The following is a 107,377-nucleotide window of genomic DNA, read 5'->3' on the forward strand; positions in this document are numbered from 1 at the left end:
GTGACACCGCTTTATGAATAAAATGATACGGTATATTTTGAACCCTATGACAAAACAAATCCTGAAAACATTTTTGCCTTTTCAGCCAGCTCACAAAGGATTGTTAGATTTAACTTTGCTTTGTTTTTTTTTAACAATATACTGTATCTAATCAACACACTTCATGGTGAACATGCTGTTATTTGGAAACTCTTTTGAAATTTGGAAAAGTTACCAGTTGACCAGTTAGTAACCACTCAATTGCAAATAATAATAAAAAAGAGAAGAAGAGGAAGAAGAAGAAGAAGAAGAAGAGGAAGAAGAAGAAGAAGAAGAAGAAGAAGAAGAAGAAGAAGAAGAAGAAGAAGAAGAAGAAGAAGAAGAAGAAGAAGAAGAAGAAGAAGAAGAAGAAGAAGAAGAAGAAGAAGAAGAAGAAGAAGAAGAAGAAGAAGAAGAAGAAGAAGAAGAAGAAGAAGAAGAAGAAGAAGAAGAAGAAGAAGAAGAAGAAGAAGAAGAAGAAGAAGAAGAAGAAGAAGAAGAAGAATCTCCCGAGCTGAGACCGTTAGCTTCTTTTCTAAATAAGGTGCTGGTGGAGGCGGCCATGTTGCTTCTTTGTTTTTGTTATGTGGCCTAGGAAATAACATTTTCAACTGGCAATTATCTCAGTTTCCAGCTGCATGAATGCAACCTAAGTTAAACAAAAAACATTTTAAAATATATATGAGAATTGTCAATTTAACCAATTTAGTGTTTAATCAGATTACTTAAGGCTACTATGGAATACAAGTTAATGATGTGAACATAAATGTGAACATAAATCAACTGGAAATGCACAATATTATACACAATATATTTTAACTGTAACCTTATTTTCTTCCCTAAAGTCAACCAAATTATATCAAGATTTAAATATTTCACATTTTCATACCTACATATATCCATTGTGGGTTGAATCAGGAAATTTAACTCACAAATGTGAAAACTCAAATGTCAAAAAGGCTTTTTTCATAACCAAACGGGGGACGTTTTTCCACCAAAAGTGAGTGTTGTAAAACTGTATAATGCTTTTTCACTGGTCTCTCAAATATTCATTGAGAGATCATCATCCATTTCATTTAATATTTACTTATATGAGAGAATTGGTCAAATTAACTGAGGGGTTGAACTATGAGAGTTAGATAAATGTGATATTGTTGCGTGTGTTCTGGGGCAGCTGGCCGTATGCATCTGTAAATATGCAGGTTTTAATAATGGATAAGACAGATCTGTACAGTATGTACAGTTCGTTGATCTGCTCCCCTCCTGCGATGAACACTTGTAGGTACAAGCTCCCGCTGCGCATGCGCAGAGCGCTCCGTCTGCTCCATGACGCTCACGCAGACATCATCATCTTCTTCATCATCCTCTTCAGCAGCAGGTTGAAGTGAGGGTCCTCGTCCACCAGGAGGAGGAATCTGCTGTTTTATTTATCTCTGCTCGCTGCACCTCTCCTCTTTTTCAAATATATATATATAATTATCATTTATTGCCTCGCTGCCGCCGCTGCTGCTGCTGCTGCGGTGTCACACATCCAGCACGGAGGGAGGAGAAGCCATAAGATGAAGAAACGCTATGTGGACGCGAACAGGCTCCGGAAAATGAAAAAGCTGAAAATCACCGAGAAGCTGTCTGAGAGGTAGATGGAGCCCGGAGCCGCGTCGCCCCTGGCGGCGGCCGCCGCGGCCGCTTTTGTTGTGGTCGCGCGTCTTTGTGTGGATTTCAGCCGTCGTCATGTCTGTCTGCTCACCTGTCTGCCTTTTCCCATCCCCACATCCCTCCACATCTCCGTTTATCCTCGCATCCTTTCCATGCGGCGCATCAGAGTGCAGGTTTAATTAAAAAAAAAAAAACCTTACTGCGGCTGGAAGAAGGAGGCGGGGAGCGCAAGGCAGAGGATGTTGAGCCGAGTTACTTCAGCCTACATTGTTTACAGAGACACACATTTATTCGCAGTTGGGCAAGTTGATGTCGGTCTCTCGTCTCCTAAAGCCGCTTTTTTTTCCTTCTTCAATACCTCCTGGAACCCTTTTCAAACTGTTCACTCTTATTTGCGTGCAAATAAAGCGGCTCATTTTGCACAAAAGACTGGAATGTGGCGAGGAAAAACTGTCATAGATAAAAAAATAAATAAACCAATTGTTAGGATGTTTTTCAAACAAGATATAATCATTATTTTAAAAAGGTGTAAAGTGAAAGGATTTCCTCAATTTGCAGATTGTAACATCTATTAAATTATTGCTCTTTGTGTGCCACCTCCTGCCCTTTCGTGAGTAACAATGTGCACGTTTGACTGATACGGGAAATATTTGACGAAGAAATAAGCTCTATTTGAATTAGCACCACTCCTATTTAAACTTTTATGACGCATTTAAGATGCTATTTTGATTCCTCCGCCCCTCTCCTCACCGTGAAATATGACATAATGCTTTTTTGTGTGATGACTTCATTACAAATATGGCAAGTTTCCTTTAAACTGCTATGCAAAACGATAAAAAGAAAACTCTTCCAGTACTATCAAAAGGCAAATATGAACATACATGCATAATTTAAGATCACTGTCTGCCCATTCCATACCTCAAATTAAGATATTTTTTATTTTAATTAATTTGTATTTTGTTTATTTATAGCTTGCATGTCGGGTTATAATAATTGAAATTGAAATGCCTTCAGTTTGCTTTTTTATCAGTAAAATGTAAAAAGGAAGGCAGGTTTGAACTTGCAGACGGATGCTGCTGTGCTCCCTCTCTCCTCCAGATGAAATATTGCCATGGTTACCAAACAAAGAAGGGGTGATGTGATAGCAGCCTATGGATGAGCAGAACAAAGGAGGAAACCACATCTCTTGTTTGGCTTGTGGTCGCCTCGTAAAATGAACGAGGGAGACAGTCATTGTTCTTGTAGTGCCTCCACATGAAAAGATGGACTCCATTATTTTATGTTTTAAGACACAGCTGCACAATTATGGCTTTGGCTGATTTGGTGATTTCATGCATTGCATTTTGGGGGGGGTGTTAGTATCTGATGGTTTGACTTAGTGCATCTGAAATGCCTTTATTCACTAGGAGGAGAGCAGATTCTCTTCCACGTGGTAGAATACACCCACTTCCTTGTGTTTGTCATAACAAAGAGGGTGGGTTTTGTTTTGCAGTGCTTACACCTTCCTCAAGTTTATGGTGATGTGGACGCTGGTGCTGCTGGCAGACTTCATCCTTGAATTCAGACTGGAGTACTTGTGGCCATGCTGGCTCTTCTTCGGGAGCGTGTACACCACTTTCCACTGCCACGGGCTGGTGAGTACTCCTGCCATGTCATTTCCTGTTCCGCGCAGTAGTGGCCATCATTATAATGATAATCTAGTCTGAGCTAAGCTGAGGAGACAGATGACATTTGCCACACAGAGAATATTGTTTCCCTCGTGCTTTAAATTAATATCAATGCCATTTACTGAAATGTGTTTTCTTTTGTTTTCAGGTTATTTGTGTTGTTTTTGTTTGTGCTGCCTTCACTCTGGACATTTTTTGTCTCATTTTTGTTCCTTTGCACTGGCTGTTCTTTGTGGCAAGCACCTATGTACTATTCAACTACATTTGGCACACAGGTGAGTAAATAGATTATTCTTTTCAGGCATTATTCATGATTAAAATGCACCCCTGCTGGTAATAGATTTGCTAGCCTTTCTAGGAATTTCATTTGAATAAGTTTGATATTATTCTGAATTCCTCCTCAGAAAAGGGCATCTGTATATCGACGGTGTCCCTGTGGATCCTGCTCGTGTACACCGAGGCTTCGCTACGACTCAAAGACCTTAAAACCTCTCACGCCAACCTGTCTCATCTTTTCGCTGCACACTGGTGTGTAGAATTGATGCACTTTTTGCTGTTTCTATACTTTAAAATAAGCTCATAACTAACATCAGATTCCATTGTTTTATGTAACATACCAAGTTGTGTAAATATATCGTTTGCAGGATATAAGCTTTATACTCTTAACAGCCTCTTCCGCCTCTGTATTTGCTCTCAGTATTGGATACCCTGTAGTTTATCTGGGGTTTGATGCCACCTGCTACTTCACCAACATCTTCAAGCTGCGCATACAGAAAGCCGTGCAGAGTGAGAACGACTTCCACATGCACCTCCTCCAGCACTCGCTCCCACCAGGCCTGCAAGTTTACCCCAAGACGGCCACAGATGGCAGCAGCAGTAAGTCTCTGCACCTACGCCATCCATTCCTATGCATTTCCACGTTTAGTTTATAGATGTTATTCTGGTTATTTGCTGACTTTTGATATATTTGGCTTTTAGTTCTTAGTGTTTGATTGTAATTGCCTGATTTTTACTTAAGGCAAACTAATTGGTGCAGAACTGAGGTTGTTAGAGAGCAACATATGTGGGACATTACAAATAGTTGGCATGCTTCTTAACCTTCAGGGATACATTTGTTGAGCTCTCGTAAACCAGATAAAGCTGTTCTTTCTGGTGTGTGATATCGGGGTGACGGTGTTTCTCTTAGGCATCATTTAAACCACTCCAGAGTTCTTTAATTAAAAAAAAAAGTAATTGAAATTTCTACATATATGCTCTATCTACTTGGTTCTTTATATGTGTTTGAGTTATTCTTGATTTTCTCTACTTGTGTATGTTGCAACTGTAAGTCAGAGGACTGGTAGGATGTGGGTTAATGGACTCATGATTCCTGATTCAGTATGAAAATTGAAATCAATAAATAGAGTGATTCAGAAAGTGACTTGTAGCATCCAATTTATCACAACAATGTCAGTCAGAATAAAGTTCCAATTATACTTCCAAAACTTCCAATGAAGCTGTTGTTTTTCATTCTCTATATAAGAATAGATAAAATATTACAACACATATATACAACACTGTAAAAGAGCTGAAGTTATGAGTCATTTTAAATTGTATGTGCTGTAAGAGTAACATTAAAACAGTGTTTATGCCTACATGTCATTCTTTGTATACATATCTTGAAAACAATGTTTAGGTCTTAGAAGCTGCCCCTGTGTTTACAGCTTTGATTCTCAATCCGTGCATTGCACTTAAATTTATTGTGCTCTTAAGTGGCAGATTTAAAAACGTGGCGTTGAACTCAAAGCAGCAGAGGCCACAATACCACAATGCTTCGACTTTAATCCGTGACATGAGCCAAGCTGAAGAAGAACAGATTCTTACATTTTCTACTCCCCATGACTTGGGAGTTATTTCTTTCAAAGGCTTTCTGCAGGGCTACACAAGACATTACACTAATGTTTTCACAGGCTTGAAAACACTTCTAGCGATGAGTAATCTGACCTTAATGTGTAAAATCAGTTGGAGTGCACACTTAACACCAGACAGGGTCAGCGGCAGAAAGGAGTCAAGACAAATAGATCTTGTTCACGTTCCGTTATGAATCTTTTTTCTTTCTATTATTATTGTTGTGTGAAGTTCTGAAAACATAAATGCAAAAAAATATATAGTTTCAATACTTTCAAAAACTGCATGGTTTTTTTTGTTTGTTTGTTTGTTTTTTATCAACCACGTCATCGATATTAATGTCTTTGTTTCTGTGCAGGCTCCAAATGGAAGACCAAGCCTGAGTCCAGTCAGTATCAGTGTCAGAACGGCACGATGGTGGCTCACGATGAGGCGCACACTGTGGACTGCCTCCAGATCCGCAGTGAGGACAGAGTGGCAGAGAAGGGGCCTCAGGAGGTGAGGTCAGCAGAATCCAACCGACGGCCGCCATCGTCATCTAAACCTGCCGTGGCCGAGTCCAAAGATCCCCCTCAGAGTGGGGCAGGAGGACCAGAGGCACCTGCAGCCCCAGAAAATCTACCTCAAGACGAGCACGGAGGCAAAACCGCGCGGTCAGCTAAGAGCTCGTCGCCAAAAGGCCGAAGAGGCAGCACAAACACTCCCTCACCCCCCGCGGGAAGGACTGAGAAGAAGCAGAGATCCAGCTCGAAAACAATCAGCCCCAACAGGGACGCAGCGGACAAGAGCACCACAGCAGCTCAGAACTACCACGCTGACCAGATAAGCAAGTAAGTTACAAACATCGCCTGAGTCACATTCAAGCGCCCAAAGGTGTGCAAAGCTCACAAGTCCTGCCCGATCCGACAGGCTCGAGCAGGAGTTGAGAAAGCTGAAGGGCGAGCTGCAGACCAGCCGGCAGAGCGAGCAGGAGCTCCGAAGCCACATCTGCAATCTGACCAATAGTGAGAGGAGCCTGAGACCAGAGGTTTCACTGCTTCGACAGTCCAACATGCTGCTGCAGAGCAAGTGAGTAGTCCTCCACAGCCACCGGGCAGAGCTCGTCGCCTGCTGCTTCTGTGAGAGGTTTCACACATCACATCAATCTATAAATAACATGGAGGGATGATTATACCCTAGATAGAAACGCATTGGGCATGCAATGTGGTCAGACTCTTACTGAACACATTTTTAAATATTGATAGTTTTTCATTATGTAATGCCTTTTTTCCTTCCTTGTGAAGCACTTGAGTGGCTTTTTTTATTCATGAATGGTACTCTGTAAATAGTTATCTATATTGGTTTCTTTAGACCAAGTGAGCTGTAAACACAAAAGATGTATTTTGTACAGAAATCCTCTCAAAGAATTATTTGTTGAGTGAGAAAATCTTCGAGAATGAGTGAAAAAGCAAAGTTATCTAGCTGAAATTGCTTTCTCAGGATGGTCCCAAGAGTTATAATTTCAAGACAACAACAAGAATTCAGATTTAAGAAGCTGTAACCAAAAAAGCTAAATCAAATTGCTGATTGTTCAATCCATCGATTAGTGACTAGTCCAGGTAACATTCTGATTATTCAAGTAAAACTGGATAGAGACTAGGGTACTTAATCTTTAAACCTCAGCTTATTTTTCAATCTGCACTGATGTTGATTTACAAAGTTATGTTTCATTTCCTATTGGAATCATATAATAGAAGGATTTTACTGCAGTTTTTTTTTTTTTTTATCAGCAAATCCCAATTAGCACACTAAGCACTTTAAGTAATAAAGAGTTTTCTTGGTTACTTAGCTCCTTCAGACACTCTCTGCACATCAAAGCCACATCCAGAGGCCAGAGGCTTTAAATCGTGTTCCAGACGAACACGTTACGGAGTTTTGATCAGCACCACCAGCTCTGATAAGATACGCTCCACTGTCTGCAGGAAGGTGCTCTTTAATGACTTTGCAGCTATGAGGATGAAGTGAAGCACATTTAAACATTTAATGTCTGCGTTTGATGCTGGCAGATCTATTTGCGCCTCGCTACTGCTCATCTTCTAAATTCGGTTCAATGATGTCGCCTCTTCAGGATCCTGTGCCTGACTAAGAACAAGCAGAGGGACAAGCAGACCAGCGCCATGCTGGAGAAGAAGACCAGAGCAGAGGCAGAGGCCAGACTGGCTGCAGAGAAGCAGTTGGCAGAGCTTCAGGCTCAGAAACTGGAGGAGGCGGCGAGCACAGCAAGAAGTCTGACAAACAGGTAAGTCACACCTGCCCGACCTCCGCGTCACCTGTTAGCGAAGTGATTCAGCGCCGGAAACCGGCATTTGCATCTCGCTAAGCATTATTAAATTCTGCTGGTGTCGAGCTAATGTTTTAAGAAACGCGATCGCTTGTCCTAGATTTCTTTTTGTTTTGACGGTTAGAGGAGGAGATCCACATCACTCTCAATTCTGTTTGCATAGTATGAAGTTCGTGACATCAGGCATTAGTTAATCACAGCGAGCTTCGCTCCGCCACAAAGTAACAATACTTGGGGGAAGATTAGGAGACACACCAATACAACCTCATCCTTAAAGCATCTTTTTGGATTTTGTGCTTACAATTGAAAAAAAAAAAAAAAGAAGATATCGCTTGGTTCAAATGTGAGCTGTGTAAGTGCTGAGTGGTGGACAGTTTTTAGCACAAGTATCTGTAGTTCGGAGTCAGTCATTCATGTGTGTGTTTTCACCATCTCTTTAACGACACAGATCTGAGAGTGATATTGATCTCATCATCCAATTCTCTGCAAGAAAGCAGGCAGGCAACACATGAGACTGTTGGTTTGCCGCTCGCCTTCCATTATCACTAACTGTTGCTTATCTTCTAACAATTGTTTAAGAACAAAGAGACAATGTCATGTTTCTTTTTGTGTAAATTGGTCTGCATTCCGGAGGAAACCTCCTCTTTATGCTTACAACTGTCGTTTTCTCCATTTTCCACACCAGGCAGGAACACTGTGAAACCCAAATGTTAAGGAAAAGAGTTAAAGATCTAGAAACAGAGTACAAACAACTGCAGCTGGAGTGTCAAGTGAAAGAGAGTCGTGTGGTAGATCTAGAGAGTGATGTTGAGGTATCTTTTTAATCTATTTGGGAATGACTTTGTGAGTTTAATGTCTGTGAGTCTTGAGTGGTGCAAGTTCTTGGTCGTCCTCAGTTTTGTCTTGATAGTTTTTGCCGTTTTTTCAATTTTGTTTTTTGTTTTTTGTCTGTTCAAGTACCTTTGTTGTAAAAAAAAAAACCAAAACAAACGAATGGTTTTTACGACAGACTTTTACCATGTTTGTGATGTTTTCCTTTGGCCTGAAGTCCACATAGTGCACTCTGCCATCACATCAGTATGCAGTATTATTGTTTGGTTGTGTGTGTGTTGTTGTACTGTGTGGTATTTGGTTTCATTTTAGTGACACACTCTCCATGAAGCATGCCGCTACCGACGTCAGGTCTTTCATCAAAACATTGCATTACTTTTTAAAGGTCTTTTGGGTCCTGAGCCCCTTTCACAAATTGTGAGAGATGGTAAAAAATGTATGTTAACACAGAAAGAATCATCTTTCAGAATAATATCTCCCTTTTTATGTGAAGCTTTGATGTGTTCTGAGTGGCTGACCCATTCATCATCGGTGTATGCTCTCTCTCTCTCTCTCTCTTTCTCTCTCTGGTGCTCTGGTTCCCTAAGTGAATCCCCAAAAAGTAAAACCCATGATGGTGAATAAAACTCAAGCACCAACTTAAATCTTTCAAGAGATACTTGGGAAACCAAAGCACTGACCCCCCCCCCCCCCCCCGAGGTGGTCACAGCAGGGGGTCGCACTTGATGTTTTTGTGCTTGGCCTAACTGCTGATGTGTTTCTGGGATTCAGGCTTTGGGGAAGTACCGCTGCCTGGAGAAAGAGACAGACATGCTGCTGTCCACTCTGTCGGCCATGCAGGAGAAGGCTCAACATCTGGAGTACAATCTGAGCGCCGAGACTCGAATCAAACTGGACCTGTTCTCTGCACTGGGAGACGCCCGCAGGCAGCTGGAAATCGCCCAAGGTTTGTGCAATATTCACAAAATCCTTTGGTTCTGTCTCCATGAACAACATTACAAGTTTTGCTCGAGTGAACGAAGAACTAAGTGTTCCGTTTGTTTCATGTGCCAGTTATTCAGGGGAAAAAAAAGAAAAAAAAATGGCAGCAGATTAATCATTCAAATTCTTTGAGTAGAACCCAAGGAACATGAGGAGGTTTTAGGGGAAACTTTGCATCCAACAGCACCACCGTGTGGCCAACAAGCAAACGCTTCACTTGTGTGGAAACACAGACGTCTGTTTGGAATGGATCACAAAACTTGTTGTGTTTGGCTCAGAGGGGGACTCAGGGTCATCTTTACTCCAACCCCCCCTCCAAAAAAAAAACTTAAGGCTAAATGTCTAAAATAACAAAGTCCTTCAGATAACAACTGGGAGGCAGCACACAAGAACAGCTACAGCGACACCAGAGAACTACCCACACTGATGCGCCAACAACCAAAATACCCAGAAGACACCCAATATATACCCTACGCTGTCACCAGGTGCAGCCATTCACACACTCAGGTACAGGTGAAAGACATCAAGGCAGGGAACAGCAATCAGACACAAGGAAAAGGAAGTCAAAAATGTTGACGCGAGTAAGACGGTTAATCTTGTGCATTGCTTTGGTTTACTTGCATTTGAATTACAACCATAAATATGCGAAAAAATAATTTATATCATCATCGCAATCAATAATCTTGTTTTGGGGAATCCCAGGTCACAACTACTAATAATTGTGATGATATACAAACTGAAGAGTGTACTCTCTATACATTGGCTTTTCTTTGTGGTATTTGCATGTTCTCCCTATTGATGCATAGGTTTTCATCCACTGTCCAAAAAAGTATATATTTCAACCTGATTGGTAACTTAATTTTTTTTTTAAATGTTTTTCCCTTAAAGTAGAGAATATAAGTTTCCAGCAAATGTACACGTTAACTACAGACACTCAAAACTTTCCTTAAGTATATTATCAAAGTTGTGTTACTTTCTTTTTTTTTCTTTTTTATTTTGGATTCCCTCTTTTCATTGCTTTGCAGTGGATGTTTTTAGAGCAGCGATTTTACAAATTGAATCCAAAGTCTTAACATGTATTTGGAGGACAAAGTGTCACATTTGTGTTTTCACATCCTGTTATCATTTTTCATCCACCTGGTTGAAGAATCTTTACTGCGGCGACAGACTTATATAACTCATTAACCATTACGCGATTGCAGCCAAATGAAGATGACGCATCCAAAAAATGTTGGCTCCCACGAGATAGTTAGTGCTGTGTCTGTGTTTTCAAGCAGGAAAAAACATTTCAAAGTATTTTCAGTTTGAAAATAACAAACTCATGAATGTATGTTCATGCCAGTATTTTTTTTGAATTGCTTCATCTCTGCTTTTAGGATCAGCATGTGTTGTATGAGTGTGTTTAGAATGCACTATAGCTGTAGGGATATGGGTGCGAAATATAGGAATTGTTCATAATTGTGTGTGTTTATGCACATACTGCATATAGATATGTTTTTAAAACAAAAATGTTGTGATTTTGTATCTGGAATGAATTCTAAAAGACATTACCATTAGGTTTATAGAGAAGGCAGACAGTAAAGGCACAAAGAAGCTTAAAATCTTTTTTACTATGGACCAGATAGGAGGGTTCGCTCAACACTGCTGCTGCTTGTTTGTTAGTATCTTGGGAATGCTGGCAAACCAGAAACTGGAACTTTCCCTGCCAGTTCCCAGTTCCCAGTTCCCAGTTCCCAGTTCCCAGTTCCCAGTTCCCAGTTCCCAGTTCCCAGTTCCCAGTTCCCAGTTCCCAGTTCCCCGCTGCTTGAATGCAGGTTCATAAGAATAAAGCTGAATTTTTAAATATATTTGAAAAAACAAAAACAGTATAACTCCAGATCACACCACCTTTTGTACACATTGAGTAGGTTATCTGTCCATCACAGGGTGAAGACAGTGAGACCATCACAGGACCTGAGTAAAGCCACTGGTCAATGTCAAACACATGTTTTTGGAACGAGGGAAAGGAAACTAGACGAGCTTGAGAAAATTCATGCGTATCTGTGAAGAACACGCAAACCCTGGAACAGGACTCATTGTGAAGCCTGCGTATAGTGGTTTGACCTGTCGTCTGTGTGCCCCGCAGATAAAGTCATGAAGCAGGACCGGGAAATAAGTGAGATGAAGCAGAAGATCGCGGAGGTGATGGCCGTCAGCCCCGGCGTGTCCTACATGGCTCCTCGGCCTCAGGTGCCTCAGTATCTCACCAAGTTACTCAACTCCGAGCGCTACATGCTGAATCCAAGAGCGCTGATGTACCAGTGTTTGAAGAAATGAAAGGGAGGCGTCCAGCTCCGACACGTCCTCTGGCCTCCTCGTCAGACCGCGGGGAGGTTGATTACAGAGCTAAACAACTTTGTGAAGTTGTCGTACTTCCAGCCATGAATGGAACCAGAGGGAGCCTCCACCAGTCGAAATGCCTTTTTGCTGCACTGACGGTGCTAGCTCTATATTATTCTGTGTGTTTCCTGTTTCCTCCCACATGAAGGGTCAAAGAGCTTCTCTCCAAAATGAGGTATCTCCGATATGCAGCGCTGCCGAAGACGCCATTTTTATGTAAATGCAAGCCTATCGTCACGAAACACCGAATCAGGAGTCAAAGCACAACATCATGGCTGAATCAAACCCTGCGTATTTATTCAACTCAAAAAGCTGCTGCTGGATGGGAACATTTCTACTCTGAAAATCAGTCAAATGCAGGAAGCGTGAGTCCCCAAAACCTTCACTTTAGTAAAATGCTGTGTAAAGAAATGTTTGGGCCGGAAACTTGACTAACTTCTAATAGAAATACAGATGCAATAAATGCAGCCGTATAACATTTGATGACACGACAACCCTCTTTAAATTGAGGTGTTAAAGTTTACGTTTGTTGAGAAATTGACAGAATATAATCTTGTTTTTTAAACACTTTCAGGATTATCTTAAGCAGTGTTGTATTTATTTATTTTTTTTAAGTTTTTATACTTTATATCCAAATAATTTCTAGTGTTGTTCATCACGAATTGATGAAATGAATTTTTTCCAACAGACACATTGCTCTGTCGTGGCTTTTGAGCATCTATGCTTCTTTTTAACCCAAAATACAAATTGTCAAACAGTTCAGGTTCATGAATTAGTGAATTTGAAAAGCTGTTTTACTGACTTTGAAAAAAATTTTTGGGGGGGAATTCACTCTTTTTGAATAAAACTTAAAATGTACTCTTACAACTACTGAATCCTATCTAATTTATTGGCGCGACTCGTTTATAATCTCGCTCTGCTGCACAGTTACTTCTCCCCTCGGCACAAAGAGTAAGGTAAAATGCATATGTGGGATGAGCAGCAGAGCTGAGTATGAGGGTTGTCCCCATGAAAAAAAATCGCCAAATCGTCTTCTCAAATGCCAAATTGTTTTTCTTTGCGATTGGCTGTTCTTTATTGTTTTGTTTTCATTTTTAGCTTCTGGTATCATTTGAAAGAAAATTGACAGCCTTTACAATCTTATAGGATTTATAAACAAAGAGATTATCTACCAATTAAACATTTCCTTACATTTTGTGAATAGTGACTCTAAACTCCTTCTATAAAGAAGGCAGAAATGTTCTGGAAACGATATAAAAACAAAAAAATAGAAATTTACAAAAATATTTAAAATAAATTAAATAAATAAATAAATGTAAGCATTATATTGAAATTTGTGAAATATCTCAGTTTGGGCATAAAGAGATGGAAAAATAATGACAAAGATGTTGTGTCCATGGAGTTTTATGGAAATTTAGATATGACTTTATTTGAACAATTACATTTGGTCCAAACAATGTTTGACATAAATTTTTCTCAAAGTGTAAATGTAATTATTTAACATGAACATTGAGGCAAGTATGCAGCATGATGTCTGTTGTGCCTGTAAATAGAGACTATTTGAATTGTGCTCAAATTTGAAACTGAAGGTGTGGGTGCATTTAATTAACACTTTTTAATATCTAAAATACAGTGTTTTTCTAAAAATGAAACCTTTCAGATTTGGAATATTTCTATTTAACAGGAATTGTCTTTGTATTGAGCCTCCTGGCTGCAGTCTGGGGGACATTTAAGAACGAATAAGTGACGTTTTACTGTCTGAGTAAGCTGATAAAAGTTGAGGAGATGCAGTTGCTGGAGTTCACTGCGAGATGTCACTCAGCTGACAGCTATGTTTCATGTTTGGTAGCTTTTCTGTCCAGGAGCTGCACGGCGCCAAACATCCGGAAAAGAGTCCATGTGAGGGAGAGAACTTACTTTGTTCAACCGTCCGCAGTTTGACTCTGTCCACGTGTTAACGGTGGAGCTGTGAATAAGAAATGGCGTTGACCAAACATGACTCGCAAATTTAATTACTGTGCCTATATACATTACTTTCAATCTGGGAAGTAAAACACAAATTTAATGTGAAAGAGTAATGTGTTTGAATTGAAGTGCTATGTACTGTTTTTGTAGTTTTTTTTTTTTTTGGTTCTTTTTCTTTTTTTTTTGTACTCACACTGTACAGAATTGAAAATACCCACGCAGCTGAAAAACACTCATGAACTGGATGTCGCCATTTTGGTAGCTTTTTATTTAGAGCGTGTTTCTAGGGTGTTTTATATCAAGAATATTTTTTAGTCTCGCTGTACTTCTATGAAACTGCTGTAATTTTGTACGGCAATGTGTTTGTCAGCATGAAATGTGTTTTATTCAACTGTTATTTGAGCACACATTGTGACTTTATGTACATGAATATACTTGTACAAGGGCTACAGTTTCTTAACATTTTGAACCAATAATTGTTAATTCAAGCGGTGACGCTCTGAGGCTGGAGCTCACACTCCTGTCACACCAGGATGGAGTTTTGTATAAATAATTTAAACTGTTGAATTTTGTCCCTTTTTCTTCGGTGTCCATGTGTGTTAATTATTCACGTTCACAATTTCTTTTGTGATATTAGAGCATGGGTGTCAAACTCATTTTAGGTTGGGGAGCCATGGATCAGAGCCATAAAACTGTTGCATAATGACATGAATAATGAGTTCTCCATATTTCCTCTCCGAAAGAAAAGCAAACTCTTCAGTCACTTCTGGATCTCAGTGCTTTGTGTTGCAATGTGGCCCCAGTGAACATTTAAAGAACAATTATTTTATTCCAAAATTGCAGTTTATGTAATCCAGACTGGTTTTTGACTGTGGGCTGTACATTTGACACCCTGTATTAAAGAGAAAACCACAGCAAAATCAATTTAAGCCACACAATCCATCATGTCATCTATTCTGTATCTTCTATCCCACTTTATCTGATCGGTAAAGTAGGTAAAACTGACATGTGACTTTGCTGTGATGGTGAGTGACTGTAGCATCTGTATTTTCTGAAAGCTTTCACAGTTTAATCTTTGTTCATGGAAACTTTAGAGAGCTTCAACAATTGTCACGATTACTATTTATTCACTGTCAGGACTAAAGACACTCTGGATGCTTGAGGGACTGACAGCAGCATCAGACAGGCTTGAGAGGGTTAACTTCCTAATTTCCTGCTGGTGTGCCCATACTGTGGTTCTCTGTCTGGTCGCTACAGAAGGTAATCCACCCCATAATAAAACTTTAAACAAAAAAAATGACATACTGTACCTTCAAGTCTTATCAGGAAGTAACTTGCGACTATAATGAATTATGAATGAGTGTTGACATTTCTAACCTCATCACAACACACATCTTTTAAGTTGTTTCCATCCAATTTGCATTTCCATCTTCAATGAGTATTCATTTTTTCCCCCCAGATTGCAATATTTTGTTATGACCCACCTGTCTGCTCACATTTCCTCACCTAGGGTAAATTCAGTAGTCAAATTCCAAATTCTAAACTTTTAATTTCAATTCTTGAATAAACAGCATAAATCCATGGAAATAAGACGGTCTTAAATGAATATTTCCTGAATCCAAAAAATCTTCAGAACAATATCTGCAATTTCAACTGTAAATATTTTATCCTGTTGCAAAAACTATTTGCTCAAATTTCTTGTTGAATTTTGTTGAAAAAGCCACAGTAACTGGCTTTATGTAAAAATTGATAATGGAGTTGATCATCGCCATGCACAGCAGGGATGATTAGTCAATGAACAAGAGAGCACAGCGGACACACGAAGGGTTGATAGTGTAGTTTTTGTTTTTATTTCAGGAAGTGAAAAAGAAAAAAAAAAAAAAAGAGGATAAATGCATTGCAGAAACCGAGAACAGTGTCCAGCATACAGTGTACAAGATGGTTACAAGCATGTCAGGCAGTCCCACACTTGTATCACGCAGTATCAGAAGGTGGTCACAGCATAGAGACCAGACTCCATCACTGGCTAAACTTCCCAACGACGCCTTTCCTAAATCAAATCCCATTGTTGTGCACAAGCCAGAGGCCAAAAGACATTTCCAACAGGGTACAGAAGTGTGATGTGCAAACTAGCAGAAAACTCCAAACAGTTACCAGGTAAAATAAGTGGTCAGAGCCAAAGAATGAATATATAGGAGACAAGAGGTTTGGAACAGAAATAAATCAACCATGGTGGAAATGTTGCTGACCGAATCTGATTTAATTTTGCTTTAAATTAAAAAAAGAAAAGAAAAAGACATGAAACGACTTCATACATCTGCATTTGGTTTAACAGTAAATTGAGTTTAAAATGCCAGAGGCAACTTTTTGTTAGTCTAAACCCAATTTGTAAGTACTGCAGCTGTTTAATTGATTGGCAGTCAGACAACGCCACATTGCATGGAAAAATAAGAGCAAAACGAGCAGGTCAAAACATACATTCAAGCAACCACCGACTGGCTTTAGTGCTGGAAGTGAAGTACATTACACACCAAGGAAAAGACACACAAATAGATTTATTTTCTTCCCTTAGTTGATTTGTTGCTCGTCAGATCGTGTTGCAGCTGCATGTTTCCTGACTATGATGTACATTTACATTATTGTGAAGTAAAATTGACACGGCGTCTCCTACGTTAACAGCTTGATGCACGTCTGAATCTTTAGAATCCGACCCAAGGTAAGTGGATGGCTTCACTCGCTGCTCAAGAGAAACTTATAAGGACCAGACAACCAGACTTTACCTTACGACACCATGATACACACACTTCAGTATGCCAGGACAAAGAGGTTCCCCCCTAGACAAACAACTATGCAACAGATTGAAGTAAAAATGTTTTTAAAATACAATTTTAACACTGACTCAAGGAAAATACTGCTGTTATCCATTTCATTTTGCTCATCTCTGGACAGATGAAAGAAATAAGCACAAAGAGTGACAACATTGGTGATTTCCATCAAGTTGTAACTAGGATTTCCTCTTTGAAAAGAGAAGCAGATGGCTGTATGAGGTGGGAGGGGAAAAAAAAAAATAAGGAAATAGAAAGCGCCAGCCACTTAGTGGCAGCTTTTCCCACCAGTAGTTTACAAGGACAGACTGCTGCAGGATCTGCAATCAGACCAAGGCTTCCTCCTCTGTCCTCGCAATCGTTTCCTGCAACTCGGCGATGGGGCGAACGCCCATCCTGTCGCAGAGGGCGAGGAGGGCTGAGAGAAGGCCTGGCGGCTCCTCCGCTACGAGGAGACCGTCACTGGATTGAGGGAGCCGTTTCGGCTGTAAAACTTCGAGAAGGCTTCTTCAAGGACCGACGCCAGTCGTGGCTGATCGCCCTGAAACGGTAAAAATGCGAGCGGGTTAAAGATATAGAGCAGGACGGAAACAGCCCCAGTGGTCAGTGAGGTCTGACCGATGAAGTCCACTCACCTCGCTGATGAATCCCAGCTGAACGAGCTCCACAGCCAACTCCTGCACGTTCTCGTCTGAACATAGACACCAAAAGCACAAATGGTGACCAGACGTTGGGATTCCCGTTCATCCGATATCAAACAAGTATGTCCAAAACACAGTGCGGTGAAAAAGGTTATGGGCTGGTGCCCGACCAGCAGGAAGGCATCCGATTGGCTCAAAATTGAATTCAACTTCAAATGAACTTTTTTTTTTTTTTTAATAACTGCCGTCAACGTAAAAAGCAACAAAAAGTTGTGGAAATGATGTTTAGGCCTCCACAAAGTCCTGGTCTTTACATAACCAAGTTTTTCATAAAGCAGTACTTGAAGCGTCATAAAGTGATTTTACATAACAGACATGCATGTAAAGCACCGACAGCGGGAAGCAAATCAGAATCAGGGTTACACCACCTCCTTTCAGCAGATTGTAATTTCAGTCAGGTATGCTCAATCTCATCAGAAAGACGTGTTTACATGATGAGGTTTTAATTGGACTTAATCGTTCAATCTGATTACTTACAGTTAATCTAATCCCAAACACAGTTATAAAAACCCAAGTAACAGCAGGGTGCAATGTTGATGTAATGTGAATATACTCACTTGGTAACAAATCACAGCTCAAATGTCTGTTGAGTTTATCCTCAAGTTTTAGCAGCAAGGTCAACTGAAAGAAGACAACATATATTCATTTCAAGTCAACAGATTAAAGACTTGACTTCATCAAAAAGGCAGAACAGACTTACGTGATGCTTCGTGCCTTCGTCTACAGGCTCGATATTGCATTGCATCTGAAGGACCTGGGATAGAAAGAAAGCATGTTGTGATTTACAGAAACTAATAAAAGTGCCTCTGGAACAACAAAATACCACTTGCAATCTTGGGAATCACAAAGAAAGCCTGAATATATTTGAATATTTGGAATCAGTTTGAGTATTGGCGTGATTGTTTTTTGAACTATAGGATGGAAGGAAAAAAACCTGTCTTTAAAAATAAAAAAGTGAAATTAAAATGATTTAACGAGCAAATAGGTGCCGTTAGTTATGATATGACATTTTGAAACAAAGCACAGTGTATTTAAATATAATCAAACTCTTGGTCTTCAGCTCTTACCTTCCTGGTCTCCAGCTCCGCAGGTTCAGGAGTCGGGGTTTTCACTGAGGGAGGTACTATCGGTGACTTTACAGCCTCCTGTTGAGGCTGCTGGGGACAGGGTATCCCAAATGCAGTCAAAGGGTAAATCCCGTTCCTGAAGAATCAAAAGTTTATAGTTTGGTTTTTTTGGAAAAAATACGAAGAATGTTTCGTTTTAGGGAAAGGTTCAAACGCTTCAGTTTTAGTTCAATCAATCAGTTTTTTTCTGGAAGCTGAATGAAACCCTGGTACACACCTCACATCTTCTAGGAACTTGTCCAGCTCGAGGGCAGGAAACTGAGACAGCCTGACAAAGAAAGATGAAAAACAACAAAACTGTCATTCACCATTTATTCAGCCATGTTCTTCGCTGAGCTGTTTTAAGCCATTTAACATGAGTATAAGTACCAATCGCTCCATCATGATGAGGTCGAGGTCAGTCATAAGCTTAAAGGTTTTTTTACAGTAACAATCACACTCACTTCATCTGAACTCCCTCCTTCGCCTCTACGATCACCAAGTTGGGGTCCATGTTCTTTGTCATTTCCTCTAAAGCATTTTCTGGGATCATGTCTGCAGACAGACAGAAGACTGTTTAGAAAGGAGCCTTCAACCACAAAACAGTTTATTCTATGGCAAAGAGTAAACATTTTTTTAATGTCGACTGTGGTCATTAAAAAGCTAAGAAACATTAAATGTTTTCAAAGGTTATACTTAATATACTGCGCTTATATTTTGAAGACTAGGCTAAAATAACCAAGAATGAACCAAAAAGGTTTGAGTTGTTTCAGTTAATGTGGAACAAATCTAAAATACATGGACGTCTCATTTCAATATTTGTACATTTCCAGCAATAAGTGCATCGTTCACATAAATATCCAGATTTTGACTCACGTTGGTGGCTGACGATGCAGTGCGCAGCCAGCAGCTTCAGTAAGGGCACCTCGAACAAGGCCTGGTGAAACAGCAGCTCTCTGGCTGTGGGTCGTTTACTGGGATCCATCTCCAGACACTTCTGGATAAACTCCTGCGAAGTGACGAGCGTGAAAACAACTTGTGTTTATTTGACTACCGAACGGCCTCTCAGGATTGATTTAGGTGCCTGTGCTTTGCTCACCCGTTGCAGTGGGTCCTCTAAGGACTGAATGGCACTGTTTATGGCTTCTTGAGACACATAAGATGAATCTCCATTACTCTGGATTTCCAACACAGCCATCTACGGAAGACACAAACAGGTTACTTTCTAAAGACAAGAATATCCCTGCAATCCTGCCAGTAATTGTTTACATGAATAAATTGTATATTTTCACTTCCTTTTCTAGCAGCAGATAAGACGACTTTCTTTTTAGTGACAGCTGAAACCACTGAATAAACAGCAGCGCTGTCCAAAGCTGGGATAAGTGACGCTTTGGTTCAGACTGAAGTGGTATACAAACCATCAAGTGTGTTAGAAAACGAGCCCATAGAATAACTGGAGCTCCAGAAAACAATCGCGTCTCACTCTCTTCTAATAGACACCAACTTAGAAAAGCGACCAGTCACCGTGTTTATCAGGATGTGATCGTCACATGAGAGAAGAAATATGTCATCCGCTCACCTCTAAGGCGCACATTCCAAAGGAATAGATATCCACGGCTGTGGTAACATTGGCAACAGCTGAAAGCAAACAAGAGCTGATCAATATCACACAAACACGCCGCTCAGAGGGTCTCAGAGAAACGATGCACCGGCAGGATCTTACCTCCGTATTCTGGAGCAAAAAAGTGAAGGCTCTTCTGCTCCTCCCGACAGGTTTTCACATGGTTATTGATCGTGTCTGGAGCAACTGAAAACAGCGGGGAGAATATCCAATAATGAAGCCAGTGTGGGAGAATCTGTGCGATAAACACTTGAAAAGAACCCCCCCCCCCCTTCCTCAAATCTTGCACTTTTAAATGTTTGAGGCCCACCTGAGCCAATCTTGATGAGGCCGTTGTGCTGGATGAAGATGGTGTCACATGTTAGGTTTCCATGAATGATGGGAGGTTCACAGGAGTGCAGGTAGCTGGAGACAACACATAAACAGACCAAGGATCAGAACCTTTGCCTTCATTTAGGTTTAGACTCACGGCAACAACTCGCACCACATTTCATTCGGTAACACTGAGAGCCCATAGAAACTGACCTGAGAGCAGAAAGGATCTGTGTGCACCAGCGTTTCCAGGCCTGCGGAACAGGTGCAGTTATGACATGTAGGTGCTGTTTACAGAGTGACTTATTTGTGTGAGTAAAAGCAGAGCTGCCCAAACCTTTTCATTCATGGTCTTGTGGTTTTTCTTTGTCTTTTTCAAAAACTGTTTGAGGCTTCCTGAGGACATGTATTCAGTGATGAAAATCACCTTCGAACAAAAGAAAAGCAAAGGATCAGTAACATCAAATAAGCACAAAGGCTTTTTGTGGATCTGTTTAAAAGGCGTTTTGGATGTTTTCGTACCCTCGCTCTGTTCTCTTTGACATCCGCCCAGTACTTGTGGAATTTCACGATGTTCAAATGCTCGAGCTGGATCAAATTGTCAAAGACTGCTTTAACTTTTTCCTGTGGAGGAAAAAAAGACAAAGAGAACAATTTCATTGTTTATGCACAGTTCTACACATCTGCAACAGAGGTCATGATGTCAAATTAAACCTACAACTTTCATGATTTTTGAAAACAAGCTGAAAAACAAGACCCAAGTTCAAAGTTCAATTTGCCCCTTAAGGATCAGCTTGTAGGTTCGGTGAAAGAAAGAAAGCTCCGAGTGCAAACAAAGATAATGCAAACCAAACCAGAACATAAATACATTCAACAGCTCCTTCACACAGATTTTTTTAAAAAAGCTTGTAGATTATCTTTATGTCAACAAAATATCAAATACTTATGCTCATTGGGAGCACTTTGAGGCTACATATGGACAGGATGAGAGGGGGAGGTGGCCTCCACCACCACCAAATGAGCCACAAGCTGCCCATTCGCAGTGCCACTTTGGCAAATGTTTCAGCTCTTTCCTGGACACAGATAGTTTTATATAGTCTACAATCTCCATTGTATTTAGACTATTCCTCACACTGATTGCTTGCTTTGCTCCTGCTCCTATCTTAGCGCATCAGCCCTTCTTACCTGCCAAAACATTTTAAATGCTGCATTTTGAAAGCTTTAAACACCTTGTCCTATTTCCACTTAGACACAAATGTTTTTGCTAGACTGTATAAATGTCCAACTGCACTTAAATCAACAATTCAGAGGCTGAGATGCATGTTGCTCATGCAGACTGCAAACACACTGAAATGTGGAGCTCTTTCAGGTTTTAAACAGAGAAAAGAAATCTAACTATTAAAGTTTTGTGTAATAAAACTGAGTTTGCGTATTTGTGCTATAACCAGCTTTGGCTTTAATTGGTATGGAATGGAATGGAATCATAAAATTCAAGTAATTGTTTGGAACGAACCTGAAGCTACATCACACAGAATTGCAATCAACTAATCAAGTGCATTTGAAAATGTAATCAACAGATACTCTGATACTATATTGGAAGTTGGAAAAAAGTAACAGTGAAGCTAAATCAAAATATCTTAAAGGCCAAAAGATATACAAAATTCAAAACATAAAATAGGACTTGTTCTGTTCTTTTGGTCAGGATACAAATACTTTCTGTAGCTACTCAAGTATGTACTTTGCTCTCATACTGGCATCAACAGGTTTGACCACTAGACTAAGAAGCTTAGAGCCAGAGGAGAATGAAAAGCACCACATTGAGGTCAAACACAAACACAAACACACAAAACATAGGCTGTTGGAATTTCTTTTTCATTTGCCATAATGATCATGATAAATGCATTTAGGGTGACAGAACTGAAGTTGCTGCTGCAGCTCTGCACTCACCTCTTGTAGTTTGAAATTTTTTCTTTCTGAGAACATGACTTCATTCCACACCACCTCGACTCCTTCCTCTGTGTCCATGGCTAAGTAAGCGTTATCGATCCCAGGGACGTTGCGCTGATTTACCTTTAAGCAGAAGGAAAGAAAGAAACATACAGCATCAGACAATATTGAAACCTTTCCTCACAAGCAGATCCACAAAGCAACATGGAGATTTCCCAAATCACATCACAGAGAAACAGATTGATCCCATGTACATCAGACAGAAGTTTAGAAGAGCGATACAAGACATAGCAGTGAAGAAAGGAGCTGACATGTCATCAGACCATCATCTGCTAGTGATAAACAGCTAAACTGAGATTGAAGAAACATTCCTCTACAGCCACTTCCCAAACCCAACACCGAAAAAAAATGTTTAATTCCATTTTTAGTGAATATTTCTGCTTTTTCTAAGTTTTTTAACAGACATCTCATAGTTTTAGTAGTGAATATTACTAAGAACAGAGACAAGAGCCTCGAAATCAGTGATGCAGCTGTGAAAGTTATTGAGCTTATTGCTCATAAAGCAAAATGACTGTCAGAGCCATGTGCACCGTCAGTGTAGAAACATGCATACAGAAAGCCTTCATTACTGTGAGCCCTGAGGCCAACATCAGACTGAAGAGAAACACTGTGGAGGGTGGGATTTCAGGTCCTCCAGCAGATTTGCTAAATGATAAACTACATTCTACTCGGTTTTAGCACAAGAGCACATCATAAAAATGGGCATATAATGTGGACATTTTTGTTTTAAAATATCAACTTTTCCACGTTTAGTGACAAGGTATTTAATGAGCAATTTTGATGATCTCTATTCACCAATGCAAAGTTGGGATTGTTTTAGGGTAGCACAGTAGGCGTAGTCATTAGCAGAGGGTTGTCAGTTGGAATCCTGGCAGTGCAGAGTTTGCATGTTCTCCCCATGCATATGTGGGTTTCCTTCGTTTACTCCAGTCTGATAACACAGTCCAAAAACATGCATTAGCCGGATTGATTCCAGTCCTCTGCAGCCATGAGGTGGTATAAAAGATTGATGGGTTGTTTAAAAGGTTATTAGGCCTAATTGTAGCTGCCAAGCATTACAATTAGTCTGAAAGCCCAGAAATCAGTGGAGTTTTCTCAGAAGGGACGAGTGTGAATGGTGTAGACACGTGAAGATGAACATTACTGCACAGTCATCTCTCTCACCTCTTCTCTGCGTTTCTGCCAGCGTCCACACGGGCTCTCCTCCAAGATCTCCGACTCATCCTCACTCTCGTCTTCCTCATCCTCGGTGGCGGCGGTGGCAGGAGGCTGGGTCACCATGGACACCGGGGGAGACACGGAGGAAACTTGACCGGCGGGCGCAGCGGCGGCTGCGGACTCCGGCTTCGCCTCCTGCACGGAGTCCGAGGCCTGCTTGCTCTCTCCCTCAGACATCTCCTCAAGCTGTCAGGCCCAGCAGCCCGCTGCACGACACACACAGACAACCAGCTCACACAATGTAAACACCACACTTCAGAGAAACGATTTATCAGCTACGAGCGATGGCCGCATCACTTCAGATCACACTTAAACAGCAGTGCGCGAGCTCCTGCTGCACAAGACGTTAGCTCCAGCAGGAAAGGCCACAGCAAGTCAGGACTCACAGATTTGATGTAAAATAGCAGACGTGGATGAACCTACGTGTTAAAGACGGGAGACGTGACGATGCCAGCTCCAGTTTAACAGACTCCCCGGTGTGGCAGGCCGATCCCAGCGGGCTCTTGAGGCCTCGCCCGGTGTGTGTTTCTCGGCGGAGGTGCAGCTAGCCCCGAGCCGCTGCTGCTAGCTCCTTGGTCGCACTGCGATACACGGGACTCAGACGAGAGGAGACGTCCAGCAGAAACACAACCGGCAGCGAGTGCGGCGGCGCTTACAGCCGTGGCTTTATACAAGAGATAGCCGCGTCTCGATGTTTTGACTCGTCGGCAGCCTCACTGCTCGCTGGAGACGGTTGTAGCAGCCCACCGCCCCTCGGCTGCTCCTCAAGACTCCAGCCCGGCTAATGAACAAGCTACCGCTAACAGCCGCAGTCCTATACGCTCTTACTGATTAATAACATCGCAGCAGTTCACATAAACTCCACAAGAAGAGACAACGACGTGCTAACGGTGTCTGTCACTGTATAGCTCCGTTCACGGCGACACTGTGACTTAAAGCCCAGGTTTAACATTTAGCCAGATATGATGGCGACAACTTACAGATGCACACTGCACTACGGGCTGCAGCACGTCAGGACCGAGCGCGGGTTGCCAGATATGAGCTCCCACATCCCCCTTCTGCAAAGTCAAATGTAAACGAGACCCTGCGTGGAGGTGGGATTCCACGAAAACACAAATTTTTAATGTTCCAGAGTGTTTGGGTATTTCCACTCTATTGGAATGTTTATTGACTTCCAATTGTCTAATTTCCCACAGTTTGTTAACTTCTGGGATAGTTAATCCACCTTGCCAGTTCTGGCTGAGATCCCTCTTCTGCATTCAGAAATGTCTTCAATCGTTTAAACAGATTATTATTATTATTATTATTATTATTATTATTATTATTATTATTATTATTATTATTATTATTATTATTATTAATTTATTTTTTTTGCTGATATTTTTCTCTGTGTCGCCATCATAGTACCACAAAGTTGTTTAAATTTTTTCAGCTGCACTACACGTGATGCAAGCATAATCAACCTTCCAAATATGCTCGAATGGATATATTTCATGAAATATTATTATCAGAGTGCAATTTGTGAAGAAACCAGAGGTGTGGATGTTTCCCAGCATGCCCTCTATTATTTGTAATTACTTAAAGGGGACATATCATGCTAAATCCACTTTTTTAGCCTTTAAATGCATTTTGTTGTATATTTAGAGTGTTTAGAAGTACAGAAAAGTTCAAAGTAGTCTCTTCAGGTGCTCCGTTGATATCTTTATATTCTGTTTTGGTCATATTTTGCGATCGGTTTCGATTTTTCTATTCTCTATTACGTTTTTTGAACAATGACGTCACAGTATTCTCAGCGGAACTGCCAAATTAGGACATCGACATTTCGAGCAATCCGCCATTTTTGTTTCTCGCTGCGATTTTGTAGTCCAACTGAAGTTACGAGAGGATAAGTCGAAATGTTCGGTTGTTGGATGTAGTAACCCACAAGCTTCGTTACACCGTCTCCCAGCATCAGAACCTTTTCCAAGTGCCTGGTTGAGTTTTATTTTTCACAGAAATGTACCCACATCTGTGGGTAAGGTCATTTTTGTGTGCGCGAAGCACTTTAAGGACGACTGCTTCAGCAACCTCCGCCAGTATAAAGAAGGATTTGCCGAAAGACTTGGTCTGATTGAGCGGTCAGTTCCTTCTATCTATGGAGACGACGAACAGAGCACTTCGGTAAGCTGTATATAACGCTAAAAAGTGTGATGATAAGACGTCCCTGTTATTGTTTTGTTAGCATTAGCAGTTGCACCGTCTTCATATGTTAGCGCTGTGTGCTCGTTTTAGATTAGAATGTAACTTCTGTGTTAAATAGTCGTTGTAATACAGGCAGTATTGTAGTAGTGGGCATGGATGGAGAAGTTAGTGTAAATATAGTAACACACCATTGCGTTACATCCATATGAAGACGTTGTTCTGTAGGTGCATCATGGTCATTTTCATCTGGCTCCGCCGGGTCCGACTCTGGCTCCAACATGTATGGCTGGATGGACAAATCTTCCCTTGTTGACATTTTGTAAATAATGTGTGAATATAAAGTTTCTGCGCCGCTAGATAATTGTATCTGTTCTATCAAACTACAAAGATGGCCGAACAGGGTGACGTTGAACCGAGTATCACCTCTGCAACCTGGAGAGGAGGCGGGGTATGAAGTGTGTCATTTGCATTTGAAGAGACCGCCCCAAAACGAGTTGCTCTCAGAAGCGCATCAGAAAAGGGGTAGAAAAGGGGCCTGTGGAGCTCTAATAATGAGGAATTCAGACCCAAGCATTGCAGTTTCGCGTTGTATAGACCACAACTGTATGATTTATATGTAAAAAGGAAGGATTTAAAAGCATGATATGTCTCCTTTAAGAAATCAAGATTAAAAGGGGTACGGTGTAGTTAAAGATTAACATTATTCTTAATACAACACAAACCATAGAACTCAAAGTTATGTGATATGGGTTCCTGATCACAGTTCAACAAATTCATTAGATTTTCGGTTGACACTGCGCCATGGTAACAGATCACTTTCAAAAACCATTAATTCTTCAATCTTTATTTCTCCCTTAGCAAAAAAACAAAACTGTAGCAACAAACTGTAGTAGGTATAATTGCTATTCTCAAACTGGAATTCAATGTTTCTGTGTTGTTTTAAATGTATGTAAGTATTTATTTCTGCTTGCTCTTATGTATTTTACTAGTGAGCCTCTTGGCTGGGCTTCCCTTGAAAAATAGATTCTATCTCAAACAACTTTCTGGTAAATAACTGTAAAATAATCTCTAGGATAAAATCATAGGTCTAAAGTTTGCAGGGTTTTATACAAACATGTCACTTTTCACAGTAAAATGTCTGTTGCACGCTTCAAGCATGTCGCACGCTTGTATTGTTTTGTATTAATTAGATTTGCATTTATTTGCAAGTCCATAAAAACCCCTTCAGGGAATTTGGAGTCACCAGTTAACGCCACAAGCATTTAGAGAAGGAAGCCAGAGTTAACCCTTTTGATATTTGAGGAGACAAGTCACCAGTGCATCACAGGGCAAACACAGAGAGTCAGACAATCACCTCTACGGATAATTTAGAGTCACCTATTAACCTCAAATTCAAATTTATGAACTGTGGTAAGAAATACAAAGCACAACCAGGAAGTATTTGCAAAATCCTCACAGATAAAGCAACAAACGTGAATTCAAACTTTTGATATTTTTGCTGCATTGACTGCTGTCTATCACGTTCTTCTTGAAAAGACGATTTAAATATCAATGTGATTTTTACCTGATTAAATAAGGGATGAATTATTAAAAGATTGACGTTGAAGTTTGAGTACCTTTGGGGAAAAGTGCATCCACAGAGAGAACATGCAAACTTCACACAAAAAGGCTTTGAGCCTGGAATTAAGCTGGGTTTATTCTTACTATGGGCAAAATGATGACAATTAAGCACATTGTAAAACTGTATACTGTCCAGGTTTCCAGTCACAGTGTGATTGGAAAAATGCTGAGACACAGTGAGGGTCTCTCTTTGAGAAGTCTCCTCCCCTCCTTTAAATAGACCTATATTTAGGTACAGAGAGCTCCAGGGACACAACACTGAGTGGTGGTGTGACAGCTTGGTAGGAGTAGCTGTTCCTGAGCTGTGACAGTGTCTTTCGGTAAATAAGGGAACTAAAAGTGATCATCCGAGTCAGGGAGGACACAGGAAGTTTCTCTGCACTATTTTGCAACTTCACATACTGATTTTGCAAAGAAAGCAGGACTCAACAGTTTTTTTTTTGTTTGTTTTATTCTCACTCTTCAAACAGAAACACCAACGGTCGGTGTGTACACTGACACGATGGGGGACGAGAAACCTCGAGTGCCTCTCGTGGAAGAAATAAAGGAGAAAGTACTTTATGAAACTGAAGCATCTTCTGGGCCAGATGCCAAAAGTGACTATCCACCTGCTGGGACAAACTCCATCTACTCTGCAATTCTGAGCAGAAACGAGGCTGTTAAAGATGACAGGCGCCTCAAGACTTTCCTGGAGCTGCGAGATAAATATGTGAAGAAGAAGGTTGTGTTTGAGGACCCTCTGTTTCCTGCAGATGACTCCTCACTCTTCTACAGTAGGAAGCCTTCAATGAAGTTTGAGTGGAAGCGTCCTTCGGTGAGTGCCAGACCCTTGTCATCGTTTCTTTTTGGTCAGACAGCACTTAATACAAAGTAGGCTCTACCATGTTTATAAAATCCCCCTGTATCTCATCACTTCCTCTGCAGCATATGGGTTTTGGGGGTTAGGGGGTGCATAGCTCGGGGTTATCACCTTCTACAATCACAGACAGCTGACACGAACACAGCAGGACTCACACTGAAAGGCCTGAAACATTACGGCAACTCAGCAACAGTCACACACTTTCATATGAACAGTATGTGACACACACTTTCCAAAATTTCTGACAGGTTTCCAGTGCTTTGCCTCTGACAGCACATGGGTATGATTTGTAAGAGAACATTTTGCAGATGGCACTTAGCTATGTTTGGTATGAAGAAGAGACACATGTCCTTGACTTGTAAAATCTGTCCACACATTGACACAGATATAAGGCGATAAAGTTTTAAAAAGGTGAGATCTGACATGAACAAAATGCTATTATCAAGGAAATGCATAAAAGTATTATTGCCTTATTGTTAACATTATTAAACAAAAAGGGAAAAATGTGTTGTCATGGTAAACTATCGTGGCGAATTTAGACACTGAAAACACAAATTAGACACCAGGATCCTTCTGAACAACAAACTTATGTAGAAGATGTGAAAACACACATTCAAAAATGCTCCCATCAAAAAGACAAAAATGATGCACATATAAAGAAAAATAAACAACAATCAGTGATTGCAGATACCAGACAAATATAGGGAAGCAAAACGTGTGATGATAGAGCAGATACAAGAGCAATGTGTTGTTCTGGGAACATATTATTTTAGTACAATGACAATATGCCACGTTTCCTTATCTGTCTGGCTTAGTTTGTGGAGCTGATGTATTCAGAAGATTTTCAGAAGGTTTGCTAAATATTGATTGGATTTTTTTTATATCTATGCAGCTTCGAAGGTTTCTTTGAGGTTAAGACAAAAATTAAAATGCCTGCTTATTTTTCCCCCTATATTTTGACAAAACCTTACCTTACTGATTGACTCCCTACAGTTTATTTTATTCAGTTACTGTAACACAAGGTAGCTGAGGACAAACTTGTCTAAATATTCAAAGTAGAGGAATTCCACTACTTTCCCCTCATCACAAGTAGGAGTTGCAGAGTTTAGAAATCTGGAACACTCATGGGCATGGCCATTACAGCTACGTACAATGATTTCAATGATCTTGTTAATGTTTATTCGCGGTAACATTGCTTTCAAATTGGATGTTGTTCACATATTTCCCTAATTATTTTTAAAGCATGCGAGAAAAAAAAGACACATGATAAACTATGCATATAAATGATGTCCTTTTCAAATGTCGTGTCATAGAAATCGTACGCTTTATTGCTGCACATTATAAATGTAGTGTGATACATTCAGCTGAGATTAGTGATACATGAATCCGTTGCAGGGGTCAGCCGCAGAGCGGGCTCTAAATTAGGAACATGAACCTGTGTTTTTACATATTTAGTCATGGACCGTCATGTAATGGGAGGAACAGCAGCTGGGACTCCCCTCTTCTCTTCTACTGTTACTCGAATCTCTTCACGAACCTGTTAAAGGGTGAAAAATGGCAACGTGAACAATCATGTATTTGGTGTCTCCACACTGTTGTTTTGAAAGGTGGTTCTTACATTGGGAGCATGAGAACTTCTGAAGACAAAGACACATCTACTTACAGTCCCCGCAGCTGTAATCTCATTGAAACCCAAGCTCTCATTTACAAGTCAAAATATCTGAAATTAATAGCATTTTGTTTACATTTTGGAGCACCGTCTGTTTGAAAAGGTTATGCTTTAAAGTTTTAATTTGAAAGTTTAGAGTTGTAGTTATAGTATTGATTGTATTTTGGAGTTAAATTTGTTCTAAGAAAATTTGAAAGACATATTACACGCAGTTTGTGTGTAATACCCAATTTTAAAACCCAATATTATGTTGAGTCACTCAGTTTTATCAGTTTAAATGGTAATTGTGTGTCCTTTTGAGGAAGGGGAGTTGAGTAAATTAAATAGTGCTCATACAATACACCTAAATAAGTGTTCAGGCTAATGACACTGACTTTCAGGACATGCTGAGGTGAATGGAAAATACAGTTTCCTTGTTCTGGGATGCATTTGAATCAGTTAATACGTAAGTTACTTAATACTGAGATGAAAATTATTTTGTAACATGCCCGGAAATGTTTTTTCTTCTAGGAAATTTGTGAAAACCCCCAGTTCATCGTAGACGGAGCCAACCGGACTGATATATGCCAAGGAGAATTGGGTAATATTTGAATTGCAGCTGCATTGACGTTGAAATGCCTTTTACAGCACACGAAGAGCTCATTTGATTTTTACTGGTGCTTTACTTAAGGGAAGGGAAAATTGCGTGGATGTAAAATAAAATATAGAGGAAACAGGTGCATTTGTAGTATTCTTTTAACCTCGAGAAACAGATGATAAAGTAAAATAATAGCATTGTCTCAATACAAAGCATGATAGTGTCAGTGACTGATTCATACAGAAATGTTGTTAAATGTGAGACTTTATGAAGACGTACACTTGGTAGTACTTTAATACTTCATGAATCTGCTGCTGACAGGTGACTGCTGGCTGCTGGCAGCCATCGCCTGTCTGACCCTGAACGAGAAGCTGCTGTACAGGGTGATTCCCCCGGACCAGAGCTTCACAGAAAACTACGCAGGAATCTTTCACTTCCAGGTTTTACACGGGCATTTCTTCTATTGCGCAATAATCTGAATCACCAGTGCATTTAAAATCTACATTCATTGTAGCGGCAATAGAAATAATGAAAGCAAAACTAGGCCAAACTAGGCTCACACACTGCTGTGAGATCACATTCCGTCAGCCAGCGTTGTGACGTTGGTCACTGAGGAACGGACAACACGTCCAAGCTGATCCCACTAGAGTTCAGTGAGCAGAAGGACTGCTGTCATTCTGTTCCATCCCTTCTCCACGCGCATGTTCTGGAGGTAGTCTCTGGTTTACTCTGTCGGGGTGATGGTCTTCTCATTTTGGACTCAGACCGTGGTGGAAAGAGTTTGCCATTGGTAGCCGAGTATCAAATTTACCACCAAACTCACATACTCAGCTGTGCAGCTCATCCCACATGTGCATGTCTCTAATAAATATAGTATAATAATGAGTTCAATGTGAAATAGCCAGACTTTCCAATAAGCATTGCTTCAACAAATTAGTAATCTAGCAAACAAAAATTCCCCTGACTTTTTATACTGTATTTTAATTTTCTAACTTGACCCTGTAATTCATAGCTTGTATGTGTTCCTAGTTTTGTTTTGAACAACTCAACTGTGATTTGTTAATGGAGTTTATTAAAGACGAGATGAGGAAGCAACCAGGTATCTGAATAAATATTGAAATCTATTTCCCTTGCATGTTTTTTGATATGTTCCTGTTCTTAATTTGTTCTGTCTTTCTCACTCAGTTCTGGCGTTATGGTGAATGGATTGATGTGATAGTGGACGACCGCATTCCCACATGCAACAACAAGCTCGTGTTTACCAAATCATTCAGAGCAAATGAGTTCTGGAGTGCTCTTCTGGAAAAAGCCTATGCAAAGTAAGTTTAGCCAATCACTGGAGACGTGTCTCAACAGCACCAGCAGCTGTATTCTCAAACATAATGCTACACTATTGACTGTATAGGTAATGCTTTTTTTATTATAAGGATTTCTCATTAAAACACCTCTCCTCTGGCTTCACCACAAAGTTATCCCTGAGTGAAGGTGTAGGCTTCTGAAAATGATATATTATAAATTTTTTGCTTTCAATAAAGGAAAAAAAAAAAGAATGAATGAGTCAAATATGATTTCGGACTCAATCCTGAACCCGATGTATACATTTGTTTTTGTTTGTGTGCTTACACTGAACAGCCACCCAAGTCAAATCCGTTTGAAAAATCTAAACCTCAGAGGAGGGAGGGACTCATGACTTCTCTCTCTCTCAGGTTGCATGGGTCCTATGAGGCTCTGAAAGGGGGAAACACACTGGAAGCGATGGAGGATTTCACCGGGGGAGTTACCGAGTTCTTCGAGCTTGCCGAGGCGCCCAAAGAGCTCTACACCATCATGAGGAAGGCTCTGGAGAGAGGCTCACTGATGGGCTGCTCCATAGACGTGAGTGGTGGTGCTTTTGATATCAGAGCCTTACAGCCACATAACCTGCTGAAACAACAAAATCCATCATATTAAAAGCACGATTCAGGTATAATGAAGTGAGGGAAGATGAATTTAAAGACACTAATGATATTTATCACATTTTCCAAGCTTTTTATAACCCACCTACTCAGCTGTGCTGTTCATCCCACAAAAGCATGTTTCATGCAACTATAGCACCATATAAAGTAAAAAAAAACAGGTGTTTGTATAAAGTTTAAAATATTAAGGGGTAGTATGGTTACAGCAAAGAAAAAATCTGCCAAACAGGGGTTTTCTTACTTTCTCACTTCCTATGTTTTAGAAACAATTACATGGCGTTTTGACAAATAAAAACCACAATCAAACAAACCACACCACAACTCAACTTGCAAAAGCTGAAGAATAGCATAATTTTCTAAAATTATATAAAATAAAAAATAAAAAAACTCGATAAGGTACTTAACTACAAAATGACCAAAATATTAAATAAATATGGAATAAAACTAAATTAGACGATTCAAGTCAAATAGGGCCATCTTTATAAATAAAAAAAATTCACAGATTCTATTCAGTGATTAATTTGCACATCTTGAACATCATGTAAATGAAAACATTTTCAATTTGCTCTGACGTGTTTTTCATCTGCCAGATCTTTTCAGCCAGTGAGCTGGAGTCTCGGACCGAGCTGGGTCTGGTCAGGGGTCATGCTTACTCCATCATCGGCCTGGAGGAGGTACGGTCAAATATGGAGCCTCAGGACAGATTTCGGTTGTGAGATTAAGAACGTTAAAGCAATTCTGATGTATTATTTTGCTGCTCTTTCTTCCAGTGTGACGAGGTTTCAAAGAACAGCAAAATTCGTCTGATTCGTTTGCACAATCCCTGGGGTTGGGTGCTCTGGAAAGGACCCTGGAGTGCAAAGTAAGATGTGAGATATGCAGAAAACCCTTATCAGTAAAACACACAACATACAACTGATCACTCAATTAATTATGCATATGGTATGCGGAGGGGTTGTTGCTTTTTTTAATTGCCGTTCTTGGATATTCTGCTTGATATTTCTGTAGTTCGAAGGAGTGGTCGAGCATTTCCATCGCAGACAAGGAGAACCTGAAAAAACAAACTGTAGAGACGAGCGAGTTCTGGTGAGTCAAACGTTTCACTTTCACCTAAACAACTCTTCAAGACTCAATAACAGAACGAATTTAGTTCTGTGTATTCCTGATCAGCTGACAGTTCAATTGCTTTTAGTTTAACCCACTTTGTACTATCAAGACTGGTGAGCCTATTTGTCATCAACATTACCCAAAGATATCCGAGTTTTAAATTTAATTATTTAATGACAGCCTTAGAAGGCCTCAAACGTTGATATCAATTTAAAAAGTTTATTTAGTCCCCGTCCCCCTAAAGAAACTCTCCGGAGCGACTTGGATAACAGATCAAATGTCAATCATGTGGCAAATTGCGATGCTGCTGCCAAATCAACAAAGCTGACAGTTGGGAACAGGTTGTTTTATTAAGCTCCTTATTCGGTTTGGTCAAAAGTAAGTTATTTTTTAATTTCATTGCTTAATTTGGTAGTGGGACACACCTCTGTCATACCAAAATGTCCCCCCTTTTTCCCCTCAAAATATACATTTTTTTGTTATATTTTCCCCTCCAGGATGTCCTTTGACGATTTCAAGAAACATTTCACAAAGCTGGAGATGTGCAACCTGACCCCCGACACACTGCAGGGTGATGAAAGACAGAGCTGGACGGTGTCGGTCCACGAGGGGCGTTGGGTTAGAGGCAGCTCGGCTGGCGGATGCAGAAACTTCCCTGGTAGGACACCATGAGAGCATTCCAAAAGGAGCTGACACATGAACATATTATTTATAAGAACACAAAACACCCCAAGTTTACAGACATGATACAGACTACCACGACTCATTACTGCCACCTAATATACACGAGTGACACCACTTAAATTCTACATATTGCACCATTTAAGTCTAGTGCCCCCCCCCCCCCCCCCCCCCCCCCCATTGTTTATTGGAACTCGCTGTATTTTGCAGACACATTTTGGACGAACCCTCAGTATCGGCTGCAGCTGTGCGAAGAGGACGATGACCCGGAGGACGGCCGAGTGGCCTGCACCGTCGTCGTCGCTCTGATGCAAAAAGGTCGACGGATGCAGCGTCATCAAGGGGCCAAATTTTTCACCATCGGGTTTTCCATCTACGAGGTAGGGATCAAGCATGAAACGCCTCCGCTGTCCTGAAGCGAGAGCACATCATGAGCTGATTTGACATTTAAATGATTCTGTCTCTGCAGGTGCCAAAGGAGGTATGCACATTTTGAAGAGGCAGAGCTTTCTCTATTTTGACTTCCACCTCCAGTAAGTTGTGTTTGTAATGAATAGACTTTTAAACGTGCCACTTTGCCTGCACTCCCATCCGTAGATGCGTGGTCAGGATCAACACCTGCAGAAAGATTTCTTCCTCTACACGGCCTCCAAGGCCAAATGCAAAACCTACATCAACCTGCGGGAGGTAACGGAGCGCTTCCGTCTGCCGCCGGGAGAATACGTCATCATCCCCACAACTTTTGAAGCCCATAAAGAGGGCGAGTTCATCCTGAGGGTCTTTTCAGAGAAGCAGAACACTTCTGAGTAAGGATGGGTGATGCTGTGGTCGTGCATTTGGTGGTGCAGCTGACGCTATTCTGGGGGAGTGTTGTGTAGTTTTGAGAAAGTTTCATATTGTAATTGGAAATGATCGTTCTGTTGATGGGTTTCTGCTCATCTTCACAGGGAAACAGAAAACACCATTGGATCTGACCAAATACAGGTTTGGAACAAGATAACAGGGCATTTAACATCTTCTTTTTTTTTTCAGTAAATGCAGATAGTGCAGTTGTGAAACAGCAACAGAAGCTCATTGTGTATAAGTTGCCTAAAATTAGATAAAATCCTAAAAAACTCCAATCACCATTTTCATGGTGCTTGAACCAAATTTACTATCAGTCATTCAGCTCCATATTTCTTCCATGGTGCTTTTCATTAATCGGTGAACTAACAAACATCTCATTCCTTCCCTCTTTCCCTCGCACTCATCTTATTGGACAATCAGCAGGACAAGAAAAAGAAAGGGAAGGTAACTGTTGTGTAACCTGACGCTCCTCATTGATCAGCTGTCAGCAGCTGCATTTTGAACCATTAATAAATATGGATATTATCAGTATTACAAGTAGCAGAATAACATTGGGTTAACTGTTTCTCCTCTGCTCTGTTTGTCCTTCGTAACCCGTCTCTCCCGTTACCAACCACTGCAATGACCCCCATGCCAGCCTATTGTATTCGTGTCAGACAGAGCTCGAGCCAACAAAGAGATCGAGCATGATGGCATTCGGGGGGAAAAGAAGAAGAAACCAAAGGTGATACAGACGTGTGCATGTGTGCGTCTTGACCTGTGGACTTTTGAGCTCGTCATAACTTCTGACAGTTCCAACCCCGAGGAGTCGAATATCATCACTGGGAATAAAACAATTGAGTCTTAAGCCAAGTGATCTCAAGTGTCTCAGCTGCACCTGTTTTCCCATGAGGCCTCAGCGACGGCCTGTTTTTCAGTGTACAGCTCTCCTCTGATGCCATGACGCAACACGCTTTAAAAGTGTGGGAGGACATGTGCAGACTCACACCAAGTGCTTATTGAATTTTCAGTTTTAGAATGAATTTTTCTGAGGGATTTCCACATTAAAACACACCGATGTTACCAGCAGAACTCTTCTGCAACAGTTTTTGTACTTGGACACGAATTCCGACTTGACTTTCCATCTCTTTGCAATTCTACTTTTTTAGTGGTTCACTTTGTGCTCAGTTGTCACTTTAACGACATTTTTAAAACCTGTGTAATTTAAAAGCAGTCTGCTGTAATGATGTAGATAAATACAGGCAATAAGGAGGATAAGTCATTTTAAGCAGCTGAACGATATAAATGACCTTAAACTATCGTTTAACTTTAGAAGAGGCCCACTGTAACGTCTCCATGATGGTATTAAAGAAACCTCTTTATCCAGGATATCGTTGTGACGGTTACTGATGTTTTCTTCCTTTTAGACTGATTGTCTTTCAAAGAAGGTTTGATTATTTGTGTCTTTGTCTCTTAATGAAGACAAAAAAAAAATAAGGTCTTATTTGTCTTTTAGAGAAAACCGTTGGAGCCTGAAGGAGAGTCTGAAGAAGAAAAACAGTTCAGGATTATTTACCAGCAGATCGCAGGCGAGGTGAGGTCGCAGAGAGACAGGGAGGTCACTGGTGTTTCATGGATTTGAATGTAGAGACAATTATTTCTAACTTTTTTCCTTCAGGACATGCAGGTTTGTGCCAACGAACTCAAGACAATCATGAGGAACGTACTTTCCAAACGTGAGTGAACTGAAAAGATTGTGTGTTATTATCATTAGAATGATTATTATCAGTATCATTATCATTACTATTTTGTATTTATGTTCTCTAAGATTTCTTCTGTCCTTTTTTTTTTTTTTTTGCAGACAATGAAATAAAGTCCGATGGTTTCAGTCTGGAGACATGTCGGAGTATGATCGCCTTAATGGACGTATCCTTAAAGCCAGAGGAGCGTGAATGTGGATGGGGCTATGCAGTGGTGCAGTGATTAGAAGTCTCAGCTCACAGTCGAGATATCCTCGGTTCAATTCTGTTTTTGTGTGTAATGTGCATGCTCTCAGTGCGCATGCCTCGGTTTTTCTCCTCCAGTCAAAGGACATGACACGTATGACTTGACCTGCAGTTTACACTGTTTGATGGACCGACAACCTGTCCATGCATCCAACCCTCCTGTGACTCGAAGTTGGAGAAAGCTGGTGTAAAAGATGAATGAATTATGTGTGTTGGAGTAAAGATGCAGACATTTGTCTACAATTTCTCAGTGCTTCTAAGTAGGTCCTTTTCCCCCCTCATATACTCTTTTATTGAACCTTAAATCCTTATTTTATTGCTATACTATAAATTACTTCACAAAAGCTGCCAAATGTACAACCTTCACTTTTCCGTTACTTTCAGGCAGCAATATTCAGGACACTGGAGCTTCCTCCAGCTGACAATAGGCGACAGGGCCAACTCAGCGAAATACAGTTACACACAAAACATTGTGACTATGACTTTGAAATGAAATCCCCCTCTTTAGGAGAAATATAACGACACTAGCACATAACTGCATTTTTAACAACAAAGATAGAGGGCTGAGGCACCGAGCAGACTTCATGTATAATGAAAGAGTGCTGCTTGTTCACAGAAATTAGAATGGAAAAATAAGCTGTACACATGCTTTTATTTTTTGTTTGTTTGTTCCTTGAGTATCTCCTTTCTCAGACTGATGGGACAGGGAAGTTGAACCTGCAGGAGTTTAAGCACTTGTGGAAAAAGATCAAAGAGTGGCAGGTAGGAACGTTTCATCCTCAGTAAACCAATGATTGTTTTAAATTTGTCAAATCTCACAATCCTTCCAAACCGACACGACTGGCTCACAGGATACACGATTAAATAAGTGTGCTAAACATATAGGCACCTCTCATTTCGAAGACTTATCAATATGAATAACCAATTTTAGGCTTTTAGCAAAATCCAGTGAGAACTTAATCATTTTGATGACAAATTGTGAAATATGTGATTCCCGTCAGTGTTTTAACATATAAATGATTAATAACTTTAATGTCACTGCCTTTTAAAAAGTCACCAAACTATAACATTTAAAGGTCTTATATCCTTTAAAGTATTTCATTGAGCATCTTGTAACAAACTTTGAATTTATTGGGGTTTTTTTCTGTTTGCAGATCATCTTCAAACGTTATGATGTAGATAAATCCTGCACCATCAGCAGCTTTGAGATGAGGAACGCCGTTAATGATGCAGGTGGGCAGCATGACTGAAACACTTAAAGACACATTGCTCGGCCGTACGGCGGAGCAGTGGCTGATGCTCTCACCTCACAGCGAGAACATCGGGATCCAAAAACCCGCTGCGGCCTTTCTATGAGGAGTTTGCATGTTCTCCCCATGTGGGCCTGTGTTTCCTCCAGATAAACTACCACCTGTGTCTTATATCACATTTACCCGTTTTTTCAAACCAATATTTATGAATTATGAAGCTTTTTTGTCGGTGAGCTTTGGTAAATCACCTTTTCCTTCAATTAATGGCCATAATTGATACATGTAATTGAAATTATTAGTTAAAAAAATATCTCTTGGATATTTCCACAATACACAAAAGTGGTGGAAATTGCATTATGTATTTTTTTCAAACATACACCCAATCAATCCAATCATGTCACGGGTATTGAGGGTAAAAATAACTTGCATTGTTCTATAGTAGTAGTCATAAGTGTTGACTACTTAATTTTTGCTTAATGCTTCTCATTTCAAATGATTCAAGCTAGAAATAGAGACATGAGAGGAATTCTGGTTGAAGTATTTGAACAGGTGATTAATGCCATAAAAGGTCGTTTGTTTTAAACACTATTTTTTCAACTGCTCTATGAAGGGTTAACTGATGTCAGAAATAGCCGCTCAAACCCTGTTGCTTGATGTGGGGAAAAGTGCAAAAACTGCGATATGAAATTCCAGCCTTCATTCTTCCACCCCAGGGTTCCACCTCAACAAACAGTTATACGACATCATAGCCATGCGCTACGCAGACGAGCGCCTCAACATTGACTTTGACAGTTACATCTGCTGTTTTGTGAGGCTGGAGGGCATGTTCAGTGAGTACAAACCACCTCAACACATCAATAAAGAACATAATATATAGAAGTTTCCTGTGTAAACAACATTTTACTAACATAATCTTTGTTATTTCACAAATGGATCAAGTCTGCATAGTGTAAGTGCTGTGACACGACCGAGGATTAATCCGACGCCTCTCTTTCAGGAGCTTTCAATGCCTTTGATAAAGACGGAGATGGAATAATCAAGTTAAATGTCCTGGAGGTAAAAACAGATTTTTTAAAAAAATTTATTTTCAATCATTCAGTCATTCAGTAAAACAAACGAGACACCACTTTTTAGACACAATAAATGACAATCATTTTACAGCTCGTTGGCAAAATTATTTATAGGGTTCATTGCATATGGAAGTGGGATAATGCAGTTTCCTGTCACATGCTAGAATTCTGCCAGTTATTTGTCTTTGCTCCCATTCCGGTGTCACTTTTCATAACATTGTCAAACATTTTCATAAAGTCACACCGACTGTGGCTCAGTCTTATGAGGACTGTGATGCATTGACAAAGCACTCTAGTAGTGGAATACCATTCACATACAAGCACACTCAGAAGCAACTGCTAAAAATAAGTACCAAAGGCCCAACAAAGTATTAAACCTTGTCACTTCAAACTGCATTGAAGATGTAATGCAAGTCAATTAATTGCTGTTCCACTAAACTTCCCTCAGAGAGCCCACAGTGACAATGCATCTTGTGTAATTATTGGTTTGTGGATCAAATCTAACATGAAATCCTTCTGTTCTTTTCTCAGTGGCTGCAGCTGACCATGTATTCTTAAAGTCACCGTCTGGCCAGCGAGACTCACTAACTTGGTCAGAACGTGATGGCACGAAGTCACTTATTTATTTTTGCACAGCTGTGGTGAAGAAACAAAGATCACCTTATCACTGTCAGTGGTGCCATTTCTCCACTTTCATGCAGGTTTATATTTGGATTTGGTGTTATCACTTGGGCTACAAGAGCAGTTATTAAAGTGTAAGGTGTGCCTCCCTCCAGGGGGTTCAGAGCATTTTAGAGGGAAAAATAAGCCAGAAAAGAAATTTGCATAGAATGCATACTTTGTTTGGAAACTGCCTATGATGTGAACCGTTATTTGCTGAAATTAAGAAAATCTGGCTAAAGAAAGTTAAGTTGGAGTGTCTGCAATAGTAATGGCCTGGTAACTTATGCACGTGAGGTTAGTCGGTGATCCTAAATTGTTACTAGATGTGAATGTGAGTAGTTGCCGTCTGTGTTTTTGCCCAGTGATGGACAGGCGACCTGTCCATAGTAAGCCGGGATCGGCTTCACCTCCTCCCTTAAGGAGATTACTATTCCCTAATACAATTTTTTATTTTTTTTACGGTGCCAAAAGAGAAAAATTAAAACAAAACATTTGGAAAATGACAGTTATTCATGTAAAAAGGGACTCAGGCTAAGATCCCTGTTTTGTCACTTTTTGTTGAAATACATGTTTTTAAAATAAAACGGAGGTGACCTTTTTTTGTTTTTTTTAATTGTTCTACACAGCCATATAACAGAAAATACAATACTGCACTTCATAATCATACAGAAATTAAGGCAACACTAATACAGCAACATAATTCTGGATTTAAAACGTGAAGATATATAATGGGGGAAAGAGGGCAAACCTATAAATCATAATAGAAGTGTTAAATTGTGATGCCACAGTTTTTAACTATCAACTGTTAGATCTTAAAGTAGGATTACTTTCAAAACTCTTAAGGGGGCTTTTGTGATGAAGTGAGACAGTCTGATTTAAGAAGTTATAACAGAACTATCCAAAAGCATTTGTGCCATGAAACAAAACATCCTTTCAATTAAAAAAGAAAAAGGAGCCGTTTTAATGATCAGCAGCAACTTGCCTTTCTTGTCAGACAGGCTGCACAGTTTACACAAGACCAGGGATGTGATCCCGGGATACAACAACAGATTTTGGTTGTTAATACAGACGAGAAACTTAAGACTCTAAAGAGGTGAGCTCATGTCTTTTGTCAAAACGAACCTAATCCTCTCTTACTCCTTCAGGGCTGCACGCTGCTGTCATCCTCGACGTGTTTCTGCATGTGTTCAGGCAGCTTCTGCCAGAGGAAAAAAAAACAGTTTTTCTCAAAGGAATGTTCCAAATGAATCACATTTACTCCATTAAGTTAATCTTATTTTGATTATGAAATTGGCAAAAAAAAAAAGAAAAAGAAAAAAGGTGCAAATTCAACTTTCAATATCTGGCAGTTGTTCAATATTACTTGGCTGTTTTGAATGTACTGAAAAAACTTGTGTTACGCGTGTGAAACATGGGTGGATTGCATCTGATTTTACTGTTGTACCGAGGAAGTCTTGCCGAGCAACATAATGACAACTGTCAGAACAGAAACCATTATTTCTCTACTCTGTGGTAGTTTTGGGGAATTTAAGATATCATAAATCATAGCTGTGCAACTTTGATGATCATGAGAGCAATAAAACTTTCATTCTCAGAACCAGAGGGCCAAATTGTAACTAAGTGCATCTCCCACATTGATATCTGAAAATGTAGGAAACTAATTGAAGGGAACCGACAAACTAGGTTTATTTCATTTTAATAATATGCAGCATTTGATGTTTTTTCATTTCAAATAAACCCAGTGATGCAGTAAGTTGGAGTCTTTTCGTGATACCAGGTTAAAATGTGTTTGTTACCAAGGAAACAAATGATTTATTAATTAATACATTTATTTCTTTTTAATCATCCTGTTATAAACGGTCCAGGAGTTCACAATTTGAGCAGTTTGCTCCGAATCCTGTCAGTTGTGACTGGGTTAGAATAAAAAGGGGTAATAATATGAGGACAGTGTATGATGAGAGGATGATTTTCATCCTGGTTTACCTCTTTTATCAGCTCCTGTGTTGCAAAGTAAGTGGTGCAGCCCCTCCAGCGGCATTTGATCATCTGCAGGTTTGGATTGGTGTGATCTCCAGTCAGATGCTGTCTAAGATGTTCGGGGATGCCGAAGATCAGGGAGCAACTCTGCCACTGGACAAGGAGCAGGAATAATTCAATCAAACGTGTTCAAGAAGGAGATGCTGTGGACTGTGTGGAAGGATCAGCTCTTACCCAGCAGCGATAGTTGTTCAACAAGTTCAGCTTCGCAGCTTGAACGCTGCCGTCATAGCAGCCCGTGTAGATCTGTGCGGAACAAATGGTCGACACTCAATGAGTCGGTATAAACGACTCTCCCCAAAGCCATCACTGGAAAGGGAAGTTTAAGTTCCAAACTCTTTTGGTTCAAACAGTTTAAAACTCACCACACTCTTATGCACAGCCATGCACATCACCATGTCGCTGTGGCCTCCGTAAACCTGCAGGCGGTCGTGAGACTGAAAACAAGCGAACAGAGTCGAATTAAGAAGACTTGAAACGACACATGGAGAGCAAGAGAATTACTATTTTAAGTAAAAATTAAAATTGGATTCATGTACTCTGCACTGGTTGCTTTATGTTTGGTTTTATTAGACTTGAGGCCCGACACTGAACTTGTGGAGATGAATTCTTCCTCAAGCATGAATGAAATAAAGTGAGTTCTACGTACCTGCAGCTCATAGACTCGAACCAGTTTATCCAAACAGGCCGTTACCATCACTTTCCCCAAGATGACAATGGATGTGACAGCATGACCGTGACCCTTGTAGATACGAACCAGCTCACCAGTCTAATTGAAAGAAACACACTGATCAGAAAAATCTTATAAAATACACGCTTGTATCCTTTTCGTGTCCTTTGGGAAGTTTGTTATAACAAGCTGTGGTTACAGCAACTGTAAGTAGAAAGTAGTCTGATCAAATGAAAACCACAATAGTGTTTTTGTTTACACAAGAATGAATTTTGATTAACCATCTGTGATCAGCAATTAATAATAATGATTGTATTATCAATAATAATGATAATTGTTATTGTGGTTGTTACTGTTTTACTGTGTTATTACAGTTATATTTATAGTTAAAATGTGGTGTTTTTGGTTTTATATGTTCTTTTCACAGATGTGTTTTATTTGGTTTCACAATGAGCTTCACGGTTTGTCCTTGTGTGATTGTGCGTGTGTGTATGTTTGTGTGACTTTGCATGTAATATCGTAAATTAAATTTGTAATGAAAAAGAAGGAAACCCCAGAAAGAATAGCTCCTGCAATAAGTCAGGAGCTAATGGGGCTCTCAATAAAATGAACAAAAACACATGATACTACAATAATTACACAACTTGTATCTGCTGTAATTTTTGGTTTGAAGCTTAAAGAGCACCCATAACCCAAATGCACACACACTCGACATGAATTCACATTTCAAAGGCACCAAAATAAGCTGCTGTCATAAAGTGCCACAGTCTTTAGGCATATTTTCATTGGTCAGCTGTACTTGTTCATGCTGGCAATCTGAAGCACTTACGTGAATATTGTGCGCATGAACAGACGTGTCACTGGAGCCGCTGAAGATCAGGTCGTTCACCACCTGAAACCAACCACACCGTGTCAAAATCGCCTCAATTCTGTGGCGACACGCGGCCTTATTTCATCTCAATTGAGCTACACCCAAAGACCTCCACACACATACCTATAAATAACAGGCATAAATTTTAACATTACTTTACGTACAAACTGCATTTCATTCAGCGAGTCAAAGATAACAGCTGTAACCGCCCATCATCTGGTTTCCAATATTAAGAGAATCTGTGCATTCCTCACCTTCATGCAGAGCACGGTCTTGGTGTGACCCTCCAGAGAGCGCAGCAGCAGGCCGCTCTTAGCGTCGCGCACGCTGATGGTGCTGTCGTAGGATCCGACCAGCAGCAGCCGGCGGGCGCCCTCCTGAGCCGTACCCATGCAGCTCACGCCTCGTGGGCCGTGGCACTCAAACACGTCCAGCTCCTTCAGAGTCTAACAAGCCCGACATGGATGCGATGGGAGAAAAATAAAATAATTTAAAAAAAGGAGGAAAGATGATTATGTTCTGCTCATGGTCTGGGTCCCACAAACTAAAGGTCAGAGCTTAACTGAGGGACACTTGGGGGCAACCGCCTTTTCTTATATGTCAAAGTGTGATAAATCAAACACTTCTGGTCCCGAGAGTACCACAGATTTAATAAATAACCAATACCACTCACCTTTAAGTCATAGCTGAACACTGAACCACTGGCGAGGCCAACGTACAGAATATTCCAAGCGATGTGCAAACACAACACTCTGTCCGGCAGGGAGATCTGTTCCAGGCACTTTTTAGACTGACGGTACAACAAACAGAAGTAAGGAAAAAAAGTGGTTTGGGAAAACAAGAAAAGGCTGTGAAACTGCTGGATGACACTGAAACCTGGCTAATAAGACAAATCAATAAATATTGACCAATAAAAATACAAAAAGATGCTTTTAAAACTAAAAAATAAATATAAATACTTTTTGGGAAATTGTTTTATCAACTTTGTGCACATTGAGTCTTGAGTAGATGTTTTGTACCCTTATGCTGAAGGCGCGAACAGTCTGGTCGCTGGCTCCGGTGTAGAGGCGCGTCGGCATGTTTGCGAGGGATGACACCAGCAGACAGTTGATTTTATTTGTGTGTCCAACAAACACAGATTTGCACTCCCGGGTCTGCATGGAAGAGATACGCAGTTAATCTGTTATGATGAGCTGAAGGCAAAGCGGCAGCTATAGATAAATAGCAAACAACACTATCATCACTCATAAGTCAAATGCAGATTAAATTATACATAAAGTCAATATTATTAAAAGACATCCCTTCTCCATATAATAAAATTATTATTATTTTTTTTTTGTAGCGAGCTGTCTATGTATGAAGGGACATCTTCAACTTGACTGCAATCAGCTTTGCATCATTATTAAGTGCATCATCAAAAAAATTCTATTTCTTGTGTAAATATGTAAATGGCATCATACTGAGGATGTCACACGAGCTTTTATGAGCTCTCAGAAACTGCTCACATCTCAGTGGCACGCTACCACTTGATAGCGTTTCTATGGTTTTTTTTCCCCCCACATGGAACTGGGAACTGTTTTTCTTCCCAGCTATGAATACACCGAGTACACTGGAAGAAGATCCCAAGCATATAAATACAGTCCATGAAGTACCACGAGACAGTAGGCCCGTGCAGTGTTGTCGCCTGAGCACGTGTAGAGCAGGCCGTCGTGGATTTGCAGGCTGTTGACGGGGCCGGTGTGATTCAGAAATTGTCCCACTGATGGCTGCTCTCCCTCAGCAGACTCTGAAACAGACTGGATTTTTACCAACACAACTCAGAGACCTCTGTGTTTACATATAGCCCAGTAAAACTGCTCACCTCCAGGAGCATTGCCATCGTTTGCTGTAACAGGTTTAAGTTCTATTTTCCTATAGGGTCAAGAGAAAAAAAAAGGGCTCAAGTTTATCGCTTGTTGGTCTGAATGTGGATATAGAAACAAGGACTAAAACAGGACTGGATCTCCAGCTTCCACCTCACCTGTCAACATCGCATTTCAGAGCCGTCTGTGTGCCCTCAGAGCTCATCACCGCACAAACAGATTCCTGAGGCTCGTCCGTTTCAGCAGGAACGTTTGAATTTGCCTCAGCCAACTCCTCATGGTCCGATTCTTCAATAGCTATAATCTCCGTTTTGGAGTGGATCATCTCCACCGAGTTATCGCTCTCGTTCCCTTTATCATCAATGTTTTCTTCTTCAAGTGGCATCTCTGCGATTGCTTGTTGTGTACTGACATTTTCCTCTATTTCCTCTTCGGAGTCCCGTTGCGCCAGCAGAATATCCTCTGCTAAAAGGTCCTCTTCACAGGCCTCTTCCTCCTTGCTGAGCTCCTGCCCTTCCTGTCCAGCAGAAGATTCAGTCTGAGGGGGTGTGTTTGCCGATGACGAGCACTCTGCAGTGTGCTGCTGAGCAGCGCCGGTGAGTGTTACCGAGGGGGGAGGATCTGGATCAGCATTGTGACTGGGAGGTCTAGTTGTGGGAAGATTGCACATTTCTTTCTTTATGGATAAAGCCGCGGCCGCCGGTTGAAGTTGGGCAAATGGCGACGCTGGTGTTGTGGCAGATGTGGGCTGGCTGGAGGAACTGGGGACGGAGTCAGACGAAGGGAGGGAAGGCGGGCGCATGGCACCTGACGAGGTGGCGGCCGTCTCCGGGGTATGAGACAAACCAGAGAGCTCTTCTGGAAGAAAATAGAATAAAATGTGTTCATATTTATCACCTACTAATAAAAACGTTTACCATCGGTGTGAAGCGTCGGTACCTTGCATGTCCTGCAGGATCTCGATGCGCTTGGCCCTCAGACTGTTGACCTCCACAGCACACTGAAACAAGAGCAACACTTATGAATCTACAACCTGACATGCAGGGGAAAAAGTTAATATTACAACTAATGGCCTTAATATTGCCGTTACTCTTGAAACACTTAAATTCACGACTGGTGCAGCCATTAGTGCTTGAATGGTATCATTTCAATCTACTGTGTATTTATTGCTCATTGCATGTAATCGCCCATCGTCTCTCCCGCTTCAACCACATGGGTTTACAGCGAAAATCAGACATGAGCAGACAACCATAACCTCCACAACTTTCTCCAGCTTTCCTGAGGAGACCCAAAACTGCTCCCAAACAATACAATTTCCTCAGCTCAAGGTCTTTTTTTCCATATTCAAGATTCTGTCATTTTGAATTCACAGAGCTTGAATGCGCAGCACAACAATGTCTCACAGCTCACTCCGTTATCTGTGATGTGCATGCTATGTAGGTTGATATTACAATAACAACTGATTTGTAGTGTATTGTGCAGCTGAAAGTGAATCACCTGCTGTTTCATCAGCATAATCCGCTGGACCTCTGCATACGCTGCCTGCAGGGTGTTGCGGGCCTGGATCAGCGAGCTGTCCAAATCCTGCAGTGTGTAGCTCAACTCCTCCTCCCGCAGAGATACCGACAGCAGCTGGTCCATCCGATCCTGGCCCGGAAGCAAGTTGGGACTGACTGGAGGGCATTCGGAAATTAATTGAAATTACTGAGAAATGTAGTCCAAAGTCACAGAATTATTTGAACAGTGTCAAAAAGCAGAACAATCTTAAGACGCAATATTCAAATTAAATAAAGAGTTTGCAAGAGTCATGAGAGTATTTACTTTTTAAAACGTTGTCTTATTCACATATTTGAGCAGCACACTCTCAAATATCTGCTAAACTAGAAACAGTCTATTCCATTAGGTTTGCAGGTGTTGCAATGGCCAACTGTTTCAATCTTATGTGATATTTTATTGTTTTTATTGTGCTTTTTACATTCTTTGCATTTAAAAAAAAGAAGAAAAAAAAAACACCTTCAAGGGACAAATAACAATGAAGTTGAACTTTTCATTGAGTTTAAGTGATACAGTAGAAAAACCTCCAAATACTGACAAAACAAGAAAGGTCACGCGAATAAAGATTTGAAATTAACAGCATATCAAGTTAACTTAAGGATTGAGTTTTGTTTATTTTGGTTTGAATCTTTTGGTATAGGTTGTTTTACATTTGGCCTAATTCCTGCAGTTTAACAAGAAATCAGTGCAAGTATTCAAGTGTGAGGTGGGTAATTCATGTATAAAAAATGACCTCTCTTTGCCTTTTTCTTCTTTTTTCTTTTACATTTGTTCTCAGAAACTCCATCATCCTGCAATCAAACACAAACGTTAAGGTCCAACAATGCAAAACAACTATATTTGTGAAGCACATATCAGCTGAAAAGGCAGTTCGAAGTGATTTATATGACTGAAGAATGAACAGTTGAATAATGATGAACTACTTTTTTCCGTTACTACTCACTGTCCCAAAGAAGCGTTTCCTCTTTTGATGACTGTTGTCTCCAAACTCCTCGTCCACAAAGCTGGATTCCCTTTTCACGATGGCTCCGGCTTCTGTTGGACTGCTGCAACTCTGCTGTGATGAAGCAGGCTGCTCGACATGTTCCACTGTCTGATAGTCGGACTCCTCCTCTGTGGGATCGTCGGTACCTGTAGTGCCTGGGAGTCGAGACAGCAAACTCAAGCGTGGACTGCCTGGAAGCGTCTCCCAGTGGAAACCTTCAGACAGGGGGAGGTCTGAGTCCTCAGACTGTGTTAAGCTGCATTGGTCAGCTGGATGCTTCATCATCTCAAGTCCAAACCTGTAAATGTACCAAGAAAAAGATCAACATCACAGCTGCTGAATGCAGGAGAAAACAAAAGAGCTTGTGTGATGTTGATGTTCTCACCTGTGCAAGCCTTTCACCTGCTTCTTCCTCAGATCGTTACGCATCTGAGTCCAATTCAGCTTATCCTTAGCTCCTGATAGGCTGAGCAACTTGTTCAGAGTGGGTCTAAGTCTGGGATCTGTGTTCGGGTAGCCTTTTCCTGGCTTGTGAGCAATTCGAACTTTACCAGAGTTGTACAGCATGTGCTCAGACTGACTCTGTTCTGGTGTCCCTTTGAAGGACATCTGCTGGAGCTGGGCAGACGGTGAAGATGTGGTTGGAGTTGAGGTGACGTGGTCCTCAGAGGACATGTACACAGGCTGCTTCATCGCAGGTCCCGTCCTCTCTGTGATGTCATCAATGCTCCGTTTACGGGCTTCTCGCTCTGCTCTACACGGCTCCCTGATACCCAGCACTCTTCTGATGTGCTTCAGCATGGAACTGATGTCAACATCCTGAAGAGGCGCTCCGTTGGCAGATTTGTTTGATAAAGCAGGTCGAGCTGAAGCGTCTGAACTCTCCTGCGATGGCTGAGGCGACGGGGTGCTCCTACCAAAGATGATGGCTCCACTCTGAGGGAGTTGGTCATTGGTGAAGTCTTTGTCTTGTGTGGTGTTGTACTGATAGCTGACGGAAGGTTCGGATATGGGCTCTGGCCTGTTTGTAGCGCCCCCTTGGGACGTCTGCACTCTGTCTGTTTGCTTACTCTCAATATTTGTGTTGTTGCACTGCTTGTTGACAGCGAACTTCTCATTATACCTCAGTTGAGGAGGAGGAGGAGGAGGAGGGAGAGTACACAAGCCCTGATAATAAGCCTGATGCCAGATTTCACTGGGCCAATCAGAAAGTGTCTCACTTTGAACTTGTGAAAATGATCCTGGGGGGTAGAAAGGTCTCTGCACACTCGACCCTCTGTTCTCCTTGTTTTGGGCAACAGCAGTGTTGATTCCTGCTCGCTGTGTTTCCTGCATCGGTCTCAACATTCCTGCTTGTGCCATTTTGGATTTCCTTAGCTCCGAGACTGTGGGTGGAGTTATGGACGCCGTTGTCTGTTGATCTCCTGCCTGCTGTTGAGCAGCCACCTGCTTCTGCTTCTTCTTCTTCTTTTTCGTGGCTTTTTTTCTACAATGAAAACGCGCCATCAGTCAAACCTCGATGTCCAACAAGGACCCATTAAACACTGAGCCAAGTTACATCCAGACACAATATCTGATCATTGTTACATGATAATTTGACTCATCAGATCACGCCATACAGCTAGACCATTAGTCAAGTGATCATGCTTTATCACAGAGTTCTGATTCTGAAAAAATGGAATAACATACACAAATCTGTCACTAATTATCTGATGATTTCATGCATTTTAAAAATAATTTAAAAATAGAGTTGTAAGTCTTACATCACTACACATGTCTGTATACATGTCCACATGTAAACGCATACAATCCGATTCTTCAGTCATTCAGTGAAACACCGTTATAAGATTTGTATGGTCTTGTGAAGAGGCTCAGTGAGGGAAAATAAGCTGATATGTTTTTATTTTTGACAAAATGAGAGATGAATAACAAAAATTCTTACTCAATATTCTTGAGTTGCTTGTTTCTCTCCAGGACCTTGTTGATAGTCTCTGTGCTCAGAGTTCTTTGCAAAGGAACAGCCTTTACATTTTTAGACTTCAAGCTCTGCAAATTGGCATTGTGCTGAGTAGTCAAGATGTGCTGGCCATACGCATTCAGATCCATAGCGGAAACCTTACATGCATGACATTCATGAAATGCACCGCTGTTCATGAAAGGAAACAAAAAGCATCGTGTTAAAAATCACAAACCCCAAAGTAAAAAGAAAAGATTCAACGAAAAACCGAGCAGCTTTGAACCTTTTAGTTTGAAAAACAAGAGTTGATCATGAATTTTAGATTACTTATTAAGTTGTTAAACATAAAAAAAACACAAAAGCAGCAATCACTATTAACAGCTTATGCAGTAATCTTTTAGAAATATGTTGTCAGCATTTGATTTGCAAGTGAAATTTAATGTCAACACAGAATGTAAAGTCAAGATTATTGATTATTATCGCAAATTCATCATTACAATGTTAAATAGGATTGCATTACACAAGTCGCACTGTGCATTCATGTTCTGCATGTCAACAGATCTGGCCAATGAGATGGATCCCCACTCCCCTGGACTGTGTTGACAATAGACTGTAGTTCACTTCAGCAACTAACCACTGGTCAGAAGTACAAATGTCAAAGAAAAATGTCTCAAAACAATAAAGTCAACAAACTGGTTGGCTTCTGCAACACTGATCATCGACACTGTAGGCTTGCATGTGTTATTACAAAAAACTAGTGATCTAGTGGTACTACTGGGCCTACTACTGTTTTTTTTTGCACAACAAGCCTGAAATCACAGTAAAACATCTGCAAAAAGGATTGACAATCCTGGTCCTGCATGTTTTAGATTTCTCCTTGCTTCAGCATATCTGAATCGAATGATGAAGTAATCGATTCATCCAGAAAATGACTGTGAAACTCTGGTTATTGTATAACTATGGCCATTGCTCTCACATCAGTACCGATTTAAGGAAGCCGTTTAGGTTTTTTTTGTTTTGTTTTTTAACTGAAGCAGGCTCATAGCGGCACAATCATTTTCATGTTTGGGCTATATATCTACTTAAGTCATTGTATTTCTACTGTGCTTTTATTATGACACTCAGTTTATCATAAAGCACATACTGATTTCAGTGAAAAAAATGTACTTACAACCAAAAGCTGTTGAATCTCGTTATGCATGTCAAATGTTACTTACTTGCCCACCGCAGTATCCAGCTCGTGGTGATGCAGCAAACTGTGCATATGATCCTGAGCATCCTGCAGTGAGGGGACGCGTCAACATTGTCAACAGAAGTCCAGTATATTTCAAACAGCTACGATCATCGTAAAGACATTAAGCGCTACTCACATGCTTCCAGTACATCTTGCGACACAAAATACAGTAGACTTCCTTCGCCTTGTTGGGGTCTCTAGGTTGTTTCTTCTTCACAGGAGCTCGAGCCCCCGTCTTTGGCATTTTGACGCTTTCCATCACTGAAGACATAACTGATGACATGGAGAAAGAACTGGTGAAGCTGACGCTTAAAAATCATTCAACATCGGCACTAGGGGAGGGCTGAAAAACAATTCATGTCCAAAAAGAATTCTAAAATCATCTAATTCAAACTTACTAAATCAGCACAACGTGGTACTGGAAGGAAGAACCAGCGCGGCTAACTGCGTGCTCCAACAGCGTTTATGTTTGGCTGATCAGCTGCACACTGACAGCATCATTACCCACCGGGTAATCCTAACGGGAAGTAAATACATTCTGCACTAATTGAACCATACAAAAGATTAGATTTACCGTGTGCACAGGTTGGAATTACTTCACAAATTTCTCATGGCAACAAGACTTAAACACCACTAGGACACCGCCATATTTGCTCCACGTCATGACGTCGGGGTCACGTCCACCAATCGACTTCTTGTTCTTGTTCTTCGTTTAGTTTAATGGCGGTCGGCACCAGCTTTCACGAAGCATTACCGCCACCTTCTGTGCCGGGGTGTACAACAGCTAATCGCTGACAATGCAGAAATAGTAGATCTCCAAACATGCAGGATGAGTCAGCTTTGTCGATATTGTAACGGCACGCGATGTACACGAACAATTGCAGATCTAATACGCTTTTAGCGTGTCATTCACTGCGGAAGAGGAATTTTGCTACAAACTATTTAGCTGTGAGCTGCTGAGAACCTGTTACTCGTTTCACGATTTATTTTAGCATTCAAATAATTCTGGGTCAAAATGTGTAACGGTTGTGTCCAAAAAGAGCATCCAGACCGGGTGAGTGGAGACAACAGATACGTTTTATGGACGATGCTAATGCTATTAGCCACCTCAGGGTGGTGGCTCACATGAGACTGCTGGTTTACTACCATCAGTGTTGTTCTACATTAAAGCTTAGGAGTGGAACGATCAGTGGCACGTAAGGGCGTGTCGTATTACAACTGTCTCCTCATTTCATTCCCAGGGTACCACTTGCCTGGAGGACGGCTCTTACCTGATGAATTACAGCGGCTGTGCCGCGTGCCACCAGAGAGACTTTGTCCTGATCAGAAACAAAATCCCCGAAGAAGACGACGGAGTGGAGATCATTACATATGACCGTCAGTGTCTCTGCTAGTTTATTACAGCTTTACGCCAATATCATAATACATCACCGCTATCATATCCCCACTTTGCATACTCATCCATACTCTTAATGCCCAATAACAGATCCCAGATGTTAACATGGTTATGTTTGTAAAGTTTCTCTAGAAGACATATGAGTCCTGTTGGATTGTACATTCGCTCACACTATATTTGTTTTTCCAGATGTTTGTAAGCACTGTGACCATGTCATCGCCAGACACGAATATACGTTCACAGTTAATGATTATTACCAGGTAGGTACTATTTACTCTACTGAGAATAGCCTGTATTTGGTGATATTGTTGCTTTTGCCTAAAATGATCTCTTCGTGTTTTCTCCAGGAGTACACCATGCTCTGCATGCTGTGTGGAAATGCAGATGATGTGACCTATGCATTACCAAACGACCCCCGACTGGCTGCATTTTAGACACTGAATTGGCATGGACATGCTTCTTCTGGAACCACAGTTACCCTGAGGTATCCTACCAATTGGATTAATAAAGTTTTATCTATATATCTATATGTTCACCCATCCTCCCTTGTAATGATACAAAAGCAACAGGAGCCAAATGTGAAAAATATCTATTATCGTGCATAGAAATACAAATCGACATGATTGACACCTCCTGTAAGGGACAATTTAGTAACGGGTCTCTCAATAGTGCTCTTCTTCGTCTGAAGCTTCCAAGTCCTTGTGAGGGAATATTACAGCGTTCTACAAAACGCTGACGTGGCATTTAAAACAATGTTATTCCTCTCAGGATCATTCTCTCACTTTTGTCAAGCTTTCTAAAGTGCTCTGCCACTTTCTCCCCAAAATCTTTAAGAATCAGTTTCTCCTTCAGCTTCCTCTGCTTTTCCAGTATTTTCTGTAGCCCCTGTTCACTCTCATCCTCCTCGTTGCCAGCTGGGTCAGGTGTAAAGTCATCATCTTTACTTATCTCTATTTCTGCCATCCTGATGTGATCAGGCATTTGAAGGGCATCATGAGTTAATTCTCCTCCACCGGCACTTCTTCATCCTCCGACTGTTTGTGGCCTCGAACCCGAGAAGTTGAGAGTTTCTCCTTCGTCTTCATTTGCTTCACACTCCTTTTTGTCTTTTTGAAGCCCACCATTTCCTGGGATGTTCAATACTCCCAAGGCAGTGGAGAGAGTAGGCATTTCCAAGGGCTGAGCCTGATTGCAGAGCATTTCTTTCATAGCCGGCAGCTCCCGCGCCCCGTCGGCAAATCCATCACCTCTGTCGGAAATAAATACATTCTTGACAATGCATTGTAAATAAACTTTTTTTTTTTTAAACCAACTCAAAGTGTCTGGTCTTCTCAATTCAAGATAAGATCAAGAAAAGGCAGGCTGCATTGACCTATAACAATAGAAAGTGATCAGCATGGCTGGGACCAAAATGTTATCCAGTATATTGTAACCTTAATGAAGAAGTATCAAGTCTTATTTTATGCCTTAAATCATAAACACATGCACATAAAATAAATGTAAAAATGCAAGTCATTGTTGGTTCATATGATGTATTTTGTTCGGAAGCAGTTCAATAAAAATACAGATGCTTTAGCTCATTGTACAAACAAAATAAAATAAAAACAGAATTTGCAATGACACTCATGCACTTTTACAATACTGAAGTATGAGTGCGCCTAACATGTACATTCTAAATATGCTGATGCTTTTTGCATGACAAATATTATCTAGCAACGTAAAAGCACACTACTACAACGTGATATGCAGAAATGGGTCATCGTTGCATCCTATCATTAATCTAGCGGTTTTACAGAGGCGAGGTCAACGATGGGCGGCGCGCCCCGGTCCTGTACATGAACGCTGATGCTGGTCTGCTGCTTGTCGGGTTATTTACTACTTTAGAGTTCTTGGTGTGAATACATGGGTTTCTATTAGTGCATACCATTCTTCATCATGGTACAGATCTACAGTTGTCGTACTTTTTACATCCCTCGAGTATTAAACAAGATCTTTTTGGTCTCATAGTAGGCCTACATGGAGTGTTAGGAGAAGAGGGAAATGGGAGGTGAAAGTTGGCAATCTCAAGGTTTTTCTCAACTGCAGTGTATCAAGCCACAATGTCACGTCTTCGGAGACACACCTGACAAATGAATAAATAAATAAATAAATACAATTTATCATACATTTTCTTTACATACAGTACATTCCCTTGAGTAAATACCACATTTACACATGCTATCAGGGACTGGAGTGACGCAGCCTCTCGCTACAGTTGCACAATCCGGTTTATTGGAATTGTGTGGAAAATCACCAAGTCACTTTGCCGGAGCCTCTCCCCTCGTAGTTTCGGACCCGTGCCTCTGAGGCTGTGGCCCCACTGAACCCATCTCATGGGCGAGCGTGGCGGGGAGACGCAAAGCTGGACGGAGAGCGGCTGCGACCCTGCACAGCCGCGCCGTCACGGAGCTCCTGGCGGGACGGGGAGGAGCTGAGAGAGCGCTGCAGGGCCGAGGAGGTGCTGCGAGGGCGAGGGGGAGGGCTGAAGAGCATCCCACTACGGTCCTGCATTAGCTGGGTCAGACTGGCCAAAAAGTCTGCGTCACTGGTGCTGCTGGCACGCACCCTTAAACGCCGCCGTCTGGAGGGGGGAAAAAAACCACAACAGACCTTCTTTAAACACGTAACAACTTTTGATTGATTCACATTTTGCTTTCCAGCAGCTTTCATTACCAAACACATCCATTCTTAATATAACCAGACTAATACTTTAAACACTCAACGAAATGAAGAATACTCTCTTTTGTTTTTATTGCAATACTTTGTGATGTGATCTAAATATTTGACAGAAGATGTTCGCTGATTCTGCTGCCAATGGAAATGGATGTAGCAGAGCTGGAGAACTACCCAAACCTGAAGGGGATGTATGACACACACAGATCACCACTGGGAACTGAAAATGTCAGATAAATGTGCATCACACCCACTCGACTTGTGTTTTTGAAGAAACCAAACGGCACTCCTACATTGTTTCACGAGTTCTTTGAAGAGGAAACCAGAAGAACCATGTATGGGTCACGGTTTTCACTTCTTCTTTTTTTTAAAGCAAACAAATATTGAATTTATTTTGGAACATTTGCAGTCTTCACTTTATATCTTTCTAAAAAATACAATCTGCTCAATAGAAAACATTCCCGCTGTGCAGCACACACACACACACCTGTTTTCCACACATGGACGGAGTGGTTTCCCTGGAGGCGGTCGAGGCAGGAACCTGCTGGTCAGCTGTTCCGGCACGAATGTGGCACTGACGGGACGCGGGATCTTACTTTTACCGCCCGACGAGGACGACAGGGACAGAGGGTCTTCTCCTCCACAGTCGGATCTGGAGCCTCGCTCGGAGGACAGCCTGTCCCTCGGCAGAGCGCAGGGCAGGTTGTCGCAGGACAGAGAGGGAGAGGGCGAGTGGGTGGGCGAGCCGGGGACTGGACTACTCCAGCGGTGACGTCTCTCCATGTTCAGGTCCCTGCTGGGAGAGTCCAGGGGGTTGCTGGGGTCTCGAATGGGGATCCGACTCAGTCTGGGGGACGAGGGAGAGTCTCTCCGTCTGAGCAAAGCAGGAGGTGGGGAGGAGGAGACGGTGACCGTGCTCTCCACGGCGCCTCCTCCTGGCTCGGCCTGAGGCTGCTGATTGGGCTCTGAGGAACGATCAGGCAGACCAGAATCGCTCTCCGGGTCGATGTCGGTGGTCAGGTGAGCTAGAGGGGCTTTGGCCTGACTTGGCACTGGCGCTCCGTCCAACTTCTCCTCATCCTTTACGATTCCCTCTTCAACGTCCTCAGATTTTCCAGATGGAGCCTCAAGGGGTATGGCATCGCTCTTCTCCTGTACAGGAGACTGCGGGGCACAGCTGGAGGACTGAGAAGAGATGGAATGTAAAAAAAACCAACAACAATCTTTTGGATGTTAAGTGAAAGGCATCATTAAAAGTGAAAGTAGGAATTTTGTTTAATGTTGGTTTATCAGAAATCATATCCTCCAATATTCTATGCATGAAACCTAAGACAAACAGAAGAAACAAACTGCTCTTTTTAACATGAAGTGCCAATTTGAAATCATCTTGTCAATGAGTGTGCCGTAATCACCGGCAGGATGAAGTAAAATGACACCAAATTAGAAATTAAAAAAAAAAATACCTGAAATGATCTGATAGAACTTTTCTCAGTGCACCTGGGAATGTTCCTTCCTGACTAAAAAGACAACAAACCAGACAAGTATAAATACACCTCATTGACTGCCAGTTGAGTCGTTCCTATTGAGGAGGGAGGTCAAACCATCACAATTTACTGGATTCACAACAAAAGTTTGCCTGCTTTGGTTTTTGTTGTGCCAAAGTCCACAAGCACAAATGAGATACACATATACAAATACCAAGGAGGCGTGTGTCTGGATCCCAGTTGTGCTCCTGGATCTCGAAAAGGATTTGCCACGATGACGACGGCTCTTAAACATAAATATTCACGTGGCAGCAGAAATTCTGCAAGTAATCGACCTCAAGTTGAGCGTTTAACCAAGTTCATCACCACAATCCTGATAATCGGGCCGAGAACTTCCTGTAGTGTAAAATGGGACCGCAACGGTTCAGAAGATGCTGCAGCCCGCCTTGCACCTCGCTGCAGTTCTGGCCTCGATTCACTGGCTGCCTGTGTGTTTCTGAATTGATTTTAAAATGCTGTTGTTTGTTTTTTAAGGCCTTTATGGGCTTGTTCCATCTTATCTGTCTGACCTGCTGTAACTTCAAGACCTTTCAAGGTCTCATGACGTCTGCTGACCAGCAGCTTTCAGTCGGGCTCAGACGCAGGGCTGATGGATCTCCTGCTGGCCTTTACACAGCCAGTCTGGCAATCGCATCTTAAGACTCACGACTACTCATCGATGCAACCAAGGGTCAGAGTTGTTTAGTTTAATCTTAACTGTTGTGTCATGCTCATTTGTATCTTTTAAACTATACAGCTTTAACGTCAGTGAACAGCTGTTGTTTCTAAATGTGCTCAAGAAATAAGTTTGATTTGTTGCAATATGGATCCTGACAATGTTGGAGTTGTGATTCCTCTGAATTTGCAAGACAAGCTGAACTCTTGTTCCTCCTACCTGCTCCAGCTGAGGTCTCCCCATGATGACTGAGGGCATTTGTCCCAACATCCCTGGCAGCCTCCTGTGGCCCAGTAGCCACGTGCCGGGCATGGCCATTTGCGACAGGACGGGGCTGGAGGGCACTGCAGTGGACAGGCCATCCTGCGGCTCAGATGACTGGTTCTCACTTTCAGCTGTGACGTGGCCGCCGCCCTTGTCGTTGCGAGCGGCGTCCGGCGGAGGCTTGTTTCCTCCAGAGCCGCTGCCTTGCTCCAGCTCCAGCATCACCCACTCCTGGGAGTCGCCCTCCTGAGGCACGGGACTGAAGTTGACGGCGACGTAGCCGCTGCTCGCCGCGCCCTCCTCTGGGTCAGGGGTCGCTGTGCCGGAGTGCTCCTCGTTGCAGGGAGGCGTTTTATCAGGTCCCTTTTCAGGAATGGACTTCTCTCCGACTTGAGAAAGGACGCGATGTTTGCCTAAGCTTGAAAAAACAAAACAAAAGGAGATATGAAAAACATTTAGATATGTTTGTTGTATTTTAACGTTATTGTTGATTGTAATTCAAATGGAGCACTAACTATGTCTCAAGGAAGCGTTCAATGGTGGGCTTGGGTTCCGGTGCGAGCCTCTTTTCAAAGGCCAAGCTCTGGCTGTGCCTCATCCTCCGGAGCAGCGGTGCAGCTCGGTCCAGGAACATGGTCTCAGATCGCACGTGCCTCGGGGAGCTTTGCATGGAGCCCGTGTTCGGACTCCGGTTACCCTGATTCTGACTGTGTTCCTCCTCACTCACCACCTAAGAAGAAAAAAATGATGACTCTCAGTCACAGGATACCGACTCCAGTCACAGAGGTCATGCTGGGAGGAATATTTTTGTTCCTTAAAAATATTCCTTTCCTTTTACCAATGCAATGTTTTCGATGCACACGGAGTGGTTGACATTGTGATGGTACCTGGAGGTTCCGTTAAAAGACATGTGACCTCACCAACCTGCTCCACACACCACTTTACATTAGAAACTGTTAAAAGTGCTAACGGGAATTACAAACGAGGGAGAGAATAACATTTCTACATGTAAGCGCTCGCAATGCATTCGAAACTTATTTGTTCTACATTCAAGACCACACAGGTGCAGAATCAGCATAAAATGAGGCCTTTCATATCGGCGAAGTGAATTAAGTAATGAAACATTTAGATTACTTTTACTGACATCGCTTAATTCTGTCAAACCTTTAAAATAGGCTAGACTGTGTCATCAGTACTAATGTGCACCAAGTTCTAATCCAGCTGAACCAGGAGATGGTCTAAATATTATTATTAATTTGTTTTTGAATTAATACAACGAATTCCTCTTCACACCCATTCTTTTTAATTAAGAGTAATAACTCCACATTCTGCATGGACGTGTTACTTCTTTATGGGACTCTGTACAGATAAGACACTCATTTAAAATGTTGGTATATTTTCTAGATTAGAAGAATACTATTCCATACTTTGTTTCCAGTAACTTTTATAGCAGAAAAATAAGCAATTTGTTTAAAGTGACGGTGACATACGAAAGCAACTGCCCTGCTTACGTCTCCACCTTTTCTTTAAATGCCTTTATAAATCATTCATGTAATTGATCTGCTGGTTGAATAATGAACATCTAATCGTTTATAATGGTGTAACTAGTAAAAATAACTAATAAAAATGAAAATTTCAGTGGATTTTCTACAGTTACATTGGAAAAGAAGGGCCAAAGTGTTTTAATATCTTGAATAAAATGCCGGCGATTTTCACCGCTGTGTTAATGAACAAAAGAGGCCTTTGAGTGAGAGCAGATGAGCTCTTAATGGGTTTCTATTCAAAGCCAGCATTAGATGTAGCACCAGAGGTTAGAGAGCTCACTGTTTTTCCTCCAGGCCAATTGAACACACAAACAACGCAGCTTTACATTTATGATTATGGAAGCGCCCAGTGCTGATGAATTCATGGCTGGAGGACATGAATATCCAAGGCACTGTAGCTAAACTATGCATGAAAAAGACGCAGACACTTTGGAATATCACAGCTTTCAATTGCATCGCAGTATGATGCTTTGGGAGCATCATACCGACTATTGACAGTAAACCGCTCTCGTCTGACCTTCCTGATAGTCGGCTGGACGTGTTTATGGTTGCGGTTGCGGTCCATCTCTTCCCAGACGTCAGCACCAGGGGTAGTCGGCGTGGGTATTGGGGGGCAGTTGTCGGCGTCGCTGAGGCGCTCCCCTTGCAGGACATCCTCTGTGTTCTCCCTCTGTAGCTCGCCCGGTAGCATTGAAGCGTTGGCCATGCTGTAAAAGAAAATGCAAGGTCACCCTCAAGCTCTTTTCCACAACACGATTTAGAGCAGCAATTTCTCAGAGATCTCTGACTGTGCAGTTTTGCGGACTAAAAAAAGCCGCGGCTGTATATTTTAACACGTGACCAACAGAGTGTGAAGGAAGTTTAAGAAATATCCTATGTGAAAGAGCAAAAACAGAGTACAGGAATAATAAAGCTAAGGAGGAAGTATCACTGATGACCCCGTTTTAGTTGCTTTCTCTCGTTAGTTTTTACCCTAAGTACGCTGGAGTGAGGCGAGTGAGTTGCTGTGCAGTGGTTGCTGCGGCAGTGATTGTCAGCACTTCCTCAGAGTCACATTTCTCCCAGTCATAAGGGTCATTCTCCAGCACATTGTGGCTCTTCATGGCGTTCTCAAACACTGACATCAGGAGCTGCCACAGACAAAACAAAAAAAAAAGCACAAGCATCAGCATTTGACAGCCAGAGAGAGAGAAACACAAGGCGCATGCAAATCTATCCAGTGGGAGAGAGGGTTCACCTGATAGTCGGGCTTAGTGAAGTAATCCAGGGTCATGATGTGATCCAGGAAAGCACTGAACTCTGAGGGAAGGTGTTTCAGCATGAGTCGGTGGTCGTACGTCTCTTTTAGATTTCCAACTTGCTCCTGCAAAGAGAAGGACAGATAAGTCAGGGCTTTGCTATGCATTGCACATTTTGAGTGGGGATGTCAGAGGCACATACTTTGTCTTTAATCTTCCTCCAGGGAAGCTGGCCGACGGTAAATTCAACCAGCATGTAGAAGAGGGACCACAAGTCATCGTGACGACCCATTTCCTTCAGATTCAGACAGAGAACATGAGAGGTTAAAAGGGAGAAAATGACAAGAGGCATTTTGTTTTGCCGTGAAATCCGTGAATGGAGACCATTTCTGTTCACGTGAATAGTTTATCATTCTAGTTATTCACATGTACGCATCGACACTCTGTAGCTGAATGAGATGCCTCCTTCAAGTGGCGTAAACTAACTTATTTAGTGCCTGTTTGGCTGCTCCCTTTTACGTTGGATGCCACATCCTGAGTCACATCAGAGGGAGAGCAGAAATGTCTGTTGTGAAAGCTCACCTTATTCTTGTGAGCGTTGATTGAAGCATATCGCACAGTTCCTCTGAAACCTGCAACAGGACGAGGCTGGAGAAAAAATAAACAGACATTTGGTCAAATGATGAATAAGTTTTAATTAAAAAAAAACAACAACAATGTTTTCGCGAAGTTGCCACATAGGACTTACTGGGCGGACTTCCTGGCTGGAGTTGGTGAACTGACGGGCCAAACCGAAGTCAAGCATGTAGCAGCATCTGCATGTACTGGCTAATCTTCCCATTGCAAAATTTGACTGCGAACGTTAAACACAAACAACTGAGTTTAGCTGTCTGTGATGTATTGTTTACAGAAATATAGGAATAAATGGTTAAATCTCATGCAAATCAACCTATGTTACATTGAAGGCCCAGGTTAACTTACTGGTTTTATGTCACGGTGCAGGAAACCCACAGAATGGATGCTTTCGATGGCCTCTAGAATCTGCTTGCCGAGTCTCAAAGTTGTGGATACGGAAAAAGTGCCGCGTGCCATAGTTCTGCGCAGGTCTGCCAGGTTCCTCCCCTTTAGACAGAACATCACGGCGACGCGTCACAAACAGGGTGGATTTAGAAATGAAGCACATGACTGTTTGGGGATCGTACCTGGAGCTCCATCACCACGTAGTTGAAGCGATCGTTCCTGCCGCAGCCCACAAAGCGACACACGTGATCTTTGCCTGTCAAGGAAACCATCCAGAGGCAGGTTAGCTGATCGCTGCAGGAACTGCTGTTTATTGCAGCTCACAGTCCACAGATGTTTACATTTCTGGGCATTAATTATTAGTGTTGTGATTAATAATATATAATTACTTTCACTTCCCTAGAGTGAGCATGAGAAAGGGCTTTAAATTGTGAGACAAAATGCTTGACAAGCAAAACTGGGGCCGGCTGAAAACAATGGACACACTTCAGTTTTATTGTGTTTCTATAAGGATCAGCTGCATCAGCTGGTCCGCTCATTCATACTCAGGTGTTTTGACGCTCTGCGTTCTTAAACATTTTGATGTTTTTGAAGTTGTATCTTTCGTATTTTAGGGTGGTGAGTATATCCAACTTTCTTGGACACATGCTGAGGTGTTTACTGAAAGCAACGCATCCGCCCAGGTGTGACTACATTAAAAGATCATTTTTAGGATTTCTCGAAGTGGAGCTTTTTGTCTTGGATGGTAGAGTGACCTGTTTTAATAACCCCAAAGATGGTGCTATGTCCATTTGTCCTTGTGCAAGGCCATGACCCCTGAATTGGTCCCAATAGAAGTTGCATCTTCAGTGTGTATCTGAATGGATGAATGTAATTAATAGTGTGGAAGCAAGGAAATGCAATATATAAGTGAGGTAATTACAACAATGATATAGAAATCTCTAAACTTGCTCTTTTCAAGTGTTTCAAGTCTGCACTGTTTTGGGAAGTAATTACTTTATTATTTTAACTTAAAGAATTTCTTACAACAATGAGTTATCTCACAGTCAATTGAAACTTTAAACTTGATTTGTGACGGCACATCAGAAGAGAGTTTTGTCATCAGTGCGGTTATTATCAAATTAAACGACCGAAAATCAGCAAAATGTAGTGTTTTTCTCCAGAGATCGCGTGACTCCCCAGATGATCACTGTCAGTCACGAGGGGACATGCCATCACTCACCCTGTAGCTTTTTCAGCACCGCCACCTCCATCTTCAGGACCTGTTTGGGCTGCTGAGCAGACTCAACCTTCAACGCAACAGTGGCCTGGCTCAACTGATCCAGCACTTCGTAGATCTCCCCGAACCCACCGCCACCTATTTTCCTCGCCTGAAAACATGGGAGGGAGAAGTCATTCTCAACCCTTTGTCATTTCTGTGAAGATATGAGGTGCTCTGTTATTGAATGGAATCATGTCTCACCACTTTCCATCTGTCCCTGACCACGTCTGCCACTGACAGGATGTCAGTGTGCTCTGCAGCCCCACTCATCCTGAGAGCTCTCAGCTGCAGCTTGCACCTGGCATCAGCGTCGCAGGACCCGCACTGAAAACAAGGCAGCAGGCACAGAATGTCACACAGCTCGTCCTCCTCATACTAAACAGTGAATAGCAGCCGCTGCTCAGCCTGCAGCAAATGCAGAGAAACTAGTGATCAGGCTGATTGATTCTGACTGCGGGTTATCTCTCTCTCTCTCTCTCTCTCTCTCTCTCTCTCTCTGTGTCTCTGTCACAGTAACATGTGGATCATCTGAACAGAGACACGCTTTAGCTCCGTCCCTCCGAGGAGCACACAAGGCGCTAACGGTGCAGCTAACGTCGGCCGAAAGAGCAACGCCGCGCGCATAGCGCAGTAATACGTCGGGGGTCGTAAATAGGTAATTACGAGTCGTTTGAGAAGATGAGCCGTTTAGTGAGCTTATCCCGCCCGTGAACAGGCTGTAATGCGGCGGCTCCGGCGGTCCTGTAAACACGCTAACTAACTAGCAGGGTGCCCGGTCGGCAGCAGCAGCTGCAGCAGCAGCAGCAGCAGCAGCCCTCCTCTCTCGGTCTCTGACCTCCTACCTCGCCTCGCTGCACCACAGCGACTCCAGCTAGCGGGTGAATTCCACACAGTCCCCATGCCGCCGTCCGCTGAGAGCGAGCCGAGTCATTCCGAGTGGTTGTTTATTATTTTAGAAACGACACGGTGGAGGAGGAGGACCATAGCTGACGTTAGCTCCAGCTAGCCCGCTAGCCCGCTAATGGATGGGCAGCGACTCTCCGGCAGCACGCTGACGTCACGGAGTTGCTCTCTCCTGATTGATCGGCAAAGTCCCGCATCCCAAACGATGGAGCAACCATAGTTTGCAACTAGAAAATTCCAGCGGCAATTTTGTGTGCCTGTCTCTCGCTGTTGACATCCTTTGGATTACATCCTGAGCTGTCAGAGCTTTGCTCCTGTCTGTCGGCTGCAGTGTTTCCATGGCAACAGATACTGATCTCCTTTAATCCAGCTTTATATGGGATTTTTTTAATTTTTTAATTTTTTATGGTAAGCCAAATCATCAACAAAAGTCACTACAATTTACTCCCAAACTTTCCGCACGTTTTGATGTGCTTTTTGTATCTGGTCTCCCAGCGGTGTGGGACTAGTCACGCACAGAAAAAAACAGCAGGAAAATAAAACCAGACTAGAAAATTCCACATGAAGTTTTGTGTGCCTGCTTCTCACCCCTGTGTGTCCATGACAACTGATCTTATTGGATCTCCTCTGATATGCTTTGCTCTCCTTTGCCTCTCCCATCGTTTTTGTTTTGGGGGTGACTTTCGCAGTTCTTTGTGATTTGTCTTTACAACCTATGTCCCAAACATTCCAAACTTTTCTATGTGTTTTTGATGTCCTCCAAAAGGTGCCTTTTCCATCTCATTTGCATTTTTTACGATATATTCAGAAACGCTTACCTGACGGAATAAAAATAATAAACAAGAAACTTCCAGTGGAAAGTTTGTGTGGCTGCCTCTTCTTTCATCTCATTTGATCTCCTTGATGTGCTTTTCCCATCCTCTTTGTATGAGACATTTTTTCGCAGTTTTGGGGGATTTATTCGAAAAAGGTTTGCAGAATCGTTCACAAAAGTATAGCAACCTATGTCTCGAACGTTCTGCACAGTGTGATGTGCTTTTTATTATGAACAAACATAATTAATGAGAATTATTGAAGTCTATTTGATGAAAAAGATCGATGTCTTTGATTTTAATCAACATCCATATATTTGATTTAGTTTGTTATGGATTTCCCTTGAAATAAACTCAAAAATAAAGTCGTTTTGAGTCAAATGCAATTGGTACATTTGCTGAAAACACAGATTGTTATGAAAACCTGGAGATTAAAATTTCAAAATTCAAGAAAGGCAGAACATGTGTCCAGCTGTAGGTGTGTTAGGTAATATTATCCAACATAGATAGAATCAACATTGGAGTCAATTTGAGATAGTTTCTCTTTTGTGAAATGTAACCTGAGTACTTTGAACTGGATGAGACACCACCTGCAGGCAGGTAGAATAAATAGCCTTCAGGAACAGATTCAAATCTCACATTCTAATGCTGATATCTTATACATTGTTATGAATCTTTTTAAACATTTCTAAACATCTGTCTGTCTGTCTATCTATCTATCTATCTATCTATCTATCTATCTATCTATCTATCTATCTATCTATCTATCTATCTATCTATCTATCTATCTATCTATCTATCTATCTATCTATCTATCTATCCAGAAGGGAAAAAACTATACAAAAAGTAAAATATACAAAACAGTCATGAATATTAAACACATATATTATGTATATAATTAAATATATTTAAGTACACAAGAAAATGAATGAAGTAAAACGAAAAGAATGAACATTTTCCGTTTTGATTTACGATCAGCTGACTCCTCGTTCCGGGAGAGCCGGGGCAGCGAATCAAGCGCACACGGATGCCGTGGTGGGCGTGGCCAGACGATCTGATTGGGCGTCGGGACTCGAGCTGCGCTGTTTTGGGGTGAGGCGGTGCGTTTGGAGGTGTCCACCTTCCTGCGTGTTTGCGCAGTTTCGCAGCTCCTCACACGCTCCGGACGAGCGCAGCGCAGCGGCGTTTGAGCCGCCCTGCCCCGCCACTGCAACGTGTAAATCTGATGAAATACCTCAGGAGGCCGCGGCACGGCGGAGTTTTCACACTATTCGCCGTCTCGTGTGCGGTTTTTACCCGTTGATGCAGGGAGAGAAAGTTGTGGACATGTTTTCCTGGAAGTGCACGGTGATACGGATACTGCGCGCAACAGTGTTGACTGCGGCGTTTTAATGTGCGTCTCCAGCGCGCCCGGGAGTTTGGACGATCTTTCCGTGGGACTAGTGAACTCGCCTGTTCGCCATATTGTTGCGCGGAGAAACTCAAGGGGAAAGTTGACAAGAGTTATGACATTTGCTGCGCGCGATCGCCGTCATGGAGCTGCATGCAGTCGACTTTGATCGGAGCCAAAGTGACTCCATGGAGCTGGCCACGGACAGCAGTGTGCGTCGCTGAAAAGGTACATACACCGTGTTGGACTAATGCGCACTAATCTGGCGTGTTGCCTAATAAGAGCACTCGGTTCCTCGGTAGCTTCCCCATTGCTTAGTTTGAACATAACATCAGTGGCTGAAGCTGGACTGATTGCACGAGCCCCTTCGTTTCCTGTATTTCTTGTTATGCCAAATGGCAGCTACACTGTAAGTGCCGCCTTGTTGCTGCTGCTGATTTCCGCTACAAAACTCCTGCGTCTATGTCCGTCTACATGCACATTGGATGTAAATGTCATAATGTAAGCTTTTAAAAGCTTCTGATCGCTTTCGCAGACATGCTGTAAGGTCCTACTGTACTGACAGGGCTACTTGCTGGTGTAGGCCTCTATTTCCTCTTTCCTGCAGACTAAAAGTTGCTTGAAAACTGTGTAGATAAGCAAGGTTTTTAAACTTACTTTTTTCTCTCTTTCATAAGGTCTCGGATCCCAAAGAAAGAGGACAAAAAGAAATGGACTGCAAACCTCAGATTTGATTCTCAGAGGAAGGCTGGATGTTTTTCACCCTGCACTTTTCCTTTGGGATTTATATTTCCTCCCAGATACCTCTGAATACACAATTAAACAATTGCTCAACCGCAGGCTGTAAAAGCACACTACGGAGGAACTAACTTTGGACAAGCTCAGAGCTTTCGACTTGCAACTCCCAGCATTTTCACAGCTTATGTAATTACTATGAGTCTTCCTTCTCAGGTTAATACTGACAAGAGTGGGAAACACCGAGCTGCAGCCATGAAAGAGGCTGTGCAGCATTCAGGGGAGGTTTATTATGGTATGGGACCTCCAGCTTTGGACTCAAGCCACAGTGACTCTGCTAGCAGCTCTGGTGTTTATAACCCAGAAAAGGGCCCCCAGAATCTGCTGCCCTATCAACAGACTGCCCCTGTAAAATGGATTCACCAGGACTCCATACAAGCCCCAAACTGGTCTCAGGAAGCTCCGGTGCCGGCCTGGGGGCAGAACTTTGGGCCCTATATGGGTGGTGTTAACCCCAGGGGTCAGATGCCGTTCCACAAAGGAGTCCACGAAGGCGTGGCTCTTCCGATGGGGACAGAAAACCAGTTACCTGGTTCTGTTGAGGTTTACAGAGATGCCACACAGGCCCAAGCTCAGGGGAGGGGAGTCGAGTGGGAGCAACACGCTGCAGCTGCAATGCACCAGGCTCAGCTCCAGGCCTATCAGCATGGCCACAAAGGTGTTGAGCTCCAGAGCCAACCGCATGTTTCTTCTCACACTTTGCAGGGCTCCATGCTGCAGCCCTTCCAGGCAACGTTTAGACCGAGCAAGCAACAGTTCACATCTGGGTATTACTCTGTTTTTCCAGGGAATAAGGCAATGTCAAACCTGCCCTATGGTGAGCAGCCTAAAGCTCAACAGCAGCTTCTACACCAGATGCAACAGCAGCAAATGCATCATCAGCATCACCAGCAGCAGCAGCAGCAGCAGCAGCAGCAACAGCAGCTGCATCAGCAGCAGCAACTTCAGCTGCAACAGCAGCAGCAACATTTGCAGCAACAGCAACACCAAATACAACAGCATCAAATGCAGCAGCAACAACAACAACAACAACAACAACAGATGCAACAAATGCAGCAGCAGTATCACCAACAACAGCTACAAGAGCGGCAGCAACAAATTCAGCAAATGCAACATTTGCAGCAGCAAAATGTATCTCCGCAAGAAACGACACAAACACAAGTGCAACCAAAACAGCAGCAGACCCAAAACTTTGGAGCTTATCAGCCTCCTGACCGTCGTCCACCCGACACCGCGGCTAAAAATGAAGACGTCCAGTTGGTGGAGCTGCGACTGGAACCAGAGGCTCAAGCTTGCAGTGTGTCAGCTGTACCTGATACATGCCCCGAAAAGGGCGTGACACATCCTGAAGAGGGTGCAGATGCAGCACTGGCTGCCCCACGGCGCTCGCGTCGCCTTTCCCGAGACGGACAGTCCCCGTTGAGTCCGCCTCCGGCAAACATCTGGGCTCAACCCCCGAAAGAGCCGCCATCATCCCAGAACGGAGTAGCAGGTGTGCAGGGCGTGAAAGGAGTGGACAGCCAAGTGACGACGGGAGGGGTCATCCAGATCACCCGGAGGAGGAGGAGGGCGTCCAAGGAGATCAACTTGGAAACTCTCGCTCAGAAGGCGTCAGAAATGGTGCCTGCAAAAATTGTCAAGGTTAAAACAATTACACATCCCACTGCTGCTGTAACTTATTTATCCATTTAACATGTTTGTAGTTTAAAAAAAAAATATTTGAAGCTTTTTATCACATTGTTTACAGGCAATTTGTACTAGTGATCTCAACTGTACTCCTTGTAATGCCGGCAAGCAGCTGCACAAAGATTAAGAAGCCTGTTTCTATGCAGAACTTTCCACGGGTTTTCAAAACTCTTCACTTGAGTCTGTTTGACTCCCACAACTGCAGTGTCAGCATTAGCATGCGCTTTCACAAGTGTGTGTAATTGTGCTATAGAGTTCATTATCTTGCACCAAGTACTCTTGCAAACTGAAGATTGGTTGCTTTGTTAAACCCCCCCCACCGTTAAATTTGATGGCTCTCATTTTATCGCAGCGAGGAAGATAATACTTGTAACCTTGCTATGCAGGATTTACAGTGTTTACATTCGAAGTGGCACACCCTCTGGCATCGTCTTTATTTACGCTTTAACAGTTTTGTTACAGGCATGGTGAGCAAAAAAAAAAAAAAAACTTGTTAAATTCAGCTTGTGACTGTTTGCTTCCCTCAGCTTCTGCTCAGAAGTTTAGTGCGTATCCTGGAGGGTTTTGGTATCCTGGAGAGTTTTGCCCGGCTTGTCATGGGTTTTTGTGCAGCGCATGCATGCTGGATAAGCAGTTGAAACAGCTGCATGTCTGCACACCTCCACATTCCTCAGGTCTTTTCCCAGTCATTCAACAGTGGAAGGGAGGGGACGTGCTCAGGCGCACGCCTTTTTCTCCCCAACACTACCCAAACAGGTTTAATCTGACTTTTCACACCCCAGGGCTTGTTGCAGTTCACAAGCAGCACCTGACAGGGTCAATACAAGAGATTCTAATATCTTCACTCAACTTGATGACTTCCTTTCGATTGTAAACCGTAAAAATCAAAGATCACTGAAAATGTTAACAGTTTGACCAGAAATACCAGTGATGGGTCTGCAAACTCCTCGAAGACATGGGAAATAGGTGTAGAGAAGAAACCAACCAAAATAGTAGCATCTTTTGACCATGTCATCAGTCTAAGCGGTCACTGACGAGTTATTACAACTCATTTATGTCGTTCAAAACTAATGTAATAAGTCCATAGTTGAAGTGATTCAGCTCCAGGGAAATAAAATGCTTGAGATGAGAAGAGGAATACCTTGGAGAAGATGCATGGAGATGGTTAATAGGCAGGATGAGATGAACTGCTGGGAACAACTGGACGATGAAGACGATTGTGACCTTTTGTGATAATCTTTAAAAAACATTATTTTAATACATCATTAGGTCACAAAATGACCAAACTAGCAGCCACGTCGTATAAGGAAAAATATTAGACTGATTTACGATCATTGTGTTTAAATGACTATGTAACAACTTCACTTTTTTTTTCTCCGCCACTTCCTCAACCTGACGATTGCTTTCTCTTTCTTTTCCACTTTTTATCTTCTCTACACTTCTGCTATTTGTGTGCCTCACCAGGACGAAGGTCTCCCGGGCAGACAGGCCACCATGGTGCCTCTCGTCATCCCCGTGTCGGTGCCCGTGCACCGGAGTCAGGCGGACCCTCCGGCCGGTTGGGCTCCGGGGCGTCTTGGCACGGCGGAGCGGCCCGCCGGACTGTCGGATCGCAAACCTTCTGTCATTGTTGCTCAGCGGCGGACCCTCAGGAACTCCATGACCGAGGGTTTTGGCCAGGTTAGTGCTCTGAGGGAGGGGTTCTCTGTTTGTGTTTTCTCCAAACCAGCGGTTGCGACATCATTGTAGGTTGACCGGCGGTCATTTTATTTACTTATCAACTCGCCATGAAAGAGAAACGGTTTTTAGTTTGCACATTCCACCGTGAAACATTGACAAAAGTCTTGTTTGTCGATGTTTATTCAGACCCGAACCACACTATGAGTCCTTCAAGATCCCCTTTATTCTTTGGCGACTGTTTCAGCAGTGACCATCCAAACCCACTCGGTTAAACAAATGACTTCAAACTGGAAGTTTTTCACAAGGAAAAGAAGCCTCGCTGATGTCAAACGGAGATTTTCATGTTTGAACGAAATCAACAGAGCTCCAGGAAATAAGTATTGCAACTCTGTGATGTGGTCAACTGTGAACTATCCATCCATCTTCTATGCCGCTTTATTCAATTCCTGTTTGGGGGCGTTGGAGTTTATGTGAGCGGTCTTTTGGGGAAAACAGGGCTAGCCCATCACAGGACAAACACAGACAATCACACACACTTGCAGGGTCACATCATGGGGCAACGTCCAACTATTACTCCACCTAATTGAAATACAACTGAATGTCTCTTATATCCAGGAGGGAGACAACGACTCAGGGTTGGACGACGACGGGAAAGTCAAATTCAAACGCCGGCCTCGGCCAGAGCCTCTCATCATCCCTCCTCCGAAGCCCTCCACCTTCATCACCCCGTCCGTCTACTCCAGCATCACCTCCTACCAGAGCAACCTGCGCTCCCCTGTCCGTCTGCCGGACAACCCCCTCTCCCTGCCGCCGTACACACCTCCACCCATCCTGTCTCCTGTGCGGGAAGGCTCGGGTTTATACTTCTCCACCTTCCTCACCAACATAGCCGCGAGCAGCCAAATCCTGCCACCGCCCGCAACGCCAAAGTCTACTACACGCAGCTTGTTGCGCTCCAGTAAGTCTACAGAGAGGAAGAGAGGAGGAACTCCTGGTTGTGAATGAATTTTTTGGAACCGTGCCGTTTTCTCATACGACGCATTAAATGTTTGTATTTGTTTCTTCCAGCGAGTTCGGATATTACACCTCCCGTCTTGCCTCTGATTACTGATGCAACGCCGGTCAGCCTCGAACCGTGAGTACCGTCGAACCAGCCCCCTGAGATTATTCCGTCTTGTTTGCAGTGTTGAACAAATGTCCATAACTCAACACTTTGTGTGCAGGCGCATCAACATCGGGCAGCATTATCAGGCGGAGATCCCATGTCTGCAAGATCAGCTCTCCTCCCAGTTTGACCAAGACAAAGCAGACCTACTTTGGCTTCCTGTGGACAACGCCAACCTCAAACATGGCGACCAGGAGAGCCGTAAGTATCCCATCATTTTTTTTTATCTATTTGACCATTTTTTACATGAAGTTTTTTTTTTGTCTTTATCTCCTCCTGACTCACTTTTACTGTTTGTAGTGGGGGACTTGATGAACATGGCCTGTTCCAGCGTTTTAAGAGGAGGAGGAACCAATCAGGAGCTGGTTTTACATTGTTTACATGAATGCGGAGGAGATTTCCTGGTGAGTGACGCGACAAAGGGAAAAACTGTTTATCAAATTCAGTTCAGTCTTTCAATGGGCCGTTATTAATATAGCACATTTCTGATGATAGAATGCAACTGAAAGTGCTTCACAGGTGTTTAAAAAAAAAAAAACATACACAACTACACATTTGCATAGAGAACTGCACATACATGCACAAAAAATAGACGCATGTAACACTAATAAAATAGAAATGTGGCTAATACATTACAGTTCATATGGTATTTATTGTTCTTTACTGTTAAATGTACCACATTCACAAATCATTAAAATGAACTCCTGCTTTTCTGACGTTATTTTTTAAGGAAACCCTTGGACGTCTGATGTTTCAGGACACTATTCTCCCTCAAGGTCATTTCCTGGAAAACTATCACTACTCAGGTAAAACATTAATTAAACAAAAGCTTCATACATAAATAATTTCTTTCAACCCTTATGTATTTCCTCTCCCCTCGTTAGTTTGATTCAGTTTCTTTGTTTTCCTCTCAGGCTCTGATAGGTGGACTGCAGAGGAGAAGCGCTACTTCAATAAGGGGATCTCTGCCTACAGGAAGGACTTCTTCCTGGTGCAGAAACTGGTACACTAATTGATTTTACCTGGCAGTTCAAACATGCATAAATCAAAGTAAATAAATCTTTTAAAAAAACACTCTTCATTAGGATTAAATGGATTCCGCGAAGCATCTATAAATCCTTCACACACGGATTGTTTGTGTAAAGCAATCATAGTAATGCCTTCAGAGTTGATATTTTCTGAATTTACTTTTCGACTCAGATGTGATGTAAAGGGTGCTTTTGTGAACAGGAATACCAGAAAATATTTTCTCAAAACAAGGCAGAAAATCATGCTATTGGCGAAACCATAAAAATGTCATCAGCATTAAGCAGAAGACTGCTCTTATTTAAATGGCAATTACATACATATAAATGTCATTTAATAAACGTGGAATCTCAGGGTCAGCCAGGAAGTGCTGCTGCAACTCTTTAAACTGAACTGCCAATCGTGTAAAAACACACAACTGCCACCTGAAGCCACAATCACAAACTAAACAACAAACTAAACTTTAGCCTAAAAAAATAGGTTTCCTTTTTAAAGTGTTCAGTTGTTACAGTGGAGTTGATCTCCTATAAATCCTAATACAGCTCTGCATGCATGTCTTTTTTTATTTCTTTCTTTCTTCTTGTTTGGGGGGATTGTTTAAAGGTGCGGACAAAGACTGTGGCTCAATGTGTCGAGTTTTACTACACATACAAGAAGCAGGTGAAGATCGGGCGCAACAGTGTTTTGACCTTTGGTCCTCCGGATTCACTCGGAGAAAAGCACCCGGATACTGTGGTGGATGTTAAGGTGAGAGTGACTCAACTGTTGTTTTTCGCAGTTGTCCTTTTAACGGCAAGGTGATGTAGTGGTTCGCACTCTCACCTCACATTGATCAAATCCCCAGTTCAAGTCCGGTTCAGGGCCTTTCTGTTTGTTTGTTTGTTTGTTTGTTCTCCTCATGCGTTTGTGGGTTTTCTCTAATTACTGGTTGTAGCTACTGAATGGACTGACGGGTCTTGTTAATTATGTCAAATTTATGTGAGTATATAAACGAGTACTATTCACAAAGTGATACAGCTCTCCATTTATGTCCTGCCTTTATAATATTGCAGTATTACATGCAGTAATGTAATTTCCCTGGCTTGTCACGTTGCAGAGTTCACAGCAGTCAAAAGTCACTCAAGAAGCCGATGGGGATGAAAAGAGGGAGGTTGTTTTCGATCTGACCTCTGAGAGCAGCCATCAGGCGAGGGTAGCTCAATCACTACAGGCCCATGACTATGTAAGTACCGCTCTAGCACAAATAGGAGCTTAACAAGTAGAAATACTTTCTTACTGGACACAAGTAGGGTTGGAAAAATATTTACTTTGACCGCCTGTATTTTAGCACTTATATCTGGAAAGAGTTGCTACTTTAGTTCAATTATGTCCACAGCGTTTTTCCTTATTCTGTACTTTTGCAACATTCCTTTCTGATCGTGACGCGTGTGACAGGGAGAACTATAGTGATTCAGGTAATGGTGAGGTTGGAGGAGATTCAGAGCAGGAAGATGCCTCCCTTCTTTACCTTTTTATATAGAAGAAATGTTTAAAGTTATCGGCTTAAAGACCTGAAATAGCCACCAGAAAACTACTTCTTTGGTTAATTACACTTGAGAGACTGTACTTTAAAAATATTGATTCATATTTGCTTTTTCACAGTTTTTGCACACGTCTTTGCAGTTCTCCTTGCGTGACAACTGTGTGTACTTTAGTCACATTTTCCATAGTTTAGTTCAGCAGTGTGAAACTTTGAAGCTGCATCGGGCTCTCTGTAGTGGCTCCCTGTGGATTTCACTAAAAATTCTGCTCTAATAAAAATGTCAAACCTGCATCATTCATGTCACAAACTCTGTAAAGGCACACTTGTAAAAGGAAATGACTCAGTAGACAGAAAGTCGCCGGTCTGATCTCCTCAGGGAAGGTTTCTGTAGATTAAAATATGAGCCTCGTTCTGCTCACATGCCATTCCTTCTACCTCAGTTTTTTTAACGTGAACACACCTAATTGCTATGTTATGTTTCATTATCACTCAAAATAATTAAATTTCCCGGTAGTGCTACAGAAAAAGTTCTTGATTATGAAGATTGATTATTAATGGTACACACTTTGGTCCTGTGCTGGAGAAAACAATCGGGTTTCTTTTTTGTTTACTGGATCATTGATGTGGACGAGGTTTAGCTGTAAGTCAACAGTTGCACCTGTATGTTATTGTTGCTCCAGGCAGGTCCAATGCCGGTGATAAAGGAGCCAGACTCGTTGGGGAAGGAGGTGTTTGATTCGTCAGCGCTTCCGAGGCATCGGGCCGAGCCCGCAGCGAAGAAAACCAGAGCGCCGCCGAAGCCGCCGCAGGATCCAGATGCAGTATTCCCGTGCAAGAAATGTGGCAGGTACGATCTAATCATTAAAGTTCCCTTTTGACTTGTCTGCTCAGCCAGTTTTATGTGCTTTCACATCTGTTATCAGGTACCATTTGGTAAATATCAAATGTTTAATTTCTTTTAGTTTTCTCGTTGACTTTTAGCAGCTCTGGTGCATGTGGAGAGTGTCACGTGTCATCACTTTACTGGGCATGGTGACGTGCTGGAGAAGCATGTTTATGTGGTTGTCGACTGGCTCCCCCTCAAGCAGTTTGTGCAAATGATCACATCATTTTCTGCATCATTGCTTCTCAATTTAGCAGCACAAACAGAATATAGGTCATTGTTCTAGCTGTGGTTGATGAAGTTGTCAGACTAAGTATCTGAAGCATGGCTGCAGTTGTTGATGGTTTTCTTCATCCTGTTTGAGGGGCTGCGGGAGCCTTTATTACTTTAGTTTTGCCCCTTATTGAAATGGCTTCATCAGTTGGGTATTTAAAGTCTTTCGGTGTGTCCCGAAGTTTATTTAGGAAACTTTATATACAGGGGGAAACGTCTTACAAGATATATAACGAAATCCAGTCGACCTGATTTGGTTGCTTTGAAATGCCTCCTACTAGGTCAAATGAGAAAATGCATCAACATGAGGCTGTCGTCGTGCCTTCTGGTGACTTCACGCTGTACCAACACCAACACCTCTGGTGTGGCTGTTCATACGGCACCGCAATCAGTCCCAAAACTCAACTCTTTCAACTCCAAATCGCCGCATGTGAAAGCCCTTCTGAAGTTCACTTTGCGTTATTCCTCTGCAGCTGCTGTCGTTTGTTCCGTTTTGCTGCAGGGTTTTTTATAAGGTGAAAAGTCGAAGTGCCCACATGAAGAGTCACGCCGAGCAGGAGAAGAAAGCTGCAGCCCTGCGTCAAAGGGAGCAAGAAGAGCAGGCGGCGGTGCAGGCTCGAGCTAGAAAGGTGGCGGCGGAAACGGCAGCGGCGGCGGCAGCGGCGGCGGCAGCAGCGGCGGCGGCGATAGCGGAGGGGGGGGATGGCCAGCATACGGGAAATGGAACTGGAATGAGGGAGCAGGCAGAGGTCAGCAGCCAGGAAGACTCAACTGAAGACGAGGACGATGATGATGAAGACTGGCACTGAGAGGCGAATAGACACGGAGCTTAACGATTATCAGGATGGTCTAATGGGTGAAAAGACAGTAGAGATGGTTTACAAATCAGGGAAAGGAGGAGATTAAACATTTTTAAAAAGGACTTCCCTTTGAGGGGCAGAATAAGCACAAAAAATAATCCCTCCTCTTGTCTTCCTCGTAATCTTCTCACTGCTTTACTGTTATTTAATTTTATACCATCCGTCAGACAGTCACACTCCACATTCACGCTTTTGTAATTTTAAACTTCCAGAGTAAGTTAATATTTTTTGGGAACTGCACTTATACTATATGCTTCTGCCAATGTTGCCTTTTTACAAACTATATTTAATTGAATGTATATGAAAACATTATACACTTTCAATACATGAACTCAAGGGTTATTTGAAATATAAAAATATTCAGGATACATCCCCGACGATGAAACAAGATCAAATCAATCTTTATAGTAACAACTTTTTTTCACTAAAGATTTAAGCACTTGCATTGTATTTAAAGTTTATTTTTTTTCTTTATATTAAGAAGTACTGTGCTACTTTTTGCAGATTTCCAACAGATTTCTAGATTGTTTGTACACTTATTTTTTACATCTAAGGGACCTTTAAAAGAAATATGTACAAAAAGTATATGTGTATATACGTATATATGTGAGATTGCCATATATTTATGATACAGCATTTTTCAATGATTTTGATAATATAAAAAATGATCTTGTTGGCTGCAATTTGAATGGTGAATTAAAAAAAATGTATTAAAAAGTCTGCTGTTTTGAAGAATGCATTCGTTTTGGGTTTTTTCTTAGCCCTCGTGGTAAAAAAAATATATGGAAATGGTCTATGGCGATGTTCAACCACCAGATGGAAGCAGAGGTGCAGCAATTTGCAAGATTTTCCCTTTATGCATGATTGTGGGAACATAAATGTACATTTAATTGATTAGGCATTAAAATAAGTCTGGTTTAAAGACCGTGTGTGCTATATTAGGTTGTATGCATTATCTTTATAATTCAGAAACCCTAAACATCTTGATTAAAATACCATTATTTTACACAACCATATATATATATATATATATATATGGCAAGTAAAAGAGATTTACCCCACACAACTGTGCTCGACAGGCCTATCGCTTTCAGGTTATCGGCTGGGAAGCCAACTCGTCATCAGGCTTGGGCGTGGTGACATTTTGCATTGATTAGTGATGACATAATCCACCCATTTAAGAGCATGCTCAGTCAAAGGAAATGTTTCTAGTTGCCCTCAGGGAATGAGATGCAAGCCATATTGCAGTGAAAACACAGAGGATGAAGTGCCCCTGTTTCTGTCTCCCACCCGCCACTCACTGATTGCTACTTATCTAGTTTCCTGCCAATGCAGAAGCTCCAACATAAACATAAACCTTGAATTGTGTGAGTCTACCTCAAATTCTGATCGCAGCCTTTAAAAGAGAGCTCTGTAGTGTTTAATCCGTCCATCTTTTACATCACTTCATCCAGTTAAGGGTTCAGGGGGGGCTTGAAGTCCATCAAAGCCAGCTATGGTTTAAGATGAGGGGTCTATTAGAGGGCAAACACAGAGAGACAAACGAACCATATTTCTATCAATTCTATAGTCGCTGAATAACCTCAAACTCATGTTTTTCAGTCTATGAGACAAAACCTGTGTAACCTGTAAATTCAAACTCCACAAAGAAAGGTCCAGCCCACGCTCAAACCAGGAAATTCTCACTGTTAGGTTGAAGTGCGAACCACTATACACCTGCGCAGCTGCAGGTTTTCATACAAACTCCACTTAGTTGTGAAGCAGCATAACAACGTGCTGGTGACTGAAGACACTATGTCCTGAGTGTAACCTGCCTTCACTATTAGTCAGAATGGATCGGTAAAGAGGTATAGAAGATGGGTAACTTCTTAAACACTTGATGACGTGAATCTTCTTGAAATATTTTCTTTTTAAAAAACATTTTTAAATTTCTTTTTAAGAAGTTGGTGTTAGAAAGATATGGATAAATTCAACATTGCAGGTTATAGGATCCAAACTACTAAAAGTATGAAGCGATCTTCCAAAGGGTGTGAAAAATAATTCAAATTGTAGGCATACTTAATAGTGACTTAAGAGTAGTTTAAATGCAACAAATTGGACTACATATGAGTCAGATTACATCATTTGGGTAAAAGTGCAATTTAACAGTAGTTCTCCCACCTGAACACGACCACTAACATGTTTTCAACCGTATTTTAAATAAAAGAATAGTGGAAAAAACATCATTGACATGGAATAGTTCTGGTAGATGTAGTCCAACGATGGATCGGTAGATGAGGATTGCAGCAACGCATCAGTCTACAGATGAATAGTGATGGCCTGTTAACTGGAGTTCTTTGGATTCACACCCTCTTATGAATCACAATGAACCGTGAAAGGCAGCATCAAACACGTGAAATGAGCAGGCTGAATCACTCACATAAAGACTGAAAAGCATTTACAACTGGATCATTTTGAAGGCCACAAAAATGTCATCCTGACGACAAAAACTAGTGGTGAGAGAGCACCTCCCCTTGAAGGAGATACCAGAGTCAGACATGGTAATTTAATGAAAGTTTCATTCACATTTTCATCCAGTGATTACTGTTTATTTGCAATGCAATTCAAATGTGGTTCAAAATGACATCCCTCTTCAAAGTCAAAAGCCTTTATTGTCACTGTCGTAAAAAACGAAACCATGAGTGGCAGCTCCCCAAGTGAAAAACACAGAATAAATACAAATTTAAAAAAGATAAAAGATTAAAAGAGGTACACTAGATCTGTGGCTGTAGAGAAAGTCACCAATAAAGTGCATAGGAAGTGGGTATTTATGAATCCAGGATTAGTTTGAGTTGAGTGCAGTGACAGCTCTTGGATAGAAGCTGTCCCTCAGTCTATTAGTTCTGGATCTTAGTGACCTGTAGCGCCTGCCAGAGGGCAACAAGTCAAAGAGTTGATGGCCGGGGTGAAATGAGTCCTTGACAATATTCCGGGCTCTACTGAGGCAGCGGGAGTTGTAGATATCCAGGAGGGAGGGCAGAGGGCAGCCGATGATCTTCTCTGCAGCCTCTTCCTCTCTGCCTTGGTGCAGCTGGAGTACCACACCGGGACGGCGTTGGTCAGCACACTCTCTATGCTGGAGCGGTAGTCTCATATAGTGTTAAACAACTAACCTTTTTAAATTAGGCGCCGCGGTCTCCCACGTCTGCTCCACAAGGCGAGCTCAGTTATTCATAGAGTGTTTCTGCAGGTATATGTTTACCTAAAAGTTAACTGAATTGTCTGGGAGGTTATATTTAGTGTTGGTAGTGTCTCTCAAAAGAATTCCATGATTTTTTAAAAAATCATATAATATTAGAAACATGGACTGTTTTCCCCTTTAATAAAGCGCTTTGGGTTTACATGGAGGACCAACACCTCCTATACGTGCATTGTATCGGCCAGGAGTGAATGCCAGCGACATGCACACAGTGAAAAGGGTCAGAGATAGAAGAGGACGTGAAGACGTTAAGAGACAGAAGGGCGTGGAGTGATGAAGACAAGGGCAAAACGTTGGATCAATGTCACTAAACGTCCGGAAGACGAATGAAAAGATCAATGGTTCTCGTCCAGCAGGGCCGAGGTTAAATCTGATGCAAAGTGAAAAATGTACATTATTTATGTTCAGCCTTTCAGCTATAAAAACTTTGATCATTTTCTGTGCGTGACCTCTGATGCTTGTGGGTCAATGGCAACCTGGCAATAAGCCCACAAAAGGAAACAAGAGCTGTGGTAGGAAGTACACACATGTATGTATGTATGTGTATTGAATTTGAGCCTGTTCTAAATATACTTCTTGGCACTCAAAGAAAAAAAAAATAATAATAATGTGGAAATGGTGTTAATAAAATATTTAGATGCTGTCATTTGTTATTGGTCAGTTGAGATAAAATTGCTGTATGTGACGCCAGTACGGAAACAAGTTTTACACCTCTGCAATAAGAAAAGGAAAAAAGTACAAATGTGGCAGTAACAACATGTGCAGACTATCTATACATATAACTAGCACAGGAAGAGGTAGGCTTTTATTTTCTATGGATGTTGGGGTGCAGAAATCTGACAGGCGCTGCTTGTGTCCATTTTAGTGTGTTTGCGGTGGAGGCGATTTACCCTCGTGCTCCTTTTCAACAGTAACATTTCATGTTCTGTCCATCACAAAATGAAAAAAAAATGTCACACATGAGAGGCTTTTCTTGTTGCACTGCTGAAGTTGATCCCATGAAAACGCCCCACTCAGACCTGTGCTGTGTCCCAGTTTCATGTCACATGCCAAGCAGGTTTTAAATATGTATAGGGCTCGCCTGGAGGGGTCACCATGCCCACCACCAAGCACACGCTCTCTGAATACTGTCCAGCTGGAGATTTATATTTCGCTTTATGTGATTTCTCATTTTTCATAAAATCTTTTTTAAAAAAGCCCATAATCTCTGTGGTTCTGTCAAACTCAATGTTAGGAACAGACATGTTGGAAACCTGCTTTCCACTAATAGTTTCTGCTTCATCATTTATTTACAATAGTTCCTCATAATTTACCTCATATACTTCTGATCAGAGGAATAAAAAGCTGAATTTCTTGTTGCACTGAATTACTCATAATCAAAGAAGAGTTGCTGACCACACCGTCAGTTGGATTCCTATTGGCCCATTTGGGACCTTTTCCGTTTGCAGGTTCTTAAAAATTCTTCTCAATGATTAGAATTTGGTGACAATCGCGAAATATTATGAGTGATGCAAAAACTGCAAATGCACAAATGTTGCTGTTTACTATTGACACATGCCAGCCTGCAGAAACCAACGAGAGAGAAATCCCATTTTCATGATGTTGACTGATTTCTTGTTGCATCAAATCAGTCAACAGATCCTACATAGTGGTTAGTGCTCTCACCTCACCTGAGAGATTATCTTCGGTTTGAGTCCTGTCGCGCCATTTTGGAACTTTTCTGTGTGGCGTTTGCATGTTCTTCCTATCTCCAGGTACTCAGGCTTCCTCATGGGTTTGGGGTTTAGAGGCGACTCAGACTTACCCACAAAGATGTTGATTTGTGTGTTTGTGTTTGTCTGTTTATATGTACGGTATATATGTTCAGTCAACTGAGATTTCATCCAGCACGCTCCGATCAGGAGTTGCACAAATGAATATAGAACAAGATGATGGTGACATGAAACACAGGACTTGGTTTATTTACCTCATTAACATGTGAGTGAAGTCCAGCTTTTGTGACCTAAATCTAATTCCATGCTGCAGACCTCGGCCCTCTACCCCACAGCCTTGAAAAGCAATAAAAGAAAACGTGGCACTTCCTCGAGTGGGTAAAACACTGCCAGCATCATCCAGGCAGCACATATATTTTTTTCCCATCACAGCAAAACACATTAGCAGTAATGAAACTGTATAAGCATAATTTCTTGGAGCCGGCACACAATTTATAAGCACGTCAAGAAAGAGATTAATTTAATGCTAATTGCTTTATTAATGGTTTTTGATTAAACATTCTTCCTAAGTAATAAGCCATTGATCATCCTCTTTGGTGAAGGTTTATCTATTCCCCTCAGTGGTCATTCCACTATAAATGATTCAAATCTATTCATAAATACTTATTAACAAATCAATCAAGATTATTTTCTGAGAGGATGGATGGAAACCCTGTCAATCAAGGTGACTCTCTTCATCAGACAATCGTATTTCTTATTCATTTCCTTTTTACTAAGCGTATACGATGGAGGAATGATTTATTGAAGAAGCATTTAGTTTAGATTCATGAGGCATATTTTCTTCAACTAACTTAATCATTTGATCTAAACAGTTCATGAAACCTTCTAGATCAGTCCCATTCACAACAGTTAGACTCTAAAGCCTTTGCGCACCACATTCTAAAATTGTGTCACTTTCCTTCAGCTTCCTCTGAAGCCATTTTGCATCTGGCAACATACATAATCTCTTCAGCATCGCTTACATGCGGCTGCCCTTGATGGTGAAACAAAATCACTTCATGTAATGAGCATGGCGGTCATATAACTGCCATACCACTCAGCTCAAATTCAACGTGCAGCCCATGGCCTTGAGGGATGTAATCTTTCCGACCGACCTCCTGGCCCAGGAGCACATCTCCCACTGATTGGTCACACAAGTGATGCTTTAACCACAGCCATCAAGCTGTAACCAGTCAGATCCAGTGCAGTGTGCACAAAGGAGCCTGGCGTTGCACCGCCGTCCTTACACAGCAGTTCACTTAATGGAATTAAACCCATCTGTCTGTGTTTTAGCCGGAGTCAGCAGTGTTACTCTTTCACACAGATGCAAATAAGCCCGGACCACAGTCTATTCATCTCCGGAGTGGCGGGCTTGTAAAGCCGTGGAAAGACGAGGTGTCTGTGATTGACGCCGGCATGTGATCTGGATCTCTGCTCTTTGTAATGGAGCAAGTTCATCCTGCCATCCGGTTTCATTGTGAAGTATCGCCTCTGTTGTGTTTGAGCAAAGAGGCTCCTCTTTCCGCTGTCTGCGGCAACACAAGAACATTTTTTTTTTTGAAAATCTTATTCCGGCTACCAAGTCCATTAAATCCTCCCCGAGGGACAGTGTACAGTTACAGCAGCCTAAAGCTCAATATTTTAGGAAAAAATGTGTGTTTACTTGCTGTCTAGGACTTATATGAGTTTAGTAACACCAAAGGTGACTATAATGGGAACATTTTGCTGAGGTATTGTCTGAATGTAACACAGAAGACATTTCAAACTTTGTGATAAACTGTTCTAATGGGAACGAGCCTTAAAATCTGGAAATTGGATTTTTGCACTTCCTGTTCCCTGGTCTTTAAACTAGTTTTGAAGTGCAGTTCATTTAAGTTAAACACAGAAAATGCTTAATAGATTTTCTTGTTGTACTTTGTACACTCCGAAAAATTGTTTGTTGCGTCAATGTAATTTAATCATGCAGGATTATTAAGAGTCCCTTTTAATCATGGTATCTGAACAACATGCATTGGAATGCACAATTTAACAAAAAGAAACTCGATATGCTCATGTTAATCAAACATATTTCTGATATGCAAATTGAACCTTAGTTGATTTTTTCGATTTTTTTTACTGTAATTCTTTCTTGTCCAGAAACGCAACTCAACCTAACCAGAACCAATAGTATTTCAGTAAATTTGCCCTTGACCTTGAGACCTGCCCTAAAGGCCCAGATGCAGCGCTTAAGTCACCAATATTTGCACATCTGTGGCCTGATCTGTGTTTCCACTGTTTGCTTTGGTCAAGAGTGGCAGGATGTCTTTTCAGAGAGCAGGGGAAAAAAATAAAAAAGAGGGGTGGGGGGTGGGGGGGGAGTAATTTTTTATTCTTCTCATTTTTCAAACAGAAAAGATGCTGCCAGCAGCCACTCGATATGAATTACGAGGCGATGGGAATTTAATCTTACTTGAATTGTAGGACACATTTCAACAGTGCAATTCTAAATCTCTGCCAAAAACAATATGAGGTCAGCCGTGCCCAAAAGCACCGTTCCTCCATGAAGCCATTTGTTGTTTCTCATCAGAGACTCCTCCTTTGTTCTGACTCGACCGAACGGGGCAGCTCGGGATGCCACCTTGCTGAAATTCAAAATTACCCATGAGTGAAAGGAGCAGTGGCAGTAGACTTGCCAAATGCACTCACTGTAAGTGCTCTCAATTCAGTCCTCATTTCCTGACTGATGCCGATCTTCCCACAAGAGATCAACAGCTTTTGGCTCATCGTCACCGAGTTTAACAAAGACAGTATATGTACAAGGTCATCATTTATTGCTTATGCAGCAATAAAACAAGCTTGCCTCAGTAAAAATGGATATAGGGAGCATGTTTGCTTTGAGGCGTGACCTTCTGATGGATGCTGCTTGAGGCAGTAAATGCAAATGATCACAGGATTGTTTTGTGGTGTGGCTCCATGGTGGCGCAGTGGTTAGCACGGTTGACACTCTGACATCTTCCCAGGTTCAAATTTAAATCTTTCCGTGTGAATTTTGCACGTTTTCCCTGTGTATGTGTTGCACTCTGAAAAAGGCAAGACTCCTTTTCTTCATTGTGGCAACTTGATTCTTCCTGGTGCTGAATATTTTATTGATTTTCTTTCCACAGCAACATGAGTTTCATTAATTTACTGTTAAAGCAGCAACCAAACAACTTACGACTGCCGTAAAACAGATTAGTGTTAAGCTGTCCTGATCAAAAGATTATATTCCACTAGTATATAAGGAACATAAGATATTAACAATGAAACCAATGTGTCTTTCTTTACAAAATAACTATTATACATCCATCCATCTTCTTTACTGCTTAGTCCATATGGGTTAATAATTAATTAACTAATATTTCTTTTAATGTTTCCAGGTTACAACACATGAATGTGGTTTCATTCACCCACTCTGGTTTTATCCCATAATCTTCTCCACATGCTATCCATCACCCCCCCCCCCCCCCCCCCCCCCCCCCCCCCCTGGACCTCAATGACTCCATGCCTTCCCCCTCCTTTAGATCTTCCTCTTGTATTCACGTCACTGTTCTCTCCGGAAAAAGGAGGACAGGCCATTCAGCCTCTTTGCCCCTCAACTCTGCGACCCTTTCCACATGACCTCTACAACACTGATTTACTCGCTCACTTCAAAACAAAACTAGTCTAATCTAATTTATTGAGGCTTTTCTACTCCCATGGGCTGGGACAGTTGGAACTGAGCTCCTTTTCTTCAAGGATAGTACAGGTTTTTTTTTACTGTATATTTCATTATTTTCATATTAGTCATACTATTCTTCTTCTTCTTCTTCTTCTTCTTCTTCTTCTTCTTCTTCTTCTTCTTCTTCTTCTTCTTCTTCTTCTTCTTCTTCTTCTTCTTCTTCTTCTTCTTCTTCTTCTTCTTCTTCTTCCCCAACGCAACTCTAATTTGGATAACGCAGAAGGATGGATATGTGTAGTGTGATTATTTCTTATTATCAGCCCTGTGCCGACACTGTCATTGTAGGGAAAGCAACACCGAATGGCCCATTAACTAAAACATCTCATTAACACCTGGATATATAGTGACACAAGGTGTTATCTATAGTGTTCATCTCTGACAAAATAAATCATAATATTTATTCTTCTTCAACTGTTTCATTAGTAGCATCAAATTGAATTAGCACAAAATGATTATGATATATTTTTTATGACAGGCTCGACTTTATATTGTTTATGTTCATATTTAACTTGCTGCGGGACCAAAACTAAACGCAAAAGTGTTATATAATGTGAAGAGTAAAACCATGCTTTCATACTCTCACAGTCTTACCGAGATGCACCAGGTGACATAGAAAGAAAGAAAACAATGGTTTTCCAAATAGAAATGAAATGCAAAGTGCACACAACAGAGAAGCTTTGACTGTGTGGCTCCTTTCCCAACTCTGGACAGTCGTCTACCGGGCAGCATGAAGCTCGTCTCAATCTTACATTTATGGCTTTGGAAAGTTCCTGAAATGACGAGATGCAGCTCCCTTCAAATAACACTGAAAACATGCAGAGGGAGTGTCTGAAGCCATTTGACCGGCTGTCAAGCGGCTCTGATTTAGCATAAAGATGCTTGACCTTTAATATGCTTTCGTCAAACTTTTTGAATCCTTGTCCAATGAGACTTTCTGATGAAACATCGATGAACACAAGTAGTTAATTCTAATACTGTGTTTAAAGAAAGATGTATAGAGAGCTCAGCAAATGTGACTATGTAGGTTTTTCAGGTGGTCCTGAGTCAGCGTGAGAGATGTTTCATGAATACAAATTTCTGAATTAAGTGTCGAGAAAAAAATAACAATTGTGAAAAATAACTCACGACAAAGAAATGCTCCAGCGAAGTCAAAGTTAATTTATATAAACTGTATCAGCATGTTTCTTCACTGCATGAGGATGTTTCCCTCAATCTCCTGAGCTGACAATTTCAGCTCGGCCACTTGTTCAATCTCGCCGCGATCCATCATCGGATCTGATGGATACGGAATCAGTCATCCATCACAAAGTCATCAACATGCAGCCTTCTGCTCTCAGAGAGGAAATGATGTAGTAGACAGGATGTCCACATTTATCTCTGTGATTCACTCTATTCTATGTTCTCTGTGTTTGCCCGGTCTGTCAGTCTCGCATATGCCTGCCTCCTCCACCTGTACCTCCACCTCTGCAGCTGCCAGCATGATGAAGCAGCCCTGCTGCATCCAAACCTGATGGAGTGTCGCCATACATCAGCCTGGAAGTAAACTGAAGGATGGGTCCTGATTCGTTGAAATCTGGACTTCTTCAGCATTAAGGCCGCGTGATCGATCCTGGCACGTAGCCAGCGCTCCATTAGTGAACATGCTGCTCTGCGATGAAGCCTTCATGGGGGACCGCTTGCACTCCTCAGAGGGGCTTTCCTCATTTTACAGTGCACATCTTCACTCTTATTCACATGAAAGCAAAAGGTTAGAGCAGGAAGTCACATTCATTAAATTATACATGGACCCTTTGCTGTTTTATTAAAGAGATTTAAAAAAAATTTTTTTTAAATCGCCTGGAATAATCTAGACAGTTTTACTTAATGGATTTTTTTTAATGTGAAGGTGATTTTAAAATAAAACGCAGATGAAATACTGAAAACCGAGTTTGTATCGATTCCTGTTAAATGTATTTCTATAATGCAGAGTTTTCCGAAGTGTGGGGAGGAGAAGCAATTATCAATAACGACTGTTGGGAAAACATATGCATTAACATTCTTTTCCTGCTCGTGAGATGCTTTTACTTTAAAATGTCTTCATATATCGTCTATAAATGTTGTTAATGCTGTGGTTTAGCATTAAAGCTAGCATGAAATGACTTTTACAAACTTGCACGTACATTTACAATGAACTTTGTTTGCTTGTTTTCAAATGTCTTGTCAAAAACTAAAACAACCATCAAGACCATCAAGACCCATCCTGAGTCAACATTTTAATATTTTTGAAGCTATTAATCCTCTGATTTAGTCAAATATTAGACATCCATGTAAAATACAAAAAACACCAAATTTGCTTAAAAACTTTTGATAACTTCTGCACATGGCACATCCTCAATCTTTCTTTTGGTCTTAGTCGATTCATCACACTTTATAAGTACGATACGAAAACAAAATGTATGGCATTGTATTATAACTAGTATAATATAATATATATTTCTTGTAGCTGAGAAACGCTGTGCATTGTTTTGTATTAATTATCTACAACCCAACACAAATGCTTCATGTTAATCACTGCAGGCGTGATCACTGTATTTACCGACGTTTACACGTTAGCCTATTGATTAATCCATTCATCTGTCTCCCGGTTCAATATTTGCTGTACCATCAATAGGGGGACATTTTCAATACAAGCTTGAATTTGAACACCAGTAGGAAGTATAAAGCAGTGTAAAACTACTTTTTTAATTAATGAAAGAAAAAAAAAGCTTTTGGATAAAATAAAGTGATTTGATAGGTAGCAGGAGGCCGTAGTGGTTGGGTGTCTGTGTGTTTCCTGTGCACGGCCTCCACTGTAAGCTGAGCTTGGCTACAGCAGCCCCGACCCCCAAGAAGATGGATGGACTTTTGTTGGTCAGTCCTCTTTTTGCCGAAATGTGTTTGCCTTGCCAAAAGGATGGATAGCTGGGACGAAACCTGCAAAATCACTGGCTTTTTATATTAATCTTTAGATCAACAATTCGCTTTGTGCAAAACAGTCTCTCCGGCTTCTCTCCAGCTTCTCGTCGTGTTAGGTTTGATGTGAGCGTTTCCATAAATTTTAAGCACATTGTCTTCCGAACACTCTGAACTTTACGTGTGTCGGATGATGTCTTTGTTGTGGTGCCTCGGTACATAAAACACACTTCCCATCCCCTCAGAAGCACAAACCTGGCACAGACCTGCAGACAGGAGTTTTCCTGCCTTTCTCCTGGAAAACAAGCATCAGCGTGTTGCTCATGATTCCAGCGTTTCAAGGACAAAACCTTATTTAGCATTCACTGACTTTGCAGCCTTTTGCAGCAACACTTCTGGTCCAAGTACTGTATAGATCCTGACTTTGTGAAACTAGAAACAGACGCAGTTTTTGTTTTGACTGAAAATCAATTAAACACCCCAAACAACAGACAGTGTTCTGGCAGCAGTGATTTACTGATGGGTCAGCAATCTGCTCATTTCTTTATGTTGACACATTTGTATGCAGAAATGAAGATGACACCTCATTAATCTTATTTTAGTTGCCCCCCATTGTACGGTCGATCAATAGGAACATCTTCTGTGGTTCCCTGGGAGCGATCTAAATCAGACTTATTGTCTCTTAATGACCACACAGATTGCTGTTATTTGAGTCTCTGCCTGGTGAATGTCTACGAAATGCACCTTGTGTTATAAGGCTATTCAATTGCTCTGTCCAAAAGCTCTTTCTCTGTTTACATATTCAGGTAAAATCACCGTCGCCCATTACACAAAGACTTGGATTGAGGATTCCAATAACATCTAAATCTGCACCTCCCAACATGAACCATTACAGTCATTTTTCACAGCTGCGGCAGATTTGTGTTGGTACCATCGTATAGATTTGAGAAAAAGATGCTATACAACACACCATTACTGTCAAAAGGATGGAGTGGCGAATGTTCTGCACAATTCCATTTATACCACTTAACAATAAGGAAAAAAAAACAAAGAAAAAAAAAAACACCTTTACAATGAGTGTTTGCCTTTTTTCCTCCAGCATCCTTGTTTGTACAACTTTTAATCAGAAATGGATGAAATTAATCCATTGGGAGAAAATGGGAGTTTGCTTTGAAAGTGAGGCAATATTCTAAGAAAATGCAGGATCCTGCTTATTAATCACTATGACAGGATCACCCAAAATAATTTTATGGGTCATCAAACCAGAACAGGTCTTTAGGCTTTCTCTTGGATTGCACTGCTGGTTTCAGTTCAAAGATAAATTATGTGAGAGCATATAAAAGTGCATAAGAAAAGAGTAGCATTCACGCCCTCATCTCTGTTTTAATCCCCGCAAATAAGGTTTCACATTACATTAATCATCATGCAAGACAAAAAACTCACAAATCAATTCTCTACAAGGTCACCATGGGCCAATCAAACTTATCACCGGGGCTCAGTCCTGCTTAGCAATGCAACGGCCAATTACTCACTGAGCAGCGTCTTTAGAGCTTTGTCAAGTGCTTTTGATCTTATAGCACACCAAAGTCCATTTCCATTCTAATGTCAGAGATGATGTGACATAATTTGACCTGAAACTTTAATTCTAAACTTCTGGAAAATCTTGAAGTTTTTCTCTGTTCATTGCCATATGTGAGGAGGTGCAGCAGAGTCACCCGACAGTTTGTCTCCATTACGGCTGTAAGCTTCATTCGCATACACATTGTTGCTGTGTGATTTGTAGGTTGCTCTATGAGCGCAGCATTTATCAGCCGGCGACAGAGGCAGTGATTTTTTTCTGCAGTTTTTTTTTTCTTTCTCGATATTCACCACTTTTAACATGTACTGCGACCTTGTCCTCATTAAAAGAGTTACTCGTCTTTTTTGTTTTATTATCTTAAAACACTTCTACAAGGATTGAGGGCTGTAATACTCGTGTTATATTAACATTACTGGACAGACGCTGCAGTTCATCCGCTCATTAAAACGCACTTCCCCGTTAGTCCTGCCAAAATGTCTCCAAAAATCAGTCAAGACGAATGCACCAGAACTCAGTGAATTCAAATAACTGATTAGAGAAAGATTAATCTACGTTGCATAAAACAGCTTCGGCTGTACAGCCAAAATGGGATTAAACTATAGATTTGCATAGATTTTTAATTTGCAAACATTTATTGATGTCCTAAAAGGCTGAGTGGGCATAATTATGCAGCACATGCATTACATGGTCCAGGCAGTCAATGTCAGCCCCAGTCATAGATAGAGAGAACCGTTCTGCATTAATGTGCAGACTCAGTCGTGATGGATTTCATGAGCACATGAATACATTTTATGACTATGAGCTGAAAGTAATAAAATCATGCAGTACAACTACAGGCCTGCAACTACACATAGGCAGATTCCAGACGTTCTCTCTTAAATGGGTGAGGCAGTGGCTCCACGAACTCAATGCTTGAACTGTTCGAATGTTTACAAGACTTTAGTTTGTTTTTGAGCGCAGATAACATTTTTACGTTTTTAAGTGATAAATACCTAAAGGGTTCCCAAAAAGCAGTAAAATCGGAGACTGATCACCTGATAAAAGTATGCTTTTGGTCTCCATTACCCCTACACTGACAGAAAATGCTGCATTGCATACATCAGGTGTAAATCTGCTATATCAGATTTTTAAACTTCACTGACTTTTGAGAATTGGAAGTGGAAAAAGCACAGGCAGGAAGACGAGGAAACCAAAAAGAACACTTACCATTTCTAAAACAATCAAAGAGAAATCCCAGAGGTGATTGATGACCTGTTACCTGTATCAGAAACATGCATGTCAGTTTTATCAATTTTCACACAAGAGAGAGAGAATAAACTGCAATTTAGACAGGAATCTTAATTATAGTGACTCTGACGCAGTATCATGAAAATCTTCAGTTCATACAATGTCTTATTTTTATAGTAACTGATAGAGCATCTTCCTCCCTCTAACTGAAGTAACTTCAACAGCGCCTAAAAAGGGAAACGGTCATGAAATTGACCCATGCGGTGCCGACTGCTCTGCTAATGTGTCGCAGCAGCCTTACAGTAATACAGCTGGGTGCACATTAACAGGACCAGGGTCTAATATGCCTGAGGTAATGGAAGGTCGTATACCCCCCTCTGGTGCATATATATCCCCTTCTGCAGAATTAATCTTATCACCAGATGGGATAGAAAATATCTCCTCCCCCACAGTCATTAATACTTCTCCAGCAGAACCAAAAAAAACACGTCCAATAAAAGTAAAATTACACTGAACTTTAATGTTGGACTTCCTGTATTGTCCCACCAAAAGATATTATTTTCAAAGAATGAGAATGATCACAACTTTTTTTCCCCCACCATTTAAATGAGTTTACATTACATAATGTAAATCTTTGTGTTTCAATAAAATCAATTTCCTCCGCTTGGTGCTTCCATTACTTACCTGATTTCCTTTGAATGAGTTCTCTCCTGAAATCTTTCCCCTGTGCTTTAATCCCATATTAGACCAAGAATAAGTAGAATTCATTGAAGAAGACATGTTTTATTTTTTAATTGCAGTCACTCGTCAGATACAATATGGATTTTCTTCCCCTTGTATTTATATTTATGTTAATTGGCTGATACCACTAACAGATGTGGATTAGTGACATTTAAATGTTTTCACATAAGTTATTTTGAAGTATAGCAAGCCGGATTTTATATTTTTAAGGGTTTTAATTTGACATTTTTAAGATCCGACAATAGCCAATAATCATTAATGATGGCACTTGCACTTAATCATCTATGATACACATTTTGTTTATAGTACGGACCCTGGATTTGTTGCCCAGTATCGTTTTCATTGCTTCATGACTGCTTACAGTTAAAACGTCAAAGGCAAATATCTGTCTTAATCATTTCTTTAAAATTCCACACTGGTAGACAGATCTTAGGGTCCCGTATACATATTGGAGTGGTCTTCCACGGTGTCTGAGGTGTTTTCATCCTCATATGTTTCACTGCTTCGTCCCTCTTCTGCTCTCTCTCTCTCTCTCCTCTCCTCTCCTCTGATTCATTAGCAGAGCGCTGAGCCCTCCTGCTCTCTTTTACTGCCTCCATTAAATCTTTGCTCTCTTTATCAGAACTCCCTGTGGAGGGCAAGAGCGTCGGTTCATCATACCAACTAAGAGCTGCAGCCACATTGTTGACATTTTTCATCCAGACCACTCAGACCTCACCCTGCCCAGCTCAGCTCGCCGTCATTCTGAAACACATTAATGAAATGTAAACTCAGGTCATATACAATATGTCATGCTTCTGGTCCAGTGATGAACAGTAGGAGAGATGGAGAATGTCTCTGAACTCTTGCCCGTTTCTCTTGTACCTGCTAAACTAACATTGAGAAAAAATGATATTGTTTATCCAAACAAATAATGAAGTGCTGCTATAGCCAGAAAAGTGTTAATATACATTAATTATGGTGAAAATATCATGACAGAGCTGATTTTATCTATATAGAGTAATTAGTGTTGACAAGTTTTTAAGTGTAGAGATTTAAATGCAAAACGGAAATAAGCAGGCACCTATTGTAGAAGATGTTGAGCACTTGAACAAATAAAACAGAAGCAAAAATAAATTTTGCAAGTATTTATGACCTGATTTTAGGGTTAAAATTGACAAGGTTGTAGTTGATTTGATATCTGTCCAAATAAACTCTAATGCTTTAAAACAAATAGAGTTCAATCTACTGACTAGAGAGAAGTGTCTGGTGAAATGAAGCATGTACCTTGACACTGTTGATGTTCCACTGCAAGGAACAAGTGGAAACAGATGGTTTGTGATGCAACCGCTTGATGTTTGATCAATCTGTTCTTTCTAGTTGCATATCTGATTTACAGAGTTTAAGATGTTGCAAAGTATTGTACAAAGCGTGCTTGTCTTACTGTTTATAATATATGGATCACCTAATGAGCAGTCCAACTCCTTATAAAGACATGGAGATTATCACTGAAAGAAAAAAAATATTCTAACACTTAAAAATAAAAATTATTTTTCCATCTATGTGTGACTTTGCTTGATTTTATTTTGAAAAATCCAAAGGCATCACAGTGTTTCACGTATCTCAATTTCATTCAGCGCTGCATCTATAAGATTAAAATATTGGCCTTCTACAGTAAATATAACTTTCTATTCTACAACAAGTTACGATTCAATGTAGCTGGGATAAGATCACACTATGTATCACTATGATCACACTATAATACAATTTTAATAGCCATTAAAAGTTAAGTTTAATGTTGATTAAAATCTAAAGTGCTTTTATACAAGTTTTGTTTATGTGTAGAAACAAACAAACAGGAACCGTCTTGAAAGGCAAATATTACATTATCTTCCATGTGATGGTGCTTAGAAGAGTAAACTGTAGCAGAGGACTGTGTGTGTGTGTGTGTGTGTGTGTGTGTGTGTGTGTGTGTGTGTGTGTGTGTGTGTGTGTGTGTGTGTGTGTGTGTGTGTGTGTGTGTGTGTGTGTGTGTGTGTGTGTGTGTGTGTGTGTGTGTGTGTGTGTGTGTAGAGGTCGGGCCCCTCTGATAGAAATTTGGGGTGGCTCATGAGACACCGGATTACCTGCTTATCTCTGCTGTCATAATTACTGAGGGTTTTTCTTGGGCGCGAGTAGAAGCGCGAACAATTGGCATGACCAACAAGGCTCAGTGAGATGCTGCAGTCTTCCCTTGATCATAAATGGGATACGTCACACTGCAGTGTCCAAAGTGAGGTGAAGGTGAATTTAGCCTCACGAGGAAACGCAATAGAATCTGTGAGCTTGTTTCTAATCCAGCACACTTCTGTGTCACATGTGCTTCTATGTAACAAAAAAAAAGTGGTGTGGTGACAAGTGCTCTCGCTTTATAATGAGGGTCCAGGTCGAATCCGAGTTTGGTTTTCTCATTTAGAACAAGCTGCAGAGTAATTCATTCAATTCATCATTCTTATACTGATGCACAGGAAAGCAATTACAACAGCATCAACATGCAGGTAATCTAATATTTTCCTTTGAGGGGCACAACTTCAGGTGAGGCTTTGGGGCCTTTTGTGTAGAGTTTGCAAGTTCTCCCTGTGCATGGAGGGAATGTCTCTGGAGTTTGTGTGATTGTGCGTCTCTCTGTGTTTTCTCTTTGACGGACCGGCGACCTGTCCAGCCCACGTTCACCCAGAGTCAAAAACAAGAGGAAACTCTTGAAGGTTTTACTGATGAAATCGTAACAATAAACTTAATCAGCATGATCATGCAAAGTAAAGACACAGTTTACAATACTCATTCAGCCTGTGTGTAATAAACGAGGAACATTTAATGTGTGGTGTCTTTGTTCATTTGTGTGGAGAAATATTAGTCCAGTCATTTGTTTTCTACACCAAAGGTAACACAGAGGGCTGGAGCAGGTCCCAGCTGACTGGAGGTGAAGGAAGAATATCCTGGACAGAAAGACAGAAAGGCAAATTATAGAGTCATCAATTTTGGACTGTGGAAGGAAACCAAGATGAGAACATAAAGATAACACATGTGAAAGCCTCTGAGCCCAGATTTAATCCGGGAATAATCTTTATCAGGAGGCGAAAGTGCTAACTACACAACCATGCAACTATGTATGCGCCAGATTAAAATTACTGTGAAGAACAAAGGCCTCACTGCTTTGAAACACAGGGAATGTAGAGGTTTTCTATGGCTGCATTTAACCTCTCTTACCGGGATAGCTTCCCAGCAGACAAGCCCCCGTGGGCCCCTTTTGCATTTGATCTGGGTTGTGTAGGCAGACGCAGCCTCACTAATCCACCGTCAGGCTCACGTTTAGTTTTCAGTTCACGTGGACTCAGGTCAACCGTCGGTGGGCTGAGAACCTCTGTGACCCCCGATTGGCCGGTTCGGTGTGGACCCTTCCTTCTACAGGACTCCATGTAGGTTTACGGTAGATAAGTCCAAATGTTGGGACAAACAAGAATTAATCTTTTTTTGGACCTGTAAAATATTCATGTAGTCCCACCATGTTTAAAAACCTTGAAGTGTGTTGTGGGCTGCCCACTGTGCACATCGCTTTTTTTAATTTGCATTTTACAGACAAGATTCAGCAAAGGTTAAATCTACAGAGAGAAACTATTGATTATATATTTAGGATGATTTGCAGAAAGTTTAATGTGCTATCGTAAAAACTTGGCCACAGTTAATAAAACGCAGTTTTGCGACTGCACAGCGGAGCCAGAAACAGAAGCATATATCCTGGCAAAATTATGAAGGCACTGACCCAAGAATAGGCCTCACACACAAAATAGGATGCGTAGTGAGATCCCCAGAGTTAATGATAAACCACGTTAAGATAAACTATAACATGTGCTAAAAGATTCAAGACGATAAAATGCAGTTTTTAAATCAATAATCCCACACTGGGACAGTTTTACCCTTAATATAGATTTTACTCATTCGATTAAATTAGTTTGACAAGTTCAGGCTTAGTTGGTCACAATGCGTGGTGTTATGCCTCATAATGCATGCATGGTGCAACTGTGAGTGAGAATTATTAATTCATGTCAATCCACTGAAAATATATCTTGTATAATTGTGAGTGTATGAATTTTAAAGTTGGTCTCATTGTTTGCACTGGTGCACTGTGTCCAGTGTCATTTACATTCGATCCAGGTCATTTAATGAATTTTTAATAGTGAGGGTTGCATGCTTGCAAGATCAATTTTTGTCATTCAGCCTCAAGGTTAGAGCCATGACTTTCAGGAAATAAATATCTAGTGGCGACGAGCCTCTGCTCGGAAACTGCATCGAGTATCAGATTGGTAATGAGTTATATGTAAATTTCCAACACCTATCAAACACTTAATTAGGCGAAGTTTGTAGTATATGAAAGGCTCCACACAGCTCCAGCAGAATTTCACACAACATAAACTTCCCATTTACCTCGTGCACATTCATCATTGCGTGCACTGACCTTTTCCTGTTTCTGTGAGGTTCAGGGACAAACGTCTCGACGGGCCCCGGGGCTTCATGTAATAACCAAGTTCACACTCTTACCTGAAAACGAATGTCAGATTTTTCATAGAGATTTATGTTTTCTCTCCGACAGCCCGGTACATGAAAGCCTGACATGCTTCAGCTCTTTCCGTCATTTTCTGCAGTGACTTTTGTTTAACATTGAAGTGCACCAGACTCTGCAGGAGTATCCCCTCCTGACAGGCACTGCAAGCTGAGAAACATCACTGTCTCCAGCCTGCACACAAGCAACTCGCTTCAAATTAACATCAAACCGCTGTCCGGCGATTACAAATATAACTCCAAAAAGAAAGCCTGGACAAGTGGGAAGAAATGCTCAATTAAATTTGTTTTTACTTACTCTCTCATGTAAGTGATCACGGTCTCTGGCAGGAATCCGATCACTCTGTGACACTTTTCTTCTGCTGGTTTAATGCTCCACTAAATCCAATCGGCTTAGATTAAGACTTTATTCGACCCAGCAGTAATTTGGTGGAAACCAGCATCACTCTGAACTTAATGCACTGAAGGTGGTTGTTTCATTTAAAGAGGGAGGGAAAAAAATGCCTGAAGGGTTTGAAACACAAATCTCTTTGTCATTCCTGCAACAGTTGCATTTGTGCTGAACTGAATGTGACCCGTTACTGGCATCTTATTCACATTGATTGTTTACATTGTTTACCACACAGAGACTCATAAGTGCATATTTCCATTTTTGGGCAAATTTCACTTCCATTTAGAAAAGTGGGGCAAGAAAAAAAAAAAAAAAAAGCAGAGGAAACAATGAATTCTTGTCAAGTCTGCAGGGCCGCGAGAATGGTTTAGAAGCAGGACTCTCTGGGGTTTCATCAACTTCACTGACTTTCAAATGCTGGTGGACGCCGGTTTTACAGGAGCAGCTGGGGAGAAAAGGACAGCGTCTAGTTGTGGCTGAGGACGAAGCAGAGGACGTTGGACAAGTCATATTTGACAAATTAAAACCTCAGTGGTCTCAAAGCACTTTTCTGTTTCAATCACATTCACACGCCACAGCGAGGAACGAAGCTGCTGCATAAACTGCTCATCAGGCGGAGCTCAGGGTTCGCTCAGGACACTTCAACATGCAGACATGCAGAAGAAGGGACTGGACAGCTGACTCTGTGATCGAAAAGACAACTTGCTTATACTAATTGAAAGCAGCTCGTCATCAGGAAATACTCCTGAGGGGGAAACCTATGATGGGGCTGCATAGTGGCAGTCCAATTTGACAGCAAAATCAACTCCACTTGCTTGAATCATTACAGCCAGAAGCCAGCTCACATGGTTTTATTTTTATGAATTAAAATAAGGGATACACAGGGCCGCCCAGTGGTGCAGTGAGAAGGCGTTATCTTCCGGGTACTCCGGTGAATGTGAGTATGTGTGTTTGTCCTGTGACAAGAGTAATTCTGCCCCAGTAAGCGAGGATTGGCTCCAGGACCAAGCAGGATAGAAACTGGATGGATGGAATATATAGCTGCACTGACCACAGTTACCATCAAGAACAAACTTTTTGGAAGTCCTATGAAAGACAGCAGCTGCTGTGGGAAACAATAGACAATCCTGACAAAGTTACAGTACGTGAATGCTTTGTTGCTGTTGGCCAAACAACAGGACATTGGAATTCAATTCCTTCATCACAGCCCATGCCCAAAGCCACAAGGCCGGGTCTAATGGTGAGGAACACATTATTATCTGTTCCTGACGGTGCCAAGTTGTAAATCTGCACAGATTTCTGTAAAACGAAGCATGCTATCCCTGTTCACATTAAAACACTGAATGAAATTAGACATATTGCCTGAATTTGACCATTGAACCTTTTTTTTTTCTGTTCCTTACAAACTATACCCAATGTGTCCTTTCTTTTTCATTACAGCTTTCCACGTTGTTAAACATTTATTCTTTTATGTGTGTTGAGCAATGTTTATTTCAAAAGCATTAGACAGCATGCCATTATGGCAGCAGTATTGTTCATTATATGCAACCATTAACATTTCAACCAATAAGTCTGCAATGCCTCATATATATATAACATCATTACTCCTTTTATCTTGTTTCTGCAGTCATTTAGTTGGTGAGTCCTTGAACTGAACAATGTCCACGTGTGACCACTCATCACACAAGCTGAGGCATGACCAGCAAGAATTGATAGGAAGCTGAAGTCACTCAATTTTCACTCCTACAAGTCACAAATACAAACATAATTTCACCCCACAGAATGTTTGTAAGGATAAATATTTCTCAAAGAGGCGAATTCAATTGCACACAAGAACTCTGACAATCCCATTTGAGCACTAACCCTACATTTAAGCATGATTGAGGAAAACTAAAATAAGAAAAGGTCACAGTCTATTTGAGGGTGGCTGCTGACCATGCCCTTCCCTCTCTGGACACAGGGTGCCTTTTCTTTGACTATTTAATACAGGATAATACACAATGACACAAAGACCGTGTGTGAACGTGACAATGAGTTTGCCATTCTCACGTGGCTTCTTCAGTCACCAGATGTTTATTTAAACGTTATAGACTACCTGAGGATTATGGCCAATTTGGACATTTAGATCACGGATGTGAAGCAGAAACTGTGCATTGCTACCGTGTCAGTTTGGATGTTAATCTTTCTAAACCCCCTTTTTGAATCTACGTCTCAAGGAAAAAAGCACCTCTGAAGACAAGAGGGGGACAAACACACAAGTAACAGGGCATGCCTAATGTCATGGCTTGTAACCGTCTCTTAATGCAAGAGTGCGAACCTGCTGATTAGTGTTGTATCTACCCATAAAACATGCATACACGTTACTCAAAATTGAATGTCACAGCCGATTAATCTCTATCATTGCCACGAATGGCATCTGATGAAACAATAAAAAAAAATATAGTGTGGATGAAGCATTATGCTAATTGATGCACACCTGACCCAGAAAGACGGGTGATCGAAGCTACTGCGGATGAGAGTAACTGGGTTAATCTTCTGAACTGCAGTTATTAGTTCTTGACACACATCATTTAAACAAATTTCATTTTGTTCATTACTATTAAATTCATCATAAGCAAAAAGTCCATGTTGCTGATAAGAGGAGATGATTCAGGTCAACTGCATGAGCACCTTGAAAAGAAGACATCTTTTACATCTTGTGCAGCCGTCTGATAGCTGTTCGTTCAAGTGAAGATTATAACAGAGGACATGAAATCAATACTCTCAGCAACAAAAAAAAAAAAAAAAAAAAAAAAACACTGAGTGGGTAAAGAACATTTTCTTTGCATTTTGCTGCAGAAATTATTGATTCCTATTTAGATCTGAAAGCCATTTAAGTCAGAAAGTGTTGCTATGAGTGCAGAAGATGAATCTAAAGCTTTATCACACAGTTTTGTCACAAATCAGTGTAATTTTCCCCCACACAAGCCACCTAAAGAAACAATGGAAAATCTGTGGTTTTACGCAAATGTCTTAAAAAGATGTGAGACTTCTTTTCACCAGCATGAAAGAAATTGCATGATTCTACACAACTATTTTTATTACTCTCATTCAAGATGCATTTATTTTTGGTCATGCAGGCGGTGTAACATCAGTCCACTTGGAGATCTAAAACACCATTTTTAAACATCAAACAGTGTTGTTGTCATTCTAGACATTAGAATCTGACGAACCCTCGTTGTGAACTTCCAGCGAACAGATGAATCAATACAGGACATTACTTTGAAAAACATCAACATTATGGCCTCCTACATGCATCATTGCAATTTTCTCAAGCAGAAAATGGGCTTTCAAACCTCTGAGCAAGGTTCAGATAATTCCCTTTGGATTTCCTAGTTTTAGCCCTGTTGTATATTTCACAAGCTGTTCCCTTTGAGAGAAAAAAACAAAACAAATGTATGGCAACAATATTTTTCAGTCAAATTGCTGGAGGAAAACAGTGCAGGGAGGCAGGGTCAGTGATGGAGCACTCTGCCCTGAGAGGCACGGAGTGAGTTTCAGTCATAAAGGGAGTGGCACCCAGTCAAATGGCAGGAATCTCATTTTGTTGCTCCGTTTTCACAAGTATCATTATCATACAACTCAACGTCCTGGAGACTGGAGGCATCCGTATCATCCCCTGCACTGCTCACACTGTTCCTGAAGGCGACGCCTCCTATAAAAGGGTAAACGCTGCCCGTGAACAAGTCTCTGATGTTATAATGGAGTTCCGGGTCTTGTCTTTCAGGCTTAGTGATGCATTGTGCTTCCATGGCTTTGTTTCTCTGATAGTACTTTGAAAACTTATTGAAGATAATGGTGATGGGCAGAGCCACCACTAACAAACCACAGATGATACACAAGGTGGCCACTATCTTCCCAGCAAGCGTCACTGGACATGTGTCGCCAAACCCGACTGTGGTCATAGTGATTGTGGCCCACCACCACCCTGAGGGTATTGTCCCGAGATCCGTGTCCTGCTCTTCTTTCTCCGCAAAATAAATGAGGGCAGAAAAGATGGAGATTCCCACTGAAAGGAAGAGAAGAAGCAGACCCACCTCATGGTAGCTGTGGCGGACGGTGGCACCCAGAGCTCGTAGCCCGATGGAGTGACGGGCCAGTTTGAGGATCCTGAGGATCCTCATGAGACGCAGAACCTGCACCACTTTCCCCACATTTTCTAGGTCCTCATTCTCCTCGGCAGTCTCCTCATCGGCCGTCTCCAGAACTAAAGTGGCATAAAATGGCAATATGGAGGCAACGTCAATGATATTCAAGGGGTTCCCCAGGAACTTCCTCCGGGAGGGTGCAACAATCAGTCGAATAACGAACTCTGCAGAGAAGCAGGCAATGCAAATCTCTTCCAGGACTTTGAGGACAGGGTTTTCAATGGGCTTGTCATACTCATCCACACGCTGAAATTCAGGCATGCTGTGGACACACATGGCAACAATAGATGTCAATACCACACTGAGGGACGCTACAGCAATGATCTTTGATGCTCTGGAGTGACCCGGATCCTCCAGTCGAAGCCAAATGTAGCTCCTCAAGTCTCCACACCAGGCACCTTTGAACTTGGCAAGGTCTTTATCGAGAGCAGAGAGCTCCTCGAAAGAGGAGTCCAGGCTTGGCTGCTGCTCGTCGTCACTCCTGATGTCCCAGTCTCTGTCCTCAATGTACTCTTTCCTCTCGTGGTACCAGTTGCCACAGCAGGGGCCGAGGTGGAGCTCCTGGATGCCCCAGTACTCGATCTCCTGGCTGAAGGAGAAGACACACAGCTCCTCCATCATGTGGATACATCCTGTGTGGTAGAAATTGAGCACGCAGAGGAAAACCCGTGGATTCCTGTCAAAGTAGTACTCCTTCTCAGCAGGGCTGTAGTCGTCACACAGCTCCAGGATTGCAGCCTCGCTCTGGCAGCGCAGCAAACGACCCAGGCGAGTGTGAGGGAAGCGGAGCAGCATGTCTGGATCCACTTGGTGCCGTACCCCTCCCACATTGAGGTGGACCCGGTCATCCTCATTCCCGTGCCGGTGGAGGATTTGTCCATACCCCATGGTCCTGATGGCACATGTAGAAGCATTTATTAACAAAGTCACTTTGTATTTTTTCTCAATGACAAAAAAGGAAAATGCCCCTCAGGCATCTGTAGGCAGGACCGTAAGCGGCACATTTATATGGAAGACAGATTTGACTGCACTGTTTGCAGATCACATTAGTCCTCTGAAGGAAAGAAAATAAAAATCAATACAGCACACACAGGAAATGGCTTGGACTAGTGAGCAGAGAGACGTGAGGTGTTGTCACTTCTAGGAGGACTGAAATACAACATCATCACCAAAACAATCAAATTACTGACTGAAACTATGAATAATGGAAGGAACGAGTTGAAACTAAACAGGCACTCCAAGTCAAACAACGTTTACAGCATGTTTACATTTCTAAATCTTTCACTGCGTGTCCTCTAATAACTTCTACATATTTGCGTCTTTGCGCGCACTCTGTGGAACAAAAAGCTTTTTCCAACAATCAAAACACCAGCCTGCTGCTTTTAACTCAACTTGGATCAAAATTTATAAGTAGGAAAAATATTTTTTAAAAAATAGATATCCCACGAACCTGTACTTGGACCCTTTCTTTCCATAGGAAGAATAGAAATAAACTTTTATCGGGCTGTTTTCGTTTCCATGTGCCCCTGAAGCGGTGCGCGCAGCAGCCGGTCGGTGGACAGAGAGAGAGAGCGGAGCTCCAGCTTCTCCGACAGACTGCGGTCAAAGCAGCTGCAGGCTGAGGAACAGTCAAGTGAGCCGCCACCAGCTTCACGTTGGACTGTTTGGAGGACAGCAGCAGGAAGAAGACTGCACATTTCACAATAAGATCGATGAGCAGACATACATACACCGTATATGGATTGACAGAAATATTTTCAAAAGGTTTGCTCACAGTCTGCAGTGTGAATATTCCAAAAGTTCATTTTAAAATAGAAAGAGGTTCCCTTTGCAGACCTTCGTGTACTTTTGAGCAAATAGAAATTGGCTTCATTGAATTGATAAAATGCAAAGGGGAAAAGTGCACTTGTAATAATGGATCGATTCTCAAGTTGTTCAACGGCTTGGAATCACATAAAAATCAATATTCTGACAACAGAACACACTTTGAGAATGAAATGATCACAATAATGACACACACTGAGAATACAAGCGATATGTCACGGGGCAAATCACTCACAATCAGCAGGAAAGATGGGAAGAACCAATCAGATAATAAAAAGTACACTTAGAAAAACATAGGTAGAGACATGAAATAATTTGACTTTCTGTTTACCTTCAGGGTTACACTCTAGACGTATGACACCAAATAAGGAAGACATTTCACCATTTGAAAATCTCAATGAGTAACCACATCAGCTAAAACAAAATATACACCTGGAGATTATATGACATCATCATTATCAAGTATGACCTTTCTTTTTTGTTGTTTGTTTGTTTGATACTATTTCGAAACCTGAAAGTGAACTGCAACCTGATCACCAAGTTCCCATAAAAGTGTTTCAAAGGAAGAAGTGGTAACATTCGTTCTGATCAAGAACTTGATATTAGACTTCACACAATAAAACATACACTATGGAAGAAGCTATTCAGCATTACATTCTGTTGGTGGATTTCTGTTTCTGTAGCCCTTCACATGCCTTACAACATGCACATAGGTCCATTGATTTGATCACAGTCATTAACACATTCAGGAATGTGTGATGCCCCAGTATGTTGATGATTTGCCCGTCTGAGCACACGTTAGTGTGAAAAAGATACACTGGCTCAATGACACCATCTAGCGGCTGGAGGCCATACAGCCAGCCTCTCTAAATTACAGTCTGTGCAAACAGATGTGGCATTCCTGGCCACAGCTCACATAAAGGCAAAGTAAAAACAATCGTTCAAACTGTAGCTGGGCATAACTGCTGCATGTCCTCTGTTCTTCTAAAGGCACAAAGGCGACAGGCTGCCACCGGTTGCATAGTTTTCTACCCAACTTGAATCTATTAGTGGGCCTTCCAGCTGCCGATGTGCTGTTGGTGCCACAATTAAGGTCTCAGTGCATCTCGTGAGCTCATGGGCTCCTCTCAACTCATGTTCCGTGTCCCACATGCTGACTCACTGATTTTACTTGAGCAGAAAACATCACACCTGCCTGCACAGCATCATCTTAAGTGACACAAATCTCTGCTCCACATTGGCTGATGTCTCTGTGGAAAACTGTACAACTCCAGCTACACCTCTCCAAACATCTCATGATGGAAATCCCCATGCCTGTGTTGCTGAACTGCAATTAACTTCAATGTACACCCCAACCTGACTTTAATGAGACTCCTTTTCCATCAGCTCACAGAGATGCCGCTACAGCAGGGGGGAAAGTGGGGCGTCTAGTTGTCACTGACTCTGATGTCCTTCGTCCTTCCTCTCTTCCTTCTCATCTCGCTGCACATGCAGCAGAGCTCATAGCCCTGACTGAGGCCTGCAAATTGGCAGAAGGTAAAACAGTCACAATCTGCATTGACTCCAGATACGTGAACAGCATGGTGCATGACTTTTGTGCATTCTGAAAAATCACACCAATTCCTTGAACTCTGATGGCAAAACCCATTTTACGCAGTGACCTTGTTTCTACACTGTATTTTAGCTCCCAGGATCCATAGCTATGCGCAAATGTGCTGCTCACACTATCAGCTCTGACCTTGTTTCCCCAGGGAACGCGAAAGCAGATGCAGCTGCTAAACCTGCTGCACTCACTCCCCTTCTGCTTTTCTCACCCACGAAGCCACAACACACAGAGAGAGAGAGACATTTCCCATCTAAACTCTGCCACGCAGTCCTTTGCTGCCACAAGGAGAAATGCCTGTGGAAATCATGTGGATGCAAACACACATGGCATTTGAACAGGCCCTAATGGTAACCACTGCCTGCCCAAATACTTTTTGAACAAGATGGGAAATGCTGCTTAGTTGCAGAGGACAAGGGGCTCTCACCCTGGTCATGAGGGCTCAGTGTACTATGTTACTCAAACATCTGATGACCCTTGACATGATGTTGGCTAAAGTATTTCATTTTAAACAGGTAGAATCTACTGGAAGCATTTATAAGAAATTATTATTTTATCAACTTCTCAATGAAGCTTTAAATGCCCCAAGTGTGTTTTTTCCAGTAATATAACACATACATTGTCAATAGTCCATCACTATTTCTCTTATATTTATTCATTTTTGTTATTTGTTTGAGTTCATTTTTCACTTATTTATCAGGCTTCACCTGCTGGCCAACAAATGTCTCTGGAAAAAGAAAACCAACACCTAACTGTTTTGTATGTAGATTACCATGTCGTCTTATTTAAATTCTTTTCTTCTTTTTTTTGCATCCATATGAAATTCATGACTTATTTCAGTCACTTCCATTGACTTCTGATTTCTTCCTCAGCTTATATTTAGAATGATTCTGTCCAGTTCAGTAAATTTCTCTCTCTGGGAGATGTCATTGCAGTAAGATTATTTCGTGGTTATAGAATTGTCTGTAGTGATTTGACAGCAAACATGGAGCTCGCCAGTTGGATAACTGCAGGACGATCGTTAAATTGTTTATTGTTCTCAAGTATCATCCTACGCTTTTCAAATCACTAGACATGGGGCAAGATGGGGAATTGAACCACTTGAATGACCCACTCTATGAACTGAATCATCCAATCACCTTGATGCTTGATGTCTTGATGTTTCCGACCGACTGTACTTGATATTTAAATCAATTGTCGATATTGTGTATTGGATTGTGTATTGGATTGCTGCCAAACAAATTTTCATTGTATTAGTAAAGTTAAGCGTTCGCTTTTGATCATTAAAGTTTGGGTCAAGTACAAGTTCAGCCAATCACAACAAGACTCACTTCAGGGCATCCACCCAATAAACTCCATCAGGCTGCTAATAGGACTCACCTGTGTGTGGCTGCATTTGTTCATCAGGATCCGCCCTCCGTCTACCCAAAGGAGACCCTGAGGAGTTCCTTACCGCCACTGACTTGGTTTAAAAGCTTAAAAAAAATAGGAACTTGAAGGTTATTGCGTTTTCCCCCTGCTTTGGCCATGAGACATTTGCCTGGATTGTTTGGGTTTGTATTTTGTTTTCATTCGTGCCTCTTCTTCAGCGCCGGCGGTTTGGTTTTCTCTCAACTGAACATGTATTTCAGGTGGTTCGCTCTGTTTATGGTGGCTTCACATATTGAAGCGCTTAAGAGTCCATCCCTAAGTAAGTTTTAGTCTCTCTTGGCAGATGAATAACTTTCCTCTGGACGTGGCTGCTGAAGGTTACAAGTGCTGACTTTGATAAATGTTTTCTCCCCAGATATCAGCTCAAAATGTCTGGGAAATATCATGCGTGTGGATGCTGGTCCACTTGGAGGAAATCTGCTGGAAGTGGCGGTTGTCTTCAGTGAGTGACATTAATCGAACACATTTTTCTGAAGTTTTAAATTTTTTCTTAAATCTTCTCTCTCTCTCTCTCTCTTCAGATCAATCTGCCATCATTCTCACCAAAACTTTAGCATTTCAGTGTGGCTTCAGCATGAAAATTGACCAGCAAGGAAATGCAGTGATCTATGTCTCCATTCAGAACTGTTTTGCTCTTAATCAGGTAACACTAGATTCCACATGCCAAAGCATTCTACGAGTGTGTGTGTGACTTGATGTGCATCTATCTGGATGACTTTTCAGCACGATGACTCTTTCACGACGACTCTGCATCTTCGGCTGTACGGAAAACGGCTGCTGAAAGACGAGTTGTACCAGGTGACCGAGACCTGCCTGTACTCTGACTGGGCCTCCAGGGAAATAGTCTGTGACCACAACTATATGGAGGCAAGTGAATGCAGCATGAGTCTCGGCGGTCACGAGCAGAGAAGTGGGAGAGATGGACTATTACTTATGCAGTGGCCTTATTTCTAGGTTTCTGTAAGAAAAGCAGCACCGAGTGATTACGTCCTTCCTGAACATCCCATCTCGCCAGAAAAATTTGTCTATCCTCGACGAGCTGCACAGGTTGGATAAGATCCCGCCACCAAACTCCTCTGGGACAGTTTTCTGTGCATGTTTCAATAATTTAATGTTTCTTCCCAGAATGTGCCAATTGATGCTGGATTCACCATCAAAACTGTGGTGATTTTCACACCTGAGGAGAAGCTGATGACGGTGACCGAGGCCCAGAAGAATGGCTATGCAGTGACAAACACTCCTTCAAGGCTGGTCCTGAGAACTTCTAAGACCTCTCCTGATCTCTACACTGTGAATGTGAGTCGAGAAGACGGGTGGGTGGATAGGTTTGTAGGGAAGATAACCTGACTAGGCATTTTCCTGAACTGAAAACTCAAGTTTAATTGTTTTTCAACTCATTAGATCAGTTGTTCTCAACCTTTTTTTTTTATTGTTTGTGTTTAAGCAGAAGGCATTGAAAACAGACAACCCAAATAAGTGGCGCCTGATGGCCTCTACTTCTTTAGCCTTAAGCGTGCCAACACTGAGAAACTATAAACATGCAGCAAAGTGAATTCCCAGGACTGAACAGTATAGTATTATAGAACTCTTAAATGAATTGAATTGTTCCAATTGAACAAATCAATGGGCCACTTTTAGTACGCGCAGTTTCTTGAGCAACTTGTTCAAACGGTACACATTCATGCTTCCTCGGGGCCACGAAATGTATCTGATGCACTTTAACCTGTAACGTCCCTCCCACAACAGGTAGCAGGGGTGCCGATGAAGATGTTCAAAACTTCAACCATCTTTGAGAAAAAATGGCAGGCGACACAAATTGATGCTGCAGCTGCCTGCCCGTTACTGGAGGGTAATGTGTAGTTTTTATTCTTTTTTGGACTTGTGACGCCTGCTGATGGCTGAACTTTATCGTCATAAAACTCTGGATTTATTGGAATAAAATGTGTATTACTTTAGATGTGGAGGGATGCCATTTCCTTATCTGTGCCATAAACGTTAAACCGGAATACAGGGGATTTTGACAGGATCCAAAATGAATTTGCACAGAGGTCAACAATCGGGCTGAAAACCCGATTAAATTTTTTTATATATATGTTTGTGTAGAGCTGTTATCTTGCGGATCCTGTGCAGCGAGGCTATTCTTCTGGATTGGCTCAATTATCCTGATGGAGAACCTGCCTTTTGTTACAGGAAGTGTCTCTTTCACCTCAACCATGATCACCTGGTACTTACCCCGGCACATTGACCCTCTGATCTCTTCTGGGAAATTCAAACTGCTGGAGGTGCACATGGGAATAGATGGTCAGAGGCTCACGCCATCTGAGATGCAAGCCAGACAGTACTCCATGTCTGTCAGTGACGTCCACATCGTCATCGACATTCCATCCGGGGCTGCTGGAGGCTACTT

General features: G+C 41.6%; 8 protein-coding genes across 12 annotated transcripts; 4 read left to right on the forward strand and 4 right to left on the reverse strand.

Moving 5' to 3' along the window:
- The first annotated feature begins 1,410 nt into the window (after positions 1 to 1,410).
- LOC308126653 (macoilin) lies at positions 1,411 to 12,988 on the forward strand. Its single transcript, XM_080491192.1, has 11 exons — positions 1,411 to 1,654; positions 3,167 to 3,308; positions 3,490 to 3,616; positions 3,746 to 3,869; positions 4,039 to 4,217; positions 5,587 to 6,058; positions 6,138 to 6,296; positions 7,336 to 7,506; positions 8,234 to 8,360; positions 9,151 to 9,325; positions 11,486 to 12,988. The coding sequence occupies exons 1-11, from the start codon at positions 1,578 to 1,580 to the stop codon at positions 11,674 to 11,676; spliced, it is 1,944 nt and encodes a 647-aa protein (XP_080347318.1). The 5' UTR covers positions 1,411 to 1,577; the 3' UTR covers positions 11,677 to 12,988.
- Positions 12,989 to 15,526: 2,538 nt separating this feature from the next.
- Positions 15,527 to 24,517, reverse strand: nrbp1 (nuclear receptor binding protein 1). The gene is made up of 18 exons (XM_080490415.1): positions 23,918 to 24,517; positions 23,441 to 23,700; positions 22,217 to 22,339; positions 20,792 to 20,893; positions 20,607 to 20,696; positions 20,483 to 20,523; positions 20,268 to 20,362; positions 20,060 to 20,143; positions 19,916 to 19,974; positions 19,436 to 19,534; positions 19,213 to 19,345; positions 18,801 to 18,891; positions 18,575 to 18,625; positions 18,298 to 18,433; positions 17,931 to 17,984; positions 17,788 to 17,851; positions 17,165 to 17,220; positions 15,527 to 17,070 (listed from the first exon to the last, which is right to left on the reverse strand). Exons 2-18 carry the CDS (start codon positions 23,669 to 23,671, stop codon positions 16,975 to 16,977), a joined length of 1,605 nt encoding a protein of 534 aa, XP_080346541.1. The 5' UTR covers positions 23,672 to 23,700; positions 23,918 to 24,517; the 3' UTR covers positions 15,527 to 16,974.
- A 3,030-nt stretch (positions 24,518 to 27,547) lies between these two features.
- On the forward strand, positions 27,548 to 41,252 carry capn3b (calpain 3b). The gene is made up of 23 exons (XM_080491150.1): positions 27,548 to 28,109; positions 30,334 to 30,403; positions 30,722 to 30,840; positions 31,586 to 31,719; positions 32,107 to 32,275; positions 32,946 to 33,029; positions 33,126 to 33,217; positions 33,364 to 33,441; positions 33,960 to 34,120; positions 34,354 to 34,523; positions 34,613 to 34,624; positions 34,741 to 34,949; positions 35,091 to 35,127; positions 35,410 to 35,433; positions 35,627 to 35,713; positions 36,485 to 36,562; positions 36,647 to 36,704; positions 36,830 to 36,894; positions 37,668 to 37,736; positions 38,129 to 38,207; positions 38,938 to 39,054; positions 39,222 to 39,280; positions 39,826 to 41,252. The coding sequence occupies exons 1-23, from the start codon at positions 27,798 to 27,800 to the stop codon at positions 39,850 to 39,852; spliced, it is 2,310 nt and encodes a 769-aa protein (XP_080347276.1). The 5' UTR covers positions 27,548 to 27,797; the 3' UTR covers positions 39,853 to 41,252.
- Positions 40,416 to 51,819, reverse strand: znf106b (zinc finger protein 106b). 2 transcript variants are annotated; one of them, XM_080491149.1, is made up of 21 exons: positions 51,702 to 51,819; positions 51,264 to 51,400; positions 51,111 to 51,172; positions 49,879 to 50,082; positions 48,322 to 49,422; positions 47,895 to 48,234; positions 47,685 to 47,742; positions 46,895 to 47,070; positions 46,337 to 46,397; positions 45,556 to 46,255; positions 45,397 to 45,446; positions 45,188 to 45,321; positions 44,555 to 44,689; positions 44,209 to 44,325; positions 43,790 to 43,981; positions 43,494 to 43,556; positions 42,644 to 42,763; positions 42,360 to 42,431; positions 42,169 to 42,240; positions 41,941 to 42,087; positions 40,416 to 41,155 (listed from the first exon to the last, which is right to left on the reverse strand). In XM_080491149.1, exons 2-21 carry the CDS (start codon positions 51,396 to 51,398, stop codon positions 41,099 to 41,101), a joined length of 3,996 nt encoding a protein of 1,331 aa, XP_080347275.1. In that variant the 5' UTR covers positions 51,399 to 51,400; positions 51,702 to 51,819; the 3' UTR covers positions 40,416 to 41,098. The 2 variants fall into 2 exon arrangements, with proteins under 2 accessions (XP_080347275.1, XP_080347274.1); XM_080491148.1 differs by having other exon boundaries at positions 51,526 to 51,794.
- An 11-nt stretch (positions 51,820 to 51,830) lies between these two features.
- churc1 (churchill domain containing 1) lies at positions 51,831 to 54,109 on the forward strand. Its single transcript, XM_080491153.1, has 4 exons — positions 51,831 to 52,181; positions 52,369 to 52,504; positions 52,713 to 52,783; positions 52,871 to 54,109. Exons 1-4 carry the CDS (start codon positions 52,143 to 52,145, stop codon positions 52,955 to 52,957), a joined length of 333 nt encoding a protein of 110 aa, XP_080347279.1. The 5' UTR covers positions 51,831 to 52,142; the 3' UTR covers positions 52,958 to 54,109.
- ttbk2b (tau tubulin kinase 2b) lies at positions 54,040 to 63,984 on the reverse strand. 2 transcript variants are annotated; one of them, XM_080491151.1, is made up of 16 exons: positions 63,604 to 63,984; positions 62,963 to 63,085; positions 62,723 to 62,870; positions 61,683 to 61,756; positions 61,462 to 61,602; positions 61,229 to 61,333; positions 61,063 to 61,128; positions 60,683 to 60,775; positions 60,480 to 60,605; positions 60,215 to 60,372; positions 59,760 to 59,949; positions 58,214 to 58,428; positions 57,654 to 58,116; positions 56,699 to 56,752; positions 55,723 to 56,420; positions 54,040 to 55,143 (listed from the first exon to the last, which is right to left on the reverse strand). In XM_080491151.1, exons 2-16 carry the CDS (start codon positions 63,029 to 63,031, stop codon positions 54,894 to 54,896), a joined length of 2,850 nt encoding a protein of 949 aa, XP_080347277.1. In that variant the 5' UTR covers positions 63,032 to 63,085; positions 63,604 to 63,984; the 3' UTR covers positions 54,040 to 54,893. The 2 variants fall into 2 exon arrangements, with proteins under 2 accessions (XP_080347277.1, XP_080347278.1); XM_080491152.1 differs by lacking the exon at positions 56,699 to 56,752 and having other exon boundaries at positions 63,604 to 63,951.
- Positions 63,985 to 65,578: 1,594 nt separating this feature from the next.
- mideasa (mitotic deacetylase associated SANT domain protein a) lies at positions 65,579 to 76,494 on the forward strand. 3 transcript variants are annotated; one of them, XR_013936424.1, is made up of 14 exons: positions 65,579 to 66,094; positions 66,544 to 68,302; positions 69,812 to 70,027; positions 70,643 to 70,985; positions 71,096 to 71,162; positions 71,251 to 71,393; positions 71,493 to 71,596; positions 71,923 to 71,998; positions 72,107 to 72,195; positions 72,822 to 72,965; positions 73,153 to 73,196; positions 73,315 to 73,440; positions 74,421 to 74,587; positions 75,399 to 76,493. XR_013936424.1 is itself a non-coding variant. In XM_080490421.1 (13 exons), the coding sequence occupies exons 2-13, from the start codon at positions 66,800 to 66,802 to the stop codon at positions 75,703 to 75,705; spliced, it is 3,285 nt and encodes a 1,094-aa protein (XP_080346547.1). In that variant the 5' UTR covers positions 65,579 to 66,094; positions 66,544 to 66,799; the 3' UTR covers positions 75,706 to 76,494. The 3 variants fall into 3 exon arrangements, 2 of the variants coding, with proteins under 2 accessions (XP_080346547.1, XP_080346548.1); XM_080490421.1 differs by lacking the exon at positions 73,153 to 73,196 and having other exon boundaries at positions 75,399 to 76,494; XM_080490422.1 differs by lacking the exon at positions 73,153 to 73,196 and having other exon boundaries at positions 66,544 to 68,281; positions 75,399 to 76,494.
- A 22,501-nt stretch (positions 76,495 to 98,995) lies between these two features.
- On the reverse strand, positions 98,996 to 101,722 carry LOC308126657 (delayed-rectifier potassium channel regulatory subunit KCNS3-like). The gene is made up of 2 exons (XM_080491198.1): positions 101,563 to 101,722; positions 98,996 to 101,004 (listed from the first exon to the last, which is right to left on the reverse strand). The coding sequence occupies exon 2, from the start codon at positions 100,998 to 101,000 to the stop codon at positions 99,504 to 99,506; it is 1,497 nt and encodes a 498-aa protein (XP_080347324.1). The 5' UTR covers positions 101,001 to 101,004; positions 101,563 to 101,722; the 3' UTR covers positions 98,996 to 99,503.
- Between the last annotated feature and the right edge of the window lie 5,655 nt (positions 101,723 to 107,377).

Source organism: Lipophrys pholis (genome assembly GCF_963383615.2).
Source record: "Lipophrys pholis genome assembly, chromosome: 21".
Lineage (NCBI taxonomy): Eukaryota > Metazoa > Chordata > Actinopteri > Blenniiformes > Blenniidae > Lipophrys > Lipophrys pholis.

Bases quoted from the DNA above. Each gene is read 5' to 3' on its own strand.
- LOC308126657 (XM_080491198.1), bottom strand. From the start codon at position 101,000: ATGGGGTATGGACAAATCCTCCACCGGCACGGGAATGAGGATGACCGG.
- capn3b (XM_080491150.1), top strand. From the start codon at position 27,798: ATGGGGGACGAGAAACCTCGAGTGCCTCTCGTGGAAGAAATAAAGGAG. The intron at 33,218-33,363 runs GTAAGATGTGAG...ATATTTCTGTAG, and splicing joins AAAGGACCCTGGAGTGCAAA to TTCGAAGGAGTGGTCGAGCA. The intron at 35,434-35,626 runs GTAACTGTTGTG...CCCCCATGCCAG, and splicing joins ACAAGAAAAAGAAAGGGAAG to CCTATTGTATTCGTGTCAGA.
- mideasa (XM_080490421.1), top strand. From the start codon at position 66,800: ATGAGTCTTCCTTCTCAGGTTAATACTGACAAGAGTGGGAAACACCGA. The intron at 70,028-70,642 runs GTTAGTGCTCTG...TCTTATATCCAG, and splicing joins TGACCGAGGGTTTTGGCCAG to GAGGGAGACAACGACTCAGG. The intron at 70,986-71,095 runs GTAAGTCTACAG...TGTTTCTTCCAG, and splicing joins ACGCAGCTTGTTGCGCTCCA to CGAGTTCGGATATTACACCT.
- ttbk2b (XM_080491151.1), bottom strand. From the start codon at position 63,031: ATGAGTGGGGCTGCAGAGCACACTGACATCCTGTCAGTGGCAGACGTG. The intron at 61,603-61,682 runs GTACGATCCCCA...TTCTGTCTAAAG, and splicing joins ACGTGGTGATGGAGCTCCAG to GGGAGGAACCTGGCAGACCT. The intron at 61,129-61,228 runs GTAAGTCCTATG...TTTTTTCTCCAG, and splicing joins CCAGCCAGGAAGTCCGCCCA to CCTCGTCCTGTTGCAGGTTT.
- churc1 (XM_080491153.1), top strand. From the start codon at position 52,143: ATGTGTAACGGTTGTGTCCAAAAAGAGCATCCAGACCGG. The intron at 52,182-52,368 runs GTGAGTGGAGAC...TTTCATTCCCAG, and splicing joins AAAAAGAGCATCCAGACCGG to GGTACCACTTGCCTGGAGGA. The intron at 52,784-52,870 runs GTAGGTACTATT...TGTTTTCTCCAG, and splicing joins CAGTTAATGATTATTACCAG to GAGTACACCATGCTCTGCAT.
- znf106b (XM_080491149.1), bottom strand. From the start codon at position 51,398: ATGTCTTCAGTGATGGAAAGCGTCAAAATGCCAAAGACGGGGGCTCGA. The intron at 50,083-51,110 runs GTAAGTAACATT...TTTCATGAACAG, and splicing joins CTGGATACTGCGGTGGGCAA to CGGTGCATTTCATGAATGTC. The intron at 41,156-41,940 runs GTAAACCAGGAT...TTCCTCTGGCAG, and splicing joins CACAGGAGCTGATAAAAGAG to AAGCTGCCTGAACACATGCA.
- LOC308126653 (XM_080491192.1), top strand. From the start codon at position 1,578: ATGAAGAAACGCTATGTGGACGCGAACAGGCTCCGGAAAATGAAAAAG. The intron at 1,655-3,166 runs GTAGATGGAGCC...TTTGTTTTGCAG, and splicing joins ACCGAGAAGCTGTCTGAGAG to TGCTTACACCTTCCTCAAGT. The intron at 7,507-8,233 runs GTAAGTCACACC...TTTCCACACCAG, and splicing joins GCAAGAAGTCTGACAAACAG to GCAGGAACACTGTGAAACCC.
- nrbp1 (XM_080490415.1), bottom strand. From the start codon at position 23,671: ATGTCTGAGGGAGAGAGCAAGCAGGCCTCGGACTCCGTGCAGGAGGCG. The intron at 19,346-19,435 runs GTGAGCAAAGCA...GTCACTTCGCAG, and splicing joins TAGAGGACCCACTGCAACGG to GAGTTTATCCAGAAGTGTCT. The intron at 18,434-18,574 runs GTGTGTACCAGG...TTGATTCTTCAG, and splicing joins AAGTTCCTAGAAGATGTGAG to GAACGGGATTTACCCTTTGA.